The following is a 144179-nucleotide window of genomic DNA, read 5'->3' as shown; positions in this document are numbered from 1 at the left end:
CACAATTTTATAGAACTTTGCAAAGACGCACATCAGCACTCTTGCAAGTCCAGCTTGAAAAGAATCAAGCACATCAAAGCTCTAAACTTTTATGCTGCTATTTTTAATGGTTTGATCAATTACCCGACACATGATGTTCCTGTAACCCTATCCTAGGCCATCAGGGGAGAGTTCCATCACTAGGGTTTCAGGAATGTCTGTGCCATGTCAGCCAGAATTTTATGTAATCCACTTCCTGCTCAGGGATTTGCTTGGTATTAATATATTTCCTCCTGGGTTCTCAGATACTGACCTTTTCCTTCTATCTTAAGGTCTCATTACCATTTTTTTTCTTTTTTAGTATATGAGGGAAAACTTGAGTTCTGACTATACAAAACAACATTTCCATAAAGCATCTCTCTAGCCTCTGACCATAAGTAAATCTCCAGCAGAGAGGGTGGGCTCACCCAGGCAGACTGTAGTTCTATGGGATAGGACTAAAGTGAGACAGTGTTGTGAACAAAGTGACAGCCCTACCTAAATTCTAGCAAATTCCAAAAATATTTTATAGGCTCTTGATCTCATTCTGCCCTCGTCAATAAAGGAAGCTTCAGGTCAGATCAGTCACTCAGTCATGTCCAACTCTTTGCGACCTCATGAATCACAGCACGCCAGGCCTCCCTGTCCATCACCAACTCCCGGAGTTCACTCAGACTCACGTCCATCGAGTCAGTGACGCCATCCAGCCATCTCATCCTCTGTCGTCCCCTTCTCCTCTTGCCCCCAATCCCTCCCAGCATCAGAGTCTTTTCCAATGAGTCAACTCTTCGCATGAGGTGGCCAAAGTACTGGAGTTTCAGCTTTAGCATCATTCCTTCCAAAGAAATCCCAGGGCTGCTCTCCTTCAGAATGGACTGGTTGGATCTCCTTGCAGTCCAAGGGACTCTCAAGAATCTTCTCCAACACCACAGTGAAAAAGCATCAATTCTTCGGCACTCAGCCTTCTTCACAGTCCAACTCTCACATCCATACATAGCCTTCTTCACAGTCCAACTCTCACATCCATACATGACCACAGGAAAAACCATAGCCTTGACTAGCTGGACCTTTGTTGGCAAAGTAATGTCTCTGCTTTTGAATATGCTATCTAGGTTGGTCATAACTTTCCTTCCAAGGAGAAAGCCTCTTTTAATTTCATGACTGCAGTCATCATCTGGAGTGATTTTGGAGCCCAGAAAAATTAAATCTGACACTGTTTCCACTGTTTCCCCATCTATTTCCCATGAAGTGATGGGACCGGATGCCATGATCTTTGTTTTCTGAATGTTGAGCTTTAAGCCAACTTTTTCACTCTCCACTTTCACTTTCCTCAAGAGGCTTTTGAGTTCCTCTTCACTTTCTGCCATAAGGGTGGTGTCATCTGCATATCTGAGGTGATTGATATTTCTCCCGGCAATCTTGATTTCAGCTTGTGTTTCTTCCAGTCCAGCGTTTCTCATGATGTACTCTGCATAGAAGTTAAATAAGCAGGGTGACAATATACAGCCTTGACGAACTCCTTTTCCTATTTGGAACCAGTCTGTTGTTCCATGTCCAGTTCTAACTGTTGCTTCCTGACCTGCATCAAACTTCTCAAGAGGCAGATCAGGTGGTCTGGTATTCCCATCTCTTTCAGAATTTTCCACAGTTTATTGTGATCCACACAGTCAAAGGCTTTGGCATAGTCAAGAAAGCAGAAATAGATGCTTTTCTGGAACTCTCTTGCTTTTTCCATGATCCAGTGGATGTTGGCAATTTGATCTCTGGTTCCTCTGCCTTTTCTAAAACCAGCTTGAACATCAGGAAGTTCACGGTTCACATATTGCTGAAGCCTGGCTTGGAGAATTTTGAGCATTACTTTACTAGCGTGTGAGATGAGTGCAATTGTGTGGTAGTTTGAGCATTCTTTGGCATTGCTTTTCTTTGGGATTGGAATGAAAACGGACCTTTTCCAGTCCTGTGGCCACTGCTGAGTTTTCCAAATCTGCTGGCATATTGAGTGCAGCACTTTCACAGCATCATCTTTCAGGATTTGAAATAGCTCAACTGGAATTCCATCACCTCCACTAGCTTTGTTCGTAGTGATGCTTTCTAAGGCCCACTTGACTTCACATTCCAGGATGTCTGGCTCTAGGTCAGTGATTGCACCATCGTGATTATCTGGGTCATGAAGATCTTTTTTGTACAGTTCTTCTGTGTATTCTTGCCATCTCTTCTTAATATCTTCTGCTTCTGTTAGGTCCATACCATTTCTGTCCTTATCGAGCCCATCTTTGCATGAAATGTTCCTTTGGTATCTCTGATTTTCTTGAAGAGATCCCTAGTCTTTCCCATTCTGTTGTTTTCCTCTATTTCTTTGCACTGATCGCTGAAGAAGGCTTTCTCATCTCTTCTTGCTGTTCTTTGGAACTCTGCATTCAGTTGTTTATATCTTTCCTTTTCTCCTTTGCTTTTCACTTCTCTTCTTTTCACAGCTATTTGTAAAGCCTCCCCAGACAGCCATTTTGCTTTTTTGCAGTTCTTTTCCATGGGAATGGTCTTGATCCCTGTCTCCTGTACAATGTCATAACTTCATTCCATAGCTCATCAGGCACTCTATCTATCAGATCTGGTCCCTTAAATCTATTTCTCACTTCCCCTGTATAATCATAAGGGATTTGATTTAGGTCATACCTGAATGGTCTAGTGGTTTTCCCTACCTTCTTCAATTTCAGTCTGAATTTGGCAATAAGGAGTTCATAGTCTGAGCCACAGTCAGCTCCTGGTCTTGTTTTTGCTGACTGTGTAGAGCTTCTCCATCTTTGGCTGCAAAGAATATAATCAATCTGATTTTGGTGTTGACCATCTGGTGATGTCCATGTATAGAGTCTTCTCTTGTGTTGTTGGAAGAGGGTGTTTGCTATGACCAGTGCATTTTCTTGGCAAAACTCTATTAGTCTTTGCCCTGCTTCATTCCGTATTCCAAGGCCAAATTTGCCTGTTACTCCAGGTGTTTCTTGACTTCCTACTTTTGCATTCCAGTCCCCTATAATGAAAAGGACATCTTTTTTGGGTGTTAGTTCTAAAAGGTCTTGTAGGTCTTCATGGAACCGTTCAACTTCAGCTTCTTCAGCGTTACTGGTTGGGGCATAGACTTGGATTACTGTGATATTGAATGGTTTGCCTTGGAAATGAACAGAGATCATTCTGTCATTTTTGAGATTGCATCCAAGTACTGCATTTCTGACTCTTTTGTTGACCATGATGGCCACTCCATTTCTTCTGAGGGATTCCTGCCTGCAGGAGTAGATATAATGGTCATCTGAGTTAAATTCACCCATTCCAGTCCATTTCAGTTCGCTGATTCCTAGAAGGTCGGCATTCACTCTTGCCATCTCTTGTTTGACCACTACCAATTTGCCTTGATTCATGGACCTGACATTCCAGGTTCCTATGCAATATTGCTCTTTACAACATCGGACCTTGCTTCTATCACCAGTCACATCCACAGCTGGGTATTCTTTTTGCTTTGGCTCCATCCCTTCATTCTTTCTTGAGTTATTTCTCCACTGATCTCCAGTAGTATATTGGGCACCCACTGCCCTGGGGAGTTCCTCTTTCAGTATCCTATCATTTTGCCTTTTCATACTGTTCATGGGGTTCTCAAGGCAAGAATACTGAAGTGGTTTGCCATTCCTTTCTCCAGTGGACCATATTCTGTCAGATCTCTCCACCATGACCCGCCCATCTTGGGTTGCCCCAGGAGCATGGCTTAGTTTCACTGAGTTAAAAAAGAAAGCTTACTCTGCAGTTATTTAACTTTTCTGTACTTCTCAGACAAAGCTCTGAGCTCTCAAGTGGGAAAGTCAAGTTCATGGACTTGCCATGACACTTCAAAGTGAATCAAATAGTGAGTGGCTAGAACACATTTCAGAGTTGATGTAAGTGTCCTTAACTTATGCTTCCTCACCTTTGGCAAGAGGAATTATTTTTATTTAGAGGTATGATTGGTCTTATACAGTAGGAGCTCTCGGAGGGCAAAACTGATGCATACTTCTGTTTTTCTGGTCATCTCAAAAAATTCTTGTCACTGAATGGAACCTGGAGAAGGCTGGAGAGTCTTGGGGGCCTTGGAAGGTCACAGCACTCCTTGCCCTTGGTCTAGACTTGTACCCACCTCCCACCTGTCTGTCACGATACCACCTGCTCATCTTTCAAGACCTATTTTTTTCCAAGAAGTCTTCAGGCTGAGCCTGTTCCACCCCTTCCCACCCCCATCACAGTAGAATTGATCATACTGTCCACTGGACCCCCACTTCATCCTGTACAATCCTGATACCATCGCATGCCAAGCACTTCATTGCACTTAACAGCTTTCCACGCGGGTGTCGGTTTCTCCATCAGGGATTCCCTATCTCTGTGTTATTGCCAGTGTGGGCCAGACAACGCTTTGCTGTGGGGCTGTCCTGTGTCGTGTGGGAGATTTAGCATCATCCCTGGCCTCTAGCCACTAGGTGATGCCACCAGCATCTCCCCCACCCCCACCTCCCCAGTAGAGACAACCAAAACCATTGTCAGACAAACGTCCCTTAGGAGGCAACACTTCCCCAGTTGAGAACCACTATTCTGGCCTCTGAGATCAGAGGGTGATGACAACATTTTGTTTACCTTTAAACCCCCAACACTTGGCACAGTCCCTCTTGTAAAGACTGCATTTAGTAAGTATTTATTGAACTTGGAGCCTCCAGTGATTTAAAGAATGTTAACAAAGTATTAACATTCAGTGCACGTTATTACTGACTCATCTATTATCTGGAACTATTGCCTGATCTCAGCTACAGGTAGTGATGGTGATACCCAGTTCCTAACTTAAGGGTAAGGATTCCCTGTGAGGTGTAGGTGCCCAGCACCTCTGCTGTGCAGTATTTGCTGACTCTGAACTTCAGATGACCTCTGAGCTGGGACATGATCTTTGAAACTTTGGCTGAAACTCTGGCCTCCTACCCCCAGGTTTGTCCCAGGGCCCTGGTGATCCTGCCTTCTGGACCCTGTTTTAGGTGTTAAGATGTTAGTTCCTCAAGCTTGCTTCTGATTTCTGAACCAAGGCCTGGCTCTCAACCTCCAGGCCACTCACCTACCCTGACTTCTAGAAAGGATGGACCCCTCACCTGTTGTTAACCTGAACCAAGACCTATTTTTCCTCATCTCAGTCACACATGTTGAGTTAGCCCATGTCCTGGAGTGACTGGCTTTATCATTTTGGGGGCCCTATGATTAGGTTATTTGAAAACTGTATAAATCCTGCAAGACTTTACACACTCATCCTGGTTCTGTGTGTACCACAGTAGAGAAGGTCAGTGGAAAAGTAACCAGTTCCATTCAACCATGTAAAACCACATGATATTTTTAGTTGCTGACTGCTTTAGTGTGCGAACATTGTTCATGACAGAATTCAGTATGTAATAAATAATCAAAAGCGGGTTTCCTTCAGACAAAGGATAATGTAAGAAAGACGGTGAGTTTGGCTCAAAGCTTGGGCAAGATCAGTCTCCTCAGGACATCTGTTGCCCGCATCGAGCTGCAAACATGACAAAATGGTTCATACTTAGAGGAGGCACTGTTTACTGTGCTCAGTTGCTCAGTTGTGTCCAACTCTTTGAGGCGGCATGGTCTGTAGTCTGCCAGGCTCCTCTGTCCATGGGATTGTCCAGGCAAGAATACTGGAATGGGTTGCCACTTCTACTTTGGCCACCTGATGCAAAAAGCCAACTCATTGGAAAAGACGCTGATGCTGGGAAAGATCAAAGGCAGGAGGAGAAGGGGGCGACACAGGATGAGATGGTTAGTTAGCATCATTGACTCAATGGACATGAATTTGAGCAAACTCCAAGAGCTAGTGAAGGACAGGGACGCCTGGTGTGCTGCAATCCATGGGGTCACAAAGAGTCGGATATGACTTAGTGACTGAACAACAACTCAGAGGAGTAAACTTTAATAAAAGTTTATGTAGTTTATATTTCTGTCCACTTCGCAGATTTCACTTCTAATTCTCTTTCTTCCTCCCCCTAATAATCATAACAACATACATCCTGTAATAAGGAGTATAATGTTAGCAGAGATCAGAAAATCTCACCTGTGAAAGGACTTTGACCCCCAATAGCATTTCAGAAACCCAGCTGCTCATCTATTCGTTCCCCAAACTCTCCATTCACTCTTTCACTTATTTACCTATTCATTTATTTGTTAATTCAACAGATTGAGTAGCCATGATGTGCCTGGTGCTGGGCTAAGACACAGCTTTCAATGGTGAGTGAGTCTCTGCTCTTGTAGAGCTTGGATTGAGTGGGGAAGACAGAAAATAACACATAATCCTTCAAATAAATGTATAGTCAGCACTACAGCCGATACTACAATAAAGTAGGGGAAGGCTTCCCCAAGGAAGTGATGCTGAAAATTTTCTTTAAAAACCTACTTATTTCTAGGAGTCACCTTCAGAAATTCGAATCCAAAGGTTTAACCTTTCCAGCTGGCTCAGTCCATAAAGAGTCTGCCTGCAATGCCAGAGACCCAGGTTCAATCCCTGGGATGGGAAGATCCCTTGGAGAAGGAAATGGCAACCCACTCCAGTATTCTTGCTTGGAAAATTCCATGGACAGAGGAGCCTAGTGGGCTACAGTGCATGGAGTCACAAAGTCAGACACGACTGAGCGATTACCACTTCCACTTTCTTTTCTTTTCCCGGAAGCGAAGGTGTATTTCCTAAGAGCACAACTGAGACTGCGCAGCCCTGACAGGCGGGAAGGCCACGCCCACCGAAGGTTCCTTCCACTGAGAAGGTGACACGTGTGCCCGGAGAGCTGTAAGCAGATGGGTAAGGAAACCAGAGGAAGGAAATGCAGGCGAGAATCAATCAGATACAGCCTTCAACTCTCAACCCCTCTTCCTAACACATTCTGATTGTCTTCCACTCTTCCCCTTTTAGACGATTCCCGTTAAAAAAAATTCTGATGCCCCTCACCTCCCGCTCAAGGAGTGACACCAGTTTCCAGACCTGTTCAGTGTTGCCCAAGCTTATTTCTATGTCCTTTTTGCTATTCACTTGTGTTTGTGTGAGGCCCTGGGTCCCCTGTGAGAGATCGAGTTTCTTCAGAATCCTAGAGCTTGGAAAATTTGCTGTGAGAGTTTATCCCCAGGGAGATGTTGCAGAGTTCTCTTTAGCTATTTACGTGTGAGCAATCAAAAAGCAGGATTGTGTTAAATGATTTAATTTGCCTTTTTTTCCTTGTGTGATTCCAACTTCGAATCCAGCAGCAGCACTGAATCCATGAATGATCTCATGTTACTAACCTGTAAAATTTGCCCATAACGCCCCCAGCCATCAAGAGCTAAGAAACTCTAGACCCCCAAAGCACCAGATACCTGTTCTGCTACCAGTAGAAAATAAAGATTCTGCTTCTCATTTATAACTTTTATTTAACTCTTATATATTGTTGTTGTTGTTTAGTCTCTAAGTTGTGTTCCACTCTTTGCAACCTCATGGTCTCCTCTATCCATGGAAATCTCCAGGCAAGAATAGCGGAGTGGGTTGCCATTTCCTTCTCCAGGGGATCTTCTCCACACAGAGGTCAAACCCAATCTCCTGCATTGGCAGGTGGCTTCTTTACCACTGAGCCACCAGGAGAGCCCCACTCTTACATATAACAGCTTTAAAGAAGCTGTAGCCAAATGGAATGTTTCAGAGGCTCTAATTCTGACCATGATGTCTCAATGACATGCAGGATCCAATGAGTCTGTATTTAGGATAAATTCAGCTTTTGGAAAGGTTTTTTAATGTGTTGTTGAACTGATGTCAAGGAGAAAATGTCAAAATACTAAAAATAGACTGAAGTTGAATGTCTGGCCTCTAAGTCCACAAAAAGTTTATTCATTTCTCTCATTTTACATACACAGAGGTGATCTCACGCTGCCACTGTGGAGGAGGGAACAAAGTCGTAGGAAAACAATCAGATGGCTTGCACAGAAATTCCCAAACAGGACATCATGAGTGATGAGTGGCCTTAAACTGCCCAAAAGATTGACCATCTGCTCCATCTCCTCAGATTTTCCCTTGGTATAAATGATTTCCAGAGTTTGTTATTTTTATCAATACCATCCCAACTGTACTGAATCAGATCTAGCTGATTTACACTCATTGACATGTGTAGAACTGGAAGAGTATCTAAAGAATCTCTTGTCTCAGTTCAGTTCAGTCACTCAGTCGTGTCTGGCTCTTTGTGACCCCATGAACCGCAGCATGACAGGCCTCCCTGTCTATCACCAACTCCCAGAGTTTACCTTGTCTAGGAATCTTCAAAATGTGTTCCTCAAATTACTAAGTTTCTTTGCACTATTTCGAGGGGCTTCCAGGAGTTTGAGGTGAGGGCTAAAGAGGAGATAACAGAGGTCAGGGCCCAGTCTTCATGCCTCAGCTTCAACCAGAGATGTTACATTTGTATCTCTTATTTATATTACCTGTGGTGTGCTCAGTCCAGTCCGGCTCTTTGCAACCCCATGGACTATAGCCTGCCAGGTTTGCCTCTGTCCATGGAATTTTCCAAGCGAGAATACTGGAGTGGGTTGCCGATACCGTCTCCAGGGGAGCTTCCCAACCCAGGGATCGAGCCTGCATCTTTTGTGTCTCCTGCATCGGCAGGGGGATTTTTTACCGCTGTGCCTCCTGGGATGCTGCATTCAGATCATTTTGGCAAAGCTGCTGTAAAAACATTATACTGGACTTCTCTGGTGGTCCAGTGGTTAAGAATCTGCCTGCCGATGCAGGGGACATGAGTCCCTTCCCTGGTCCGGGAAGATCCCACATGCAGTGGAACAACTAAGCCCTTGTGCCATGGGCTTAGCTGCGCCACTATGGAGCCTACGTACCTAGAGCCGTGACCCGCAGCAAGAGAAGCCACCGCACTGCAACTTGAGAGTAGCTCCCACTTGTCAAAACTAGAGAAAAACTTCAGCATGGCAATGAAGACTGAGTGTGGCCAAATAAAGTAATACTTCCCAACTCAATCATGAGGCTCAAATGTACTGAAGGGTTGAGAATTCCCGAAGATCACATAATTGAATAGTAGTAAAGTACAGTGGAAACTTCTTCTTCTAAGTCTCAATATAGTTTGCAGAATTTTGAAATTTCCATCTCGGTTTCAGATTTCAAAACTCTCTGATTAATCTCTCAAATGTTTCTTTGCAATACTGTATAAAGTCATGCTGTGAACTGTCTGGGACAAATTCAGTAAAAGCTCATGTTGTTTTAATTCATTCTCAAACAACAAATCCAAGCTACTTTATTTTCATAAGCAAAAAGCTTTCAGGCACAAACCCAAATGAAATTCTCCAATTTGGAACTCAACTGAGCACTTATATAATTTATTCCAGGGAGAGATAAGAGGCTTGGTTTACATACCAATATGCATCAGTTGATAATGCCTGACTGAGAAATATCTTGAGGTCATCACTGGCCACAGATATAATGCAGCAATGATTTGTACTGTCTGCCAGGACGTGGAGGAAAGTATGGTATCCCTGCTTTATCTTCATCATGCCTGGCTCCTCTGATTACTATGCTTTGGCTTACAAATTGTTTTGGAGTTGTTCTTTTCCCAATTAGATGATGAATTTTCAAATTTAGGGACCATGACTGAAATGCCTAGCAAATTTCTATATGTAAATGTTCAGTTCAGTCGCTCAGTAGTGTCCAACTCCTTGCAACCCCATGAATCACAGCACGCCAGGCCTCCCTGTTCATCACTAACTCCCAGAGTCCACCCAAACCCATGTCCATCAAGTTGGTGATGCCATCTCATCCTCTGTCGTCCCCTCTCTTCCTGCCCCCAATCCTTCCCAGCATCAGGGTCCTTTCCAATGAGTCAACTCTTCACACGAGGTGGCCAAAGTATTGGAGTTTCAGCATCAGTCCCTCCAATGAACACCCAGGACTGATCTCCCTTAGGATGGACTGGTTGGATCTCCTTGCAGTCCAAGGTAGGAGTTAATAAATATTACTGTATGATGGAATTGAGCTGAGTTGAACTGAATAAAATTGAACTGAATCAATTGAATTAAATGGTTTATCTCACCATCAAAATAAATACTCAGTGGGGAACATACCTCTACTCAGAGGCCAAAAATATTTTCAGTGATATTTTAAAATATTCTAGATTTCATTTGAGAATCTTTCTCAACAAGTTAATTTAAACTGACTCAGGGTTTCCTATTTTATTTTAGCTGTCTGGTATCAAAGCATGCAATTACTCACTCAGTCTTGTCCGACTCTTTGCGACCCCACAGACTGTAGCCTGTCAGGCTCCTTTGTCCATGGGATTCTCCATACAAGAAGGCTGGAATGGGTAGCCATCCCTTCTCTAGGGTATCGTCCCAACCCAGGGATCGAACCTGGCTCTCCCGCATTCCAGGCAGATTCTTTACCATCTGAGCCACCAGGAGTCTTGGAACAAAATTAAATCTCAATACAACTAAATGTATTCTGTAATTGTGCTGTCTTTGGCTGCTGAGTTATCAGCAGCCGTGAAAAATGGGGCCGTAGATAATGGAGATCATGGGAAATTGATTTGTGAATGTTTCTAAAGAAATGGTTGGAAACAGGAATGAATTAGATCACAGAAGGGAACCAAGTCCACAGAAAGTGCCAACATCATGAGACTGGATGCTGTCTTTCCACCATATTGTTTCTGAGTTAACTGTCCTTCCCAAGGACCTTTGCGCTCAGCTCTCAACAGCGAACCATGCACAGTGCAAAGCTGAAATTAGAGTAGAAAGTGTCTGAGTCATAGATAACACTATTGGGCTGCCTAAATGACAGACTTTATATCTCCCATTTCTGGACTTGGGTGTACCAGATCACGAGTCCAGCATGTTTGGGTTCCCTTCCTGCCTCAAAGATGGCAGTCTTCTGACGGTGTCCTCACATGGTACGGAGAGAGAGAGAGCAAGCTCTCTGGTGTCTCTTCCTATAAGGGCTCCACTTTTAGGACCTATTCACCTCCCAGAGGCCCCACTTCCTGCCACCACCATTCTGGGATTGGGGCTTCAGTCTCCATGTCCTAGGGGACACAGACATTCAGCCCATTGCAGCGTGTGAGAAGACAGGTGCGTCTAGGGATGACCTTGGGGGCAGTCTGGCCTTTTTGGACTCATCTGAAGAGGGTCATCACCAAAGGGCAGAGGCGGTGAGACCATGGAGGAAGAGGGAACACCCTGGAGGGCAAGGTGTCAGAGTGCCAACAGGGAAGCCCAGGTCCCCTCCTCCCTGCAGTGGAGCCGACATGCTAAAGCACCTCCCTGGGCAGTCTTCTGCCCGATCAGTGACAGGCTGAGCCTTGATGGCTTACATTTACTTGCAAACATGGAGGTCTGCTTGGTTGGGCTTCTATATGGATTTCAAGTACAGACCATCTCCAGGAAGAAATCTTATTTGTGCCTAGAAGTTACAAACTTCAGTCCACTATGTGGCCAAAACTGCACCTTTGTTTCTGAGCCTCACTGCCCTGACTCCATTGGATGGCAGAAAAGTAATCTCCGGTCACAGGATGCCCCTCCCCTCTCTGAGGTTGTGCTGAGTTCTGTGGGGTGTACTTTGCACCAAGCCTTCGGGCAGGTGGGAGGACATAGGGACACGTTAGCTCAGTGCTGTTAGCTCAAGCAGGTGTGTGCTGAGAGCTCCCTCTGCCCACTGGGTCTGCATTATCAGTCCTTGTAGGTCCTGCCAACTGGCCTCTTACAGATCCAGAAGCTTGGCTGTTACTTCTGTCCCTCAGTTTGGGGCACAAAATACTTTCCCTCTTCTTTTGCAAGTGAAAGTTAACAGTTCAATTATATTTCAAATCTGACAGCAGGTTTTGATTATTCAAAATATGGGGAAACTAATAAAAAGCAGACACTGAGTTCTTAAATATATTTTTAAATAAGTCTTCCACATTCTTGCACAGTGTGCAGCCTATACACCGTTACCTGTGGTAATTACAGCAGCTCAGTTCACTTCAGTCGCTCAGTCTTGTCTGACAATTTATGACCCCATGTCCTTCACCAACTCCCAGAGCTTGCTCAAATTCACGTCCATTGAATCCGTGATGCCATCCAACCATCTCATTCTCTGTCATCCGCTTCTCCTCCTGCCTTCAATCTTTCCCAGCATCAGGGTCTTTTCCAATGACTCAGTTCTTCAAATCAGGTGGCCAAAGTATTGAAGCTTAAGCTTTAGCATCAGTCCTTCCAATGAATATTCAGGACTGATTTCCTTTAGGATGGGCTGGTTTGATCTCCTTGAGTCCAAGGGGCTCTCAAGAGTCTTTTTCAACACCACAATTCACACCACAGTTCAAAAGCATCAAATTTTCAGCACCCAGCTTTCTTCATGGTCCAACTCTCATATCCATACACGACTACTGGAAAAACCACAGCTTTGACTAGCTGGACCTTTGTCGGCAAAATAATGTCTCTGCTTTTTAATATGCAGTATAGGTTGGTCATAGCTTTTCTTCCAAGGAGCAAGTGTCTTTTAATTTCATGGCTGCAGTCACTGTCTGCAGTGATTTTGGAGCTTCCCAAAATAAAGTCTGTCACTGTTTCCATTGTTTCCCCATCTATTTGCCATGGAGTGATGGGACCATGCCATGATCTTAGTTTCCTGAATGTTGGGTTTTAAGCCAACTTTTTCACTCTCCTCTTTCACTTTCATCAAGAGGCTCTTTAGTTCTTCTTTGCTTTCTGTCTTTATGGTGGTGTCATCTGCATGTCTGAGGTTGTTGATATTTCTCCCAGCAATCTTGACTCCAGCTTAAGATTCATCCAGCCCAGCATTTCACATGATGTATTCTGCACAGAAGTTAAATAAGCAGGGTGACAATATATAGCCTTGATGTACTCCTTTCCCAATTTGGAACCAGTCCATTGTTCCATGTCTGATTCTAACTGTTGCTTTTTGACCTGCATACAGATTTCTCAGGAGGCAGGTAAGGTGGTCTGGTATTCCCATATCTTTAAGAATTTTCCATAGTCTGTTGTGATCCACACAGTCAAAGGCTTTGGGGTAGTCAATAAAACAGAAGTAGATGTTTTTCTGGAACTCTCTTGCTTTTTCTATGATCCAAAGGATGTTGGCAATTTGATCGATGGTTCCTCTGCCTTTTCTAAATCCAGCTTAAACATCTGGAAGTTCTTGGTTCACGTATGGTTGGAACCTCATTTGGAGAATTTTGAGCATTACTTTGCTAGTGTGTAAGATGAGTACAATTGTGCAATACTCTGAGCATTCTTTGGCGTTGCCTTTCTTTGGGATTGGAATGAAAACTGTTCTTTTCCAATCCTGTGGCCACTGCTGAGCTTTCCAAATTTGCTGGCATATTGAGTGCAGCACTTTAATAGCATCATCTTTTAGGATTTGAAATAGTTCAGCTGGAAGTCCATCTCCTCCACTAGCTTTTTTGTAGTGATGCTTCCTAAGGCCAGGGCTTCGCCTGTGGCTCAGCGGGTAAAGAATCCGCCTGCAATGTGGGAGACCTGGGTATGATCCCTGGGTTCGGAAGATCCCCTGGAGAAGGGAAAGGCTACCCACTTCAGTATTCTGGCCTGGAGAATTCCATTGCCTGTATAGTCCATGGGGTCACAAAGAGTCAGACATGACGGAGCGACTTTCACTTCCTAAGACCCCTTGACTTTGCATTCCAGGATGTCTGGCTTTGGTGAGTGATCACACGATCATGGTTATCTGGGTTGTGAAGATCTTTTTTGTATAGTTCTTCTGTTTATTCTTGCCACCTCTTCTTAATATCTTCTGCTTGTGTTAGGTCCATACCATTTCTGTCCTTTATTGTGCTCATCTTTGCATGAAATGTTCCCTTGGTATCTCTAATTTTCTTGAAGAGATCTTTCCCATTCTATTGTTTTCCTCTATTTCTTTGCACTGATCACTGAGGAAGGCTTTCTTATCTCTCCTTGCTATTCTTTGGAACTTTGCATTCAGATGGGTATATCATCCCTTTTCTCCTTTCCTTTCATTTCTCTTCTTTTCACAGCTATTTGTAAGGCCTCCCTAGACAACCATTTTGCCTTTTTGCATTTCTGTTTCTTGAGGATAGTCTTGATCACTGCCTCCTGTACAATGTCACAAACCTCCACCCATAGTTCTTCAGGCACTCTGTCTGTCAGATCTAACCCCTTGAATCTATTTGTCACTTCCACTGTATAATCTAATGGATTTCATTTAAGTCATACATGAAAGGTCTAGTGGTTTTCCCTACCTTCTTCAATTTATGTCTGAATTCGGCAATAAGGAGTTCATGATCTGAGCCACAGTCAGCTCCTGGTCTTGTTTTTGCTGACTGTATAGAGCTTATCCACCTTAGACTGCAAAGATTATAATCAATCTGATTTTAGTATTAACCATCTGGTGATGTCCATGTATGAAGTCATCTCTTGTGTTGTTGGAAGAGGGTGTTTGCTATGACCAGTGCATTCTCTTGGCAAAACTCTGTTATCCTTTGCCTCGCTTCATTTTGTACTCCAAGGCCAAACTTGCCTGTTTCTCCAGGTATCTCTTGACTTTCTACTTTTGTGTTCCAGTCCCCTATGATAAAAAGGACATCTTTTTTTTTTTTTTTTTTTTTGGTGTTAGTTCTACAAGGTCTTATAGGTCATCATCAAACCATTCATCTTCAGCCTCTTCAGCATTAGTGGTTGGGGCATAGATTTGGATTACTATAATACTGAATGGTTTGCCTTGGAAACAAACAGAGATCATTCTGTCATTTTTGAGACTGCATCCAAGTACTGCATTTTGGACTCTTTTGTTGACTGTGAGGGCTACTCCATTTCTTCTAAGGGATTCTTGCCCACAGTAGTAGATATAATGGTCATCTGAACTAAATTCACCCATCCCGGTTCACTTTAGTTCACTGATTCCTAAAATGCCCATGTTCACCCTTGCCATCTCTTGTTTGACCACTTCCAATTTACCTTGATTCATGGATCTAACACTCCAGTTTCCTATGCGTTATTATTATTTTTTTAAATATAAATTTATTTATTTTAATTGGAGGCTAGTTACCTATGTGTTATTATTCTTTACAGCATGAGACTACTTCCATCACCAGTCACATCCAGAACTGGGCATTGTTTTCACTTTGGTTCTGTCTCTTCATTCTTTCTGGAATTATTTCTCCACTCTTCTTCAGTAGCATATTGGGCACCTACTGACCTGGTAAGTTCATCTTTCAGTGTCATATCTTTTTGCCTTTTCATAGTATTCATGGGGTTCTCAAGGCAAGAATACTGAAGTGGTTTGCCACCCCCTTCTCCAGTGGACCCTGTTTTGCCAGAACTCTCCATGAGCCATCCGACATGGGTGGCCCTATATGGCATGGTTCATATTTCATTGAATTAGACAAGGCTGTGGTCCATATGATCAGTTTGGTTGGTTTTCTCTGATGGCAGTTTTCATTCTGTCTGCCCTCTGATGGATAAAGATAAGAATCTTGTGGAAGCTCCTGATGGGAGAGACTGACTGTGGGGGAATCTAGGTCTTGTTCTGATGGGTGGGGCCATGCTCAGGAAATCTTTAATCAAATTTTCTGTTGATGGGCAGGGCTGTGTTCCTTCCCTGTTGTTTGGCCTGAGGCCAAACTATACAGGGTAACTGTGGTAATAGCTACCTCTTTCAAAAGGACTAATGCGTGCACTGTTGTATTCAGTGCCCCTGATCCCACAGCAGGCCACTGTATACATACGCCTCCACCAGAGACTCCTGGACACTCACAGGCAAGGCTGGCTCAGTCTCTTGTGGGGACACTGCTCCTTTCTCATGGGTGCTGGTGCACACAAGGTTTTGTTTGTGCCCTCCAAGAGTCTGTTTCTCCAGTCCTGTGGAACTGTGTAATCAAATCCCACTGGCCTCCAAAGTCAAATTCCCTGGGGTTTCTCAGTCCCTTTGCCAGATCCCCAGGTAGAGAAATCTGTTGTGGGTCCTGGAACTTTCTTAGCAATGCCAGAATCTCTTTGGTGTAATTGCTCTGCAGTTTGTGGGTTGTCTGTTCATTGGCTGTATAGTGGGGCTAATGGCGACCTCCTCCAAGAGGGCTTATGCCACACGCCACGTGTGCCAGGTCTGCTGCAGCCAGAGACCCTGCCCAGTATACAAGGTTTGTATACTGGAAACTGAAAGCACTGATGATAGAAACCAAGTAAGATCTATATAAACAAACAAAGATTCGTGGGTTGGGGGCCTCAACATTGTTAAGATATGAATTCTTTTCACATCATAGATTCAGTATAATGCCAACCAAAATCACACAATAAAATTTTTTGTAGAAATTGACAAGCTGATTCTAAAATTTCTATGGAAAGATGAAGGCATTTGTATAGCCAAAATAATTTTTCAAAAGAAGAGCAAAGTTGGATAACTCACATTATCTAATTTCAAGATTTATTACAAAGCTACAAAAAAAAAAAGACAGTGGTATTGATGTAAAAATAAACCAGTGAAACAGAACATAGAGTCCATACATAGACACACATGTACATAATCAATTGATTTTCAACAAAGGCAACTGAATGGAGAAAGGTTAGGCTTTTCAATAAATAGCATTGGAACATAACCACATATGCAGAGAAAAAGAGCTTCAACTATGCCTCATACTTTACACAATAATTAACTCACAATGGATTATAGATCTATGAGTAAGAGTTAAAACTTCTAGAAGAAATCTTAGGAGGAAATCGTCATAATTTCTTAACTATTTCACTAAAATCACAGTTCATAAAAGAAAAGACTTGATAAGTTGAACTTCAGCAAAATTTACAATGTCTGCTATAAAGAAAACACTGTTAAGAAAATATGAAACTAGAACACCTTCTAACACCATACACAAAAATAAACTCAAAATGGATTAAAGGTCTAAATGTAAGATGAGAAACTATAATACTCCTAGAGGAAAACAGGAAAACACTCTCTGACATAAATCACAGCAGGATCCTCTATGACCCAACTCTCAGAGTAATGGAAATAAAAGCAAAAATAAACAAATGGGACCTAATTAAACTTAAAAGCTTTTTCACAATGAAGGAAACTATAAGCAAGGTGAAAAGACAGCCTTCAGAATGGGAGAAAACAATAGCAAATGAAGCAACTGACAAAGAATTAATCTCAAAAATATACAAGTAGCTCAAGCTCAATACAAGAAAAATAAACGACCAATCAAAAAATGGGCCAAAGAACTAAACAGACATTTCTCCAAAGAAGACATACAGATGGCTAATAAACACATGAAAAGATGCTCAACATCACTCATTATCAGAGAAATGCAAATCAAAACCACAGTGAGGTACCATCTCACGCCGGTCAGAATGGCTGCGATCCAAAAGTCTACAAGCAATAAATGCTGGAGAAGGTGTGGAGAAAAGGGAACTCTCTTACACTGTTGGTGGGAGTGCAAATTAATACAGCCACTATGGAGAACAGTGTGGAGATTCCTTAAAAAACTGGAAATAGAACTGCCATACGACCCAGCAATCCCACTGCTGGGCATATACACTGAGGAAACCAGAATTGAAAGAGACACATGTACCCCACTGTTCATCACAGCACTGTTTATAATAGCCAGGACATGGAAGCAACCTAGATATCCATCGGCAGATGAATTGATAAGAAAGCTGTGGTACATATACACAATGGAATATTACTCAGCTATTTAAAAGAATGCATTTGAATCAGTTCTAATGAGGTAGATGAAACTGGAGCCTACTATACAGAATGAAGTAAGTCAGAAAGAAAAACACCAATACAGTATACTAATGCTGCTGCTGCTAAGTCGCTTTAGTCGTGTCCAACTCTGTGCGACCCCATAGATGGCAGCCCACCAGACTTCCCCGCCCCTGGGATTCTCCAGGCAAGAACACTGGAGTGGGTTGCCATTTCCTTCTCCAATGCATGAAAGTGAAAAGTGAAAGTGAAGTCGCTCAGTCGTGCCCGACTCTTAGTGACCCCATGGACTGCAGCCTACCAGGCTCCTCTGTCCATGGATTTTCCAGGCAAGAGTACTGGAGTGGGGTGCCATTGCCTTCTCCTATATTAATGCATATATATGGAATTTAGAAAGATGGTAATGATGACCCTATATGCAAGACAGCAAACACAGAGATAAACAGACTTTTGGACTCTGTGGGAGAAGGCGGGGGTGAGATGATTTGAGAAAATAGCATTGAGACATGTATATTATCATATGTGAAGTAGATCACCAATCCAGGTTTGATGCATGAGACAGGGTGCTCAGGGCTGGTGAACTGGGATGACCCTGAGGGATGAGATGGGGAGGAGGTGGGGGGGGGTTCAGGTTGAGGGACACATGTACACCCATGGCTGATTCATGTCAATGTATAGCCAAAGCCAATACAATATTGTAAAGTAATTAGCCTCAAATTAGAATAAATAAATTAATTTAAAAAAAAAACAAAAAGAAAAAAAGAAAGTCAAGCCACACGCTGAAATAAAGTACATGTTAATCATGTATCTGACAAAACACTCATTTCCAGACTATATATAAGATTTTATAACTCAAAAAAAAGTAAACAACTCAATTAAAAGACATGGACAAAATATATTTTAAAGACACTTCACTTCTACTATATTTGGATGGCAAACAAGAACATAAAAAGATGGTCAACATCATTAGTCATTGAAAAGTGAAAGTTGTTCAGTTGTGACCAACTCTTTGCGACCCCCTGGACTCTAGCAAGCCAGGCTCCTCTGTCCATGGAGTTCTCCAAGCAATAATACTGAAGTGGGTTGCCATTTCCTTCCCAACCCAGGGATTGAACCTGCATCTCCTGCATATCAGGCAGACTGTTTACCATCTGAGCTATCAGGGAAGCCATTAGAGAAATGCAAATTAAAACCACAATGAGATATGACTCCATACTTGTTATAATGGCTAAATTTTTTAGTGAACACATCCAGATGCTGACAAAGATGTAGAACAACTGAAACTCTCACACATGTTGATAAGAATGCAACTGGTACTCCACTTTGGAAAACAGTTTGTTTCTCACAAAGTTAAACACATGTACACTTAGCAGGAGAATGAAAAATCTGACTTAAAACCCAACATTCAAGAAACTAAGATCATGGCATCCAGTTCCATAACTTCATGGTAAATAGATGGAGAAACAATGGAAACAGTATCAGACTTTACTTTTTTGGACTCCAAAATCACTGCAGATGGTGACTGCAGCCATGAAATTAAAAGACACTTGCTCCTTGGAAGAAAAGCTATGACCAACCTAGACAGCATATTGAAAAGCAGAGACATTACATTGCTGATAAAGGTCCATCTAGTCAAAGCTATGGTTTTTCCAGGAGTCATGTATGGATGTGAGAGCTGGACCATAAAGAAAGCTGAGCACTGAAGAATTGGATGTTTGTGAACTGTGGTGTTGGAGAAAACTCTCAAGAGTCCCTTGGACTGCAAGGAGATCAAACCAGTCAATCCTAAAGGAACTCAGTCTTGAATATTCATTGGAAGGACTGATGCTGAAGCTGAAGCTCCAATACTTTGGCCACCAGATACAAAGAACTGAGTCACTGGAAAAGACCCTGATGCTGGGAAATATTGAAGGCAGGAGGACAAGGGGATGACAGAAGATGAGATGGTTGGATGGCATCATGTAATTGATGGACATGAGTTTGAGTAGGCTCCGGGAGTTGGTGAAGGACAGGGAGGCCTGTCGTGCTGCAGTCCATGGGGTCACAAAGAGTCGGACATGACTAAGTGACTGAGCTGATACTGATACACTTAGCATATCTAAGAAAGTCCACTCCTGGAGAAATACAAGCTTACATTCACACAATGTCCTGTCCATGAACATTTATAGTAGCTTTATTCATAATCACCACACATCAAAAAATACTTCAATGTTCTTCCCTTTGGTAAATGTATAATCACACTGCCTCACCTTTACAGGCAGAAACAGTACTCAGGAAGCAAAAGGAATGAGCTCGTGATGTGTGCAGTACCACCCACGGGTCTCAAAGGTGGTGTGCTCATTCGGAGTGAAGGCAGACTCAGAAACCCGAACAGTCACTTTCACATGGCCTTCTGGATAAGGCAAAATTATAGAGACAGAAAACAGGTCAGTTGGTGACAGAACTAGGGGTGGGGGAAAAGGAATTTGGGGGTGAGGGAATTTAATTATATCAGTGATTACATGACTAAGAATTCATGAAGATTCATAGAGATGTATGCTAAAAAGTGAATTCTACTGTACAGAAAAAAAATTTAAGTGAATAAAAACACATTATACATACGCACATACACACTCACATAGGAATATTATTCAGCCTCAAGAAAGGAAATCCTGCCATTTGTGATGACATGGTTGAACCCACAGGGCATTATGCTATGTGAAATAAACCAGTCTCAAAAGACAAATTCTAATAATTGCACTTACATGAGGAATGTAAAATAGTGAACCTCATGAAAGCAGAGAGTAGAATGGTGACTGCCAGGGACTGGGAGAGGAGAAAATGAAGTGGTAATAATCAAAGGATGAGTTCATGCATGCTAAGTCACTTCAGACTCTCTGTGACCCCCACGGACTGTAGCTCTCCAGGCTCCTCTGTCCATGGAATTCTCCAGGCAAGAATACTGGAATGGGTAGCCGTTCCCTTCTCCAGGGGATCTTCCTGACCCAGGGATCCAACCCAGGTCTCCTGCATTGCACGCAGACTCTTTACCATCTGAGCCCCCAGGGAAACCAATCGAAGGGTACAAAGTTTCAGTTATGCAAGCTGAATAAGTCATAGAGATCCACTACACAGCACAGTGGATATAGTAACACTGTATCATAGACTTAGAAATTTGCAAAGAGGGTAGATCTTACACTGTGCTCTTATTACACACAAAAATAATAATAAAGAGTGTGGGATAAAACCTTTCAAGATGATATATAAGTTTATGGCATAGATCATGGTGATGATTTCACAAGGGTAGATTCATCTCCAAACACCTCAAGTTTTATATATTAACTATATACAGGTTTTGTATGTTAATCATAGCTCAATAAAATGGTTTAAAAATGAAAACGAAGTATGAATCTGTACTTGGAAAGGTCTCTGGAACTTAGTTAGGATTTATTACAATTGGCTATTACAGATGTATGGATGGATGTACTAATGATATTCACCTTGTATTTGACCCATGAAGCAGATTACAAGCTATTTTCCAACTCAGTCATTACAAATTAACTCAGAGATACCCTGACTATGGACAAAGCCCTTATTTTCTACCAAGAAACTCTTTGGACCGGTCAGCAAGTTTTGTACCTCTCAGGCTAGCATTTGTTTTTCATTAACCAGAACATTCCCAAAGGAGAGACTACATTTTCTGATTCAGCATCAAAAACAGAACAGAGCAGTGGTCACCAAAGAAATATTTCCTATACAACGAGGCAGCCCAGAAATGCTGGAAGTGGAATTTAGCGCGTCTCGAAGCAGCTGGGTTTCACACGGACATAGCACAGCACAGATGACAGCCCCCAGAGAAACAAACATAAAACACCCATGACTTACGTGTAACTTCCCCAAGCTTTTTAAAATGTACAGCTCTTCCAGTTCTGTTTTAGGGTGAAGTGTGAACTCTGAGATGGGTATGAACTCTACGTGTTATTTATTCACACTCCTTGGCACATGTTGTCATGAAAAGTTTGTTGAATTAAAGAAAGCATGGATAAATACGAACGGTAAAGAAAGCCTGACGTTGTTTCTAACCATCCCCGTGTGCTGAGGGCACAGGTAGGTGCATCCAGTCTCCTGACCTGGCCCTGGGCCTGCAGCTGGGTCAGGTGCCCCGAGGTCGTCCATTGCTGGAGGAATCAGTCTACTTGGCCAGGACCAGCTCCCATACTGAGCTTTGGGAACTATCTCTGAAATACACCCCCTTCTTCATCCTGAGGCAAATCCATGAATTTCCAAACTTTCCAAGGAGATGGTAGGAGGTGGGGCTCATTGAGGTCCTGGAAGGGTGGTGAGTGTCCTGGAAGCCTTGCCTGCATAGGACCAAGTGGGAGGTTGTGAAGGGTGTGCATGTCCGCAGGGAGAGGGTGAGAAGGTGGAGTGCTCATAAGTCTGGGAGTCACAAGAGGCAGCTGGGACAGGTACCCACAGGGTCACCTTCACACGAGGGAGAGGCAAGAATGTGCTTTCCCTGAACTTGACTAAACCTTTGAGGATAACAAACCCAGCTTCTCCCACTCGGGCCTCAACAGCAGCCAGCACAGTGCTAAGTGGCTAACAAAGGCTTCACACAAATCCCTGATAAATTGAACTAAATGAGAACCTGGTGCTGAATGAAGCCAAATTCATCAACTGAAGCAAAAACTGGGGTGGAAAACACTGACGTAATTCAAAGTATCATTTCTCCTCTATTCTGACCACACAGTACGGGGCCCTGAGAGAAGTTCAGTTTTTTTGTGAGCAGTCAAAACTAAGAGACATAGGGAATTCCCTGGTGGTCCAGTGGTTAGGACTCCATGCTTCCACAGCAGGGGCATGGGTTCAATCCCTTGTTGGGGAACTAAGATCCACAAGGCATGTAGCACAGCAAAAGTGAAAAGTGATGGTGTTACTCAGTCATGTCTGACCCTTTGCAACCCCATGGACTGTAGCCCAACAGGCTTCTCTGTTTATGGAATTCTCCAGGCAAGAATACTGGAGTGGTAGCGTTTCCTTCTCTAGGGGATCTTCCTCACCCAGGGATCAAACCCAGATCTCCTGCCCTGAGGTGGATTCTCTACCACTGAGCCAACACGAGAGACATTTACAGAAATGAGACCGTGTAGTGTGGAGACGGCAAGCAGGTTTGAACTTAACTACTCGTTCTACTCAACTGAGAACACTTTTGACAGGTCAGTGTTGACAGAGATGAAGCTCCTTCTGCCTTGATCGACCAGCAATGTCTGTCACAATCAGGGAAATAGGACTGGGACCACGTGCTCACCCCTGCCATTCCTGCTGGTGGAAGAGATGGGCCTGTACCTTGATATGTGAATTTGGCAGGGGAGTTCAGCTTTCTGGGTCTCCATTTCCTTGACTATGTAATAGTTCAAACAAGATGTCCTTGAAAGTCTCTACCAGCTCCAGGAAGAGAAGAGAGTATGAAGGTCCTTTCTGTTTAATGAACACTCTAAAAACCATCCTTAACTAATTTTTGCTGATGATGTCATAATATACTAAAAGTAACAAACAATTGTGAAAGAGCATTGTCACTTCCCAGAGCAGATGGATGCTTCTAACTTGTCTCTGCAGATCTGCCTTCTTCCTTTCTTCAGCCTGCTCTCTGCAGCAGGGGCTGACTTGTTTCACCTTTATCAAACAGCCTCTTTGCCACCTGGCTGCCGGGTGGGTTTGGGTAATGAGGACTCTGGCAGGAAACAGGAGGGAAAGTGAAAGGAAGGGGGAAGATTAAGGGAGGGAGACTAGTGAGCAGGAGGAAGCCAAGGCTCCCTCCCTGCAGAGTTGCTTTGTCCCTTGAGGGAGGTCATCACTTCTCGAAAGCTGGACTTGTCTGCCAGACTCTCCTGGATTCTGCTAACCAGTCCTCCCTTCGGTCCTCCAAGTTCAGGATGGTCACAGCCCACTGGTGCAGCGTTCCCTGTGGTCCCCACCTGCACCTACAGAAACAGTTCCTTTCTTAAACCTCCTTTGAAAAGTCAGTCATGTCTGATTCTTTGCAACCTCATAGACGTAGCCTGCCAGGCTCCTTGGACCATGGGATTTTCTAGGCAAGAATATTAGAGTAGCTTGCCACTCCCTTCTCCAGGGGACCTTCCTGACCCAGGGATTGAACCTGTAGCTAGCTCTTATGTCTCCTGCATTGGCAAGTGGGTTCGTTACCATCTGAGCCACCAGGGAAGCCCTAAACCTCCTTTAATTCTCCTAATTTGAAGGTGACATCTGTTTACTGGTGGGATGTAGATCCATCATCTCAGGGTCTTTTACAAGTTAATAAATAATAAATGTTGTTTAATTAATGAACTGTGCATAAGGTCTATATCTGCTAAGACCTTATAGCCTTTGAAGAAATATCATCTTTGGAGAAATGGGACAAAGGTTGCAGACAGTAAGGACAGAGCAGAACTGTGGAGCAGAAACCAGGGTTTCTGACTGAGAGTGAATATCTGGACCAAACAGAAGGATGTGAAACCTGTAGACCAGCATGGCTCTTCTGGCATCTCTCTTGTTCTCTAAAAGCCTCTCTCTTAGTATCACTGTTAAAAATCTTTACAGTTTTATCGTCCCTTATCTATCTAGCTATCTTTCTACCTACCTAGCTACCTACCAACTAACTCTCTAGGGAAAATCTGAGGGATGCATTTCAACTGTCCCTTTCGTCTCCCTCTAGTTCCAGCACCATTCTTGTCCAATAAGACTTGGACAGGGTAGCCAGCTTTGCTTCTTCACAAAGCTGCTATTCTCAGAAAGGGAGAGTGCATGGAAGTGTAAATTGTAGGTTCTCTGATGGGTCCTGGCCTCAGTATAAGGGGACTACAAAGACATCAAAGATGGCCAGACAGGAACACGAAGGCAAGACATCAACACAGAGCCCAACTTAAAAATCTTTCTCACCACTCCTTTCCTGGCCTGAGACACTGCTCCCAGGCTACCTGGTGTCAGCTAGCCTTCTGGAAGACTGGGGAAGGAGTAGACTTCTTGGGGACACTCTTTGCATGAGTTTTTCCTCTAATACTCAGTTTTTTGTTTTTTTTTTTGCCCCAACTACATGTTCTCTTGCTATCAGACAGAAAGAAAATAAACATAGTAACCTTGAGTTACCAAACTTTTACATTCCAGGCTCTAAGTTACAATGACCAGCAATCTCGTTTCCAATTTCTGAATGGAAAAAAAAATCGCAAAAGCCAAAAACATTGTCCTAGAACTGGAAATAAGCTAACAGAAGACATTGTCAGAACTCGATGAATTTCTCCATGCCAATGGGACTTCCTTGAGAAAATTACCCTGGCCTCAAAGTCTCTGGAATAAAGTGAACAGGGCCAGCAGACTGAACAAAGTAGGACACCACGAAGTGCACTTGGAGGAGAGCACAGAGTGTGCATTCAGTTGTTCATTTCCTCATTCACTCTTGCATTCGAGTCATTTATTGGACACCTCCTATGGGCCAGGCTCTGGGTTAGATGACAGGAGGTAACAGTAGGTGAAATAATAGATGTGGCCTTGTTACAAACCACACTTGAGTCTGCCTGGTCATGCACAGCAAAGCCAACCTACTGACACTGAGTTGTGCTGAAAGGAACTGAAGTATTTATTACAGGCGCCAAACAAGGAATCCAGGCAGCTCATGCTCAAAAGACCCAAACTCCCTAAAGGCTTTCAGGGGGAGGTTTTTAAAGACAAGGTAAGAGCAGGGGGTTGTGGGGTGTGTGATCAGCTTGTGGGTGTGTTTCTGATTGGTTGGTGATAACTTAATTGGGAGTCAACATCATCAACCCTCTGATTCCAATCAGTCTGTGGTTATCTACATGCTTGTGGGCAGCATGTAGTTAGCTTCTCCTACCTGGTAGGAGTTTCAGTATTGGAAAATAGCTCATAGGATATCGCTCAGAATATTATCTATAACCCTTGAGGAGGAACTAAAAGGTCCTTGACTTTGTTTAATGGCTAAACTATTATTTTTTTGTCTGACCATTTCCCTTTCTGCATTTTATCACTTCCCTGATTAAATTTATTCTTTGACTAAAATTCTTCTACAGACAAAAGGCAGACAGAGGACATGTGGGTGGGGGTGGGGGAGGTGTCTGTTCTGGGAAATTCCCATAGGATCCTGCTTAGCCTCTGCCTTCATGAAACTTATAATTCAGGGAGTAGTGGAAATTGCTATGGCAAAGTTCTAGAAAACATAGCCACCAATTAATTTTTCTGTTGGGGGGGAGATTTCAGCTAATCATGAGGTAAATACCTTATGTTCTGGGAAAATTGCAAAAGGACTCTTTTGCCACCCAAACATAAAGTCAGTAGCCAGCCACTCTTGGGAGGAGAGATGAGGCCTGGCTGGGTGATTCTGGGTGACAGAACTGTGGCTGTTGTCTCCCCTATTGACATCTGGAGCTTGAAGATGGGTGATCAGTCAGAGGGGAAACTTGGATTGGGATCAGTGGTCCCTTGGATGGGACAGGATCAAGACCCCTCCTTCATGGTGTCAAAATTTTAACAACATAAGGAGCCAACTTAGGTTAGTTCTACTGAGTTCAAAGATCAGAAAATGAATGCTGTTTTATTATTGCCTTTAAGAGTCAAATCTGAGAGCCCATGTGTCAAGGTAGAAATCCTTTGGTCTCAAGCGTTCTTGGCGCTATTCCCAGGCCCACCCCACTTCTCTCTGGCCATTGAGGAGCTCCTTCACTGCTGTCGGTCCCTACTTGCCCATTACACACCCATCTGCTCTACTTATTCCATTCATTTCCACCAGCTTGCAGCTGGTTGCTGGCCCATGTGTTTCCCATCTGCTCCGCTATCTCCACCAGGGAAGGGATTGTGTGTATTCGCATCACCCTGCAGCCCAGAAGAGGGTCTAGAAGGACGTCCAGGCATATTTTGGATTCATTTAACATCTACTGAGTGAAATGAGAGGTGTGATTATCACAGTGTCCACTGCCCAGGCCTCTGTGGCCCTGGCAGGCAAACACCCTGTTGCTCCCCACCCTGTGGAGTGGGACGGGCTCAGATAGGATGGACTGGAAACCTCTCCTCTCTGTGGTCCAACTTCATCAGCTCCCCATGGTCAGCCTCACTTCAGGATAGCCCTGGGGAGGCGGGGAGTGGTCTGCGGCCCTGCTCCTCATGGAACCCCAACTAGCTTCCTCCCCCCGTGGTGGGGGAACACCTCCTTCACTGCTCTTACCTCACTTCCCTCTGCTCCACCAAGACCCCAGACCACTCACCTCTCCTCTTCCCCCTCCCTCCCAGGCAAAGCCAGGCGAGAAAGTTGCCTTCAGGTCTGTCCTTAAACGAGGAACAGGGACGTCCAGCTGTCATTTGAAGCTGGGAGGGAATATGCAGGCAGGAGATGGCAAGCAGGGCACACTGTCAAGCGCTGCCACAAGGTGACGACAGAAATAGCCTGACCAGCATCCACTGGACGGGGCCACCGGGAGAGACCCGGGCCTGGGAGAGTTGAGCCCCAGAAGCCAGAGTGTGGCCACGTGAGCAATGCTCGGGAACGAGGAGCGGGAGGGGATGGGGTGATTCACTCAGGAACTCAGCGCAAAGCCAGTGTGGAGGGAGTGGCTGAAGGGGAACACGTGTGTGTGTGTGCGTGTGTGTGTGTGTGTGTGTGTGTGTGTGTGCGTGCGTATGTCACTCAGTCATGACAAGGGTGATGGGAAAACTTTTTAAATTAAATTTTAAAAAGTTAAGATGAGGAAGTCTAGAGTACATCTGAATGTTGGCGCATGATCTTCCAAAAGGGAGACACTGCGGTTACAGGAGCTCAAAGTGCGGCCCTGGACTTTGAGGGGGCGGCTCCGTGTGAAGATGGCTGAGTGGGCAAGGACGCATGCGCGTGTGGAGATCTGCCGTCCTGCGACCCGTCTGCTTCGTGCGATGAGGCGGGGTCTCCTGAAATAGGAGGGGAAGTGGATGGAGGTGATTGGTGACAGGGAGTGTTGCATGGGGACTGTGGGGATAGTCTGATAAACCGTATGGAAAACCACAGGGAGCTGAGAGGGGAAACCAACAGCTGGTAGCCTGGAGGTGTCGATTCTGCTCCTAGAAAGGGAGGCAAGAGCAATGGCCCGCTCACCTCCGCTGAAGGAGGAAACAGACAGAACAGGAAAGCAGAACTCTATCTTGGGCCCGATCTTGGGCCGGACTGTGGACTTTGAGCTATATCCCCAGTATCTATGGAAATGACATACCAACTGGAAAACCGGACCCCGCACCCCACCCCACCCATGGAAGAGCCCCAGGGCTCGTACCTAGACTCTCTGTCACCTAAAAGAATATCCTAATTATCTGTGTAACCAGATAGAATCATAAATTCTTTTATGCTTATTGGGGTTTGACCACAGGCTTATTGATAATTGTCCACTGTTCACTACCTAGGCTTAAGGCATACGAATCATAGGTTTAAGGCATGTGAATGATGGGTTAACTTTGCATCTTTCTTTCCCTTTGTTCAGACTAGTTTCAGAGAATTTGGGGACGTGGGTTTGAGCACGTACACTTAAGATATATAGTGAAAGTGAAGTCACTCAGTTGTGTCCAACTCTTTGCAACCCGTGGACTGCAGCCCACCAGGCTCCTCTGTCCATGGGATTCTCCAGGCAAGAATACTGGAGTGGGTTGCCATTTCCTTCTCCAAATAAGGTTTTCACAAAAACTGGTCTGGGTCCTTGGCTAAGAGGAGACTCTGCCTTGGGCCCGCCAGTGTAATAAACTGCACTGCACTGTCTGCATTGCCCTTCTGAGTGAGTTTGTTTCCGGGAACGCGGGCCTACAACACGGCGACAGGGAAGCACCTCTGCAAGTGGTGGAGGTAGACCGTTATTTCCTGTCCTGGGAATGCACAGTCCAACCTCAGGTAAACCCTTTACTTCACTATCAGGGCATTTCTATTCTTGGCCAACAAGCAACTTCTGCATGAGAGAGAACTGCTTTCCTAATTGGGACCACGAATTTTTTAATGTGTTAATTTTATCAGCCTCCATTTCCATGTTAATTTTATTTCAACTTTATTGTAAATCCTTATGGGCTTAGCTCTCATTGTGATTTTTTAAATTTGTACATTGGTCTCTGGTGGTTCAGTTAAGAATCTGCCTACAATGTGGGAGACCCAGGTTTGATCCCTGGGTTGGGAAGACCCCCTGGAGAAGGACATGGCATCCATTCCAGTATTCTTGCCTGGAGAATTCCGTCGACAGAGGAGTGTGACGGGCTACACTGTATGGTGTTGCAAAGAGTCAGACATGACTGAGAAACTTACACGACTTTCACTTTCAAACTTACAACTGAGATTTTAAACCAGATCACTATTCACAACAAGTGTCATTGTATTTTCATGTTGTACTTTTTAAACTCACTTCTTATCTCCAACTATAAAATAGTTACATCCTAAGGAGATGATTTTAAGGCCTGAAGATGTTGCAGAAATGTGGGCTAATTCTATGGGTGGAATCATTTTACTTATACATAGTGACTAAGACCTGTGTTCTGTGCAGAGAAGCAAATGCGTTTTAACACCATTAATCATCACAATCTCAAACACCCCATCCTCCTGGACTGACCAAGATAATGTGACCTGAAAAAGTCAAAAAGGAAAAAAATAAAACTCATTTGGTAAAATGTTGAAATTATGTTTCAGCCAGATGGTTATATTAAACATGCATGATGTCCTTTAGAGCCCATAGTATTTCCTGAGACCACAACACAGAGGGCTTGACCAATGGGAAGCTGGGGACCCAGTTCAACTGCTCAATGCAGAGTTCAGATTTGATAGTCAGATAATAAATATTATTCAGGTTAGAGAAGAGCCAGCAAACATCTATCAAGTAGTAAGTTTTTAAATTTGTACTTTGCTAAAATTGTCTTTAAACCTCAAGAAAACTCTAATCCACAGTTATACAGACTTTGTCTTATAGGGTAAATATTTAAGGCTTAAGAATCACCTTAAATAATTCCAGTGGTCCAGATGGTAAAGAATCTGCCTGCAATGAGGGACACCCGGGTTTGATTCCTGTGCTGGAAAGATCCCCTGGAGAAGGGAATGGCAACCCACACCTGGGATTCTTGCCTGGGAAATCCCATGGACAGAGGAGCCTGGCAGGCTACAGTCCATGGGGTCGCAAAGTCAGACACAGTTGAGAGACTCACACTTTGCCTTTTCACTTTAGAACCACAGATGGTCGCTGTTGCATATACAGTGTTTTCGCTTGGTCTGTTTTGTTTGCAACCCTTTAAATGCACAGGAAAACCATTGTGAGCTCACACACCAAATTAAAAACAGGCTGAGGGCTTCAAATCAAAGTGTAGACATTTCCAGCTATATTTCAGCTCTTTCAAGTGATGAACATCTCAGTATTTTCCAACAAGGCTCATTTGGTAATTAAACTCTTCTTAAATTCCTCTAGAATTCTAAAAATCCTTGAGCCAACTTTTCTTTTCCTTTAGTTCCCACTTCTGTCTACTCTGACCTACAGAGCTGGCAAACACTTTTCTTCCTTAAAGCCTTGGAAGTAGATGAAGTCTTTAGGAGAACAGTCGCATTCATTTTATCCTAATTTGACACAGAATGGTTTCCAGACCCTCTACAATCTTGAATGCCCTTCTTGGCATCTTGCTGCCAATGGAGCTCCTAAAACATGTCCTCCGAGACCTCACAGCTCTAGAAACTTCATGTAACCTCTGTGGATGTGTTTGAACTATTGCATAACCTAATTTGGAGGGAATATTGGAAACACTATCACCTTCACATAGATTCGGTGTTTTTGTTTTGGCTGAGCGATCATCTGGCCTCTGCAGTAATTTCCATAAAGAATTGAAACATCTCTTTGTAATAAAAGTTCAGATGTCTAGATTCAAATACAGTCAAAGGTGCCAGGAGGAGCTCAAAACACATTGCCTGAGTGAATGCCACTGAAATCTTTGGATTTCTGTGAAGTAAGTGTAAATCCTTCTGTGGTAAATGTGTTCTTTCGTGTATGAAACAAGTATAAAGCCCTTTGGGGCGAGGCTGACCAGAAACACGGTTTAGTGTGTGAAATAGTGATTCACAGGGGAGAGGTGCCTGCATCTCTATGTTGGGCCCTTGATCCCCATCTCTTCTTCAGGAGGCCCTACAACAAAGATGGGTGTATAAGGAAAATTCACTTATCTTTAAAGGTCTTATCTTTGGTTTGGCATTGTGAAGCATGTTTGAAGGTTAGTGTGAAAAAATAGGTGTTTTAAAAGACATTCCCTTTTTCATAATTCCATTTTTATGTACAAAAGCCTCAGAAACCCAGAAGATTTTTATCCTGGTGTTTTCCTAGCCATCAGAATGCCCGCATTTTCTCTACTGTTATTAACTGCAGGAGGGGATTGTGGGTGTTGCTGAAAACATCCGCTCCTGCTAACCCATCACAAAGACCCGCAGTGACTTGTTTCCTTGTGCTTTTTAACCTTCACACCTACCAGACACATCAGGCTTCACTTCCACCTGGCGCTGGCACTAAAAATAACCGACTCCAGTAGCGAGCCACTTCACACCATTACATCGTTTACACAGTGGCACGGCTCCTGGCTTCCAGAACTGTGTCCGCCCCTGGCTTGTTCCCACTACTGATTCTTGTTTCTTTTTAAAATTGTTTTGGCTGCACTGGGGCTTCATAGCAGCAGGCGGGCTTTCTCTAGTTGCAGCGTGTGGGCTTAGCTGCACCTCAGCATGGGGATCCTCGTTCCCAGACCAGGGACTGAACCCACACCTCCGCCTTGGAAGGCAGGTTCTCAACCACTGGGCCACCAGGGAAGTCCCTCCCACACCCCCGCCACTACTGTCTTTTACCTTGAAACTTAGGAGAAGACAAACACTTCATTCCCCAGAGCTGCCCGAGGACACAGAGGTACCATGCACACGCGAAGAACACCATATTTTAAGAAGAATTAGAATAAGTGTTTCTACGTAAACCCTCTTGTTCTGCAGTTGAGGAGGATAAGATGCTTATAATTTGAGGAGGAGACACTGGGCTTGGCAGGAAAGGGGAAAGAAGTCTTTTTAAACTGGATTTTAAAATCATTTGGGACCTAAAATCTTAATCTGGAAACACACTAGATCTGTCCTCACACAGCCCTCCGGTTCATTTTTCACGTGGGTGTGGAAGGTGGAAATCACTCTGTTTGCTACTGGCTCATAGCACCACTGCTTCCCAGTCATTTCCCGGGCTTGGCAGCATTCATGGAAAGAACCCACACCTTTCCATTCTGGCCGTGTTATACAGAGTACATATTCTCTGAAGCCTTCTAAAAAGATGTTCGCAAACAGCACCTCTGCTCCAAGAAGTCCCGCACACATGTATCGAGTGAACAAGTACAAATTTAGCAATTTTAATCAATGTCCTTGCAGACGAGTGTAGATATGTATATGCATATATACATATATATATATCTCAAAATTGAGAATTTACAAGTAAGATTTGATACATTTGGTCTAGCGGTGGGTAAGTCCACAGAATAAATCTTAAGTAGGCTACATTTCCTTTGCTGGTGTTTTTAATAATTCAGTTCTACTGCATAGAGAGGGATCCAAAGCTTAAATTTAGCTACTTTGGGAGGAGTCCAGTGAGAAAAAAGAAAGCGGGTGGTGTTCCATGAAGAGAGCTGGGCATGTTGATACTGATCCCTGGAGATACTGAAGCATCTGAACTTTGGGCCTAAAAAGGATGAAAATTGCACCATGCATCCCCATAGCTGAGTGTCTGTGCCATCTCTGGGACGTGCTGTTATAAGTAAAACCTGTAGAGAAGCTAAGTTAACAGCAACACTGAAGCCGGTGTGTGGTCCAGGCCGAGACGTAGGACTGAGCTCCAGATTGAAGACGCCTGGAGTGTCCAGTGTCCACTGTGTGGCCTTGCTGACACCGGGGACAGCAGGGGGCTTGGGACCCTGCCTCTTTTCCTGCTCACAGGCCCTCACTCAAGTTAATGAGGGGGTCGGCAGGGTGAGCTTCCAGCACGATCTTCCTGCAGTTACCACTTCCCTGGGATGGAGACCCCACACTCGTACCAGCCCACGTAGTAGTAGGGAGTTCCAAAACCTATGTTGCCGAAGCTGACTGGCTCCTGGCGGTACTGGCGATAGTAGCCTGGAAGGTTAAAAAAAAGAGAGAGAGAGAGAAAGAAAATGCATCTGTGACACTGTGATTTATAATAGAAAATGGATATTTGGTTTTCATCCCCACAAGGCTCTCCAAACCCTTGGAATTTCCTGAGTGGTAAGAGCAATAACTCTGATATTGAAGCTAAAACTCCAATATTTTGGCCCCCTGATGCGGAGAGCTGACTCATTTGAAAAGACCCTGATGCTGGGAAAGACTGAAGGCAGGAGGAGAAGGGGACGACAGAGGATGAGATGGTTAAATGGCATCACCGACTCAATGGACATGAGTTTGGGTGGACTCCAGGAGTTGGTGATGGACAGGAAGGCCTGACGTGCTGCGGTCCATGGGGTTGCAGAGTCCAACGTGACTGAGCAACTGAACTGAACTGAAGAGCAATAAAGATGTCTGGGAAATGATTATTTCATAATAAGCCTCTTCAACCACATGTGGGCTTATGTTAATGAAGTGGCTTCTGGAAAGCACCTGAGGATAAGGGCTTGTCACCAGAGAACCAACCATGGGAATATGCGGTGGGGGCTTCCGTCCCACCCCCAACCTCAGGGAGGAGAGAGGAGCCAGAGACTGAGTTCAGTCACTCATGGCCAATGCTTTCACCAATTGTACCTATGTAACAAAGCCTCCATGGGCTTCCCTGGTGGCTCAGCGGTAAAGAATCCACCTATAATGCAGAAGACACAGGAGATGTGAGTTCAGGCCCTGGGAAGGAAAATCCTCTGGAGGAAGGAATGGCAACCCTCTCCAGTATTCTTGTGTGGAGAATTCCCTGAACTGAGAGCCTGGAGGGCTACAGTCCATGGGGTTGCAGAGTCAGACATGACTGAGTGACTAAGCATGCAAGTGATGAAGCCTCCATAATGCGGTGGGCCTCATCCAATCAGCTGAAGGCTCTAGTAGAAAAAGACCGACTTTCCCTGGGGACAGGGGTATTCTGCCTTCAGACTTGAACTGCAACATCAGCTCTTCCCTGGGTCTCCAGCAGCCTTGTTGGGCTTCCCTGTAGATTTTGGATTTGCCAGTTTCCACAATCATATGAGCCAATTCCTTAAAATAAATCTCATTCTCTATTTCTCTCTCCTCTCTGTCTCTCTGTCTCTATCTTTCTGCTGCTGGTTCTGATTCTCTGGAGGACCCCGCCTAATCTACTTGTTTTACTGGAGTTAATAATGTATTACAAATTGTTAACGTTGAGATGAATATACGCATTTCCTCTTACAAGGCCATCATGAAATAACTGATACACAGTCTCCTGAAACATATCCTGGTTGGTTTGCGTTTATTTATTTTTTCTTTCTCTGCACTCTTATTCATGCCATCCTCCACTTGGAAGACTCTCTAATCTTTGCATGAATTTTTATGACTCAGCCCAGACTCTGCCTCTTATGAGAACTTCCCCTGGCAGCCTCAAGTGGCCTGCTTCTCTTGAACTCAGAGACTGACTATAATCTGCACAATTACCTGATAATGGGACAATAATGTGACACAACTTGCCATTGTCTGCACTTTAAGTTGTCTGCTCCAGTTACCTTTCATATATTTATCCTCTCTTTCCAATTCTGACTATGTTTCCTGACAGTAGGGATAAGGTCTTATATTCCTCTGTATCCCTACCTCTCCAAAGTAAAAGGGAAAGTGTTAGTCACTCAATTGGGTCCAACTCTTTGTGACCTCATGGACCACAGTCCTCCAGGCTCCTCTGTCCACGGAAGTATCCAGGCAAGAATACTGGAGTGGACAGCCATTCCCTTCTTCAGGGGATCTTCCCAATCCAGGGATCAAACCTAGGTCTCCTACATTACAGGCAGATGCTTTCCTGTCTGAGCCACCTCTCCAAGGCTCACTCCAAATACAGCACATGGTAGGAGTACTTTGTTGATTCCTTATTTTTATGATCAAAAATGCTGCTTACATCCATCTTCAAATGGTAAACCAAAGGCAGAGATACCGTGGATTTTCTCCTCATGTTGGCCCTCCTCCCCACACCCCAGTGTCAAAGGTCAGGCCTTTGTTCACATTACCTTGAATGTTAGGGAGGGCTTCAATGTAGGACTGAGGCCCTGTTCTTCCATCAAGGTGTGAATCCACAAATTGACAGTGGTCTTCACCTCTTCCCCAACTGTCCCCAATGCTGTAGAATGTATCTGCAAAAAGGAATTTGATGAGTCAGTGACTGACCCAAAAATGCTACAGGTGATCTAGGAATCTGCACAAACTTGAAGAACCAACACCAAAAAAAAGATGTAATTTTTATCATACAGGGCTGGAATGTAAAAGTAGGAAGTCAAGAGATAATAGGCATATTTGGCCTTGGAGTACAAAATGAAACAGGCAAAGACTAACAGAGTTTTGCCAAGAGAAAGCACTGGTCATAGCAAACATCCTCTTCCAACAACACAAGAGAAGACTCTATACATAAACATCACCAGATGGTCAATACTGAAATCAGATTGGTTATATTCTTTGTGGTTGAAGGTGGAGAAGCTCTATACAGTCAGCAAAAACAAGACTGGGAGCTACTATGGCTCAGATCATGAACTCCTTATTGCCAAATTCAGACTTAAATTGAAGAAAGTAGGGAAAACCACTAGGCCATTCAGGTATGACCAAAATCAAATCCCTTAGTATTATACAGTGGAAGTGATAAATAGATTCAAGGGATTAGATCTGATAGGCAGAGTGCCTGAAGAACTGTGGACAGAGGTTCATGACATTGTATGGGAGGCAGTGATCAAAACCATCCCCAAGAAACCAAAATGCAAAAAGGCAAAATGGTTGTCTGAGGAGGCCTTACAAATAGCTGAGAAAATAAGAGAAGCTAAAAGCAAGGGAGAAAAGGAAACATATAACCATCTGAATGCAGAGTTCCAAAGAATAGCAAAGAGAGATAAGAAAGCCTTCCTCAGTGATCAATGCAAACAAATCGAGGAAAACAATATAATGGGAAAGACAAAAGTTCTCTTCAAGAAAACTAGAGATACCAAGGGAATATCTCATGCAAAGATGGGCACTAAAAAGGACAGAAATGGTATGGACCTAACAGAGGCAGAGATATTAAGAAAAGGTGGCAAGAATACATGTAAGAGCTATACAAAAAAGATCTTAATTACCCAGATAACCATGATGGTGTGATCACTCACCTAGAACCAGACATCCTGGAGTGTGAAGTCAAGTGGGCCTTAGGAAGCATCACTATGAACAAAGCTAGTGGAGGTGATGGAATTCCAGTTGAGCTATTTCAAATCCTAAAAGATGATGCTGTGAAAGTGCTGCGCTCAATATGCCAGCAAATTTGGAAAGCTCAGCAGTGGCCACAGGACTGGAAAAGGGCAGTTTTCATTGCAATCCCAAAGAAAGGCAATGCCAAAGAATGTTCAAACTACCACATAATTGTACTCATCTCACACGTTAGCAAAATAATGCTCAAAATTCTCCAAGTGAGGCTTCAACAGTATGCAAACCAAGAAATTCCAGATGTTCAAGCTGGATTTAAAAAAGGCAGAGGAACTAGAGATCAAACTGCCAACATCTGCTGGATCATAGAAAAAGCAAGAGAATTCCAGAAAAACATCTACTTCTGCTTCAATGACTATGCCAAAGCCTTGGACTGTGTGGATCACAACAAACTGGAAAATTCTTAAAGAGATGGGGATACCAGACCACCATACCTGCCTCCTGAGAAATTCTGCAGGTCAAGAAGAAACAGTTAGAACTGGACATGGAACAATGGGCTGGTTCCAAATTGGGAAAGGAGTACATCAAGGCTGTATATTGTCACCCTGTTTATTTAACTTATCTGCAGAGTACATCATGTGAAAAGCTGGGCTGGATGAAGCAAAAGCTGGGATCAAGATTGCCAGGAGAAATATCCATAACCTCAGATATGCAAATGACACCACCCTTATGGCAGAAAGCAAAGAGGAACTAAAGAGCCTCTTGATGAAAGTGAAAAAGGAGCATGAAAAAGCTGGCTTAAAACTCAACATTCAGAAAACTAAGATCATGGTATCCAGTCCCATCACTTCATGGCAAATAGATGGGGAAACAATGGAAACAGTATTTTCTTGGGCTCCAAAATCACTGCAGATGGTGACTGCAACCATGAAATTAAAAGGCACTTGCTCCTTGGAAGAAAAGTTATGACCAACCTAGACAGCATATTAAAGAGCAGAGACATTCCTTTGTCAACAAAGGTCCATCTAGTCAAAGCTATGGTTTTCCCAGTTGTCATGTACAGAAGTGAGAGTTGGATCATAAAGAAAGCTGAGTGCCAAAGAATTGATGGTTTTGAGCTGTGGGACTCTTGAGAGTCCCTTGGACTGTGAGGAGATCCAACCAGTCAATCCTAAAGGAAACCAGTCCTGAATATTCAATGGAAGGACTGATGCTGAAGCTGAAGCTCCAATACTTTGGCCACCTGATGGGAAGAAGTGACTCATTGGAAAAGACCCTGATGGTGGGAAATATTGAAGGCAGGAGAAGGGGATGACAGCAGATGAGATGGTTGAATGGCATCAGGGACTTGATGGACATGAGTTTGAGCAAGCTCTGGGAGTTGGTGATGGACAGGGAAGCCTGGCATGCTGCAGTCCACGGGGTTGTTAAGAGTCAGACATGACTGAGCGAATAAACTGAACTGAAGAGGGCACATTACTTATACTCTGTGTGTCACACTTTCCATGTTTGAAAGATGGTGATGATGGCACTGATTTCAAAGCATTGTAAGGATTTATTGAGATCATGTATGCTATATACTTAGCAAGTTTCCTTAAATGGAAACTATGAATATTATAGGCATTTTCAGCCAATAAATGAGAGACCTTTCTACTCTATGGTTTCAAAAATGTGGAAGTTCTGATACAGAATACTTTATGAAACCATTATGAAAAGCATGAATATGTGTAAAAATAGTGGGACCCATTTTCCTAGGAAACTAGAAGTAGGGTGTATCCGTAGCAGGAGGTGCTGTCCTTGGTCCTGAACCAGAGCTGCACAGTAGGGCCGAGTTGTTTCTCTCAACTCTGCAATACCAGACATGGCTGTGTAACCTCTTCCAGGAATTCTGAAGCAGAGGAGGGAAAGGGCAGTTTGGGAGACTGGGGAAAAAGCAGAGAGAAACAGACACTGCTTGTTGGGAAGGCATAGCACTGAGAAATTGCTGGAGAGGGGGATGGTTGGGGAGATTTTGACATTATTGAGAAATGATGATCACTAGCAACAAATAAAAGAACAAAATAACTGACCTATGATAAAATATAAACCAGGTGCAGGAAAGTTTTTTTTTAATGTATGCTAAAAGAGTAAAAGTTGTGTAAATTTTGAAATATAAAACAATTATGTGTAGGTGGGTGAGTCAAAGCCAGCTGGGTAGAAATGGCATTTTGAAATGTTAGTAGTCCAAAGTACGTATGTTATTCTCTGTTTGAATCCCCTACCATGATGAAAACAATGTAATTTTTGTTTGGACACAGAATAAATAGAGCAGCTCATCTATGTTTCACCATCTACATTTTTTTTCTGTAAAGTCGTGCCAGTGGCAAAGACCGTAGTGTGGACTTGTCCTCAATAATTCCAGCTCACACGCATGCCTACTGTTATAGAATCAACAACAAAAAAAATGGCCTTTGATTTTCTAATAGAATTCTGGACTTCATTCCTAAAAAGTAGTCAATTTAAAATATATACATATATTCTTGAGTACCCATGTGAAAACAAGTCACTCTAGCATAGAGCCTGCAAAACTGGTTGGCATTTGAGCCAGACTGAGACATGACCGGTCCACACCTCAACTGCATTCTGGTGCACCCGCTATGTCAAGCTGGTATCTGATCAACTGGAAACTTTTCATACCCTCCCTCAGCACGCCATCCCCAAAGACCCACCTTTCAGGTTGTCACTGAGGTAGATCTTATACCGCAGCGAGTTGCAGAGGACGACTCCCACAAACTTCCTGTACCAAGTCCGCTTCACATACTGTCGGCCATGGCAGTCCGTGTAGCTAGGGTCATGTTTGAAAGCAAACGGGATCCAGATGGGCTCGCCGCCTGGACAACACAAAGCACAGCTTCCAAGTCACAGCGCTTCACAGTGGTTGCTCTCGTACAAAGTACCAGGCATGTCGGCTTATTCACTGGGCCTTGCCCTCCTTGCAGGGCTTTTCTGAGCAGCTTTCCCATCTCCCGATGGGTGCGCTCTCTCTTCTCTTCTTTCTTTGTACTGAAGTACAGCTCAGGAGTTCCTCACACCTGAAGATATCTGAACTATTTGCATTTCCATAAAGGATTCTCAGAGTAAGAAAAAGCCTTTGGGCCTCAAGGAACATAAGCTATAATGACAAGTTTGACCTTGGGGGGTCATACCATCCTACCTCCCCACCCTCAAAACCCCTCAGCACAGATGCCTACTGTTCCTGTCACTCCTAAGACCTGTCCTGAACTTAGGCAATAGGTTTTTCTCTGTTTATTTGAAAAACAAAGTAAACTTTTTTTGTACTCTTAATCCATTTTGCTATCTTTTCAGCAATTTGAAATATTCAAGGAGGTTAGGAAAATAGTTACCGCTTCATAGGTTATTGGCCGCCCACAATGGTTTTTATAGCTATTGTCTGGGCTGTGGAGTACTTAGTCGCTCAGTCGTGTTTGACTCTTTGCAACTTCATGGACTATAGCCTGCCAGCCTCCTCTGTCCATGGGGATTCTCCAAGCAAGAATACTGGAGTGGTGGCTATGCCCTCCTCCAGGGGGCCTTCCCAACCCAGGAATCAAACAGGGGTCTCCTGCACTGCAGGTGGATTCTTTACCAGCTGAGCTATCAGGGAAGCCCAGCTATTGTCTACTAGGACCCTATCTAACAATTTCCGGACCATTCTTTTCCCTAGATTAGGAGAGCAGGTGCAAAGAAACCACAGAAGTTGTTGGAAAATTATGACAATACAAAAATGGTTTGGCATCTCTACTTGTGAGTAACCATAACAATCTCATGTTCAATATCCAACTTTATTACTAGAATGTCAAGATTATCCAGAAGAGAAACTTACCTGGTGGCCTCACGACAAGAAGAGGATTATCTGTAGAATGAAAAAGAAACAGCTGAATCCACTATTATGTCATGGAGCCACATAGCTATGGAATTTTTTTGTAACTGAAAGGGCTAACCAAGCTGCAGTAGATAAAGAAAGTGCAATATTCATTTGGCATATGCCAAAACTTTAAAAGTACTATATCACAGTCTCAGAAGTTACATTTATATCTTTCTACTCTCCAATTTCAGCCCTCAGTTTCTTGATAACTATTTAGATTTGAATTATTTGGGTTTTTTTCTATAGACGTTGATCATGTTAATTCTGATAGTTGCCAAAAGACCATGTTATTTTTAGGAAATTCAGCCATAGACACATTATTGTAGCAAATTAACCACTGATAAAGGTTTTCTTGTACTCTTTCTAATTACTAATGAGAAACACACTTCTTAGATGAAACACGTGAAAACACCAATTTTGAAGTCCTTTGCCAACATTTCCAGTATAAAGCATATTCTCAAAAAAGACTTTTTCCATATATTTTGATTCAGTAGATTTAAATCACTGCATTTAAAAATATCTTCCAAAGGCAAATGTTCTGGGGTCAAGCTACATGTAGGGAATGATCTAACCAAATGGAAGCGAGAGCCACGTTAGTGTGGAGCTGACCCTGCTGGGCTCCTGTACATGTTTGTCTTGGGACCATGGTCACCAACTCTCCCACCTGGCTTCCTGTACAGAGAGACTGCCAACCCAGGAACTGCCACCATGAACCAGTGGTGTGTATTCTCAGACCATGACCATGGGACCCGGTGTGTACTGCCTCAGACCATGACCACCCGACACCATGTGTACTGCCTCAGACCATGACCATGGAACCCTGTGTGTACTGCCTCAGGTTATGACCACCCAACACTATGAGTACTGCCTCAGACCATGACCACGGAACCCTGTGAATACTGCCTCACACCATGACCACCCACCATGGGACACTGTGTACACTGCCTCAGACCATGACCATGGAACACTTCACCAAAGGGTCTGAGAGCTCTGCACACCAGCAACCCAAAGTAGGGACATCTTCTGTGTGACGCTGCTTGCAGGATGGATAGCATTTTAATTAAACCCTCCATATTAAGTAGAGATATCTTTGTCTCCTAGGAAAGCAAGCATCCTAGAGATCTGACTGATTGAAAGAAGCAACTGCCCCTCAGATCACACATGTGTGCACTTCGGCTGCTTGCAATAACAATAAAGAAATTACCTCTGCAACTAGACGGATTCAAAGTTATCTTTCCCACATGGCTAAGAACTAGATTTTCTTCCCTTTTCATTGGAATTTGCTCTTTTCACTTTTCAAGCAGTTCCAATGAAGACTACTTTTATTATCCAAGATTTAACTTAGCAGAAAGAAAATCATGTTTATCTTATAAAGTGATATCCAATATGAACTCACTAAACAGAAGTTTTACTTTTCCATTTTTATTCTATTGTAGGCCTGATTTCAGATTACTTGTTTTTTAAGGAAAACAGAAAAAAAGAACATGAAGTCATCCATACCTGATTCTGTAACAAATGAAACTGAAGAACTGACAGGTCCATAGCCGTGAGGATTTTTGGCTTGAACTCTAAAATAATACCTGAAATTCGAAGAAAACATAGTTTGAAAGAGAACCTTGTTTGATTTTTGTATAATGAGACAAACAACCAAACTACTGAGCACTTACTCTGTGGCAGGGTTCGAGTCTTATCTTTTCACAAATGCATACACCACCGCTATTTCTTCATGCTATTTCTAAACTTTCTCATTTTCGAATAACTTTTCAGAACAATATAATGAACAGCATAGACATGCTCCCACTAAGAACAGAGGGGCAGACTAGGCAAACAGGTCACTTGGACTGTGTGTGTTATTTAGAGCATCCAGGGTTCACCCGCCCCATGCAGGCCACGCCCTGCAGGCCTGCCATTGGACGGTATGGCCCCCTCCTGTCTCATCTTGAGTTCCACCAGCAAGACGGAGAAGCTAGAGCAGGGAGAAATGCTTACTGAGCAGATTCCAGTTCTAGCCTAAGTCTCACCCTGGACGTGGTGTATAAATGTCTGAGGGACTGATGATGATGCAACCTGCTGTTGGCAGGGGGAGGCTGAGCCAGTCCAGAAGCTGGCCTCCTTGGGGGAACTAACGTGACAGCAATGTTCTGGGCACAGGACAAGTGCTACGCTTGGCCCTGGAGCCTTAAAATCACTGAGTCTCCAGCTTCTGTGCCTCAAGGAAAGAGAAGCAAGTCCAGGAAGGGGAAGTGGAAACAGCCTGCAGAGGCTCTGCTGGGGATTAATCTTTGTCTTGGAACAGAGAATGTGCTAGAAAGCACATGGCCCGAATCAGCCTGTTCATCTAGAAGGAGATAAGCCAGTTCAGTCGGGAGTCCAAGAGCGTCTTACTTTGGACTCTCGTGAGCTACAGGACCAAAAGCAGTGTTGAGAAAATACTGGAAGCCAACACAGTTGAGACCTACTCTACCTACGGTAATCTCTATGTTGTCCAGCCCCCTGGAATTCTAGGTATTATCTGTGCCCTCTTAGTCCTTAACTGGGGCTTCCCTGGTGGCTCAGATGATAAAAGAATCTGCCTGCAATGTGGGAGACCTGGGTTTGATCCCTGAGTCAGGAAGATCCCCTGGAGAAGAAAATGACAACCCACTCCTGTGTTCTTGCCTGGAGAATTCCATGGACAGAGGAGCCTGGCAGGCTACCATCCATGGGGTCACAAAGAGTCAGACAGAACTGAGCAACTAATACATACAGTCCCTAACTGCTTCCAGGTAAAGAAAGAGGGTTAAAAAAAAAAATTGGGCAGGGGAGTGTGTCCACCACCTCAGAGAGTCCAGAAGGGGCCTTGGCTTCTGGGCACCAGGAGCTACACTTCAGTGTTACAAAATCCTATGTTTAAGTCAGACACACAGATCACATGGACTAAGATGCACTAAAGTTTTAAAAGGAGAACTATTTACACCCAGAGAGCAAAGGTGCATGTCTGTTGCACCTCTGCCCTGGCACCAAGCCTACCGAGCATCTGAGCTGAGGTCCCCAGGGGAGCCTCTGGCCTCACAGTTACACAGAGGTATTTGACTTTGGGTTTGATTAAGAGAGAGCAAAGAAAAAGTCCATTTGGTAAAACCAAGTCTTCTCTTAAGCTTTTCAAGAAAGTATATTCACATCTCATTTCGGACAGAATCCTTTTTAAAATTTCATTAAAAAAAAAAGATATGCACAATTAAGAACATATGAGTCCCAAAGCTCAATTCACTCAGCACTGTGTGTTGTTCTCAACTGTGCATACTTCTAACTCAGCGGGCGTGGAGTTACTTAAGGCAAACTCCGCTGGCAGTTCAAACAGTGGGCTTGGCATATGTCAACGATAACAGTCAAACTTTACAGACGCCTTTTCCCTAAAAAAAAAAATAGGAAATCAAGACCTAGGGTGTGATACTGATATTCAGAGGTTACCGGGGACATTTATTTTGCTGCATCTTTCTCAGGCCATCCCTGGAGGCAAGCTGGTACCACTTCCCCAGCTTGGCAGAGGGAAGCACCCTGTGCAGTAGAGGCGATGGTAGAGGGGTGACCCATTGGCTGGGAGAGCCTACTCCAGTTTCCTAGTTGTATCCATTCTGTTTTACACTGAAACCTAAGTATTCTCCAATCGACCCTCCTGCTGCACAATGACTCCATTCCTCCACAAAGCCCACGTGGCCCAATTCTACAGTTGCGTTATTTCCATTTGAACTCCACCTACTGTGTCAAAGTAAGTTTACATATGCCAAGCTGAAAAACAATATGGTATTATAAAAAAAGCAAATTTTTCAAAAAGCACATTACATTTTTTTCTACAGACTAAAATAAATATTTCATACCCTGAAGTGTCTCTATGTCACCTAAGTAACAAAAGCATCCCATGCCTTGCCTTCTTATACAAGCTTCTGGTACCTTCTTTTGAATAGGTTCCATGGTGACAGATCTGTATTCTTTAGGCTTCCCAGGGGGCGCTAGGGGTAAAGAAACGGCCTGCCAATGCAGGAGACACAAGAGACGTGGGTTTGATCCCTGGGTTGGGAAGATCCCCTGGAGGAGGGCATGGCAACCCACTCCAGTAATCTTGCCTGGAGAATCCCGTGGGCAGAGTTGTCTGGAGGGCTACAGTCACAAAGAGTTGGACATGACTGAAGTGACTTAGCACGCATGCAGGCACAGAGGGGTCTGAAGGAAATCCTCATAGGAGGAAACCAGGGAGCACTCTCCCTCCAAAGAACGACAGAAGGGAAGGCCACACTTGGGGAGAAGCCCCAGTGGCCGCCGCTGCTCCCAGTCCGTCTCCCAGGGGCCCCAGCATGGGTGGACACAGGACACAAGCCTCAGCGGACACTGGGGCCCATCTGTGACCGGCTGGTCCAGCCGCCAGCCCCCTCTCTCCTCCGTCCCCCCGACAGCATCTGCCTCCTGCTCTTCCTCAAAAACACCAGCTTCCCAACACCCTTCCTGCCTCAAGCAACTTGACAGCTCACTTACCTTCTCCAGGTCAAATGCTGTGCATCTGCCTGACCTGACCGCCCCTTATCCTCGAGCTCGGGAAAAAAGCCCCCTATTACACACTCACAGCACAGGGTGCTTGTCTCTCAGGATACTGGTCAGGGAAAGTCCATATCTACGTGTTTATAAACCATCAGTCTCTGTCAGACTGTGAGCACCATGAGGGGCCATGGTGTATTGTAGGCCCCTCTCCCACCCCTCCACTATTCCCTCTTTGGAGCCCGGAACCTGGCCCTGAGCACACAGTAAGTTCTCACTGAGTGAACCGTGGACACTCATTCATACCTCTAGGAAGAATGAATAAACCATCCCACTTAACCATCCCCTGACAGCATTCAAAACTCAACATCAGTTTGGTACCAAAAGCTGTCACAAGAAAACTGGGCTGTGGGGGCAGGGGCAGCAGGAGTCCAGAATTTACAAGCAGCCAGGAGGCCAAACATTGCTAAGGCCTCCTTCAGCTGCTCCTGAGGCTGTGCTGTAAAAATAGGCACTCTGAACACAATTAAAAACAAAAAAAGAGGGATGTTGGCTTTGTTTTCTTTAGTTTTGTTCTTGGTTTAATGAATCAACTTTTCATTACTATCAAGGAAGAGCTAAGAAAAGGGCTTTCTCAATTTCCTGACATTTTTATTTGCTGAATCCTAAAATTTGTAATAGTTTATGAAAGCTCAGTTCAAGTGAGCCCAGGGCATTAACAAGCCCTGTGCAAAGTTCTCCGCTAGTTCAGAAGTCTCTCGGTGCCCAAGGCTATTGTCCAGTTTCTGTCCCTTTCGACAGTTCTGTTTAAGGTTCAACATTTCTGTTTAAGAAGAGCATTTTGTTCCAATCTCCTCTCTGTTCCTCTGACTGCATAAAAAAATGGGACACCTCGGGCCCAAGTCACATCATTCAGAACACTTTGCTGTGGAAATACGGTGGCTGGACGTGACACGGTGTGCTGGAGCCATACTACAGGCCTCAGAGAGCCGATCGTTAAATATCAGCAATTCTGCAGGCCCAGACTAGCTTGAAATTGGCAAATACCATAAAGCAGCTGTTACTTTTTTTTTTCCCAGACAGCCAGTTTACAAGCATACCACTGCATGACCATCGCGTCCTTGGTGTTCCGCCCACGTTCACCCACCAAGAATGGAAGCTTTCCTGATGGGTGTTACCAGCAAGACCAGAGAATATAAAATAGGAAACGCACACACACAGTGTTTGTACCCTTGAGACAAGTTCTGCACATTTCACACTGAGGGCTAAAGACTCACTCCCAGATGGCCCTCTGGCTGGCGACCCACTTCTCCGTGTAGGAAGCCATGCATCGTATAACTGACATTAGCATGTAAAATATATTTTTCTTGAATGATCAGAACTTGTACATCACAGAGGTTGAGTACCAGATGTTAAAATGTTTAGCCAGTTCATGCAACTCAACAACAACAACAAAACAAACAATCCAATTGAAAGATGGCCAAAGAACCTAATTAGACATTTATCCACAGAAGAAGTACACAAGGCCAACAGGTACATGAAAAGATGGTCAACGTCACTAGCTATTCAGTTCAGTTCAGTTCAGTCGCTCAGTCATGTCTGACTCTTTGCAACCCCATGAATTGCAGCACGCCAGGCCTCCCTGTCCATCACCAATTCCCGGAGTCTATTCTTAAAGAGATGGGAATACCAGACCATCTGACCTGCCTCTTGAGAAACCTATATGCAGGTCAGGAAGCAACAGTTAGAACTGGACATGGAACAACAGACTGGTTCCAAATAGGAAAAGGAGTACGTCAAGGCTGTATCTTGTCACCCTGCTTATTTAACTTCTATGCAGAGTACATCATGAGAAACACTGGGCTGGAAGAAGCACAAGCTGGAATCAAGATTGCCGGGAGAAATATCAATAACCTCAGATATGCAGATAACACCACCCTTATGGCAGAAAGAAAGTAAAGAGTAACTCAAAAGCCTCTTGATGAAAGTGAAAGAGGAGAGTGAAAAAGTTGGCTTAAAGCTCAACATTCAGAAAACGAAGATCATGGCATCTGGTCCCATGACTAGCTATTAGAGAAATGCAAATCAAAACTACCGCGAGGTACTCCTCACACCAGTCAGAATGGCTGTCACCAAAAAGTCTACAAATAACAAATGCTGGAAAGGGTGTGGAGAAAAGGGAACCCTCCTACACTGCTGGTAGAAATAGATAAGTTGGTGCAGCCACTATGGAAAACAACACAGAGGTTTCTCAAAAAACTAAAAATAGAATTACAATGAGATCTCGCAATCCCACGCCTGGGCCTATAATGTAGCTTTATGTTCATAGGAGCCCTATTGACAGTAGCAAAGACATGGAAACAGCCTAAACATCCGTCAACAGAGGAACAGGCAAAGAGGATATGGTGCACATATACGATGGAACACTGGGAACAGTACCCAGCCATAAAAAAGAATGAAACAATGCCGTCTGGAGCAACATGGATGGCACTAAAAATTATCACACGACGTGAAGTCAGTCAGAAAGAGAAAGATAAGCACCATACGATACCACTTATATGCGGAAATGAAAATATGACGCAAATGTACCTACCTACGAAATAAAAACAGACTTGCAGACAGAGAGACAGACGTGTGGTTGGCAAGGGTGGGGGCGGCATGGGGCGGGAGGCTGGAGTTAGCAGGCGCAAATTATTATACAGAGTGAATAAACAAGAAAGTCCTGCTGGAGAGCAAAAGAACTATATTAAATATCCTATGATAAAGCACAATGGAAAAGAATATAAAAAAGAACGTGTCTATGTATGTATATGTGTGTGTATGTGTATATACATAACTGAATCACTTTTGGGTACAACAGAAATGAACAACCGTTGTAAATCAACTAGACTTCAATAAAAAATGCTTCTCAATTGCTGCTCCACTAATGTCATATATGAAGCTTGTGCTGCATAAAGTCACCATGTTGGTGACTGCAAACAGATGGATTCCCTTTCAACACACAGAGCAATCCTTCCTTTCCCAATGGTAGGTAGTTTCAGTCTCTGGAATATAGGGAACAAAATATAAAGACAATAACGTAACAATCACAAAGCACATAGCCCTTTCTCCGAAGAAAAGTACATGACACATGGTAAGCACTCAGTCTATGAGAAACAACTAGAGAATTCAAAGGAAACCATAAGAACACTTTTAGTTAGGCCTTTCCTTTTCAACCCAAGGATACCCGTGACCATGCACACGGGTCTCATTTTCTGTTTATAAATGATGGACGCATCATACCTCGTGTTGGGCTTCAGGTTCTCAATGGGCAGGTGAGTTACTGATGAAGCCTGGGTGGACCACTTGTTCCTGATGAAGTCTTCATATGACGCGCTGTAAACCAAGTAACCTACAGGAGGAGAGGAGGCGGAACCCCATGAGCGTCAAGGAAGCATCACCCAAGAGGCGTAACTCGGGGAGGGTGGGAGGAGCCGTGGGGTGGGGGCAGCTCTGTGGGAGAAGTCTAGAAGGGGAGCAAGCAGTGTGCTGGGTCAGGACGGGGTAGAACGCTGGTACCCACTGGCGATACCAGTTGCAGGTAACGGCAGAGACACTTCCTGACGACTAGCTGGTTCCCTACTTTTCTTCCTTCTCCTGATCTCCCACAGTCCCGGGCTTCCTCATTTCCTCGAAACTAATCACATCTAACCATGAAGGCACAGCACAAGGAAAGAGCAGTGACCTCCACACAAGTATCTAAGAAGTTCCTGGTAGAGTATATACAACTATCCTTCATGTGAAATGAAGCATCTGTGATGGGGAGTGCTGTGTCTTGTGGCTGAAAGATCCCAAACTCGATAGGTCTCTCCACTTCGTGTCATAGACTCTCCTGTGGTTTCTAGTTCTTGCATATCTCTGCCTGCCCTCGACTGTGACGTCCAGTGACAACAGCCAGGCAGCTCTGCCTTATCCGCTGTTAATGGAGCTCAGCAGGTGGACTCTGCCCTGATACCTGCCCAGCTTGCCAGGCCACCCCGGGGGGCCGAGTGACCGTCCTGTCACAGCGTCACACATCCTTTACGCTGCTCTCTTACGTGGGAAGGAAATATTTGCCGAGTGCTTCCTCTGCGCCGAACGTTATGCCAAATACTTTGGATCGGGTTTTACTTTGATGAATTCTCCTGACCTTAGGTTTCTCTGTCTGTCTCCATTCTGACACAGGAGGAAACTGAGTCTTAGAGGTCAAATATCTGGTCCAAGTTTCATACTTGTTAATTCAACAAATATTTATTGCGTGCTTACTGTATATTCATTCAACCAATATTTATTGTGTGCCTCCTGCAAGTCAGGGCTACTGTATACTAAATGCTAGAGATTAAATGATCATTCATTTTACTGGAAACTTCAGGAGCAGCAAGGCAGACAGACAAGTATGATTATACAGCTTGTTTATACAGCCTGACGAGAACTAAGTGCTGGGGGCACTGGCGGGTGGGGAGAGCTGGACGCAGAGCGCTTTCCCAGGACCATGAAATCGGGCTGATAACTAAAGGATGGGAAGCAGTCACGATGCACGATGGGAAGTGGGGAGAACTCCAGGTAGAGGGAATACCTGGGCAAAGACACAGGCTAGGGAGGAACCAGGAGCCAGGAGGGCCTCAGAGCGGCAGGTGAGGGCAAGCGCGACATGAAACGAAGCTAAAGAAGCATCAGACGAAACAAAAATGCAAGGCTCTTTGGTCACAAAGGCTTTTGCTTTTCATTCCAGGAGAAAAGGAAGACATTCATGGGGCAACACAACAAGACTGTCTTCCGTGTATCTCTGGTGCTGAGTGGAGGACCAGACAGGCGTGGTATATGGAGGGGTGGTCTAGCAGGACAGTTGTGACAATATCCAGGTGAGTGGTCACAACAGCTTAGGTACTGGGGTGCTTAATGGGGAACAGTGGATGCGTGCAGGAAAAATCTGAAAGGTAAAGGCGATGGGATTGAGTGATAAACTGAATACAGAGGGGAAATAGAGAAGGGGATGGGAAGATGACTCCAAAGACTTCAGGTTTGCAAGAATGGACAGAGAGTGAGACAGAAAACCCAGATGAGCAGGTGTGTGTCTGGATCAGGAGTCTGATTCTGGATATGCTGAGTCTGAGAAGCTTTGGAGACCCGACGGGTGATAGTGTCAAGTGGATATGATTTTTCAGTTTGAGGCTCAGAGGAGAACAGGCTGGGGCCTGACCTACAAACCAGTGGCTCATCACCAAGAGACACTGAGACCACATGCATCAGGACTTCAGTGGTGGTCCAGTGGTTAGGGCCCTGTCTGCCATTGCAGGGGACACAGACTCGATGCCTGGTCCAGGAAGACCTCACATTTAGAGGGGCAACGAAGCCCATGCACCACGACTACTGAGCCTGTACTCGAGAGCCCTCGGGCCGTGCCTGCTGAAGCCCATGTGCCCCACAGCCTCTGCTCTGCAACAAGCCGCTGCTAGGGGAAGCCCACACACAGCAACTAGACAGGAGCCTCCCGCTCACCACAGCTAGAGAAAGCCTGAGTGCAGTGATGAAGACCCAGCGCAGTCAAAAAGAAACAAAAAATTTTAAATGCTTGTAAATATATATACATTTTTAAAGGACCTGTGCATGGGTAAAATCCTTCAGCTGAAGCTGAAGCTTTTCTTCTTACCCTGTGTTTTCTCTCTCCAGGATTTTATCCACGCACATGTCTTTTTTAAATGTGTATATATATATATATATTTATAAGCATTTAAATTTATTTATTTATTTATTTTTGGCTGCACTGGGTCTTCATCGCTGCACTCAGGCTTTCTCTAGCTGTGGTGAGCAAGAGGCTACTGTCTAGCTGGACTGGACTGAATGACTGATGTTGAAGCTGAAGCTCCAATACTTTGGCCACGTGATGCAAAGAACTGACTCATTTAAAAAGACCCTGATGCTGGGAAAGATTGAAGGTGGGAGAAGGGGACGACAGAGGATGAGATTGTTGGATGGCAGCACCAATGTGATGGACATGAGTTTGAGTAAGCTCCAAGAGTTGGTGATGGACAGGGAGGCCTGGTGTGCTGTAGTTCATGGGGTCACAAAGAGTTGGACATGACTGAGTAACTGAACTGAACTGAAGAAGAAAGTGACTTAGGACCATGCCTTAAGCAATTCCGATCTTTAATGTCGGGTCAAAGCGGATGAGCCTGTAAGGAAAACTTGGGCTGAAAGAATCAGATCACAGGTCAAGGAGAAGATGAAGAAAATCAAAGGCATCGAAGAGGCAAATGGCTTTATTCAGCAACCTGTTCTCACCAATCGCCTCCCCAAGGGCCATTCTGTTGATGGGAAGAGTGGATTAGAGTTACATAGCTCCACCCCAGCAGGCAGAGAGCAGAAACAGGGGCCCTGGGCTCTGAAGCCTTTTCAGAGAAATTCCTTCTCTTTTTTCAACAACTATTTCATGGGACCTGGGAAGTGTTGCTGCTCTCTCCATAGGGTACCCTCCTCCTCTGAAGATGGTGACATCAAGCCACAGAAGCTGATGGTGACGCTGTACCCAACAAGGGTCCAGCCAGGGGCAGATGTGCCCGAGGAGCCCTGGCTTCCACGGGTCAGCCCGGCTCATCCTCTTTGACCTCATATGAATTAGAACGCTGCACTTCATCCCATATACTACTCAGGTTTCCCTGCTCATCCTTGTGTCTGGATTTTTATAACGTGCTTGCTGAGCACATGTAACTCCTGCGTTCTCTGTTCTTATCAAAACCAGTCCTGAAAAGATTCAGAGACCACCACGAAGGTGATTTCCCACAGAGTTACTGCTGATGAAGAGACAGCTTCATTCATTAGGACCGATCAGGGTAGGCAGCGGGTCGTGGACCTATTTACTTTGCGGGAGTTTCGTGTCGTTTGGCCACCATTTGGTTACACACTGACTCAACCACGTGTGAAAGAAAAGAACCACCAGTGGAAATCAGCAAAGTGCTCTACATGTCACGCAGCTACCAGGACCCAAACGCCCTGCGGTGGGCCCGAAAGTGTGATCTTCCCTTTGGGTCTAGGAGGCACCTGGGTATCCACCTCACCTCGTTGTTCTGCAGCTAAGAGCTGGTGCTTGATTCATTAACTGATGAAGCACTCCCATGCTTTTCCCTTTTAGCCTCTAGGGTCTAACATGCTTCTTCTGCATATCACAGGGCTGTCGTGCACTGAAATATTCCATGATAAGCAGTTGGCAGGAGTTGGCACAACTTTCTATTGGGACCTGAATCCCAATAACACCTCAGCTGTATTATTTATGCTCGTGGCATGAGTGCTCGTGATTAGGGCCCTGGGGCTTGGTTTGGGATTAGATGGTGGGGGTATGTGGCGATGAGATGACCCCAGTTTCTGGGGAGCTTCGGAAGGCTTTCTATGCAAAGCTAACAGGAGCATGTGTTTCGGAAGCACGCCCTCTATGGGATGTTACAGGAACTGTGTCGGAGTTAAGTCCAGCGACATTTACCGGAATTCTCCGAAGGCTCCTCACGCTCCAGCCCAGGGGGCACGTCTAAAGTGGCTGGTCCTTTCATCCTGTATCCATCCTTCTGTTTCTCAGAAGCCCCGTGGCTCAGGGCACAGGGGTATATTTATGTTAAGTAACATCTGTTATGCAAGAGATCAAAAGCTAAGTAGCTTAAGATAAAGTATTCCATGATTATATTTTCCCTGTTTGCTCTCTTGCTTTTCAAAACTGCCATTCATAAAATCATACTCAGTTTATGAAAGGATTTTCTGGCTGTTTTGACTACAAGCTCTCCTCCTGCCATTGATTTATTTCTTGCTATTAGGAACATTCTGGACTTCACAGAAGCTGGCCCCAGTGGCCTGAGCAACTCATAGATTGGGGGCCCAGCAAGTATAGCTACACCAAGACTCAGACCCCTTGATCTGCACCCTGGTTCTCCACGGCCCTTCCATCCTGCCTGGCACAACACCCAGGCATTCAGTCCTGTGCCCTTTATCCTGACTTTTGCGCTGCAGTGCACACTTCATTAAAAAAAAAAAAAAAATTAGCTCTCTGGTTGTGCTTGGGTTTTTTTTTTTCCCTCATTTTAAGAGATCATTCTGGGGACCCAAAGCAAGAACATTAAAAATTTCGAATTCGATGATCAACACCAGCATGGTAGTGACATAATATGTCAAACTCCGGCTTATCCCACCATCCCCAGCCCTGAGACAAACACACACACACACATTCCTTCCTCTTATATAACTCACTGACCCAAAAGGAATCATTTGCAAAAGAAGGGTGTCTATCCAAAGAAAACATTAACTCTTTTGTGTAAGAACTCATCTCAACAAATTTATCCTCAAATATGTCTTTGGCAGAGTCGAATGAACTCATGAACATCTCACAGACCAAGATCTTGGAGGCTCAAGATCCCTGGGCATTTTCTCCATCACATCCAGTTCCCACCTAAGGAATTCAGGAGCACCGAGCAGACCTGCAAAGAGCCTGAGTCATGACCCCAGGGTTGATCATGACCCCGGGAAGCACACAGTAGGAGCACTCTCATCACCCATGCTGCAGGAGCTCATCTGACAAGGGGCTCCGTGGACTCCTTGGCTACTTGCAGGATTACAGGGTAAGAGACCTAATGATACTTTGTATAGGAGACCAAGGTCCAGGGAAAACGAAGCAGTAGCTCCAGGTCATACAAACCCATCTGGGACTAAGGTTCAGGATTTCTGACTTCCATCCAGTGCTCCTCATACTGCCCTACAAGGCTTCCCTTACTGCCTCTGATCCATCCTTTTAAAAGAAAATAGCTGCATTCGTCCATCCAGGTCATCCATGCATCTCTCCATCTAGCTATCTGACCGATCCACCCACCCTGGCACCCTTCCATCATTCACTTCTCCAATCCATTCATTTATTTATCCACCCATCCATCCGTCCTTGCATCCAGCCATCATCCATTTCTCCAATCCATCCATCCATCCTTGCATCCAGCCATCATCCATTTATCCAATCTATTCATTTATCCATCCATCCACTTTTCATCCATCTACCCATCCATCCATCCATCCATCCATCTTCCATCCATCCACTCATCCAGCATCCATTCATCCCTTATTGTCTGTATTTCCCACCTGCAGATTGACAGGAACTCTGAGCACTTGCCTTGGACTCACCTGTTATCGTATCCCCTGGGGCGGCTTTGTCCCAGTCCACAATGACAAATGAGTGGCAGCCTTCCACCGCGACCACGGTGATGTTGCGGGGGACGTGCTGAGGAGGCGTGTCACTCTTCTTCAGGTCATTTGGAATGATTTCATCCAGGCTGTCCACTTGGAAGTGATCCAGAGCGTCAGTCAGAGAGCACGGGGCGGACGGGTCTTTATTTAGGTACGTCACGTAAGGAGCTGGAAAAGAACAAAGATACCCAGTCGGGTTGCTTAAGGCTTTCTCTGAGGGCAGAAACATGATGTCTGCTCCATGGAGTAGACCCAACATTCAGTCTCTTTCTGCTAAACATCCAGGGTCATCAGCCCTGAGGCCAAACGCAAGCGCACATCCCTACCTCTCCTGATTGGATCCACATATTTATTATAGCTTTCAATCTGGTGGTTTCAAAAGATCCCATTGCCCCATCAACATCAATGCTCTCATAGTGTTTTTGAAACGGCTCCAAACGACAATTTAATGTCTAGTAGAATTCTGCGGCATTGTGCCATTCCTGTGCCCTTAAACTTGGAAAGGTGCAATTGAATCCAACTTGGAGTTCTCTCAACACATTTCATTCCCTAGACTGTCTTGGGACCAGGGGAAAAAAAAAAAAACCATACACCAGCCAAGATGTACAACCTTAGCCTCAGTCCAGGCTGGCCTCCCCTGGGACATCAGGGACTCACATAACCCCTTGCACCCATGTCTGCACAGGCTAGGCCTGAACAGCCGTCTACAACATTACCACTCAGGACGAAAATAGCAACTCACATTTATGGATAGCTTCAAGCTTTTCCTACACTCATGATCTCAGCAGATACAAGGGCCCCAGGATTAAGGCAGGATAAGAACTGATAACCCACACTCCAGTTGAACCTACCAGTGCTGAGAAAGAGCCCACAAGACTTATTACATACACGCTAGAATAGCCAAGGAATTGGATTTGGGCTTTATACATTCAAGACCCCCAAGTGCTCCCAAGTAACAGTTTCTAGAACTTTCTAAACATCCCACTGCATCTCCTCATACAGCTTCTCATTCCCAGGGGCTGTTAGAACTGAAAGCAATTTTTAAGCTCCTCTGTTTTCCAATAATCCATACAAAATTAGGCGTTTTGAGCTTGTGCATGGATCTGATCAGGAAGTTTGGGGGAGCTGTCTATTGTGCTTTATAAAGTTATAGGCATATGAAAACAGCCAGACAATAGTAAGCCTTTCAGCCTTTGAAAAGGTCTTCGGAACAGCTAATAATAGCGCTGAAAGCGTTTCAATTTCTGTCATGGAACCACAGAGAGAAAAGTCAGAACACTGAGTGAATTCAGCCAGGCTGCGGCATGCCATGGACCAGCATTACCACTGGCCTCAGGAATCCTCCTCCCAATTAAGATTCTTGTTCTTCAAGTGTGAGTAGTTCAGACACTCAATACTACATCTTGGCTGACAAGAGCTGTTCTTTGCTGATGGCAGAACATTTGTTTTGGAAACAGAAAAGTGTGATATTAGTTTAAGCTGTTGCCTGTCTCCACTCAGTAACAAATGATTTTTTTCCACTTAGTGATATGTTAATCTGTCTTATTAGCAAAGTTCATTAAGGGCATGGGAAAAGAAGGCTCCCAAAGGGAATGAAACACAGTTTAATGGCATAAAATTTCTTCCTGAAACTGTTTTAATAACTGAGAAAGAGGAATACGGTCAATTTCTAGATCGCAAGTCCTTGAGGCTAATGAAAACTATAGGAAAAAACCTCAAGGAAAACAGCTTCAGCTCTTTGAAACTGTAAGACATACTAGTAGCTCAACTCATCAAATTGCTCATCTTTTAGGGAGGAGTTAACAAACAACACTCAGGGGCTTCCCTGGCGGTCCAGTGGCTAGACGCCCCACTCCCAAAGCAGGGGACCTGGGTTTGATACCTGGTTGGGGTACTAGATCCCACATGCTACAGCTAAGACCCAGAGCAGCCTAAATAAATAAGTAAAACAAACAAACAAAAAACCAATGTGCAGGCAAGGCCTAATAAAAGTCTCATCTCAGAAAAGTTGGCTATAACAAAAGTCTTATAGTCCCTGGACTTGATGACTATTAAGTAGTTCTTACTCCTCATCTGCACAACACAGCGTCTCTAAACTCTGCTCCATCGGACACCACATGTTCTCCTGCGCGCCTGCTCCCCTGACTTCTGCAGAGAGCAAGTTCATGTTTAGAAAGCATCCCAAAAGGACTGACGCACTGACTCGCCCAAGTGGAAATGTCACCCTGGGAAAAACCTCTGCTCCAAACGAGCTGCCACAGCCAAGCCAAGAGATACGTTCTGCTCTTCTTCAAAGGATGAGAGCTAAAAACTCATGTTTCTCTGATTAAGGAACTTCTACTTACCAACAAAACGTTTCTTCCCAGCCAGATCGAATTCTTCTTCGGGGTAGGAACTGATGGAGCCTTCAGGCGGGATGACGGCGGGCGTGGTGGTGGTGGTGGTGGTGGTGGTGGTGGTGGTGGTGGTGGAGGGCTGGGTGGTAGGCGGCGGCCCCGAGGTCTCAACTTCATAATCTGAAATGATATGATGGTTTTGTAACTGGGCACATCCAGAAAAGGGGCACCTTAAGATTGAACGCAACACTAAAGTGTAAAGGCACACAAACAGACTCTAGAATTGGAGAAGGAAATGGCAACCCACTCCAGTGTTCTTGCCTGGAGAATTCCGTGCACAGAGGAGCCTGGTGGGCTGCTGTCCATGGGGTTACAAAGAGTCAGACACGACTGAAGCGACTTAGCGCAGCAGCAGACTCTAGAATAAACGCTATACCTGAACAGAATTTGTTGCTAACAAAACAATATCCCCCCACTGACCATTTTTCAGTCCTTAGGGAAAAGCAGCTGCAGATAGAAGAAAGGAAGGGAAAAAATGAAAAAGAAACACACATGACAAGAAAAATGAGATTTTTGGAATCAAAGCTGGATAGAACCTTAGAACTTACCCAGGTTAGCACGCTCCTGTTACTGGCCCCTGACCATTCTCTGCCTAAGTAATTTTCCCTTTTAAAGCCAGAAAAGTATCACACGAGAAAAGAAACCTGATTTTTTAAAAAATTTGTCACCTGCGTAGGGGTTATTTTCTGAGGGGGAGGTGGGACTAATCCTATTGAGAGAACTAATCCATTGACAAAAAAAAGAGAATTCTGCTCCCTTTTCAACAGCTCCAAATCACAGGGTTTTATTTCCAAAGGTGCTAAGAAAACTTCCTTTGCTTTCTCACATCTGCTATTTCTCTTTCAGGTCCGTTTTGTTTTGTTTTGAAAACTGGGGATTAAACAACTACACTGAAGCTCCTGACTGCATCAGAGGTGATGTTATTCCCACATTCGTGACTGAAGAGCCTTGAATCCACAACCAGCCAGCGGGCAGACTGAGCACATTAGTGAGGACTGACACCCCAGGTGCCAAAGGCCAGCACTGGGAAGGGGACAAGCTTTCTACGCAAATTTCCTTCAATTTCGGGGGCAATTTACAAAACACAAGAACAACCGCAGGGAGGTAAATATAATCACAGCAGTAATTACTATGAATGGAGTGACCAGACACCATGCAAAGCAAACCTCTTCTTCATCTTAGAAACTTCACTTTCACTTGAAAACATTCTGATTTTTTAAAAAATCAGCACATCTACCGCATTGCTTTTTGAATGTAATTAGAAAAGGAAAGGAAAGAGTGAGAGTGAGAAGAGCCAAGAGGGGAAGCTGGAACTCGGTTAAACTAAGTCGTTTTTATTAACGTGTATGGGTGGTGCGGGGGTGTTCAGACTGAAGTAACTCCAGAATTTCCAAAAGAAGGAGGACAAGGTTTGAGATGGGAAAGGGGGGCTCAGGGGTCTTGTCTGGAGGCTGCTTCTGTGTATCAAGCACACAGTTTTCCTCTGGATCAAATTTTTATGGGGCGAGGGGAGGTAACTTGGAAGGGGAGTACCACCACCCTTCTCTAAGTGTTGCCCTCCAGCCCTAAGTTCTGAGGGAAACAGGAATTGAGACTATCTACTTAGCCCACTTCAGCCTTCCCAGGTGGCTCAGTAGTAATGAATCTGCCTGCCAAGCCAGAAGTCACAGGAGACACGGGTTCAATCCCTGGGTGGAGAAGATCCCTGGGTGGAGAAGATCCCCGGGAGAAAGGAATGGCTACCCACTCCGGTATTCTTGCCTGGAGAATTCCATGGACAGAGGAGCCTGGTGGGCTAACAATCCATGGGGTCTCAAAGAGCCAGACATGACTGAGCGACTGTGCACGCACTTAGTAACGAACATCAGATTCTCTAATCAGAAAATACCCCCAATCATGTGCTTGGAATCAATCGTACCTTCATCATAGATGACGTACGCCTCTTCCGTGGGCACTGCCGTGTCGGTCTCCAGCCCTGAGAACTCATCTAGGAAAGAGAAGGCAAGGGCAGTCAGCAAATGCCCCGGGCTCTCTTCTCAGAATGGCGCCAAGGGCACGGGAATCCAGCCCCGTGCTGCTGGCTTCCGGGGGGATAAGCCTCCCCTGCCACGGCCGCCTCGGCTTCCTCAGGAGGAAGAGCCTCAGAACGTGGAGGGCTCCATACGAACGGAGAGTTTCTCTCCTTTGCGCTCGGGGGGTGCACTGGAAAAGACACCTCCCCAGCGCTCCCGACCCTCCAGCAGAGGGCGCTCTTCCCGACTTGTGAGGGGAGGAAGGCGGAGGGGGAAGGAGGAGAGAGGGGGATGGAGAGGGGGAAGGGGGCAGGCGTGAGAACAGACATTCTCGGAGGGCAGGGAACCCCTTTGTTCATGGCCTTTGGTGGCTCAGACAGTAGAGAATCTGCCAGGAAGGCGGGAGACCCAGGTTCGATCCCAGGGTCGGAAAGAACCCCTGGAGAAGGGAATGGCTACCCACTCCAGTATTCTCGCCTGCTGGTGCTGCTGCTGCCGCTAAGACGCTTCAGTCGTGTCTGACTCTGTGCAACCCCATAGACGGCAGCCCACCAGGTTCCCCCGTCCCTGGGATTCTCCAGGAAAGAACACTGGAGTGGGTTGCCATTTCCTTCTCCAATGCAGGAAAGTGAAAAGTGAAAGTGAAGTCGCTCAGTCGTGTCCGACTCTTAGCGACCCCATGGACTGCAGCCTCACTCCATGGGATTTTCCAGGCAAGAGTACTGGAGTGGGGTGCCACTGCCTTCTCCATTTTCTCGCCTGGAGAACTCCATGGACAGAGGAGCCTGAAGAGCTGCAAATCCATGGGGTGGCAAAGAGTCAGACACAACTGAGCCAGTCACACTTTGATTTTTCACTCATTCCCTCCATCCCCTGGTCTTGCCGCTCACATGATCCAGGTGCCCTCCTGCCTCTCTGTTCTATTCTGGCTTCACTGCTCCCTCTAAGCTTCCATCCCCTCTCAGTGACTCGGGAGATAAATCTGTAATGATTAGAACTTCTTAACTTGCCTATGAAGTTTGGAAATAATATCCTAATGATTACAAACATCTCTTTACAAACAAGTTGTATTTTACTTATAAAGCCACTAGATCTGCTATGACTACAAAATTATCCTATACATGCAATCCGTAGACTTTTATATGTGATTTTTTTTAATCTACCAGGAAGCCCTAATTATAAGAACCATTGTTCAAATGACTATTATTAATGGCTTCCCAGGTGGCTCAATGGGAAGCCCCGGTGGTTCAGCAGTAAAGACTCCACCTGCAGTTCAGGGGCCGCAGGAGATGTGGATTTGATCCCTGAGTCAGGAAGATCTCCGGAAGGAAGAAATGGCATCTCACTCCAGTATTCTTGCCTAAGAAGCCACATAGAAAGAGGAGCCTGGAGGGTTACAGTCCATGAAGTGAAGTGAAAGTTGCTCAGTCGTGTCCGACTCTTTGCCACCCCATGGACTATACAGTCCATGGAATTCTCCAGGCCAGAATATTGGAGTGGGTAGCCATTCCCTTCTCCAGGGGATCTTCCCGACCCAGGGATTGAACCCAGGTCTCCCGCATAGCAGGCAGAGTCTTTACCAGCTGAACCATCAGGGAAGCCCAAGAATACTGGAGTGGTTAGCCTATCCCTAGGAGAAGGCAATGGCACCCCACTCCAGTACTCTTGCCTGGCAAATCCCATGGACAGAGGAGCCTGGTAGGCTGCAGTCCATGGGGTCGCTAAGAGTCGGACACAACTGAGCGACTTCACTTTCACTTTTCACTTTCATGCATTGGAGAAGGAGATGGCAACCCACTCCAGTGTTCTTGCCTGGAGAATCCCAGGGACGGTGGAGCCTAATGGGCTGCCGTCTATGGGGTTGCACAGAGTCAGATACAACTGAAGCGACTTAGCAGCAGTAGCCTATCCCTTCTCCAGCAGATCTTCCTGACCCAGGAATCGAACCTGGATCCCCTGCACTGCAGGTGGATTCTTTACCAGCTGAGCTACTAGGGAAGATCTTACAGTCCATAGGGGTCGCAAAAGAGTCGAACACGACTTAGTGACTAAAAACAACAAAACTGATAAGAGCATGGATGAAAACTTGGTTCAAAAAAGTGAGTGATTGAAGCAAAAACAATTTTTTGCCTCCACAAGCTGAGTACTGCTTTCAGCAGAAGCTGTTTTGGGAAGATGGGAGGAAATCCATACATGACTTCTCTGGGGGAGGAAGACAGATGCAGCTAAAAAAGAAGATCCTTTCTCTGCAGTTGGTGAAATATTGAGGCAAAAGATTTCCTAACTCAAAAAAAAAAAGTTCAGAAGAATTCCTTCACTTCCTTTGACCTGAAGCCATAGCAAATTATACAGAACTCTCAATCCAAGGCACACTTAAGAGGCAGAGAGGGTGAGTGAGGAGACAGGAAGCAGGAAGTGGGGTGCATCACATGCCTTTAGGGCATCGGGCACTGTTGGGTATATATTGAGTCAATCCTCACATAAATCTCCAGATACGTGGGGTTGATTACACCCACTTCTCAGCCAAGGACACCAAGGATTTATAACATGCCTGGAGTCTCACAGCTGGTAAAGGACAAAGAGCTAAAACAGAACTGAACTGCAAGGCCTTGGCTCCAAAGACTTTATGCTTCATCAAACTGCCTCCACTGTTTAAAAGTTGGACGAACCAGTCTTTTTGCTTGTAAACCTTTGGGCGCTTCACTAGAATCATCATTCTGCAGCATAATGAAGGGGGAATTGAACTAGAAAAGTATATAAACCTCCTTCACTAAAAAATTACAAGCACCAATTTTGAATTTTGTTTATGGTTAGGAAATAACTGATCATTCCCCTGAAATAGTCCAATAGAATCCTTCTATTAGGCTTTTTTGAGCCTACTTCGAATAACTTCATGAATGTGGTGCTGCCAGAACAACTCCACCAGCGGAGGACAGTGGCGACCTCGCCTCGCCTGTCCAGCCCCTCTGGGATCGTAGTGAAAAGCCCTGTAGACACCGGAGGCCCATGAGATGCATCCCACCTGCCTCACCATGGAGGTGGTGATGCTGGATGTGTTCTGACATGGCCAGCAAATGTCATCAAAGAGAGGCTGTAAGAGATCCACCCTTCAGGATGTGCATTTTGAGAAAAATGACTAGACAAGATTTTTTTTTCAGTTCATTCCAATGTCAATATGCCTGAATCCAAGAGGAATTACTTCTGGGCTGGTTTAAATCAGAGTTTTCAAGTTCACACCACCTAACATTTGGGGTTATCTTGCTGTTGTTTTCCATGACACCATTTTCTTTCCTTTATTAACTTTCAGGAACGTAGTCCTCTTGTGGCTTATTATCAGCTCAGAGTCATTTCATTTCATTATTATTTTTGGTTAGGTCAGAATGAATAAATGGTACAATTGCTGCAGCCCAGAGTGAATGAGAAAGAGGCGAGTCTAGGGTCTCCTCCATGGATTCCTGATACCAAGTACAGTTCCTTAAGGAGCTGAAGCACTCTCGTCCAGCACCAGATCACAGAAACCACGCCCTTCACCTGTGAACTTGGATCACTTCTTGAGACGAGTGACAGTTAAGTCTTCTGGCAAAAGTAAACACCCTACTGAGTGATTTAGTGCTCCTTTTTTTTGTTTTAAAACCAAATAAAGTCAGAGATAATTTTTCTAAAATAGCACCATCTTGATTCCAAGTCAAAGAAACTTCCAGCTGTAATGAAACAGATTTACTTTTTTTTTTTTTTGAAAAGCTGACCCTCAGAATTTGCCCCACCTGAATGCCAATTTGGAGTATCTGGAGCCACATATAACTGGATGTTTTTAAGCCAACCCAAAATCCATGTCAGAAGCTTCCACCTCTTCACATAAAAGTAGCAGCCGGCCACCAACCACGTGCTACAGTTTATATATGTATGTTTTTTCAGTGGTTTTATCCAAACGGTTGTGAAATTTAAAAAAGAAAGTGCAAAATGTTTGGGTCTTAGTTCCAGAGATACATTAAAAAAAAAAAAAAACTGTTAAAGTAGATTCTCATTAAAACTTTGGAGAGAAGGTAAATTACAGTCATTTGAAACCCAAGGATATTTGCAAATTATTTCATTGGTCCAGCTCAAGTGAACTTTCAATTATTCTCTTTGTATTTTCTGTCTTGCAAGTGAGCTGTGGCAGGAGAGAACTGTTTTCCGTAATGACTGATGTTCTTCTAAAGATGCCCCCAGGTCATGTTACAAATTGTTGAAGATGTTCAGCTGGCTCATAACATTTCCAAACACACACGATACCATCAGATCCACTGTCAAAACGGAACCTGAAAAACAAGCATCAGTGGTAAAAAGACTTCTCAAAAGACTCTAACTTCTCCGTTAGAAAACGGAGCATGCCTATGGCTTAGGGTATGGTATAGATACCCAAAGATACATAATTGGGTACCACAAGCAATTGGGTACCACAATCTGAGATGAAGCAGAGGATGCTGTCTCTACTGCAAGGAGTTTATGACTTAATAGAGAAGTCATAGCAAGCAAAAAATTGTGCATGTGTGTGTGTATGTAAAGAGAGAAAGGGTGTCAATACACTAGAAACAAACATATAATATGCATCTATGCATACAGGAATATGTATAACTATGATGTCTAGAAAAAGATGCTTAAATTACTGAATAATTTAATGACACAAGGTTATTCCCAGAACACTGTTAAAGCAGTGTTTTCAGTGAAAAGAGGGTACTGACATAACCAGGAGAGTAAAGACTAAGATATTTGAAAAGACGACTTTTAAAATTGGAGGGCTAGAAACCTAAAAGCTCATCGACAGAGGAATAGATAAAAAAAGATATGGTATATATATATATATATATATATATATATATGTATATATGTATGAATATTACTCAGGCATTAAAAAAAATGAAATCCTGCAGTTTGCAGCAACATCAATAGACCTGGAGAGTGTCATACCCAGTGAAGTCAGTCAGACAGAGAAGGAGAAACCCTGTATGACATCCCTTATATGTGGGATCTAAAAAGAAATGATACAGATGAACTTACAAATGATTCAAAGGAAAATGAACTCATGGCTGCCAGGGGTGGTGGGCTGGGAAGGGAAGGGATAGTCAGGGAGTTTGGGATGGTTATGTACACACTGCTATAGTTATTAATACAATGGATAACCAGCAAGGACTTATTGTACAGCACATGGGACTCTGCTCAATGTTATGTGCCAGCCTGCGTGGGAGGGGGTTTTGGGGGAGTATGGACACATGTACATGTATGGCTGAGTCCCTTCGCTGATTGCCTGAAATTACCACAACATTGTTAACTGGCTATATTCCAATATAAAATAAAAGTTAAAAAAAATTTGGAGGGCTAAAAACAAAATGTTAGGATTTTGCCAACAGAAGGTAATGACAAATGGTTGGCTAGCTGGGGGCTGAGGAGGGGAGTCTCAGAAGGGCAGGTATTCTCACAGTGATCACAGCAGAGGGTCTAAGTCAGCATTCTTGTAACAATTTCAGGTGAGTAGGCTGCAAAGTGCCATGGCCAAAATGCACTTGGTAAAAAGCACATGTGTGTACACATGGAACCCCAGCACCTGTGAGTGTACATTGTAGACCGAAGCACAGTGTCCCTCGATGTACACAGGTAATTGGCCCAGAGGCCCCTGTGAATTGGCCCAGAAGCCCCTGTGAATACCAAAATCCATGGATGCTCAAGTCCCTCCTATAAAATAGTGTAGAACAAGGAATCCAAGCTGTGATGGCTAGAATGAAAAAAACAGATAATAACAAGTGCTGGTGAAGATGGAGAGGAACCGGATGCCTCATACGTTTCCGGCGGGGAATGAAAATAGTGCAGCTGCTATGGACAACAGTTTGGTGCTTCCTCAAAAAGTTAAACATAAAGCAAACATCGTATATTAGCACATACATATGAAATCTAGAAAAATGGTATTGATGAACCCACGTGCAGGACAGGAGCAGAGACACAGACATAGAGAACAGACTTACGGACACAGCAGGGGAAGGAGTGGGTGGGATGAATTGAGAGAGTAGCATGGAAACGCATTCATTATCTTATGTAAAACAGATAGCTAGTGGGAAGCTGCTGCATTATACAGGGAGCTCCACTTGGGATTCTGTGATAACCCAGTGAGGCAGGATGGGGTGGGAGGTGGGGCGGAGGGCTCAAAAGGGAGAGGACATATGTATGATTCACACTGTTGTGTGGCAGAAACCAATACAACATTGTAAAGCAATTATCCTCCCATTAAAATTTTTAAAAAGTAGTAGGGAAAAAATTTAAACAAAGAGTTACCAACCAACAAAACAACTCTACAGAAGAGAATTAAAAACAGATATTCAAAAGAAAAAAACATGTACACAAATGTTCACAGCAGCATTATTCATAATAGACAAAAGGCAGAAACAACCCAAATGTCCATCAACTGATAAATGGATAAAATGTGGTCTTTCCACACAATGGAGTATTAGTCAGCAATAAAAAGAAAGAAGTACAGATAACTTGAAAACAAATTATGCTAAGTGAAAGAAGCCAGACACAAAACGACACATTTCACATGGGATTCCATTTACACAAAATGTCCAGAACAGACAGATCGAGAGATAGAAAGGAGACAAGCAGCTCCTGGAGCTGGGAGGGGCAAGGATGGGGAGTGACTACTAATGCGTGTAAGGTTTGTTCGGGGGGTGATGAAAATATTCTGGGACTTGATAACGGTGACAGTCACACAACTCTACAAATATGCTAAAGTCTTTAAAACTTTAAAAGGGTGAACTTTATGGCATGTGATTTTTATGTCAGGAAAGCTATTGTTAAAGATGTTTTTTCATAAATAGAAACAACTATGATTAGAAATAATATTAGGAAGAAAATATTTAATGAAATTGTTAGTGGAGCAGCAGAAATGAAAAAGGAATAAGCCACAGTGAAGTATTTTTAAATAATAAAATATAGACATACAATTAAGATATATTACTCTCCCCAAATTTAACTTTTTCCAAGACTTTGTCCTTATTTTCAAAATGCTGTCTAGAGGTAAACTATTACTAACCCTTAGACACTAATTTGGCTTAGGCTAGGCTATTAGACAATTGTACAGGAGTAAAGTAAAAAATATACATCTCTATCAAGATTTGCAAAGAAAAGAAGAACAAAAATATCAAGAATCTGACTTTCATGGCAACTAAAAGTCCAAAATTACAAAGTAAATGAAAAGAAATGAAAAGACCTACATAAAAGCTAAAAGAAAATGTAAAATATTAATAATAATAGCAGTAGTAATTAGAACAAAATCCAAACAGCCACTCTTCTGTTTATAACCTATTAGTAAAGAAATATCTGTTCTAATCATACTTCAATTAAATAATAGCCACACCAGTGTATGCTGAAGAAGTCAAGGAAAGTACAAGATACCTTCATACCAGAAACCCAAAGGAAAATTCAAATTTGTACTCACTTTTAATTGGTGGTGTGAGAATTTTCTTCCTGATTGTCCTCTTCTTCTATGTGCCTGTTCTTCGGTGTGAATTTTTCAGATACATCAGATGTTCCTGTTCATTTGGAACTTTTTCGTGGAAAGACTAATTTCAAACAGAATTCTCAATCTGGAGACAGCATTCACGTTCAGATTGAATGACGGTGTGCTACGAATTCAGGGCACGCACATGATTCCTGAAATGAAGGCTCTTCACTCTGCACTAGCTTAAAAAGACAGAAGCTTTACAGCCTGCATGGCAATTCATTTCAACCTCTGGAAAGTGAAGTCGCTCAGTCGTGTCTGACTCTTTGTGACCCCATGGACTGTAGCCTATCAGGCTCCTCCGTCCATGGGATTTTCCAGGCAAGAGTGCTAGAGTGGATTGCCATTTCTTTCTCCAGGGGACCTTCCCGACCCAGGAATCGAACCCGGGTCTCCCACATCGCAAGCTGATGCTTTACCATCTGAGCCACCAGGGAAGACCTGCCTTCTGAAGCCTGAGGCAAATACAGATGACCTCCCCCAAGCAGCGCGAACAGGGACAAGCAGAGAAGATGATGGCATCTCGGCTCCACCGTGACTTGGCCCAAAGCGCCCCCAGGTTCCGTTCCTTAGGGGAGCAATGGGGGGGGCGCGTGGTTCTCAGTAAGAAGACACAGCAGGGGCACAGGACAGCTGGGACTGGGTGTCCCAGATCAGGAAAGGGCTCAGTCTTAGCCAGTGGACAGCCCTGCTCCCATGAGAGCCAAGTCATGTAAGCATAAGCATTTTTCAAAGGCAAAGAAGTGAAAGTGTTAGTTGTTCAGTTATGTCTGACTCTTTGCAATCCCATGGACGTAGCCCACCAGGCTCCTCTGTCCATGGAATTCTCCAGGCAAGAATACTGGAGTAGGTTGCCATTGCCATCTCCAGGGGATCTTCCTGACCCAGGGATCAAACCCGGGTCTCCTGCACTGCAGGCAGATTCTTTACCGTCTGAGGGATTGCTGTTCAAACATGCTTGGGAAATACTACTATTCTTGGAAATTCACAGTGAGACTATTCAGTGGTAAGAGTCCAACAGTCAGAAATTCCTTTAACTTTGTCTGAATCACATAGCTAATTACAGAACCTTTTTTTTATATTATTATTATAACAAGTACTAATCTACTAATAGAAATGGCAACCCACCCCAGTATTCTTGCCTGGGGAATCCCATGGACAGAGGAGCCTGGTGGGCTACAGACCATAGGGTCACAAAGAGTCAGATATGACTGAAGCAACTTGGCACGCACACACGATCTACTAATATCCAGTGGAATACACTTTGGGAAATGCTGGTCCAAACTAACAGTGTCTCATGTTTCAGACAAATTTTTGACTCGGGTGGGGACAAGGGTTGCCAGATAAAACAGAGGAAGTCCACTTAGACCTGAAGTTGTGCGCCTCACTCACCACACCCGGCAGGCTCTGCAACACCCCCTTCTGAAATGCCACTTTACGACCTGAGTTATCAACAGAACGAAGACAGTTACCTTCCTCAGGGTAGCACTCCGGGACCCCACGTGAGCCCATTATGAGGTTGCCATCTTTGTCATGCCGTTCCAGGGTCCCGGGGGGACAGGTGGGGATAGGGGTTGTGGGCTCCGGGGTGGTGGTGGTGGTTCTCCGGGTCGTGGTTCGGGTGGTCGTTGGGCGAGTGGTGGTGGTGGTGGGCCGAGGGGTCGTGGTGGGCCGAGGGGTCGTGGTGGTGGGTCTCGTGGTTGTGATGGGGGCGCGGGTGGTTGTTTTGATGACCTCCAAGCCCACCAGGGGCTTGCCTCCAAGACTCAAAATGGGCTTATCCTGGGCACTGGCCAAGGGTTTGGAATGGCGCCCCTGTCCGAAGAGCGGAAGGCCGTCGGGGCTCACCACGGGAGTCCCTCCCAGATCTGAAACAAAAGCAAATAAAAGCTGTGCAGCCAGGTGAAACAATCCAGGGAAGTAAAAAGCAAGTGGAAAGTATCTTCTCAATGTCTTATATTCTATAATCAATAAAAGGCAAAGAAATAATGAAAAGGATACCAGCTGAGGTCACAGTACCTGCTACTATCCAGAAACTTCTGGGCCTTTTATATTGTCCATTACTCTGCACTAGCTTATAAAAGTATATAAATACCGCATTACCTGCAATAACTCTAAGTCTCTAGGAAGGAAAGTGATTCTTTCCCTGTGCTTACTCCTACCACTACGGACTTAAGTGTTACTTTGGACCAGTGATAGCAAAGTTATTCTGCAAAGAGCCAGAGAGTAAATATTTTAAGCTTTGTGTTGCCACTATTCAACTCTGCCACTGCATAACAAAAAACATAGACAGTAAACCAAGAAACGCATGTTTCTGAGTTCCAAGAAACCTTCGTGTATGGAGAGTGAACTATGAATGTAATATAATCTTCACATGTCACAAATATTATTCTGTGATTTTTTTGGCAGTCATTTAAAAACATAAAAGCTATTCTGAGCTCACAGGCTATACAAAAACAGGCAGCAGGCAGGGTTTGGCTTTAGAAGTGGTGTTGCTGAGGTCTGCTCTGGACTGCCCAATCCCAAGAATGAAGTCAAGAGTCACCTCCTCTAGACGGTGGAGTCTGTAGGAAGATAGCTGGATCAGGGAAGAAGCTAAGCTCCACCCCTTCCAAGGCACCTCATCTCCACGAGGTTAATGAAACTGGACCAAGGGCCCCCATTAAAAATGAGGAAAAGGAGGAAGAGAGAAGTTGTTACGCTTCAGATGACTCAGGGCACTTTTGTTCCATGAGGACCATTCTCACTTACCCACAATGGTTCGACCATCTCCGCCTAGTTTAATCCGGAGAGGATTTCCTTGTGAATCTTGTAGGTACCTTCCTTCTGCATTTAATACTAACCCACGATCAAGGTCCACGACCTAAATCCATGACACAGATTAAAGGATATATTGAACATTTCAAAATACACATTAATCCAACTACATGAATATAGACAAATAGGAAACACTATTTTTGTCAGCATCATTCATAAGGTATAATAGGAACGAAGTACAAAACAGTCATATTTCATAATTGTTTATCCATATAACAATTGTTTCAAGTTTTCTCAAATATTCAAAAGATGTTCAAAATACATTTACCATTGAGTATGTTGTATGTCAAAAGCAGGAAACGACCTAGGTGTTTATCAATGGAGAAAAGAGATTAAATAAATCATGTCCCATCCATACAGTGAAATACTGTGAAGCCAGTGAAAGGGATTTGGAAATTCTGAATTTATCATGAGATATACTGATGCAGACTTAGATTAAAGGACTGATTATTTTGCAAAATGAAGTATATTCACTTGTATATATAAGCTTAAAAGTGTAAAGAGAAAATTCTGGACAGATATATCCCAAACTATTAATAGTGGTTGTTTCTGAGAAGTGATCTGGGATGGCTATTATCTTTTTATATATTTCTGAATTGTTTTAATTTCTTGCCATGAACACAACAGGTTTCCATTTTGCTGTGTGTTAAAAATCAAAGTTGTTATATCAAAACCAGTTTCATTTGTAATTAGCCTAATATAGCACACATGAAAAAAATTTCATGTTCTAAGGAATTATACAACTTGGACAAAAAGTATTATTATCTCTGTTAAGAAACAACTCATGTGCCACACTGATGATTCTCAGAATATGGTCCTGGACCAGCTTCTCCAACCTCGCCTGGAAATTTGTCAGATATGAGAATTACCTGGCCTGAACCAAACCATATTGACAAGCCCTCAGGGAGTCTGATGTCCATCAGTGTTTGAAAACCATGACTTTGAACAATCAAGTCACTGGAGGAACCCCTGCAAGCAGGCCACTTGTAGGGAACTATCTCAGTAATTAAAATAAAACTTACATAAATAAACCCTACTTGCAAAATCTACTCCATACCATTTCAATTCAAAATTGTTTACAATGACACTTTGCTTTCATATGTATTCTTCCTTCTATAAATTTCTGTTCCTTTGAGAAATGACAAAATGTATCTTGAGGCCACCTCTGACTGAAAATTCTTTGAAGTTCATCAATATGTTTTCCTAAATCTTACTAATATATATATAAGTGAGAAATTTTGATTGGGAATTCTACTATGAATAATTATTTGATTCTCTGAAAAAATATTTTAAATCTCTGAACATTCTAAGTGTTCTGTCCATCACCCTCAACCCACCAAAAACTCCTAAACATTTACCTTAACCCCAGGAAGTTAAAGTCATTTAGCTTAAACATACATAAAGTACTAATACTTTTTTTTTACTTCAGTCAAACAAAAATTGTTGGAAGATTTAAAAGGTGATCTGATAAAAGCTGCCTATTTGATCTGGAGATTTTTGTTTTGGTTCAGTTGTTTTTATCCTGCTTCCTTTTATAAAGGATTTGAGATAATTTACAGAAAATATGTATTCTGTTTAATCGAACCATAAAGAAAAAATAAAATAAAGCTAGCAGGAATGGGAAAACAGAAATTCATTGGAGAGGCTGTGCCTCAGGTTCTGTCTGACTGGTTGGCCTAAAGATTTATGTGACCTTCTTAACCAGTCAAGAAGAACGGGAACAAATGCCCATCAGAATCAGCTCAGTCGCTCAGTCGTGTCCGACTCTCTGCGACCCCATGAACTGCAGCACACCAGGCCTCCCTGTCCATCACAAACTCTTGGAGTTTACCCAAACTCATGTCCACTGAGTCAGTGATGCCATCCAACCATCTCATCCTCTGTTGTCCCCTTCTCCTCCCGCCTTCAATCTTTCCCAGCATCAGGGTCTTTTCCAATGAGTCAAATGAATCAGACAAATGCCCATGCCTGACCTAATTAGCATGAGAAGAAAGCAAAGTAGTTCTTAGGAGAACTACTTAGGAGAATCAAAGCCTTTTCTGAGCACTGGAAGAAATAACACAGTATAAGTATACTGACATACAAGTGGTTAAAACTAGAGAAAAAAAGACGGCTTCATTTTCTATCACACAACGCCCACCATTTTTCTCTTCCCAACAGCATGAAAATAACTGGTATGTGTAAAGAAGTTTACCCTACCCACTTTGTTCCTTGAGGGCCATTGATAATTCTTTGTCCACTTGGTTTTCCATTACTACCAGCAAGTACTCTCCCTTCTCCATTTGGTCTTCCATTATAACCTACAAGTTCCCAAACAAACAAAAAATACAGAACCTGGTAAATTCAACACTCCTGGAAAGTTGGCTTCATACCACCCTATAAGTAGTAACATATCATTTCAAACCGAAACACTAAACAGAATTTTGAACCAATAGCTCAAATATATCAGCTAAAGATTGACTGAAACTGTGACTTCTACATGACAAATAAGAATGTCTGTGAAGAGCATGGTACAGTCACAGTTTTCTACAATATTGGGGGAATGAGAGGGTTTGGCCTAAGTAAAATTTCCAGGTAAAGTTTAAGACCATAGTAGTTGTAGCTTTATTTTAGCCAGCTGGAAGGTGGAGGGAGGGAGAGTTGGAAGGACAGGGAAAATTCTCTCTGACGTCTATGAGATACTGTGCTGCTCCCCTCCGCAGATTATACTAAATGCAACCACCGTCTCTAGCTGACTCGGGTCTAGATCATCCATCGCCAAGTATAAACACACAGTCCTGACTCAAAGCTCGCTGACTTCAGTGGGGCCACAGAAGGATTTTCTCATAGAGGAGGTAGCAGGCCCTTTAGTTGCTATCTGGCTGTTCCTTGCACCTGCCCTGTCTCTTCACCTCCTGCCCTTTCTGATCACCTGCAGCTTGGTTAAGGCCTCTGCTGGAAACATCTGCTCTAGCTTGGCCCACCAGATAAAGTACCTGGGCTTCCCCACAGCTATTTGCAGGTCAGAGACATTTCTCTCGCTCAAACAGTTAATGAAAATTAAGAATTTATTGACTTTTTTACTATATACAAGGGAATGTGACTTTTACATCTATTATTGGGGTGTTAGGTTTGCATAAAACAGTCCATTTTAATGGAAAACTGACCTCCTTGTGGGGGCACTGTTCTAGGGCTTTACATTGAGCTAAATTAACAGTATATTGCATGGATTAACAACAACTAATACAATTAATCAAGAATGTTCTATTATGCCCCAAATCCATGCAAGGGGAGCGCAAGGCACCACTTAACCAAATGCAGATTTCAGGTAAATACCTTAGCTCCTGCCCTGGGTCCACATAGACTCCAGCTCACAGCTGTCTACATTCTGTCCAAAACCTAAGTCACACATCAGCATGTTACTCCTCTGTGCGACCATCGTTTTTCACAGTCTTTTCTGGAGGTTTTAAACAAGGTTCACTGATTGCAACATCTTAGCAATCCTCACCCAAGACATTTGAGTTTGTCCCCAGATATTTTTAGCTGAGAGGTTTATATGCAGAATAACCAGAACAAGTTCCAGCCTCCACAGGAACTAATCCTTCCTGTGGATTCCCTAATACCCCCTGGGACAAGAACAACCTAAAACATAGGAACCTGAGTATGGCATCATGGCTGTGACACACATTCACAGATTTAGATCTTAAGGAACTCAAAGAAGCGCGATGGGACAGCAATGGCAACCCACTGCAGGATTCTTGCCTGGAGAATCCCATGGACAGAGGACCCTGGCGGGCTACCGTTCACCAGGCAGGAAAGAGTCGGCCACGACTGAGCAGGCACACACACACCTACCAGAGGGTTGTGGAGTCGGTGTTGGGATTGGAACAGCCGATCAGCCACCTCCTAGCTGTCTGACCTCCAGCAAGCCACTCAGACCCCTAAACCCCGGCTTCCTCATCTGAAGACCCGGGAAGTGATGCAAATCCAGGAGATGGTTACCAGGATAAGATCGTGTTTACACCTCAAAGCTCCTAACCCAGTGCTTAGACTGAGCAGATGCTCAGTAAGATAAAAGGCTCTAGGAATTGCTACGAACCCTGCTGAGAACTGTCAAGACAACTTCAGGTAAAAACAACTCACCTGGTCTCGAAGGGGGTCTCACCGGCGCGCGCGAGAACGGGTTCCGGAACCTGGAGTTCATCATCCGCTGGCGCAAGGAGAGCATCGGGGTGGTGGGGGCGGACGGGGCGGGCGCGCGCGTGGTGAACCGCGGCGGCGCGGGGGTGCCCACCGTGGGGCTCGGGGTGGCGGCGGGGCTGCGAGCGGGCTGTCTGGGCGGGAGGTGCGAGGCTCTCGGGGAGCTGCCCGCAGGTGGAGAAAGAGGCCGCTTCACCGGGGTGGCGTTCTCGTCGTGCGGGGAGCCCACTCTGGGGGGCGCCAGCACAATGACTGGCTCCGTCTCCCCCTTAGCGAGGGTCCGGTCCACGTGTTTGCCGCCCCTGGGGCTGAAGGAGGAGGGCCACTTAGGAGCAGAGGAAGACTGCGGGTCCTTGTCCTTTCCTCCCTTAAAGAACATCACGTCTTCATTCTCCTCCTCGGCTGACACTGACTGCTGCGATTTGGACGGCAGGGGCTCCCTTTTGGCTGGCGAGGCCTGGGACGCCCCATCCTTCCTGCCCGCCCACTGGGGGCCTACTCTGCCCGGGACCCTGGTGCGGGCGTGGGGGTGCAGGCTGCCGGGCCTGCCCGCGGGCCTGCGCAGGTGACCATCGCCCGCGCTTCCTGCCTGAGTGTCCACCTGGCGGTGCTTGGGAAGCGATGGGGTGGCGTCCTTGGCACCGGCCGAGTACGCGGGTGCTCGGACGCCCCCGGTCCCCGCTTCTGCGCTGTCGTCGTCCAGATTCCGGGGAGACGCCGCGCGGGAGGACTGTCCGCCTCTGGACGAGTAAGAGTCTGAGAAGGAGGCGCTTTCCTGCGACGTGGGGTGCGGACGGCCAGCCTCGGAGGGGAACGCAGGCTGGGGTCTGGAAGGCGGACGCCCCACTTCCTTGCTCCTTGGGCCGTGGGGTTGTGGCTGGGACGCCGGGACGGCCAAGGAGGGTGACTTTTCCAGAGCAGCGGACCCGGCACCCATCCTTTGGGGCCCCGTGGGCTCCTGGTGGTGTGGGGACCGTGGCGCAGGTGGCCGGCCACCCAGCTGCGTTTTGGGAGACCCGCCCTCCGCACCAGCGTCTGTGCTCTGCTGCGTATCCTGAGCCTTAGAGGACGGAGGTTTGGCCTGAGGGGGCACCCCAGCCCAAGTGCCCGTGGATTGGGGGTTCTCTGGGAGGGGCTCCTTCCGCTGCAGGCTCGCCCCTCTCTGGGGGCCTCTTCTCAGATGGTCCGCGCCCCGGGAGGCAGGCTGCCTGGAGGAGGAAGACACGTGATGGTTCACCACGGTGGCAGGAAGTGGCTTTTCGTCTTCAGCCTCCTCTTCGCTGTCTTCTTGGCCTCCGGGGCCGCGCCGATGGTCAGAAGCTGGGTGAGAATCCACCCTCGGGTGAACCCGGGGGGATGCGGTGGACGGAGGGGAGCTGGAGGGGTGCAACCGGGGTCCCCGGCCATTGCCAAACCTGTGTGGATATCTGCCGTGGGCAGCGAAGGGTCTGTTTCTGAGCGAACTGAAGTGTCCAGAGACCGGCGGGCCTGCGGGTAACCGGGACCTAAATGTTGGGGCCGTGGCTGCAGCCGGCCTCCCTCGCTCTTCCGTATCACTCTCACCATCGCCATCGGAGCCGCCTGCTCCCTCAGAGGCCTGTGTCCTCGAGGACGGCCGGGTGGACCCTGACGGCGCGTTGGACCTGGCGGCCGGCGCATCCTGACCATCCTTCCAGCCGCGGGAGAGCGGAGACCCGGGCTGTGGTTCGGTGATCAGGAGCCGAGATGACCCCCCAGGAGATGGAGAAAGTCTCGAGGGTGGGGCTGAGGCCCTGGAACCTTCCTCCCTATCCTCTGAGTGGGGTGCCCTCCGGGCAGGCAGGGCTGGTCTTGTGCCATGGTGCGCCGCGCTTCGGTCGCGCAGGGCACTCCAGGCCGGGTGGCGGCCGGAAGACAGGGCCGGCCGAGCGTGCGCCGCGCTCTTGCCAGGCAGGTGTTCCGACAGGGCATCCTTGGGGGGCGGAGAGCGAGCGGTGGTTTCCTCCTCCTCTAGACCCACTGAGTCATTGTCAGTAGAGCTGGAAGGCCGGCTGGTGGAGGGTCCCCCAGAAAGGCGGTGAGTGCTGCTCTCAGGGGGTGGACGGGAGGCAGAAAAAGATGCAGATGCGGAGGGGGGCGCCCCCGGACGAGGGTGGGAGGTGGGTGAGGAGCCGCGCTGGTCCACGCCTTCCTTTCGCGGCAGCATGGGAGTGCGGGCTCTCACTGGAGTCCTCCCAGCGGCAAGGAACGGGTGGACAGGTCTACTTGGTGGCCTCTGCTGGGACTTCTGGCCTTGGGTCTCTGGGGGCGAGGTTGGTGGGTCCCCGCGGGAATCCGGCTCCTCTTCGTCAGTGATTTCTGTGGACTGAAGACCCAAACCTCCATTCTTCCTAGGGGGAAGCTGGGCTTTTCTGAGCAGTCCACCGTTAGCTAATATTTTGTTCTTTAAGTCGAGAATCGGGCTCTTGACATTTCTCCCTTGGGGAGAAACAGGCAAGTGAGTATGTTTTGAGGGAGCTGGCGCTTTAGGAGATGAGGAAGGCTCAGGCTTTTCAGGTTTGTGCTGATCTTCCCTGTCTGTTTTCTGTTGAACTTCAGACTCACTGGTAGGGGCTGTAACAGATTTTAAAGAATTTGCTGTCAAAGAAGCAATCTGAAAGATGTGTGATGAAAAATTATTAAGATGGCAGTATGGAGGTGCCGAACACTAGTAATAAAACTGATAACTTCTCCTCCTTTAGACACTAAACACTTGTTTTCTCAACTATAGCAATCTCCTTTAAAGTTCTAGTTTGCTTTAAGCAATATAGTCCTTTTATTGCCATGCCCTTTTCCAGGGGATCTTCCCAACCTAGGGATCAAACCCAGGTCTCCCACATTGCAGGAAGATTCTTTACAGTCTGAGCCACGAGGGAAGCCTCAATAACTTTTAAAGTTCTATTTTGCTTTAAGCAATATAGTCCTAGAGAATATGTGTGCTGAGTTTCTATAAATTGAATTGGGCTATGCCACAGCTTATTTGAAGGAATTCTGAAATGAGTGCATTGAACCAATCCATTGAGTTCATAAGTACAAAATCTTATATCAGATCAGATCAGTCGCTCAGTCATGTCTGACTCTTTGTGACCCCATGAATCGCAGCACGCCAGGCCTCCCTGTCCATCACCAACTCCCAGAGTTCACTCAAACTCATGTCCGTCGAGTCAGTGATGCCATCCAGCCATCTCATCCTCTGTCGTCCCCTTCTCCTCCTGCCCCCAATCCCTCCCAGCATCAGAGTCTTTTCCAATGAGTCAACTCTTAATATAACTTTCAAGATATTACAAATGCATTATAGCTGTTCCTTACAATGTAGGCAAGAAATACACATAAGCCTGGCACAGAATGTTCAATGATCTGTACTTAAAATTATATGCAGATGTGTTGTGTGTGATTTGCAAATGACTGGGGTGAGTTACACATTTGTCATTTTTGAGGCATTACAAAGACTTCCCTATTCCTCATAACATGTCCTTACTTGCTTTTTTTGACTTAAAATCCCTTTAATGATGGATACATTTGTAATCCCACAATAAAGCTTAAAATAAAAAGACCCCTGGGATAGGCAAAACATTATATTATGTGAACCCTACAATTTACTCTTTTTGGAGACCAGGGTTGAATGCAGGAAAAGGATGCTGTCAGGGGAGAAAGATTTATATAGATAGTGCTGGGGAATCCAGAGAGAGCAAACTTCATTTATTTCAGCTGTTTGAAGATAGAATTGCAGTAGACTATGGATCCTCACAGCATATAATGAAGGAGAGAGCTACCAACATCTGTTGCAAACTCAGAGAAGCAGGAAGGAAAATACAGCCCACTCCAGTTTTGGACTTGATTGACCTGCTGGGTTTTGATACTGAGCAGATAAACAAGGTAACTGAAATTCTTCTGGGTACTGCTGCACTCCAAAACCATGGAATACAAACTATAAAAATTTTATGTGCTATTTATTCACTGAAATGGGACCAACTAAAAATGTCCCATTATGCCTGTAAAATGTTCTTTCCCTGTCATCATAAACCCCAAATTACACAATGATATAAGATTAATCACGGATGTATCCATTAATCACATAATATGTAATTAACATCATAATAACAATTAATGTCATTAGCAATCAATATCATTTTAGGGTTTGGGGAGACCAATTTCGGAAGGGACCACAAAAATATTTTAGACATCAGAATAGCACTTTAACCCCGCAATTCATCAACAGAGCAGTTCTAAACCCGTGAGAATGATTCAAAATAACACACCACAATTAGGAGTAATGAAGAGAGAGAGAAAGAGAGCCACAAACACACCATGCTTACTTGGTGGCAGAGCAACAATGAAGGCTTTGGAATGAGGCCCCATTCCTCTCCTGTTGGCGGCCCGGATTTTGAAAAGATAGCGTTCCCCAGGCTGCAGACCTTCTACCCGGGCAGACGTCGTCTCTCCAGGGTAGGTGAGGGACTTCGCTCCAAATGGTTTGAGAGCCGGGGCGTATGAAAGAATGTACTCTGAAATGATTTGGCAGACGGTTGGAAGGAGGAAACTGAAAACAGTCCTGTGTCCAGCAGACAGACTGTACGGGCAGGATGAATTAGAATGCGCATTACTAAAATTAATACTCTAGCTATGCATGCCAAGTCAGCAGCTGGAGCATAAAGACACAGTAAGAGGTGAACCGGTGACTCAATCAGGCCACCAGTCAATCAGCTGGCAATTTTCCATTTACTGCAAACTCAGCATATGGACCCCAGGAGGCCAGTCTTCACACAACGTACCAAAAATATTTACACTGTGTTTGGGTTTTTTCCTCATTGCGTTTATTTACTAATTTACCATGACAGAATATAGCCAGAATAGAAGAAATCAGAGCAGGGAAAAAGAAAGACAATTTCTAGGAACTGATTCTGAACAGCTGCTGACACCTCTAAGAGTTCCGTTTTATGAATCAGGGCTGTTTGTATTTGTACATTAAGCCAGATAAATTCCATATTTGAAATATAATTTCACTTTTATAATAATTAGGGAAGTTCTTAATATATTCGGAAAAGGATTTTTCAGTTTTTAAAACTGTAAGGACAAGTTGCTGAGTCATACATAGACTTATGTGATGTTTAATGTTTGCCTATATCTGCAAACATATTATGCCTTGGGCTTTGAAAATCATAGCAAATTCAGTCCAAGGAATTAATATATCTCTGTGGTTATATGGAAATAGTGCAACATAAGGAAGTCATGTTTTGAAACCATCCATGCCAAGGCTTCAGTCCCATGGTTGGATGGCATCACTGACTCAAAGGACATGAGTTTGAGCAAACTCAGGGAGACAGTGAAGGACTGGGAAGCCTGGCCTGCTGCAGTCCATGGGGTCGCAAAGAGTCGGACACGACTTAGTGACTGAATAACAACAAGGTTTTGAAGCATAATTTTCATCCTCAACTAAAAACTGTCATGAATATTTTCCTGCCAATAACAAGATTTATAACTTACTGAGTTAATATGAGTAGGAGCTAACCAAGGGGCGGGGGTGGAGGGGGGTGGGGTGAATTACACAATAACCATGCAACCAGCATACTTCTTAGGGAAGCATGGATGAGCTTTCCTTTTTTCCCTAAGCTCTAATCTTTCAAAAGTACATTAGTTAAAAAACTTTCATCCAAAAATCCTTTTCACCATTTGTCTGAAAAAATAAACCAGCATTCTTTTCTTGTCGAAAATGAACAAACTAGTCATTTGTGGTGGTCAAAAGTAAGAATTTTAAAAACCCACTGTCTATAAAATTTTGTAATTTAGATTGTTTTTATGGATTCAATTCATCTGGAAAAAATTTGACCATGTCAAAGTATATTCTTTTATTATATTTTCTTTTTCTCAGATGTAAAATATGCCCCAGGATAATTGTGAATTTACAATTCCACCACTACACCTTTAGGTTAGTGAGGTACATGAGTTCTTTTGGACATAAAACCTCAGTAGCTATTATTACTTCTGGCAATATTTAATTGACTACTAGGGAGTTTCTTTTGCCAAAGAGCTAAAATGTAAAGTAAGATGTGAGAATGGGTGAATAAAGTAAATAGCATGGTAATAAGGTCACCGAGGAACAATAATTGACTTTTTTTAATAACTAAAAATGGCAGTCAGCTAAAAAAATGTTTTTATTCAGGTTTCAGAAGTCTTTTCAGCATCATGATAATAATACAGAAGCCAATGTTCAAATTGTCATAAAAAGAATGATTAAAAGGGGCCAACTATTTCTTCATTTGTTTCTGATTTATTCCAAAAAAAATAAATAAATGAGCAAGAATAGTGCAGTATATTCTTTAAAAACCTAGAAAGAAAGCATTGAATTTTAGAAAATACTTTCTTCTATCTTCTGTAATTTTTACTGTCTCATGAAAAGATATCCTTATAGATTACCAAAGATAACTTAAGGTTGAATACAAAAGAGAACCATCCATTTTCTTTAATTAAGAAATTCTCAAAGGAGATCAGTGATAATTTGCTGAATTTCTTTCAGCTTACACAAACTTTGCATATTCAAGTTTTCTTCCAAAATCAAGCGACAATAAAAAAAGTACCCTTAGAGTACATTTGCATAGTCGAAACCTAACCCTCAATTGTCGTTTAATTGCTAAGTCGTGTCTGACTCTTTGCGACCCCATGGACTGTAACCTGCCAGGCTCCTCTGTCCATGGGATTTCCCAGGCAAGAATACTAGAGTGGGGTGCCATTTCCTTCTTCAGAGGAGCTTCCTGACCCCGGGACTGAACCCGTGTCTGCTGCATTGGCAGGCAGGTTCTTTACTGCTGAGCCACCTGGGAAGCCTAACCCTTAATACCGCTCTTTTAAATGTCTCCAAGTAGATTTCCAAAAGGTTTCTGAATGTTTTTACATTAAAAAGAAATTATTTGTGCTTTTATTTAATGTTCTCAACAGACTATTTTAAAATTTATCTAGTTGTGACTATTTTATTCTATTTTCATTTTTTTAAATCTACAGTATTTTTTTTTCCTGTTTTAAGGTCATTTTTCTTCAAATCCCACCTCCCCAAAATTCAATTGTTCAAAATGTTGACAAATAGGGGGAAAAAATCTATATAATATTTTAATTTTCAAGGAGAAAGGAGCAACTGAGGAGGAGATGGTTGGATGTTATCACAGACTCAATGGAAATGAATTTGAGCAAACTCCAGGAGATGGTGAGGGACGGGGAAGCCTGGCATGCTGCAGTCCATGGGGCTGCAAAGAGTCGGACACGACTGAGCGACTGAACAATAACAACAAATATTTGTAGCGCATTCAAGACATTTATGATCCCATGGGGTTCCTGCTCAGCCTGACCTGCCATGATCTTAACTGGCACAGTGAAAAGATCCATAGGATGAAAAACAAGGGGTCACTTTGGTTAAAGGTTATGATGTCACATCCATACAATTAACAACAGCCCTCTTGATAGTAGCATCAAAATCCCTGCAAACGGGGTGATGGAAAGTCATCTGCATGATGACCCTGATCTGACTGACAGTGAAAACCCTGCTGAAATATCCTTGTCCACTGGGTTGGCATTCCAAATCCGTCTGTTAACTTCCCTGTTGCTTTTGCAGTTGCCAAGCCTGCGATTAGAACCCGTGTTTATCAGGGTCAACGCACACAGTTCTCTTTGGGTATTTCACTCCCACGTACGTGTGCCTTATACTCTCAGTCATGAGGTTCCTACCTTTCACTTTCCCCTCGGTCTCAGGCAGAGCATCCCAAGCTACAGTGACGGCTGTAGGCTTGCCATTGACTGGCCAGACATTTAAATTTTCAGGAGCTGAGGTAGGAGCTACAAAAGGACAAGAATCCAAGGTTTAAAAAGGCCCTTATGGCTGTTCTAAAAATGACATATGGTCCCTGCATACATATATTTCATTGCAGAGCTACTGTGTTAATTTTTATTATACATGAGAGAAAATTCTCCACTTTAGCGGTTTATGTCAGCCTTACCAACTCATAGAGCAAGGAGGTTAGACACACATGGGGAAATGTTTTTAGGAATTCAGAATTTCTCTCATTGGTGAATATTGAAATATACAAAGAAGAATACAATCCAGTTCCAACTTCCTCTGGATAAAATTTTGGGTTTTTTTAATAGACGTAATTTAAAAGAAAATAATTGTAACCTTGAATATAGAACAAATTTCTCCCCCAGAATCAAGCACAACTTGAGTCTTAAGAAAGGAGAGTCTCTCCAATACTCTGGAGCCATGCGTTTGTTACTCAGGGGCGTTCACACAGACAGCAGGGATTTATGAAGGCTCCGCGTGGTTTTAATGCACTCCACATGTCAGAAAAACATGCTCAGGAAAATAGCCAGTAAAGGCTAAAGCATGGACCCAAGGAAGCTTCTCACGAGATTTAGGGGTAATGCTACTTTGCAAAATGCCTCTCCTGGCCATTATCACTATGGCTCCCTGAAGTGTCTTTAAATCTCCTTTTAGGGGTAATTCCCAAGTTGCAAGTGCAAAGGCCATGCTGAATACAGACCAGACTCCGGTGTTCTCTGGAAGACAGATGTGCTCCACCTGCCGTCTCGTTCGCCCTGGGAAATGCGCACTGCAAATTCATACATGGTGTCTGGACTCAGGTTCTCGACCAGCACGCGTCTGTTGGAGACCTGCTTGTAATCCCATCTCGCCGACTCCCCCTTCTCTCGGTAGCGCACGGTGTACTGTCTGTAAGAAAACACAAAGCAGCGACACACCCAGCTGACCGGTTCTCTGCAGGGGGACACTGGCGTCCTTGATGTTCTCCCTTCCCCGTAAGTGATGACTTCTGGAGGTAAGTGGTGAAATCAAGAAGATAAAGTTCTAAACTTGTGATTTTGTTATTAGTTCAAAGAATCTACTTATGTTCCAGGGAGGTGTGTCTAAAGTAGCCCAGGAAAGACAGAGCTTAGTGTCTTTTCAAGACCCAAACATTTTATTGCTCAAAATGTCAAGCAGAAATTAAAAGGGAGGGATAAGGGGGGGACACTTCTTATGAGGCAAGTGCCTTATTAGGGGTGTGTGTGGGGGGTGTGTGTACGTGGTATATGTGTGTGTTGGTGTGTATGTGTGTGTGTACATGTGCGTGGTATGTGGGAGTGAGGTGTGGGGGTGTGTACGAGTGTGTGTGTGTGTGTGTGTGATATATGTGTATATGGTGTGTGTGTACACGATGTGTGTCTCTGTGTGGTGTGTGTGTGTGTACGTGGTGTGTGTGTATGTAGTGTGTGTATATGTATTGTCTGTGCATGTGTATCTGGTGTGTGTCTGTGTGTGTGTGCGTATGTGGCAGGGGCATGTATGTGGTGTCTGTGTGTATATATGGTGTGTGTGTGTGTATGTGGTGTGTGTCTCTGTGTGGTGTATGTGTGTGTGGTGTGTGTGTACATGGTGTGTGTGTGTATACATGGTGTCTGTGTGTATATGTGGTGTGTGTGTATGTGTTGCCTGTGTATGTGTTATGTGGTGTGTGTGTGTGTGTGTGTGTGTGTGTGTGTGTGTGGCAGGGGTGTGTATGTGCTCTGTGGAATGGGAAATATTAAGAACCAGATCCAGCCCAAAGCACCTTGGCTCTCCAGCAAACAAAGACAAGAAGACTCACTAAGCACTAAACACAAAGCAGGTGTGTTTTCTGTGAGTTCTGTAAGGAAAGGCAGCCTGTAGTTCTGAGTAGACTTATTACTATGAGATGGAACAAAAACATACAACAAACAGCAGGAGAGAGAGGCTTATCAGAGGAACTCTGCTGTGTGCTTATCAGGCAGAGGAGTACCATAGACCCAACACAGTCATATTTGACAGGCCCAGGCAGAAGACACCCTCAACACTCGACGTTACAAGTTACAAACACCATTTATTGTTGTTCAGTTGCTCAGTCATGTCCGACACTTTGCAACCCCGTGGACTACAGAGCACCAGGCTTCCCTGTCCTTCACTGTCTCCTGGAGTTTGCTCAAATTCATGTCCACTGAGTCGCTTTTCTCAGACATTTTCTTTGTGGCCACCTTACGGTAGACGGCGTTTGATGCCTTAACAGTGTGCTACTCATTATGGTATTTCATTAGTTATGATAAGACTGTCGTGCCCAACTCTTTGCAACCCCATGGACTATACAGTCCATGGAATTCTCCAGGCCAGAATACTGGAGTGGGTAGCCTTTCCCTCTGGGGGAATCTTCCCGATCCAGGGACTGAACCCAGGTCTCCCGCATTGCAGGCAGATTCTTTACCAGTTGAGCTACCAGGGAAGCCCTCAGTTGCAGACACAGCTCACCAATTAGCAGTAAGAGTTCTACTAAGAAAACTCAAGTCTTCTTTTGTTTTCATCAGGATGTCTGTGTTGATCAGGAACACTTCCTGCTGGGGGAGGCCCTATGGCTTGGGAGAGAACCACTTATGCATCTTCTGAGGTCTCTGACAAGAAGCAGATGTCTTTTTTTACTAGCAGACAGTGACAGAAGCTCTAGCTAGAACAAATAATATTATATATATATATAATGTAGAATTACATCTATATACCATATATATATATATATATATACACACACACTCAGCATTATATTCCATTCATTTTCTAAAGTATATTCACTTTTCCTGGTTGCAAATAGATTAAAAAAATAATATATAATAATATATAATGACTAGACCACCAAGTCTTTGGCTTTCTCTTGGCTGTGTGCTTTCTCTTGGCTGTGTGTTAGTCATTTAATGCACATTTTTATGACTACTGGTCTACCACTAACTAGAAATGGCATTCACCAGTGGCCACTTTGCTGACAAAGGTCTGTATAGTCAAAGCTATGGTTTTTCTGGTAGTCCTGTAGGGATGTAAGAGTTGGGCCATAAAGAAGGCTGAGTGCTGAAGAACTGATGCTTTTGAACAATGGTGCTGGAGAAGACTTCTGAGAGTCCCTTGGACAGCAAGGAGATGAAAACAGTCAATCCTAATGGAAATCAACCCTGAATATTCATTTAAAGGACTGATGCTGAAGCTGAAGCTCCAATACTTTGGCCACCTGATGAGAAGAGTCAACTCATTAGAAAAGACCCTGATGCTGGGAAGGACTGAAGGCAGGAGGAGAAGGGGTCGACAGAGGAAGAGATGGTTGGATAGCATCACTGACTCAATGGACATGAGTGTGAACAAGCTCCAGGAGATGGTGATAGACAGGGAAGCCTGGTGTGCTGCAGTCAGTGGGGTCACAAAGAGTTGGACATGACTTAAGGACCAAACAATAACAGTGGCCTTTTTAACACAAAAATTATTTTAACCTCATGACTGGTTTTTCCTCCATTACTATTGCAAATGACCATAAAAACCAGAAGAGCATAAAATCATGGGTTAAGACAAAATAAAGCACATTTTGTTGCATATGCATAGATGAGCTGGATGGGAAGCCATGCAGCGTTTGAAGACTATTTCAAGAGGAGTCACTCTGCACAAGACATTAGACATATGCACACCAGTCTACACAAGACCCTTCCTGCGGCCACTATCTCCAAATACCAGGAAGACGATAAGGCTCTTCTTCCTAAGATGGACCCATGTCCTCTGTGCCTGAACAGAACATTCAAGAGACAAGGCAAAACTTGGGGCAAAGAATGAAGCAGAATCTAGGAAAATCCCAGACACAAGATCAGACTATGAACAGATGAGATGTGAGGGCCCACTGTGTGTCTTACCCACATCTAATCTGTGGGAGTGTGTACCACCCACAGAATCACCTAGATTGTCCTAGAACAGTCTACCTGTCAGCTACAAAAGAGGTCGGTCTTCACGTATGTCTGAAAATACAATCGTTCAAATAAATATGTGTCTCTTCAGGGCCAGAAAAACCATGTCTCTCATACAGAAAATAAAGACAAAGAAAGAAGGAAAAGTACCTTGATGCAACAACTTTCTTCTGTTTTTCCAAAACAGGATCCACCCAGGCTACCAGCACAGACTGGGACGACATAACCCGGACATTGATGTCTTCAGGTACGTCCAGTTCATCCTCTTCTGCAACGACAATGGGGTGTGTGGAAAGGCTGTCCCTACAATAGGCTCTGCCCTGAATCCCGCTGGCCCCCAGAGCCTAGATTTTAAATTGTTTATGCTTGATTTAGATAAAATAAAATGAATAGGAAGTCAAGCAATTATTTGATTGGTCAACACAGAAAACCAAAAATCTCCATTCTTTCTCTTCTTAAACACATTCTAAGCTGCCTAACCCAATCCACATAAGGACAGTCGTGCAAAAGGAGATGCTTTGCCTTGGTCAGAGATAGTCCAAGTCACTCAGAGCTTTCTCAGTATACACTCTGAGTTTCTGGGAAATAATACTGTTTTTACAGGAAGCAAAAGTTTGGGGAAGAAAAGTTCAATTCAGAGCATTTCCTAGGTGATTATGGCATGAAATAAGAATTCTAGCTCAACAATTGCACAAATCACATTGAGTTTGGTGTCCTCGCAATTTAGAATATATGATTCCAAAGCAGATTAAATGTTATATTCAGATAGAAAAGAGAATTCAGTTTGACAGTTTCCAGTGGACTACAGTAAAGTCATAAAGTTTATGTGGGGTCTGTAACACTGAGACTCACAAGATGTCTTCAGTTTTGCTTTTCTTAGTCTCTTGGAGTTTTGCAGTTTTTTTCATATGTTTTATCTTTTCAACTTTCATAGATCATGTTTCCAAAGGTTGTGGCTTTTACTGCAAGTAGGGGAAGCTAACTACCTAGCCTTTAGGAAAGTGATACAGGGACTTCTTCTAGAGCAGCAATTAAAGAATTTTTTAAAAGTGAAACATCATATATATGTAACTTTTGTTATACAATGTACAATTACAGTAACTATCAATATAAGAGTATACCATAGAAATATATTATTTAAATAAATTGTGAATTCACAAATATCATTATGTCATAGGTTGCCTCTTTAAGGCACGTGATCCAGAAAAGGTATATGTAATTTGTTACTATATGACTGACATAAAAAACATCTATGAACAGATGTGGAAATAACCATCCCTAAGTAAGTGACCAATGATCAGGCTATCAGCAAGCCAGTTTTACATTTTCCCTCACTCTTCTCAATGCCATTTTTAGGCAGTTTTAGCTGAAATAAAGTGTGAGGGCATATCTTGTGTGCTGCCCCGTCCACACCTACCCTTCTCTGTCTCTTTGTTCCCAGTCTATCACCAAGGGCAATTTATGCGTGGATCAGACTGTGCCTGTAAATGGAATAAATGCTTGGGGCTATCATGACAAATCTGAAGCCATTCAAATATACACAGGGATAGATTGCATCACAGGAACACTCTAGCCTCTGAGTAGAAAAGAAACACTCGTGCCTCCCTATGTGACCAAGTCTGTCCCCGTTTCCGGTTATACCCAATAAAATCCATGTACGTCGTCACCCGGCCAGCATCATTGGAAAACAGCCAAGCCCTAGACCACGGCTTGACCAGATGCGTCCCTGGAGACGTACCTGAAATCTTCCGCTTCGTTAGGGCAGCCCTGTAGACTGGCTGACTCTGCCCCCGGGAGTTCATGGACTGCAGAGAGACCACGTACACCGACTCGGAGGCTGCGGACCAACAAGCAAGGGATGAGGTTCCGCCACTGGTTCTCTGGACAGCACACACCTGCTTGTCGATGTCTCCCTCCCCTTACCTCCTTCCCTTCTCATCTTATTGGCATTCTAACTTACTCAGGACAACTACAGATGAGACCAAGAACTGTAGGAACTAAACTCAAAAAGAACACAATTTATGTCGGGAAACGTGGAAGTGGTTTTTACGTACAACTCCTGAAAAAGTGGGTTTCTACGGCATCAGCGTCAAAGAAAGATGAACAATGTTTAAAAAAGGAAAAGAATAGTGTATTTTTCCACGTAATTCCCTTGGACTTAAATACTGGAGGTAAATATTTTTTTTACCTCCAGAGAGGTCCCTGTTTTTATTTGTCATCAAATAGAGAGGAGAGAGACAAAGAGTAGCAAGTACACCAGGCTCTCAGCCCAAGGGGGATGCTGTGCCCTTTGAACTAAAATCCTCAGAACGGCGTCTCTGAAGATGAGCTAAGAGCAAACAGAGGAGTCTAGACTCATCCTTTACTTCTAGATTGTTCTTTCCATTCACCCCCACTCCCACCTCCCAACTTGTGCATTGGGCCAACTAATATCCAATGTAAACTTGAAAACATTGTTTGGAAATAAACTACAAAAACTAAAACCTACAGTTCTCAAGTACTGTGGAATCACTGAGTCTGAGATCCAGGTAGCACTCTGGCTTTCTTCCAATTTGAACTTTCTTATTTTACAAATGAGGACATAAAACCACAAAAATGGGTTAACTTGCCCAAAGTCACACCCCTAAGAAGGACTCATCAGTTCAGTCGCTCAGTTGTGTCTGACTCTTTGTGACCCCATGAATCGCAGCACACCAGGCCTCCCTGTCCATCACCATCTCCCAGAGTTCACTCAAACTCATGTCCATCGAGTCAGTGATGCCATCCAGCCATCTCATCCTCTGCCGTCCCCTTCTCCTCCTGCCCCTAATCCCTCCCAGCATCAGAGTCTTTTCCAATGAGTCAGCTCTTCGCATGAGGTGGCCAAAGTACTGGAGTTTCAGCTTTAGCATTAGTTCTTCCAAAGAACACCCAGGACTGATCTCCTTTAGAATGGACTGGTTGGATCTCCTTGCAGTCCAAGGGACTCTCGAGTCTTCTTAAATGCCACAGTTCAAAAGCATCAATTCTTCGGTGCTCAGCTTTCTTCACAGTCCAACTCTCACATCCATACATGACCACTGGAAAAATCATAGCCTTGACTAGACGGACCTTTGTTGGCAAAGTAATGTCTCTGCTTTTCAATATGCTATCTAGGTTGGTCATAACTTTCCTTCCAAGAAGGACTCATAATCTTCCCTAAATCCAAAGTTGCTAATACCCAACTCCAGGTTCTATCATGCTTGTTTCCTATAGCAGCCTTGATCAGTTCAAGAATAAAAATGAGGCCACTTGACATACTACTAATACAGATAATTATATCATCAGGTAATATGTCAGCACATTCATAAGACAGCATGCATATGTGCTTAGTCAGTTGTGTCCAACTCTTTGTGACCCCATGGACTGCAGTGCACCAGGCTCCTCTGTCCATGGGATTCTCCAGGCAAGAATACTGGAGTGGGTTGCCATCCCCTCCTCCAGGGGATCTTCCTGACCCAGGGAACAAACTGGGGTCTCCTTCATTGCAGGCTGATTTGTTACCATCTGAGCCACCTGGGAAGCCCAATAACGTGTCACTAAAGTCCTGAAGAAAATGTATGATGCTGGTGGCCTGCCTGCAGGAATGGCAAACGCCCATGTGGCGGTGGCAGAACAAACCTGTTGTTTTTACAAGCAGTAAACATAAAAGGAGACCCATGTTCAAAAAAATTCACACAGAGAGCCCTGTTTATGTAAACTTCTATAGACTAATCACATTTCAAGCGAAGGAGTAACACGTGACAAGCTGCACGGTCTCTATGTATCTGTACATACATCAGTTCAGTTCAGTTCAGTTCAGTCACTCAGTCGTGTCCGACTCTTTGCGACCCCATGGAATGCAGCACACCCGGCCTCCCTGTCCATCACCAACTCCCAGAGTTTACTCAAACTCATGTCATTGAGTCATACATACATACATAGGGCAGATGAAATTCACACTGTGACCAGAGTACAGTATTAGGCTGAGGCTGTCACTTCTTATTCTGTCAGAAAATTCTGAAATGTTATGTTTTACAAAAAGGAAGAACCAAGCTTGTAACACTTGGATTCCCAGAACGTTAAATGTCTCAACATTGGAGTTCCTTCAGATCTGTTAATCTCTTGGCGCTACTGACAAGCACACCAAATGTCCACAAAGAAAATTTTTACTGTTCAATTTCACAATCCAGGAACATGTATAAAGAACTAACTGTGCAAAGCAGTGGCTCACCATTTATCAGGAACCACCAAGAAAAGACCAGTTTCCCACGACGGACTCTCCTGCATGTCTGCAGTATAATTCTCAAAGTTCTTGATTTGCTGAATGCCCAGATTCTTGACTTGCTGTGCTCTCCAGGTCAGTGTGGCCTGAGATGACCTCCAGGGAACAGGCTGCACTGCAGTAAACTATAACACCGGCCCATGTGCGCCGGGTCTAGTCTCTGGTCGGGTTAAGCATTTTATCTCAGTTCCTCACTTAGTCCCGACAAAGCCCCACCAATAAGCCACTCTCATCATCTCCTTTTCATGGATGAGGAGCCAGCTCAGTGGGGTGAGATGACCCCAAGGACATGGCCCAAATGCTAGGCAGGTCTCAGACAAGCCCTGGGCTCTTACTAACATAGGTGAGAAGGGGCAGAGAGCCCAGAGCCCACGGGACACTGACCCTGGGCTGAGAAAGCGCCTGAGAGCTGGGCATGCCTCAGTTCACCACTTTTTCATAGAAATATCATAGAGACCCAGTGGTATAAAAGCACACTTCTTCCTGCACTTCTTTATCATTGAATAGAGTAGAAATAAAATTTCCAAAATGAGCGCAGCATCACCATCCAAGGGACCCTTGGGACCCCAGGTCCCACCCCTGCTCATCAGAGCCACCGACTCCCCTCACTTCCTGACCTCAGTGTGATGTGGCAGAAACTGACTCCCAAAGGTCCATGGAAATGTCCTGAAGGACTCCAAAGCCTCGTTCCTCTTTACTGTCCGGCTCCCACCTCCTCTGGGCTGGCTACCTCCTCCCCCTCCGTATTCCCACCACCCCGCCGGGGGCTCCTCTAAGTACAAGATTCAACACTGGCGGCCCCTCCCGGAGAACAGAGAGCCGCCTGCCCCTGACACTTCTCTGTCCCCTGCGGCTGCTTTCACAACAGCGAGCTCTATGCACTCTGGGGACCGTCTGCCCCTGTAGGGGACTGTGGGGGGCCGTGCCAGGATGGTGCCTGACTTAGAAGATGCCCAAGGGGACATGTTTGATGAATGACTCCGAGGGCAGGGTTTCTGCTGATGGGACCACAGGCCCATTTTTCTCCAAGTTTCCTTAAGATCTGGCCATTCCCTGCAGTACCACGCTTTCCGTGGCATCTCCATTACCAGTGGAATTAAAATCCTACGCAGGATAAAGTAAGGAGACCAGCATCCTTGAACACAACAGGCCACTCCGACATCCCTGGGAATTCACGTCACCCCATCCTCCTGGCCAGGATGAGCTAGTGTCCAGTGACACCTCCTCCTAGGTAATCACGTAGATCTTCACGATGGCAAATGCAGCACTTTTTATTTGGTGAACATTCCAAAACTAGTGGGTGGAGTCCTGAGCTGTCCATTCAGGCTAGGATTGGGGCCTACCCCTGACCTCAGTGCCAACATTTGCTCAAGTTTAGGAAGCCAAAAAAAAAAATCCTTCTGCTATGCTCAAGTGAGCCAGGGCTTCACTACTAAGGAAACAAAAAGTTAACAGAACCAGTCAGATGAAAAACTCGTCGACACCAAAGGACACTTTAATGTGTGGTGTCTAGGAAAGAACTCCAGGCAGTGAGCAGTCCCCGCTTGCACAGCACTCGCCTGCCGTGTCAGATACGCAAAGGTGGGGACCCGGCTCTCCTGCTGATGCTCTGGATATAACTTGGCCCGACTCCCCGAAACCACCACGTAACCTGCACAGCACAACCACTCAGGGCTAGGGGTAGGCCCCGGAATGGCTGGATGAACGAATGAGGTGTCAAGCCTCTAGCTCTGGGTCTTGCTGCTAATACTGAAGCCAGCCTTCACAAAATATGCACCACTCAGATTTCTCCAGTCTCTCCTGCAATCCCTAGTGGTTTTATGTGGCTTTGGAGCAGACAGATAGGTAGTCTCTACTGGCTGGAAAAAGCCTAGCATCTATTTTGAGGCTTCGATGCCATGCCCGGCTCATGGCTGCCTGTGCCACCATGTGGAGACCTCATAAAGCCCACAGGATGCCGGGCCGATCCTGCCCTAGGAACGTCAGACTGACTTTTCCAACAGCAGGTGTCTGAGCAGAGCAGTAAGGTAACTTCCGAGGATCTTTCAGGGAGGAAATCCAGCCCGGCCTCCCGCTCAGCGCCTCCAGCAGCTCAAACCTGCCCTGGTCAGTCTCCAGCCCCTTATCGCGTGTGCTGGGAGCTAGGCCATGACTGCATTGTGATGAGACCCCCGTATCCCCCTGGAGTCTCAGCAGGACCCAGTAGAATCACACCCTCTTCTTCGCTTGAGCACTGATTCAGTTAGGAAGGGAACAAGACTAAGTGGTGGGGGAGGGCACAGTGCCTCTTGCTGGTACACACCAAGCTGGAGGATTGCGGCAGGTCAGACCAAACCCCAGAGGCAGACAGACCTCATGGCCCCAGCAACCCTGGGCCCTCCACAACTCAGCCACAGAGGAGCGGAACAGACTGTATGCTCTGCAGCCCGGCTTCCCCTACAGGATGCGGAAGGAAAGGGCCCAGCCACGCTTGCCCGGTGCCTCCTGCCAAACTCATCATGTAGATAAGGGAGCGTAAAGGAAGGAGGAAAAGCAGCAGTGTTCTAGGGGTGCTGCAGGGTCTCCACCCCCAAGGAATGCCGGGAGCAAGGGCTCATCGCTGCCCCACCTCGGAGCATGGCCCATGTCCACCCCCAAGGAATGCCGGGAGCAAGGACTCATCGCTGCCCCACCTCGGAGCATGGCCCATGTCCACCCCCAAGGAATGCCGGGAGCAAGGGCTCATCGCTGCCCCACCTCGGAGCATGGCCCGTGTCCACCCCCAAGGAATGCCGGGAGCAAGGGCTCATCGCTGCCCCACCTCGGAGCATGGCCCATGTCCACTCTCCAGGCCTGTTGATGAGCAAGGCAAGCAGGCCTCGAACCAGGCAACCAAGCTCACAACCTCTCCTGGCAAATGTTCCTTCAGCCTCCACGGCCGATGCTTCGATGCCTCCTTCAGAGGCATCAGAGTTTGCAAAGAGGAAGGAGGGCAGCCTTGGTCCACAGGCTCTATCAGCTGCCACCACACTTCATCTCAATGGGACCCAAGGTCCAATGCCCCAGGATCTAAGATGAAGCTTAAAAAGCTAAACGATGGGGCTTCCCTGATGACTCAGTGGTAAAGAATCTGCCTGCCAATGCAGGAGACATGGGTTCGATCCCTGATCTCTGGGAAGATCCCACAGGCCTCAGAGCAATTAAGCCTGTAGGCCACAACTATTAAGCCTGCGCTCTAGCGTCCACACACCACAACTACTGAAGCCCACACACCCTAGAGCCCGTGCTCCGCAAGAAGAGGAGACACTGCATGAGAAGCCCGTGCACTGCAGCTAGAGAGGAGCCCCCGCTCGCCACAGCTAGAGAAAAGCCCGCACAGCAATGATGACCCAGCACAGCCCAAAATAAACAAATGAAATTATATTTTTTAAAAAGCTAAATGGTGAAAGCAGAGCCAAGATGGGAAAAGCATTTAGGCTCACCACCACCAACCGCCCCCCAACCCCGGCACATCCAGAAAACCGACCCACATCATGGCATCAGCACGACCCTGATCAGGAAGCTGCTGATGGACACTTGTTGGGCGGCCTTGTCCCACCGATAATGGAAGGTGAAAAGGACGGAGGCGTGGAGGGAAGGCAGAACAATGAATTTCCGAATAACTGCAACACCTGGAAAATGAACATTACAGCTGAAAGACAACTTTCTGTTCAAAAGAGCTTCAAGATCTAAAAATGATCGCCAAGATCATTAAGACATTAAGGCAATGAACATGAAACTCACCTAGCTTTTTGATTTCGTGCGTTCGCTCGTCTCTCGTCAGTGGGACGTAATTCATCTTCCGGCCACTTTCTCCGTAGCCCAGAAGGAAGCCCCGGGATCGGCGTGGACTCTTGGCTCCAGACAGGCGCGGTGCTTTCCACGCCACTGACAGCCGGTCGTCGGAGGAGCGGACTCGGACGCGCAAGGGCTTGTTGGGCACGTCCTTTTCTTAAAGAGGACACGACACAAGACCGTTAAACAGCAAACCCCAGAGCTCCCGACAGAGGAGGGAAAAGCGTGCCCAAAGATGGAGCCACGACAATCAGCAGCTGGGCTTAAGACATCCACTTTGGGTAACCAGTTCTAGTAAGAACATTCTTCCCCCAAGGGTATCAACAGTTGGTATCCACCCCACACAGGAGGCCGAGAGGTCTCAAGGATTTAAAGTGAAAACATACCATGTGTGAGACTGCCAGCCAGAAATCCTGGATGCTTTACAGTGTTCCTTTTCATCTATTTCCTCTTGCCCCCTTAAAGCCAAAAACTATATATCCTCTGGTGAAAGCAAAGGGTCAGCATAAAATATAGCAAACACACTTTCATGCTATTTTTAACTGTCCTCCTGGAAGCTTTTCCTCTATAAGTTTGGGGAAAAAAACTGGGCTTTCCTTGTCTTTATGGGGACTCACTAAGAGCTCAATCCTTCTTTTTGGTTTTGATCTTAATTTCTCTGGCGTGTCCAAGTCGTGCCCCTTCAGACAAACCCTGCTGCTATGCCCCACGTCTGCTGTTGCCTTCCCGCTAAATGAATCCATTTCCAGCACTCTTACTAAGCTGAAAGTCTCAGGAGTCACTCTCATAGTTAACATTCTCAAAGCAAGGCCAGTACTTAATGTTCGAAGTTTTGCTTTTCCATCGATTAAGAGCTGATGATACGGTTGGGAACAAGGGCTACAGACTACGTGATAACTACACTGCCTGTTTCTGACAGCGGGCCACGTTCTAGCCCTGTCGTGGGATCCAGTGACCCAGTGAGTGTCTCTCTGGCTATGTAAGCCAGGTTTATTTCCCAAGCATCGTTCCTCCCCTACGTACATCACCCCCATCACCAATTCTAATTTTATTAGACTGGAAAACTCCCACCTAAGTGAATATTTTAACACTAACTAAAACAAAACAAACAAACAAAAAATGTCATGAGTTGGCGTGAGTTTCAACAGCATAATAATAGCCATTGGAAATGGTTATGCCAAGAAGTCAGTCACCAGACTGTGTCTTTGAACCAAAAGGAATATCATTTTGTATATTAGCTGCAGCTACCTAATCAGTCACTGGGCACCCTCATTCCTAAAGGCTGCTAAAAGAATATCATATCATGGTTCAACAAATATTTTCCCCAATACACAAAGCAGTGATTATGGAGATTTTTTTTGTTTTTAATCCCACAGCACAGTCAATAAACTAACTATTTAAAATTTTGTCTTGCACCCTGGTGATGTGAACTCAACTCAGCTTTATTCCAAGTTCAGAGATGGGCTCTCCATTTCAAGAATCTAGCCTCTATAAAAATTAGGGACCACCAAGCAATATGGAAAGGACAAATATGCACATCTCTATAATTGAAAAGAAAATTTGTCTCAAGTGTTTAGTACGAATAGTCCAATTCATTAACAGCACAGTACTGATTCATGGAATGAGTTCCTACATTAATCCGATGAGTTGATTTTTCTTATGAGTCCCAATGGGGACCTCTTCCTTCATACTCCTAAGAACAGGACGCTCAATGTTTCTAGAAAGATCCAGACTGTCGAATCTCATTAAGCACTTGCATTATCTGTGGGTGACTGTGGATTTTCTTCATCAGCATGTGTCACTGCTGAACAGACCTTGTCCACTTGTGGGGCTAGGGTAAGAATCGTTTTTTAAAAGCTGGTAGTGAAAATATCTGGTAAAAACGACTCACAAGATGCAAAATCTAGACAAGGGGCGGCATGCTTAGTCTCGATGAAACTTTGGTTTGGTTTTTGAAGTCAGCACATTTTTGGACGACGTGCATCAGAACAAAATAGACAACCAAGTTTAACTTTTCAGGAATAGTGTTTGCATCATTTTCAGCTTTGTGCAAAGTTATGAAACTTGACGTGAGCCATAGGCAGGGGAACAGAGGTCAAGAGAGGAAATTTTAAAGGAAGCAGAAAACTTGGCTTCATTCTCTTTACATTTTCCGAGTCAAGTTGTACTCTGTGTGCCTCCAACACAAACTATCACCACCTACAGCACACTGTTTTATCAGAAGCCCCTCTGATGAGCGAGCCCACAGCCTCTCCCAGGTAAACCCCCTGAGGCTGGCGTTTGGTTCCAGAGTGTCCAGCTTTGGGCAGGCATCAGGGCTTTCGTTTTTTTTTAAGAAGTCTATAACGTGAAAATGATGTCTGCCTAGAGAACTGACTTATGAATAGGGCAGTGGGGAGGAAGGAAAGGGTAAGATGAATGGGGAGAGTAGCATGGATGCATATACACTACCATATATAAAATAGACAGCCAATGGAAATTTGCTATATGACTCAGGGAACTCAAACTGGGGCTTTGTAACAACTAGAGGGGTGGGAATGGGCGGCAGGTGGGAGAGAGGTTCAAGAGGGAGGGGACATATATACACTTAGGGCTAATTCATGTATGGCACAAATATTGTAAAGCGGCTAGCCTTCAATTAAAAATAAATTATTTAAAAATTCTGTCTGCCAATAATACATGGTATTCATTTACTCTTAAGAAAAGCTCATACCTCCTCGAGGGACCCTCGGTGATGCAGATGTGAGAAATGACGCCTGCTCGAGCTGCCACAGGCCATTTGCACTGCTCTTCTTCCCAGCAGGACTGGCAGGCTCCCCTCCACCCCCACAGCGGGCACAGGCTACCTCCTTGGGGCAGCGGCAAATGTGGTGGGTGTCCAGGGTGCTGTCACCAATGTGCCCAGCCTCAGGGTTGCCCTCTCCACTCACTCTTGTCCTAAAGCCCTGAGTGACACAACCACTCTCCCCACCACTGCAGAGAGCCACCCATCCGTCTGGGACTTCTGGGATGATCTCCAGCAACACGGGCAAGTTGACCGAAAACACATGCGTGGGTCTAACAAGATTCAGCTAAGCAGTAAATCACTGAGCAGAGATGGCGTCCCGGCTCTGTGGCCCGGCCCCCGCCCTGAGACCCGGCCAGCTCATCTACTTCACAGTGGAGCCAGCATCGGTGGAGAGCAAGCCTCGCCTCGGGGCCTTGGGGCTTCCCTGGTGGCTCAGACGGTGAAGTATCCACCCACAGTGAAGGAGACCGGGTTCAATCCCTGGGTCAGGAAGATCCCCTGGAAAAGGGGATGGCTACCCACTCCAGTATTCTTACCTGGGGAATTCCATGGACAAAGGAGCCTGGCGGGCTACAGTCCATGGGGTCGCAAAGAGCGACTAACACTTCTTCTTCATTTGGGGAGTGTGGTGGGCCTGTGCTCCAGAACAAATAACCCCTGACACTCAAGAGCAAAATTTCAAACAAACAGAAAGGAGGAAAAAGACCACTGGGATGTCCTGAAGTGCCGGGGTCCCTGAGGAAGAGGAAGAGGGGAAGTTCCAAGAACAAGGGACTCTGTCCCAGACGAAACAGGTTTTGGCCTGGGATCCTGGCCCAGGCCAGGCCCACTAAATCTCAGCCACACTGCCCAGTGGCAGGGACAGCAGCAGCCCCCTCGGACCGCATGGGCTCCCCCCAGCCCCAGGCTCCGGGCTGCAGTCCAACCCTCCACACCAGGGTTCGAAAACAAAGCCAGGCCTGCTGAGCAAGCTTTGGCAACAGGGCTGAGGCCAGCCCTATGACCAATCACACTTCTCTTCTACAGAGAACCTCACACTTGGTTACAAGCTCTTGCTTGGTTCGTTTTAACTGTCCTTCCAACATCTCTCAGGTGAGGAAGTCAGATGTCACAATCCCCACAAGAAGACTGAGGATCGGGAGGTGAAGTACCTGACCCACGGCCGCATGGCTAAGTGCCAAGCAGCAAGCTGAATGCAGCCACCCTGATGCCAGCCTCCCCGCTTGTCCACCGAGCCCCGTCCGCTCATGCCATCCCAGCAGCCACCCAACCTCTTCTGCTAATAAACGTGAAACATGGGTTCTAAGCTGGACAGGCCCCCTTCCAAGTGTGAGCATACTGCCTTGCACAGTAGGCCTCACATTTGCAGGTATGTGTTTTGGTTTTTTTTAAAAAACTCCTTGGATAGCAAGGAGATCCAACCAGTCCATCCTAAAGGAAATAACCCTGAACTGGAGGGATTGATGCTGAGGCTGAAGCTCTAATACTCTGGCCACCTGATGCAAAGAGCTGACTCATTGGAAAAGACCCTGATGCTGGGAAAGACTGAAGGCAGGAGGAGAAGGGGACGACAGAGGATGAGATGGTTGGATGGCATCACTGACTCAAGGACATGATTTTGAGCAAGTTCTGGTAGATGGTGAAGGGCAGGGGAGCCTAGCATGCTACAGTCCATGGGGTCATAAAGAGTTGAACACAACTTAGCAGCTGAACAACAATAACAGTTTTGAGTTGGGGTAGCCGGTGAACAATGTTGGGATAGTTTCAGGTGAACAGAGAAGGGATCCAGCCAGCATGTATACATTTTTTTCAGTGGATCAGACAGTATAACTAAGGAGCCAGAGAAGCTACTCAGCAGGTTGTCTTTAGCAACCAGAGAAGGCCACCGACTCTAGAAACCAGAGTGAGGTGACAATGTCATTCCACTGTACTCAGCCCTAAAGCCAGCCCCAATTTTTTCAAGTACTTTGAAAAGTTCCTTTCTTTAATGCTCTGGATGAAACACACCGTCAATTAGCTTTTATAGATCTTTACTAGATCGTCTGGGAGCCTTCTTTTAAGCTGATGTACACATGAAGAAAATCTGTTCCTGTGGTTCAAGTTCACTCGCAGTGAGATTTCCTAAGTGTTTTCTCTAAGCTGTGTGTGATAGCCCCACAGAAGCCTTCTGAAAATTTTCTAATAAATCCCTGTAAGCCTTTTCTCTTGAAAACAGGAAGTCACCATTGCCAAGAGGAATGATGTTCACATCCACCCGTGCTAAGTATATTTTGAACCTGGCAGGACACACTCCCTCCATTGCTCTGGAGACCATTCAACCAGGTAGATGTTGCTCAGAATGAATTGATCTCAGAAGACTTACATCGATTAATCACACACCGTCCACTAAGCACGTCAGTGAGGCGAAACGCTTCCCATGTAAACTACAACCAACATCTGAAAGCCAGGCAGAATTAGAACATCTCCCCTGATGAGTACTGCCAGCTATGCAAATTGGCAAGTATTCTGAAATCATAGGGAGTCAAAAAAATCTGTTCTTTTCACACACAAAAAAAATCCAAAATTCAACATGATGCTTTCTTTGCCCATTTACAATTCAGCGCTATTAAACGCGTAGCTTCTGAATTGGGCTTCCATGGGCTCGAAAGCCAGGGTCTGAATCTGAGTCCAAGTCTCACTGCCTTTCGAACTTCAGCTTCCTCCTTGGTCAAGCAGTGTCTCTGTTACTGGGTTTTGTAATTCACACTGTCCTGACATCTATCAAGGACACATTAAGTGCTCATTGTGTTTGTGATCGGTCGTGATAAAAACCCTCTTTTATCAGATTCATGGTGGGCAGGCGGCTCCTTTCAGAAGGTGAGCTGTGGTTGCATCAGAGTTTTCTGTGCACGCTAAAAAAAAAAAAAAAAATGTGTTTCAAAGAACCTGATAAAGAATGCACCTGCAATGAGGGAGACTTGGGTTCAATCCCTGGGTTGGGAAGATCCCCTGAGAAGGGAAAGGCTACCCACTCCAGTATTCTGGCCTGGAGAATTCCATGGACTGTATAGTCCACGGGGTTGCAAAGAGTCGGACACGACTGAGTGACTTTCACCTTCAGAACCAGACGGTTGCAAAAGAAGTGGACTTCTTGCCAAAGACTCTACACTGAAAGCCTTCTCATATACGAGGCTGTCGACACCCAGCTGGCTTTGTTTGCACCATAAGCGGAAAGCACCATTCCTCGTCCTTGTTAGCATCTCACAGTCACACCACTCTGAGCCGGCCCCTCCTCTTCATTGGAATGAAAGTCCATGGCCCCGGCTGTCTGGTGACCACTTTCCCTGGCCCGGTCTCAACTAGCAGGATATTCCTGTTTCCAGGAGAACGTGAGGGATCCCTCAGTCTAGAGCTTCAGAGAGCAAGTGGTTTGTCCCACTGACCCACCTGACACCCACTGCACTGGCCTCCAAGCTTCACGCAGACAGGGCAGTAACAGCCGCCCTTCCCCTCGCCCAGCCTCGGCCCCAGGCGGCCTCCCCACCCTTCCCAGGCATCAGACCTCAAGGCCACCAGGGACACTGGTCTGAGGGCGGGAATCCACCCACGAGGCTGGACCACAGTCCTCACACTGCACTGTGCATCAGAACACCTTGGTGGTGGGTGGGAGGGGACTTGTGGAAGCACATCCCCTCCCACCTGTATCCAGGACAGGTGAGATTCGGGAGCTTCTGTGCACTTGCGATGAAAGAGCCTGATTAGGAAGAGGTGAGGGGGTGTGGGGGGGAGGGAAGGTGCACTGCGGGGCGGGGAGGGGGAATGACACCAGCTGTCTCAACCAGAGGAACCAGACACATGCCTGCTGCCCCTATGCTGAGTCTGGGTGCCCTCCCCGCCGATGCTGGCTGAGGCCAGAGTACGGGCAGGTTGGCAACACCTGACAGCCTTGGTCTGTCATGGGCTCCTTCTTCCCAGGTGAATTCCCACACTCAGTCCCGCTGCAACAGTCCCCCTGCAAAGGCTCCCAGAGCTCTTCTCCCCAACAACCAGATGTGCAACACTTACTCTAAAGTCTCCCGTTAATGCCCCAGTCTCCTCTCCAATCAAAGCCCTCTGTACATTTAACGATGCACTGAACTGCAGTTTATTTGGACAAGCCCAGCTATTTAACAAGAGAGTGTTAGACACTCAGTCATGTCCGACTCTTTGCGACCCCATGGACTGTAGCCCACCAGCCTCCTCTGCCCACCGGATTCTCCAGGCAAGAATGCTGGACTGAGTTGCCATTCCCTTCTCCAGGGCATCTTCCCGACCCAAGGATCGAATTTGTGTCTCTCTCATTGCAGGCAGATTCTTTACCATCTGAGCCACCAGGGAAGCCCAAGAAGAGGAAAGGAAATCTCATGCCTTCACTTCAAAACAGTGTCTGTCAGAGCATCACCAACCTTCATCATCGACTGGATCCCTGCCAGGTAAGGCAGTGGACAAGCATCCTCATGATAACCCAATAAACACCCCATTTACGGACAACGGAAGTGAGGCTCCAAGAGAGTAAGGGAGAATCTCCAAGCCAGACAGCATCAGGCACCCAGCTGGCATTGGAACCCAGGGCTTTTGGGGCTGCATCCCTGGTTCTCTCCACCCCTATTTAGAAGCTCACAGTGGTTGCAGAGTTGGTGTCACCTGCAGCCACACTGTGGCATACACACAGTGCCCGTCTGGGAGAGCGTCCCCCTGGGAGCCCCTCTGGGGAAGGACTGCTCTGCGGAGCCAGGCATCACCGTCTATCTAGGACTGCCATATCATGAGCATCTCTGCATTCAGAAGATGCTGGCTAAGTTCCCAAGGGCCTGGCTGCCCTCCAGGGAACGTGGGTCCATTCGTCCCATCAGAAGCCATTCATCACACCGTTCCCCTTACATTTACCCACGTTTCAGTCTCCCAGGGCCTGGCTGCCTGCTGGGGAAGCAGAGTGGACACCAAGGGGAGAATTAGACTGACAGGCACGAATCTCAGCATCCTTCAGAGACACTGGCACAGCGCCCCTAAGCCATCAACCGGAGTCGGTCCATTCCTGCTGCTTTTTCAGGGATTGGGAGAAAAGAGAAGTTCTTGAAAGAAAAACAAAGAACCTTGATCACCCCCAAGTAAATCAGTGCCAATTACTAATGATAGTAATGTTAGGACTGTGGAAGCCCTTTATGAAGCGTGTAAAGCTAACTTTCAAAGCAAACAAACCTCAGAGCCACCAGTTTAAGATTTCTACCGCCCCCTGCCCAGTTCTTCACGGATTCCTCTTCCCTGCTTCCTAGGGTCATGCAGGGACATCCTGGCTGTCACCAGATGAGGAAGCTACAGGGAACCCAGGGACAGTGTAGACAGAGGCCAACCCCACAGGCTGACACAAGGCCGCCAGCATCTGAGCCACAAACGTGGTCCTCAAAACTCCAGCAGGACCATCTCAGAAACAAAGCAGATGCTCCAGCCACCCTGGGACCACTCCATTCCAACCATCTTGTTTGACTTGGCTGTTTCACAGAAGTGCTGGATCACTTTACCACTGAACAGAGCCCCTCACGCTCTTCACTGAGGTTCATGTAACATCGAAGAAAACAAACTCAGCCCCCACAAGCCTGGAGCATTGGTAACTGATCCACAATCTCGGTTTTATCTCAAAATTGCATTTAAATTGTATAGACTACCCTATAATATTTTGGTTTGTCTTCAGAGTCAAAAATAACATTTTAAATGACCGGCCACCAAGAAAACACTTCCCGTTGGACCTGCCTGGTGTCTCTGCCAAGAAAATAGTTCCCATCATGCTTTCCTGGCAGTGCGATGTTCTCACAAGTTCTGAGGACCCAGTTTGAGAAGCTTCAAAGAATGACTGGGATATCAGCAGCTCCAGGATGTCATCCAAAAAGGTCAACAGTTACTGACCTTGATCCCAGTGAGTGAAAGTCATTCAGTCCTGTCTGATTCTTTGTGATCCCATGGACTGTAGTCCGCCAGGCTCCTTTGTCCATGGGGATTCTCTAGCCAAGGATACTGGAGTGGTTTGCCATGCCCTCCTCCAGGGGATCTTCCCGACCCAGGGATCGAACCCAGGTCTCCTGTGTTGCAGGCGGATTCTTTACCATCGGAGCCACCAGGGAAGCCCAAAGGCCCTATAATCCCAGCGGTGATATGAACATCAGTGAAGACTACACCACCAATGTCACTGCACAGGACCAAGGCGGCAGAGGCCGAGTCACCCCCAGATGGTGGCCAGCAGGACATTAACAACAGGGGCAAACTCTACACAGGAACTCAGCGGCCCTACAACCGTCTGCATGGACACGCCCCTCAATCTCACAGATCATAAAACCTTTGAGGGGACTCTCTGTGTTCGTTAGGTCAGCAGTCTCTCCACTGCCACGCAGGCAGAGCTAGCTAAGGTCCCTGTGTCCTACTCAGGGCAGTGGCTCAGTGATAAGCCTGGAACAGCGATATCAGTTGCCAAGGTCCTCAGCCACCTGCACCAGGGGTGAGCCCTAGCCTGGCCCCAGCTCCCTTGTTCCCCATCCCTGGCCCAGCCCTCACTGACTTAGCGTGGAAGGCAAGAGGGGGAAATCTTGCAGGGGACCAGCTGTAAAGGTTCCTCTGTGAAACTTTACATGATGAAAAAAGGCATCATTGGAGCATCTGATCTGGACCCATCTGCTGGTGCTTCAGTTTTCAGCGGCACTTCCTGAGGGCCCTGGAGGAACCCAGAAAGCAAAGGAAGCGAGCCTCCTTTTCTGAGTTCCTCAACGGCTGAAATGCGGACCTCTGGCGTTTCCTCACCTCACTGTGGACACAGAGACAGCCTCCTGGTCGAGGTAAGCTAAGAGAAAGGGGTGTTAGATGTCCTAAGGGAAAATTTTCCCAGGTTTTTGCAGCTTGGTTTGTTTTGTCTAAAGCTCTTCTGCATTTGTTTCATTTGGGAGCCAAAGAGTTGGCGACGCAGTTGTCTTCTAGAAATGAAAGCACTTTTTCTGTTAAACAGCTATTGGTTAGCTCAGTTTTTAGTGCTATCCAACATGTCACCTGCAAAGAAAGGTCCAGTTACAATACCTGAATAGGTTGACAACTGAGCAAAGAAAGTGGTTTCTTTTGGGAAAGATGTCTACACGCCCAGAGATCCTTTATAAGAAGCTGCACCCCTCTTCAAGGGCATCACCTACTGCTCCTCCCTGCCCTCCTCCGCCCTCAGACACCAAAAGAAAAGCCAGTGACAGATACTCAGAAAATGGCACCCAGCCCCCAAGATGCTGGCTCCACCAGGACATTGGGTTTGTTAACTACTGCAGGTTCCTCCAGGAGGCAAGGGCAAGGTCGGCTGACGTTGCACCCAAGGCCCACACACGAGGACTGTGGGGACAGTTCATCTTCCCAGCCGCCCACAGCCCCTGCCCATTCCATCAAAGCGGCCACTCCTCAGCCTCTGAAACAAGCACCCGTCCGTTGGAGGGAAGGGCCTCGCTCCCCGTCATCTGCGTCTTAAGGATTCACTGAAAGGAAAAACTATGCGCAGATATTCTCATTCATCAGTGTAGACAGGGAGATGAAACACCGCAAAATGTGGGTTTCAGCCCTGGTGTCCAACAACTTCTGCCTCCTCCAGGCAGCTGGCCCGTGCTAAGTCCTTCCCACAGCACCCTTGTCTGGGATGGAACTCAGGAGTCCCGCCCAAGAACATCTGCACGCAAGCCTCTCTTGCCTACTTTTTAGAATAAAAGAATGGACTCTGAGGTTGATGAAGTCTAACCACATTCTAACCACATGAAGAACTGATGCTTTTGAACTGTGGTGTTGGAGAAGACTCATGAGAGTCCCTTAGACTGCAAGGAGATCCAACCAGTCCATCTTAAAGGAAATCAGTCCTGAATATTCATTGGAAGGACTGATGCTGAAGCTGAAACTCCAATCCTTTGACCACCTGATGCAGAGCTGAGTCACTTGTAAAGGCCCTGATGCTGGGAAAGATTGAAGGTGGGAGGAGAAGGGAATGACAGAAGATGAGATGGTTGGATGGCATCACCAACTCAATGGACATGAGTTTGGGTGGACTCCAACTCATGGGTGGACATGAGTTTGGTGATGGACAGGGAGGCCTGGCGTGCTGCAGTCCATGGAGTCGCAAAGAGTCAGACACGACTGAGCAACGGAACTGAACTGAACCACATTATAATGTGAGAGGCAGCTTGGAAACCAGCACCCAGATAAAGAGATCTGAGCCATGGAAGGATAAAGATCTGAACGTGGAGGGAGGTGAGCTCACAGCAGGTGGGCCTGACTCCACAGAGCAACCAGCCCTGAGGAACTCCGGTCTCCAAATGCATTTAACACCATCCTTCACCCAGGCCCCTCCAAAGAAACAGTGGGCAAGAACCAGGACCGCTGACTAGTGACAGCACCATTCTAGGGGGACCAAGCAGCCTGCTGGGGCCACCCCTACAGTCAGTGGCTGAATGAGATGGAGGTGCCCGAGCTACTGACATACAGTTCAACTTCCTGGGCATGGATGTGGAGCAGAAGCAGCCTCTAAATGCATTTCACCCAGTAAACAATCCTTGAGCGCCTACTTTGTGCTCAACCCAGGCTCTGGAGATATAAAAATGAGTATATCATTGTCCTGCCCTCGAGGAGCTCACCCCCCCAGGTCAGGAGCCAGAAACCAGGTCTGCCCTCCAAACTGCATACTTTAAAAAATCTAATAATTGCATGAGAGAGCTACTGAGAAAAATAATGTCACAGACATTATTAATTCCCTGTGGGCCAGAGACTTTTTAAATTGAAACTAGTATATGAAAAGAGGATGGTCTTTGATTCATAATTAATTTTAAAACTTTGGAGCAGGGAATACTTAAAGCTCAAGTCCGGCCCACAGCAGCCAGGATCTGGCTCCAGGTTACACGGTAGTGCCCCCAGGGCAGAAGCAATGGAGGATGTGGTTTGCTTATCGCTGCACTTCAGCGGCTCCTCTTACCCAGTCATACTAACATGGGTCAGTTTAAGTGAGTTAACATGGTGTCTCCTTGGCTCATTTGGCAGAAAGCCTGCCATTTGCACCCAGAGAAGGAAGGCAGCACTTCCAGTGTATCACTGGAGACGATTCTTTATCCTGTGCGCCTCTGTGTATTCACTCACAACCTCAACACCCAGAATCTATAATTCAGTGTTTCTTCCTTGGCCAAGATGAGTTCAGGATTTGCTGGGCTAAAACATTCTCAGTAGGGTGGAGACCAAGGCAGTCATTTCTCAGCAATGGTTCCCAAGGGCTTGCCAAGCTTAGGACCACTCATTCAGAGTGCCTTAGTGTTGTTAATTCATGAAATGTCAGAGCTGAAAGGAACCCTAGAACCTTAAAAGGAAGTTTAGAACCTGAGAGGGTTCTTAGAAAGGAGCCTGGAGCCTATTTGGGGAGCCCCATCATTGTATGGCTGAGACGTCTGAAGGGTCTCGCTGTTGATTGAGCCTGATTCTGGGGTGTAAGAGTCAGCGGTGCAGATGGTTATGGTTGGATGGATTCATTATGCTGTTAAACCAAGAGATTAGGGAAGGAGGCAATCTCAAAACAGTGGGATTAGAGTTTTCAAATACCACATCAGTCACATCTACATAGGGACTTCCCTGGTGGCTCAGAAGGTAAAGAGTCTGCCTACAAGGCAGGAGACCCAGGTTCAATCCCTGGGTCAGGAAAATCCTCTGGAAAAGGAAATGGCACCCCACTCCAGTACTCTTGCCTGGAAAATCCCATGGACAGAGGAGCCTGGTGGGCTGCAGCCCATGAGGTTGCAAAGAATTGGGCACGACTGAGCGACTTCACTTCACTTCACATCTACATAAACAAACTAGCAAGAAAATGCACCTGAAGATGGGTGCTCATTTTGATGAAGTACTGATTGAAAAGATCAAAACACATGCTTGGACATCTTTCCTGGTATATCCACAGATATGTCCTATGACAGGACTGCCAAGGAAGAAGTGAAAGATGCCAAGCTTCAGTTTTCAGGTCTCATAGTTTCACTGTCAAATAATTTGACAGCTGCCCAAATTAGCTTTTGAGCCAGGTCCTACAGGGGAGGGGAGGGCTCCAAGGATGAATCCAGAACAGCCCTTGGGTCCTAACCATACTTGCAAAGAAGCTCTCTGTATATGAAGTCAGCCTGAGAGAGAAGCGGTAATAGCAACCTTTCCTCAGAGCCAGGAGAAGGGAAGGAAGCCATGAAGGCTTAGAAGTCAAGGGAGGGGAGACAAGAGATGTCACCCCAATGACCTTTATTTCCCAGGGAGACAGGAAGCAAGGTCAGGTGGGAGGGCAGGTCAGGAGGGGAAGGCAGGTGGAGGAAGGAACTTGAAGAAAATGGCCAAGTTTTGGAGAGAAAGAAAGGAAACTGAGAAAGGACAAACAGAATAATCTCCAAGCAGAACCCAGGGTCCAGATGAACTTAGAAAACCAGCTACAGGAAGCTGTCACAAGGTGGATGAGCTTAGTTCTTATTTCTCCCACAGGCTCAGCAATTAGCACACAGAAAGGAAAACCAGACAGCCAGGGATAGGGGGCAGCTGGCATGGCTGTGCTGACATGAGTGTGGTGAAATGCTGGCACCAAGATAAAATAAGCCAGAAATGGGCCAGGAGACAGTTTCTGGAGTCTGGCAACGGGAAGTGTCTACAGACCCGAAGCCTGGACAATCTAATGACATGACAGCACTGAAGAATTTCATGATTCTAGGTTTTGGAGGGGAGCAGCTTCATCCTAGGGAACAGGAGTGGAGACTGTCTAACGGATTGTCAGCACTGAAGTTGTGCAGTCTGGGACGCCAGTGTGGAGATGCACATAACGAACCACGTGCCTTCAAGCTGTTTGGATTCGGGGAGCAGCCTGGAGGTCGGGGTGACCGTGATAAGGAAGGGAATGGCTGGACCACGGGAATCATGCTGGTGAAAACGGCCTAAGAGGGAGCATCCCTGGTGGCTCAGTGGTAAAGAATCGTCCGCCGATGCAGCAGTTCAGTTCAGTTCAGTCGCTCAGTCATGTCCGATTCTTTGTGACCCCATGAATCACAGCACGCCAGACCTCCCTGTCCGTCACCATCTCCCAGAGTTCACTCAAACTCATGTCCATCGAGTCGGTGATGCCATCCAGCCATCTCATCCTCTGTCGTCCTCTCTTCCTCCTGCCCCCAATCCCTCCCAGCATCAGACTCTTTTCCAATGAGTCAACTCTTCGCATGAGGTGGCTAAAGTACTGGAGTTTCAGCTTTAGCATCAGTCCTTCCAAAGAACACCCAGGACTGATCTCCTTTACAATAGACTGGTTGGATTTCCTTGCAGTCCAAGGGACTCTCAAGAGTCTTCTCCAACACCACAGTTCAAATTCATCAATTCTTCAGCACTCAGCTTTCTTCACAGTCCAGCTCTCAACATCCATACATGACTACTGTAAAAACCATAGCCTTGACTAGACAGACCTTTGTTGGCAAAGTAATGTCTCTGCTTTTCAATATGCTATCTAGGTTGGTCATAACTTTTCTTCCAAGGAGTAAGCGTCTTTTAATTTCATGGCTGCAGTCACCACCTGCAGTGATTTTGGAGCCCAAAAAAATAAAGTCTGACACAGACACAGATCTAACCCAAGATCCCATGTGTCAAGGAGCAGCTAAGCCCGTGTGCCCCAACTATGAAGCCTGGGCTCTAGAGCCCAGGAGCCTCAATGCCTGAGCCCACATGTCACAATTACTGAAGCTTGAGTGGCCTAGAGCCCATGCTCCGCAGCAAGACAAGCCACCACAATGAGAAGCCCGAGTACAACAACTAGAAAACAGCCCGCACAACAGAAGACCCAGGACAGCCAGAAATAAACAATTTTTAATGGCCTAAGAGAATTGTGAACTCTACGCTAAACTTGAGTCTGAGCTGTAATTTAACTGTCAAAAAAAAATTAGTAAGTTTCATGGACTAAAATAGAATGGAAAGAAAATATAAAGTATAAATCAAAGTTTTATTTCAGTTCTGGGTCTAGTGTGGGCTCCATCGATTGAGGAAAGCACAAAGGATTCGATTTTTAGAAAACCACGACATTACTAAAAATACTTATGAGCCTACTGAGAGCTAAAATTTCCCAGATGAACAGCTCGGTGAAAGCCCATGAACTGCCCTCCGAGCCCATGGTCTGGTTGGAAGCAGAGATGGACTGTGGTTCTCATCCTGACGCCCTGTGCCCAGCTCTGCACAGAGCAGATTACCCAGATCCAGTCATAGAAGAAAAGCAAAAACAACTTCAGAAAAGTCTGCAGGAAAGCTGAATAATAGGATTCCAATACGTGAAGGGACTTGTGACATCTCTCCCCCAAGGACAAACAAAGGGATATGGGTTTACATCTCAATAGGAGAGAGTTTACATTTAAACACCAAGACCACTTTCTAACAAAAAGATATGTGATGAGTGACCAAAGAGTAAGCCAAAACTTCTGCCCTAGAGTTGCATTTTTGCTTAGCCCTATAAGAGCATCCACATTTGTATGAGTGACCATCTGAAAATCACTCAGCTCCTGCCTGCCTCCAAGACTCACCGCACATTCTTCGTCCCCCCTCATGTGGCGTCCCAGACAGTCCCAGAGGTCTCGGCCTGGTGCCGCCATCTTGTTCTGTATCACAGTGCTGCTCATGTTTCAAGGAATTTATGATCATGTTACAGCCTAAACTTTGTCTCCCTCCCCTTTCAAATTTTTATGTTCAAGATCTAAGCCAAATTACCTCAGAATGGGACTGTGTTTGGAGCGTGGGCCTTACAAGGTGACTAAGTTAAAATGAAGCTACAAAGGTGGCCCTAATCCTATCTGACTGGTGTCCTTACAAGAAGTAGAAATCTGGACACAGACAAGCCAAGGATTCATGGCCACAGAGGAAAGGTAAGCCAAAGAAAAAGACCTGGGGAGAAATCAATCCTGCTGACACCTTCATCTCGGACTTCGAGCTGCTAGAACTGTAAGGAAATAAATATCTACTGTTTAAGATAACCAGCCTCTGATATTTTGTTATGGCATCCCTACCAAACTCATACAGATTATATGCCTGACTCTCTGCTTGCATTGCTTATTGTCTTTCTTTCCCACTCTAATGGCAGAAAGTGAAAAGGAACAAAAGAACCTCTTGATGAGGGTGAAAGAAGAGAGTCAAACAGCTGGCTTGAAACTCTACATTCAAAAAACTAAGATCATGGCATCCGGTCCCATCACTTCATCAAAAATAGATGCGGGAAAAAATGGAAGCAGTGACAGATTTTCTTTTCTTGGGCTCCAACATCACTGTGGACAATGAATGCAGCCATTCATTAATTAAAAGACACTTGCTCCTTGGAAGGAAAGCTATGACAAACCTAGACAGCATGTTAAAAAGCTAAGCCATTGACATCACTTTGCTGACAAAGATTCATATAGTCAAAGCTATGGTTTTTCCAGTAGTCTTGTACAGATGTGAGAGTTGGACCATAAAGAAGGCTTCAGCACTGAAGAACTGACGCTTTTGAGTTGTGGTGTTGGAGCAGACTTTTGAGAGTGCCCTGGACAGCAAGAGGATCAGTCAATGCTAAAGGAAATCAACCCTGAATATTCATCAGAAGGATCGATGCTAAAGCTGAAGCTCCAATACCCTGGCCGCCTGATACAAAGAGCCGATGAATTGGAAAAGCCTCTGATGTTGGGAAAAGCTGAAGGTAAAAGGAAAGGCGGCAGCAGAGGATGAGATGGTTAGATAACATCACTAACTCAATGGACATGCATCTGAGCAAACTCTGGGATATAGTAAAGGACAGAGGAGCCTACAGTGCTGCAGTCCATAGGGTGGCAAAGAATCAGACACTACTTAGCAACCGAATAACAATTACTGTCTTTCTTTCCCACTAGAATATAGTCTTAAGGCAAACCCTCATCAATCTTATTCACTATTATATCTTTAGCACCCAGAATTGTGCCTAGAAAACCACATGCACTGAATGAATTAATTACATAACTAAAGTCCTATTTTTAAGTAAAGACAATGAGGTCAAGTTAGATTTCCAGCCAGCAAAGAGGCCTTCTGAAATCTGAACGGAAGCCACAGTTTCCAGCAGAATAAAAGAATGGATTTTCCTCTAGTTTCAAATAAACACTGGAAGAACGTGAGGTATTACAGGTCAAAGCACAAGAGCTAACCCTTGGGGCCTCTCACCAGATGCAGATGCTAATATCTGCATTTCTAGGACAAATCCCTTCCTTTGTTGTTGTTGGGTTTCTTGGGTGTTTGCTTCTTTATTTTTGCATTTAAAGACTGTATTTTATTAAATCAAAATAGACTGTACATACATTTGAGGAAAAAAGCATTGTTTATAAGTGCAAGACACTATTCATTCTACCATGTTTGATGTGCAAATCAAAAATAGTACTTCTTTTGTTTAATGGGATTATCATATATTAACCATTCCTCAATAGCATAGCATATTTACCAGGCCTTATTTCAAAAGGTACAGATGCAAGGTTGGTCACTTATTGATAATTTCTCACAAATTATTTTTATTATTTTCATTAACAATGAAATGTCTTTTTTTTTTTCTGGAGCTAAATCTATTCATTCTGGATATGCATTTTATTAAAGTTCTGCTTTACATCGTACACTGCAAAATTTCTTCCAGGATCTTTCTTAGCACCATGTATGACAAATACAGTGTTATATATTATAGCAGAGCATTCTTTGGCATCAAGAACCCACAGAGGCTCCTGCAGAGAGAGGTTAAAGGATCTCACAGTCATAAATCCAGTAGTGAACTGGGCTGTGATTCTCAGTTCCCAGGGTTTCTATACCACATGCTTACTTAGAAAGGACACACACACACAAGCCTGTTTCTATTAAAGATGACATAAGAAATGAACTACTTAAGAAAAAATATTACTCATTCTAAAACTGCCATTCAAAAACTTTATCAGGAAGATGATTAAAAATAAAATGGTTATTTAAAAGACAAAGTATAAGGCTCAAAGGCACAATATATCTGTCAGTAAAAGGTGTGAATGTTTACATGTATATCTGTAGGAGTAGACAACCTCTGAAATAAACACCCTTCCTATTTTGCACATTTTCTAGGTGTACTACCTTCTGGACTCTTTCACTGTTCATGTCTTCCAAAGTTTGATCCTTGGCTTTACTCTTGTCTCTCCTAATTCTCAGCCTCTCATCACTCTTCCTACTTCAACTCTCACTCTTCAGCATGGCTCCTAACCCATGCCTACCTCTTGCCCTCATCACCAATCACCCATAAGACAGGTCCATTACATTAAGTCCAGCATATTTGAACAAGAACACATCACCTTTCCCAAAATTCAGTTTCTTTTTCAGGCTGTTTTGTTCTTCCAGTCCCTATTTTTATAAAATGGTCTTTGAAAACTGCCTACACCCATCAAATCTGACCTGAGAGGCAGATTATGGTCACTGGTTTCAACATACTCACCTTCCTCTCAACAATAATACCAGATTGGTGTATTTAAAAACACCATGCCTTGCCACATTGCCTTTAGGATATGTACTAGACCACACTCTGAAATAACTGCTTTCATTTTGCATTACTGTTTAACCATTAATTAAACATATTCAAGACACAACAAGAAATGTCAACACTTCTCTCAACAAGTAGAACGATATAGTCAGACAACACCCACATCCAAATGATAAAACACAGATGAATACAAATATGGAGCAGAGATGGGAGGCAGATCATCGAACAGATCACAAAGTATCCCATGCATCAGAAAGGAGAGAAGGCCTGGATGCAGCACATTAGCCAATAAAGCCACTGTTTGGTGGGCTCCATTCATTTCTGCATTCACACACAGAAGAGCTGTAAATATCCTCATCGGGCCAGGACTGCCATCTCAACCACCATATTTGCCTGTTAACAGAGCAACAGCATCCCCAGATGTAGACAAGGACATATCCCCACACCAGAACATGAAAGAGCCGTGAGGAATGAGCAATACTGGCTGCAGTCTGGTCCATCCAGTGCAGTGCAGATCGACCAAAACGTGCGGCGTGTGTGTTAGTTTAGCAATGGGAACTAAATGAAGGTTTGTGAGCACATGTGTGTGACAGAAGCACAGCCCTCTTTCGAGATGGTGCTTCAGTGAAGACATGAACCGAATGAGCAAGTAGTACCTGTGACGGTTTCATTAAATGGTCCTGGACCCTTAATGGGAAAACCATCAATCTTGATCCATTCACCTCCTAAATTAGGAAAATGCAACTTGATCGTTAGAAAGGAGGACTACTTGATTTTCCACACTTCACTGCATCCCTCAATGTACATTTCAACGGTCTTCTCAACAATCTTCCAAAGGATCTGCTCAGGCCATCCAAGTGACCTGACCCCTAAACTGTATGGACAACACATATTTTCGGTCTTTTATACATGGTTAACTGTAGTGAGTACCCCCAAACTTAAGACAAAGCACTAGTAACCTATATCAAAAGTACTTTAGAAGAAGGGATAAATTTCTCCTAGTTTTCAATCTTTCAGCTTGCTATACAGGTCTAAAAATTTCTTGTTTGGGAACTCCTTAATGATTTCTAGATTTGCATTGACCTGAAGAAGCAAAGAATTTCCCAGTCTAAGTCACAAAAACATAGCCTCCAATTCTAAGGTAAGACTTACCAGGTAGGCTCTCCGCTCTGTAAACAGGACGGCTCACTCCATTGCTGTTTTCTGCAGTAACCAGCACAAAGTACACTACCCCCGGTTCTGAAATACACGGTTCATGTCAAGCCACCGTTTCACATCTCCAAGAACAACAGTTTAAGTCACTGTCTGCCTCATACCAGTTATAACCAAATATAAAAATCTGAATTAAGAGACCGGTCTAACTTCTCTCTTTTCTTTAATCAAAATCACTAACATTGGTCTCAGGCAATTGAAGCACATCTGACCAAAAGAACACAGAATTTATTTAGTACAAAGCACATGATATGTGTAATAAACCTGGATTCATGGGCAATCAACAAAAATAAGCTTTCGAGTTTTTTTAACATGAAATCAATGTAGGAAACAGACACACACTGTCCACTAAATGTTTTAACCTACAGTGTTAGTAACGACAAAGAAAACTTCCCAACCTCCAAAATAATTGTAAGAACATTTCCCTGTAACTCAAGAAATTTAGCACATGGGGAATCTACACTGCAATAAGTAGAACCTCATGAAATTTTCTTCTTTTCACAATAAAATATTTCCCTTACTATGTGTGCAGGTTTTCTTTGACTATTCCAACAAAAATAGTCAAAAGATCTAGAAAAAACATTTCCCGAGACCTTGGAAATGCTATCCCTGAAATAACTGGACTACACTTTTTGACATGCATCTAGGGATCAAGGTTACATAATGAAGGTCTCTAGCTGATATCCTGAAATTGCTGGGATGCAAAAGAAAACCTAGATACCATGTTACAAAGCAAGGGTACCTTGAACCTACAGTTTTGAAAAGCAAAACTCTGGTAGTGCTGGTTTTCCCCAAAATGAATTATTATCATGTGAAAGATAAGCATAGGTGCCAACTCCTTTAAGAGATGAAAGCTTGTGGGCATTTGAGGGGATAAAGGGCTCGAGAGGTAAGAGTTCTGTCAAAGGCAATAATGATCATTGCATTTCTCCCAGTGAGGAACATTCCTTTCACAAAACTTCGGTTCTCAAGCCAGGGGTCCAGGACCAGTGACACATCTGGGACCCCTACTGGGCTCAAGACTGGTCTGCCTTCTATCTGACCATCGTGGGACCTGGTGGCATTTAAGGTTTGGCACGACCTGCTGGACCAACTGGGAAATGCTGTAGGTTTGGACAAAAAGCAAAACTAGGCATCGCCAGCACTTTCTCTCTTCATTCTGAGCTTATTCGTATTTCAAAGAAATTTCATCCAAATGTCTCTGTTTCGCTTCAGAAAACTTCTGATTTTCATCAGGAAGTTGCCGGGGGCAGGGTGCAGGGGAGGGGTGGGGATACTCTTGGTTTTCAGTGAGTTCTAGGGCTTTATTTTTGCATGTTTTTCTTCTTTGCAGTCAACCTCACAACCCAAGGGGTGAGCAAGAAACTGGGACCCTGCTCATGCCTTTGTGGGATAGAATCTCCATTTAACATCACAGTCGGATTCTGGGGCCCTAGTGATACAGAGGAGATTCAGAGAAATGTAAGTTTAGCTGGAGCCATGAAGACAGGAAAGAGTCATGAGTTGGTTTTGATCCACTGAGGGAAAGCAGCAGAATGCTAACGTGGCCAGGGGGACCTGGTTATCACAGGTGCTGACTTCTATGACTTCTGTAGGATCCATCTTAAGGTTGGACCACGGGATGGCTGTAGAATAAATGGGGTCTCAGGCCAGGGGGACTGAGAAAGGGGAATACAGAGGATCCACTGGAAGTAGCTCAAAGTTTAAGTTCAAAACCACCTACACCTGCACTGATACAACAATATACTTAGGTAAAATGTTAAATACTCCAAACTTGCAGAAGCAAATTTAACGGGGAGAAATGTTATATCTCTGAATCAGATGTGGCAAAGCAAGACACACCATCCACCCCTACAGGGACACATTGTTTAACTAACCCCTAATTATAAACTGTTTATAAATTAGAAATCTCAAGGTCAGACTACAAACTTGTCCACTAGTCAAGTTTCTATGAGCTAAAAAAGAATCAACGTATATTCTAAAAGCACATCCAGAAACTAAGAATTGTTTCCTACATCAATTTGGAGAGAGATCCAGGAATTCAAATGCAGGATGGGAAGCCCATGAGCAAGATGAAGGCTGTTGTTTAACAAGGCTCTTAACCTTGGCTACCCAAGAACCAAAGAACCACTGGGTGCCATTTTTGTCTCCCAAATAGTCAGCCTGAGAATGGAAGGAGAATGGAAGTGGACAGTTAGTTCTGATTGGGAACAAGACAGAGGGTCACTTACCCACATCCTCAATAAGGAAGGAGTGTGTCTCCGCATTCACCTTGATGTATTTAAGACTTTTCAGTGACTTCCCATAGGCAATGTTGTAATGCTCCACGGATCTATTGGTAGCATCTTTGGGTGGGTCCCACGTGACTTTCAGGCCCATTTTAGTGGACAGCAGTTTCACATGCCTTGGCTTCAGTGGGTGGTCAGCTATGCAAACAGCGCAACTATCAACTTACGAGAAGGGCAGACTGGGAAAACGAATGTTTTTCCAATGTTCTCTGACATGGTTAGTAAAAGAGCAAACGACTTTCCATCTGTCTGATCCTAAAGACTTTAAGTACCGTCATGTTTGGACATCATTATAGTGTGACAGCAAAACAAACATACCAAACCCGCAACCTTTTATGTATTTCAGAGAACTGTGAGTGGTAAATTTAAACCCAAAGTGAAACAAATCAAAATAAACACTAGGCATTCCCCAGCTTGATTGTGTTGCCTTGCTAGGACAAGATTAACAAAATAGTAATCTGACATATTCTCCAGAAGCATTCATATATTAAATAAATTCTCAGGATTTGTCATGGTACAGCTGGACAATCTTTAAAGCCACCCTGAGAAGAACAACATAAAACTCTCATGATCAGGAAGAATATCCACTGTATCTAAAGGGGGATAAGAGAATCAGTCATTTCCACAAAGAAAACAAATCAAGGTCAACATCTTGAAAGACAGGCAAATCTCTGGTTTTAGCTGCAGGTCGCTAATTTAAATGTTTCCATATTTCATCTCAGAAGAAGACAGAAAAATTATCAAGAAGCACAACATTTTTATCTTCATTGATGAAGTTCCAAAACAGTGTTCTTGGTTTTCCAAACTAACCAAAATGAAACATAATGTTTTGTCAAACACAATCTCTCAGCTCATAATATAACTGATATTGCAATGCAACATGATATAAATAGATGCTAAATATTCACACAGCAGTCAACGTAGGGGCAAACACCAATGCAAGGCATTCTCAGCTGGCAAAAAAGTAACCTAAAAAACCCAGAAACATTTAAACTTCAGAACACTTAGAAAAATGAATTTAGACTCTCATAGAAATGAGGGAAAGGGGAATGTTTCATGACAACACATAGATTGGTTAGTATGTGATTTTTAACACTAATGAAGATTCTGAACAAAATAAGTATAGCTGATGCTAACATACATCACTTATTCTTCCCAAAATTACCCCACTGCCTTAGAAGGAAAATGATAAGAAAAAGAGAGAACTTCTGGGATCCCACTAAAGAAATTCAAGGAATGAAAAAATAGAGTATGAATATCATAATTTTTGAGGCACTAGAGAAAAAGTGTCCACTTGGGAGACAAAAACGCAATGTCAGAGGACAGGCACAGAGCAACCCCCAGAAAGCATTTCTTCCCCAACGTTTACAATCCTGTAAACGTGAGACGGGAGACATCAAGGACAAAAAGCTTAATGCCATCAGGGAAATTCTGAGTTGAGGAGACAGTAAAGACAGCCCACTAGCAAGCATCTGGATATTTAAAATTAGCAGTCATGGCGACTCTGCCTTAATTCTCATGAACCCTTCCTCACCTGCAAGGAACTTTGCAGGATTTTCTTGGCTGGAGGACAGGGGTTCCCTTTCCTCCGTTTCCTTTATTTCTCCCAAGGCTTCACTTTGAAAACCTCCCCGCTTTTCTGCCATGGTTTTGACCTTCTGTAGCTGCAGTCCCCGTTTCCTGCCATAGCAGAAATCATTCCCAAGAATCCTGTTCTTCACCCTGACCAAAATATCATGGAAACAAAGCAAGGTCCCTAACACCTCGAAATGGTTGGGTGACTCTCCTAAGGGAGAAAACAAATGAATGAATACGTGAACAACGCTTTTCTTTACAGTTCAGTTCTAACCCTCCCTTCAGGAAAGTTCGATCTCTCTAATGTGAGATTTGTAAAGCCCTAACACCATCATGTTTTCCACTGTGCACGAGTGATTCAATCCATACACACTGACCTCGGTCTAAAGATGATTCCCGTTCATTACTGACATCCGAAAGGAGGAACAATCCATAAATACACTCGCTGTTCTTTCCTGCTCTGCCTCACCTCTGTCCTTGAACACGGCATGGAATCATTTCTAAGTCATATGAGAATCGCGGTCAAATGGTGCATCTGCCCAGGGTAAGGGGGACATTGAGAACCTCAAGGAGCTCCAATAAGATGAGGAAAGTGAAGAACAAGAGGCAAATCCCCCTGGGTCATCAAAACCAAATGCATACCACTGCATTCCGCTTACCCATCAGTTTCCAAGTGTGCTCGTGCAAGTTTGTTTGTTCTTCTCCTGCCAGTGATCAAGTACCATCAGTGTGTCTCAACACAATAACTGTCAGCATTTGTACACCAGAAAAAAAAAAAAAAAAAATCTGGTGTGAACCAACTCTAAAGTATAAAAATGGGAGAGGGAAATGGACAAGAAAAGGGAGCTTGAGTGCCTACCACCCACCACTCTCTGCCTGAAACTCACACTGCATGAGATGCTCTTAACACACACAACGCAGGAGGTGCCGTTTACTCCCTCCATACGGCAGATGAAGACAGCAAGCAAGGCCTGGAAGAGAGAGGTTAGGAGAACTGTCCAGAGCCACACAGCTGTACACGGGTAGAACTAAATGCAAATCCTGCTGTGTCCAACTGCAATGCCCGGCTTTTCCCACAGCTCATGGATCTTGGACTCTGTCCCTGCTCATAAATGATCAATGACCACACCAATGAAAAATTGATTTAGGAAGCCATTAGTATCCTAAAACCAATCGTGAGGGCTCCAGCTGGGTTTACCCTTTCCTCCACCACCTACCCTCCCTTCCCATGCCACTTTCCCCTCGGAGGGCCACTCTGCCTTCACCCACAGTCACTTCACCTCCAGCTGTCTGTCCTAGTAGGCTCCTCTCTATGGAAGGAGTGGAGTAAGTGAATGATATTCACATTTGTATAACAAAATCTTGGGCCCAAGTAGTGAAGTGGAAGTGTTAGTCACTCAGTCATGTCTAACTCTTTGCGACCCCATGGACTGTAGCCCACCAGGCTCCTCTGTCCATGGAATTCTCCAGGCAAGAATACTGGGATGGGTTGCCATTTCCTTCTCTAAGGGATCTTCCCAACCAAGGGATTGAACCCTGGTCTCCTGCATTGTAGGCAGACTCTTTACCATCTGAACCATGAGGGAAGCCCTTGGGCCAAAGTAACAACTTTCTAATAGTGACATTTTAGGACTTAGAGAGTACCTAATGAAGGTTGTTTCTAAAACACAAAGGCTTTTAGGGAATCCTGAAATCATCCCTTAGGGTCAACTGCCTTATAAAATCAGTCTTGAATTTAAGATTCTCCAAACACCTTAGGCCAAAACACCTCCCCCACACCACCCCCAACACACATGACTCAGGCCAGTTACACACAATACTGCTGCTGCTAAGACGTTTCAGTCATGTCTGACTCTGTGCGACCCCACAGATGGCAGCCCACCAGGCTCCCCCATCCCTGGGATTCTCCAGGCAAGAACACTGGAGTGGGTTGCCATTTCCTTCTCCAATGCATGAAAGTGAAAAGTGAAAGTGAAGTCTCTCAGTCATATCCGACTCTTAGCAACCCTATGGACTGCAGCCTACCAGCTCCTCCGTCCATGGGAGTCTCCAGGCAAGAGTGATGGAGTGGGGTGCCATTGCCTTCTCCAACACACAATACTACGGTGACTTAATTAAGGGACATTATCATTCCCTGGATTCTTATCAACTTTGACCTTTAAAATGGATGTCATTGCTGATGCTGCCTGGTCAACAGCACTCATGCCTCACTCAGAAAAGTTTGGAAGAAAAGAAGAACAGGAAGGACGGATAAAAGGAAATCTGTGGTCACTCCAGGCCACTCCTCACTACATGCCTTAGCTCTGCGGGAATCCATCAAACCAGCCTCTAATTAAGGAAGAACAGCTCTAGGCAGGTGCAGATCAACATGCATGAACCTGGGCTACTCGACCGAAGACCTATTCTTGGGACTAGAAACTTAGCGATGTGTTCTATTCCTGATCACCATTTGGTGATCATGACTTCATTCCTTAAATGAAACGTAGGAAGTGTGAAGCAGGTTTCAGGGTCTGCAGACTGCATTCTGAGTTCTGTGTTTCAGGAGTACCATTCTGGTAGCATAAGGCAGAGACATGACAGAGTGATTTCTTACTTATTTGTAAGTGTTCATAGACCATCCTCACTGCTAGATAAATGAAGCACAGAACCCTCTTGGAACAGTTTTCAGGATTCTCATCTGATTAAGGTAAGGAGGGGTATATTCTTTAAAGCCATGTATACCATGAACTGCTTCTCCAAAGAGAAAAAGGACAAGCCCAAAGTCAACACGATAGGAATTACATGGCTCGATAGAGGGGACGTTGGGAGGTGACTTCATAAGGCGTGCAGGACACACGAGGGCCGTGACAAGCTGTTTTCTCATCTCCGTAGAAAGCAAAATGTGGAAGTGAGTTCAAGCTGCAGCCGCCAGGATTTTAGATTTAGTACAAAGAATTTCCTGTCCGTGTCCTTCCCCATCTCCCCTCAGTCAAGGCTGTCTTTGAAGGGAGACAGATGGTAAGGAGCTCAAGACAGAAGCAGCAGCCAGCAGTGTCTGCTGTGACTCAAGCAACCGCATACCACAGCAGACTCGTTCCACAGTTCACACCAGCAAACCCATCCAGAGTCAAGAATGTTTTACCAGGTACTAAGCGGCAAAATGGTATTTTGATGACATTTCAGGTACCTGGTCATTGCCGAGCTAGACATGTCAGTGCTATGGCTCCCCTGAGGCCCCTGTTGGTCTATTTGAGAACGAAAAAATAAGGGACCATTGGCACCCAGAGTTCTCACTTCGGTCTAGGCTCCAAACTCCAGCTCTCATTCAAGAGGGCCCTGGAGGCCAATTTGGTCGAAGGGCCAAAGTATGGATCCACATCTGTTTAAGGATGGTTCCAAGATTCCAAGGGCTCCTCCATGTCAATCCTTGGAGAGTCCACAGAGCAGCTTCAAGGGATTCTCCAGGGCTGACAAAAGCCCTCAAGAAGTCTGAGTTCAGAGCTAGGTACCTGGGGTCAGCTTGGTCCACCCGTGTGCAGGGCTCATTTATCACAGTGGACAGGGCGCCATCCCCACCTCCCCACTCTGGCATGTATCTGGGCATCAGATCCTGACCACATACTCAGTACTCACGTAAATGACTGATGGATTGACAAAAAGACGTTCAGGTTGGACGAATGAGATCAGCCAAGAGTCCCCCCGAGGACCAGGAAGAAGCAAGTAAGTGGAGACATATGAAGGAATGTACACGCTACACGAAGGCACAATTTAGTTTCTGGCACCTGCTGACAAAAGGGAATTCAGGACCCAGATTGTCCAACATTCTGGAGGTTTTTCTAAGAAGCTAGAAATCCTGGATTTTATGTGAAATTTCTCCATTTTATACTAGCTCAGTTAAGTGTAAAAAAAAAAAAAAAAAAAACTATATGAAGAAGCACATATACACCCACACAACCACACACACACACACACACCAGCTGGCCAGACTCAGTCCATTGGCTGCCAGTTGATGACCTCTATCTTAACTCCAGGAGCAACCATTTATTTGCTGATCCTGACAACTTCCCAATGTCCTATTTCACTTCTGAGACTCCCGTGGGAGTCTGGATCCATCCAAAAGAGCTCTAAGTCAAGATGAAGGCTAAAGTCTGGAGAAGAACCAGGCCTAACCCAGACCCTGAAGGCTTAAGGTACAGATCTGCTCAAGGACTCATCTCCCACCTCCAAAATTCCCTCTCTCTCACAAGAGACCCAGTGGCTGTGAAAAAACTGGCCTGGGCTCCAAGGAAGTAGAGAGGATCCATCTGGATCTGGGGAGGGAAGTGTAAGGTGTCCCCTAGGCTTCAGTTACTCGTACAACCAATAACTTCCACATGCTCAGCTCCCAACTAACCATCCCAGACCAAGTCCCCACTGCCTATGTGAGAGGTGCATGTGAATTCCAAAATGAACACATTCAAGATTCTTGGTTCAGGCACACCACCCATCCTTCAGGGTACAGGCCTATCCACAAGGGCTGGAAATAAATGTTTCTAGAAAGAGAGCTCTACCAAAGGCAATTTCTCAGAATAAGAGAAGGAAAGCTCAGAATCCATTAATACAATCAATCAAGGGTAAGACTGACCCAAAAATGGCACCATTCATGGAGAAATGCTTAAGACTATGATTCAGAATAGTAAGTGAATCTTTCTGGATCCAAAGTGTTGTTTTTGTGTGTTTGTTTTGGTTATATTCTCCAGACAAGCAAAAAGAGAAAGGAAGGTAGACGGATGGCAGATGCGAGGAAGACGTTGTGAAGCCCCCCACTGACATAGCTTCCCAACTTGATGGACTTTAGCCAAATCTGCTACACCACAGTGTTGGCGCACAGAGTTCAACAAACATCAGAGGAATAAATGAAAAACTCTAAGCTGGATTTACAGCCAACCTGCCATCTATAAACAAAACAGTAGCTGACAAGCATGCTCAAATTCTTTCATTTCTGTGACAGCAATGGATGGAGCTGCCACTCACAGAATCATCATCAATAATGAGGCTATACCCCACAGCCGAGGTGGAAAATCCAACTGGTAAAGCACTGAATAGGTAGAACCCAGTATGTTCTGAAGCAGTAATACTTACTGAGAGAAATGACTCAGACAATAGCAGTTTGATTTGACTTGAAAATCAAATCTGAAAAATCTCTTTAGTTCTCAAAACTCACGATATATACTACACAATTTATAGATTGATGTTAAATAACCACAGTGGACAATGATGAAAATATCAATGATTGGACAGTGATGAAAAAGGACCTATATGTTTCTCCTCAGCTGATAAGTTACAAATCACGCATAATTTTTATCTCATCTGGTTAAATGTATACAAGAGCTTTCCCTGGATTTGAAGGATGAGGGACAAAAGTGGTCCTTATGAACATCTGAGTTCAATCAATTTAAGAAAGTAGATATTGTTGTTTAGTTATTAAGTAGTATCTGACTCTTTGCAACCACATGGACCATAGCCCACCAGGCTCCTCTGTCCATGAGATTTCCCAGGCAAGAATACTGGAGTGGGTTGCCATTTCCTTCTCCAGGGGATCTTCCCAACCCCTGGGATCAAATCCACGTCTTCCACATTGGCAGGTGGATTCTTTACCACTGAGCCACCAGGGAAGCCAGGAGTCAGAAAATCAAACTCTCGGGTTTATTACTTCTGAGGTTGCCCTGGAGAAGGCGGATCTAGAGTGTGACTACCGTGGAGCTTTGTGTATCCCCTCCCTCTCCAGTTCTAAACCCTCAGGTGGACACAACTGAGCCTGCAGAGTAGATCAGCTCAGGATCACTGCCTCACAGTGGGGGGCGAGAGTAGCAACCCTGGCCTCCACCCAGCACACCCCCTCCACCACCACAGGCAAGCAGGAGTGAAAGTGAAGCAGCCTTCCTGCAAGATGAACTCCAAGAGACCTATGTGACTATCTCTGCTAATCCATAAATGTCTCCGCATGGAGAAAGTAGAGCCGTGGAGGCTGGGCTGTCACCACTCACCCTTCCAATCAGCTTATGTCCAGCAGGGGAGCGAGCACAGGATAAGGAGCATGGGGAGGGGACAGTGGAAGTTCCCAAGCATCCCCAGTGGCTTGTTCCCTCACCCCACTGGACATGACCATCAATCTGAGGTCAAGTGTGGCTGCCTTTTCAGAGTGAGGGTCCAGGCCGCTTCCCCCTCATTCAGAGCTTCCCCCAGTACTAATCACTCTCCCACCATGTACCCTCCTGGGGTCATAGGTGGGGAGTCCCCCCAGCGCCCCCACTACCAGAAAGCTCTGAAAAGAGGAAGCCTCATTCTTCAACCAACCCCAAAGCCAAGTTGACCTATAGCCTGAAAATCCACCTCTGGCCTTTTTTATTTCAATCTCAAATTTTGTCCAAGTTCATGGGATCCAAAACAGCCCACAGGATTTAAACAATGAGATGAAATGACAGCACAGAGATACTCTGAAGATACAATACCAAGTTCCAAAGTACCTTCTATCACAAAAGGCCTGGGGAAAGTGTAAAGTCCAAGAGTGAAGGCTTCTCAGCCTCGTGGCTTAAATGAGATGGAAAGAGTTGAAGTCCACACTGCTCTCCTCCCTTTCTTCTCATCTTGTTTAGCCTCAGCCCAAAGAGATTCATTCAAATGCCCAGAGGGAGTCAGGGTTCTCTCAACTGCCATCTCTGCCATCTTTCACTGGAATTGGTGGCGATTAGATAGCTCAGTGGGTAAAGAATCTGCCTGCAGTGCAGGAGACACAGAAGATGTGGGTTCGATCCCTTGGTCGGGAAGATCCCCTGGAGAAGAAAATGGCTACCCACTCCAGTATTCTTGCCTGGGAAATCCCATGAACAGAGGAGCCTGGTGGGCCACAGTCCACACTGTCTCAAAGAGTCAGACACGACTCGGTGACTGAGCACACACGTGCAGCGCTTCAGGATTCCTTGGAGTAAAAATAATTGAATCCAAAATCTCTCTAGAGAGACTACATTTCTGTAGAGTTCCAAGACTCTAAAAAAAAAAAAAAAATCTCTGCACAGCAGGGAACCCAAAATGCACTGTGTGAAGGACACATTATTTTTTTACCCAGTGAAGCCTCCCCCAGTTCTTCTGGTGACAGACCTCTGTCCCTGTGACCCCAGCCAGCCCCGAAGTCTTCACAGGAAATGTTCTCATTGGAGCCGGACCCTGGCCACTGCCTTAGCCTCTGGCTGGAACTGTGGGTGACCAGCTCTTACTGTCCCATGGAGAAGAGACCAGAGATAGAGAGAAAGAGTCTAGGGCTCCCTCAGACCAGCTCAGCCACTGCCCTTCCCAATGTGCAGTTCCACAAGCCAACGGACTCTGGGATTTAAATTAGTTCAAGTTGGGCTTTCGCCACTTGCAGTCAGAACCTAATGGATTAAGAGCCTATTAATCAAAATCTTATATGGAAGTCAAAAATAACTTTCTGAAGCTACCCCGGCAGCCAGTACATTTAGTCACAAAAGGCTGCCAGTGGAGACACGCCCAAAGACATGAAGGCAAATACCAGCCAGGAATGGCTGCCATTCTCAGCTAAGAGCTCCCTGCAGCCCACCCAGTCCGGCAGGGGGGGCGGAGGAGTAGGAGGGGACAACTCTGGTTACGGAGAAAACCCCCAAAAGAATGTTAAGAGCTTGTGAAATAAACCGGTCCCTAAAAACCCCAAAATGGTAAAATTATTTCTTAAGTATACCAAGGATTGCTCTTTAATGCACAAAAGCCTTCATGTTTATGTAAGTCTCCCTACTGCTTCTTTGTTTGAAATTCAATTCTGACTTTCCACTGGAAACCGCCAAATAGTTCCCAGACTCTGAAATGAAGAAAACACAAATTTCAGTGTAACCACGAATGTTTGACCAAAAATCTCATCGATATGCCAAGAAAGGTTATGATGTACTGAAATGCAGTGTAGCTTGGGGGAAGAAGCAACATGATCTACAAATCTGACTATGATTCTGAGGAAGATTGGAAAAATCCAACAATTATCCATAAGATCCCAAATAGCACAGGAATATCCATCCAGAAATGCAGAAATATCCAGATGGTTGGTAATGTGTGGGCAAAACACCGAGATGACTGAGTTTTAAATAATTTTTCAAATGAATGTTGGAATTCTATTTGCCAAATAGTTGTGAACCTTCCCTTCAGAAAACAAAAAACGGAGCGGGGGTGTACATGGTGTTTTGCAACTGTGGGAAGTAAGACCAATGCTGGTAAAATGGACAGATGGTTGATTGAGCTTTCCACCTGGAAAGTTGGGGCTGGGTAGATGGAGTCTGGGTATTAAAATAATGGCCTGGCTCCTCTTCTGACATTTCACGCTAGGCACGGGGTTCCATTAAAGTATCCCCCACAGTTGGCATGGTTTTCGAGGGAGAGCTGCAATAAAAAGTGAAACCAAACTCTAGGCCATTAGAGTCTTTAAACTTAAAAACACTCCAGGGAACTAAAAAGCTCTGCCAACAGAACCTCTGACACCCCCTCGGGAACCACACAATGCCGGCCTCCTGCAGAGAGAAACACCGAGGCAAGCAGATGTCCCAAGTCCCTCGGGAAATCAAGGGCGTCCGAGGGTCTCCAGACTTTAAGCTCGGTTCACGGTCTTCAAAACCCAGTGGACTTCTCCAGGTCATGGTGACCTACTGGATTCCACACCATGCCCTCAAATATGGCAAATATGTCCCATCATAGTTACCTGGTGAGGGTGTAGATGGAGAAGCTAGGAGATGCCAAATGACCCAGACAACTTTTGTGTTTGTCTGAAGCCTCTGGCCGGGTTTCCTAATGACCAGAGGGGCCAGCCGTGTCCTGCTACTCATCTCGCCCGTGGCCTCTGCTAAACCTGAGACCCCAGACCCTTTGGGCATTTTCTAGTATTTTGATAACAACAATGCATCGTTTTATTCAGACTAAAAGGCTAAACTCACACGCATACATGCCACTGTGCTTATAAGGGCATGAGATGGTCACTGCATACAATTGTGAATCACATTTTTTCTCCATCAGCTCAAAGAAGTGAAGCCTCCAAATCTCAAAATTCGAGTCACTGGCTAATCCTTAAGTAAGAGTCTGTCTATGTCCTTTTCCACCCGCTCTGGACAGTCGGTGCCAAGGGCATCCATCCCTGTGCAAACGTCCTCCACGCTGGACCAGCTTCAGGAGGCTTTGTGTCATGGACAGAGCAGATCCTCACACTCGGCTTTGGGAAACTATTCCCCTCGGGGGCTGAATGCAAGCTGGTTGTGCTCGAGGCTGCCAGTGTGGGCACTTGAGGACTTCTCAGGGGAAGAGCCCGATGTCACACTGGCAGGGCTTTCTCCTTGGTCCCCAACCTCCCACCCAAGGCCACTTGCACCCTTGACACAGCCACAGTCCTCTGATGCTGGTAAACAAGGGCTGTCATTCAAGCACTCTCTTATCACCTCAACGGTTAACAGCTCCCAGTGGACAAAGTTTGCTTAGAATGTTCTAGATTCTTGGTTGTTTGTATTTGGAGGAAAACTGGAGTGACAAGAGAAAGCGAGAATATTTTTGCTAATCTAGTTTAACCTCATTTTATTCCCCTCCATTATCTTCTTTCTTTCTCCCCCTTCCCCCGCCCCACTACCACCTTGGGGAATATCAAAAGAGCAGAAAAACACAAAAAAGTGAAGCAGCAAAGAATTCTGCTTCAAGACAAACAGCAAGTGGCAAAACTAAAGTCAAATACTCAAGCCCAACAGACACTCTTAAAATGAATCTGCCTTTGCCCTCAAGATGTTTTCTGAGATGTTTTAAATTGAATTTTTTACTAGTCCCAGGCAAGCCAAGTTTCCCAGCTAATTAAGAACAGTTTAGCAGTCTGCACTGAATTCAGAAACTGCTGCCCAGACATTGTGGGTTGGGTACCAAGGAGCCATGCCGAGCTTCTTCCTCTCTCACCATCTTCTACAGCAGAGGCGAGGGTACAAAATATTCATGACCCTTCAGCTTCCCTTGTAGCCAGGGGTGGCCACGTGGTCAACTCCAGGCAATGACACTTAAGAGGAAGTTACTGCTGCCACTTCCAGGAAAGCATTAAAAAAAAAGGGGGGGTCAAGACCTGCTGTCATGTGCTTTCGCCTTCTGTATCTTCCTCCATTAATCCCGCCTTGGTATATCAATACCTGGAGATACCTGGAGATGCAGCAGCCGTCTTGCGGCATCAATCAAGTGACAAGTCTGAGAATGACGACCTGGCCTGCAGCGGCAGAGTGAAAATACTGGGTCCCTGTGAGCCTCTCTGCCCCTGAGTTTATTGGTGAGTAAGATAAACGATTCCTTAAACTGCTTAGCCACTGCTCACCAGATATCATGTTTTTAGCAGCCCGATTCATTGCTCCTTGATAACATCCTATCTGGGTCCATAAAAACAAGTCACTTTTTTCTCTTAATTTCTAAATGAAAACTTCTTTTTTTTAACTTTAATTTCTTCCTGTTTGTTGTTTTTAAGGGATCCACTCCAGGAATTTGATTTTGACAATGTCAATGCTTTATTTGTCAGAATGCCACCAACTTGAGTAAAGACACTGATGCAACCAGAAATTAGAGTGAACTGAACCAGCAGAGCTGGCAGAACTTGATCATTAGTAGTTAAGGTTTTATAGCCCCTGGCCATTTTATTCAGGAAGCAATGTAAGCAAAAGCTACTGTTTCAAGACAAAAACAAGAATGTTTCCCCATCGAAACCACCAACTTTCCAGAATGGTTTGATGGTGGTAGTTTAGTTGCTCAGTCATGTCCCCTTACAGGGACGATGCCATGTGTGTAATGAAAGTAAAAGTTTAGTCACTCAGTCGTATCCGACTCTTTGCGACCCTGTGGACTGTAGCCCACCAGGCTCCTCTGACCATGGGATTTCCCAGGCAAGAATACTGGAGTGGGTTGCCATTTCCTTCTCTAGGGGATCTTCCTGACCCAGGGATCGAACTGACCTCTGGAACCAGTGTCCTCTGCAATGTTGGTGGATTCTTTACCGCTGAGCCACCAGGGAAGCCCCCAGAAAGGTTTAGGGAAATGAAGTTGGAGGAATTCCATAGATACACTTATTTATGACAAACATAAGAAAACAAAGGACCCTGAAAAGAAAATGCCTAAGTAAGAGAAGGGAATAACAGGACTCCTGCCTGCTCTTGACCAGCAGCAGAAACCCAGAAACCCGTCCTTCTCGGGTTTTTGTGGGATCTTTTGCACATTCTTCAAATTCAGTTCGCGGCTGAGAAATAGTTTCTTAAAGAATAATCATTGTTTGCTGGTCCAGCTTAAATTCAGCCTACTACGAACTGCTTGACACACCAGCCAAAAAAAACTCCTTGAAAATTCATTCCTTGTCCCAAAATGTGAAAGTCATTGTCTAACTATGTTAAATACTTGGGCATTACTGTCGCTAAAATCACCACTCATCTTACTCAGAGCTCCCTAAAAAATACCCTTAGAAGAGAAGCCAAGAAAATGCTATGGAGAGGAAGGTATAAAACAGGGTTACTGAGGCTGGCAGTTCCAGAAGCCAGCCGCACAGATCCAGTGACAACCCAGATGGCTGAGGATAATCACTTTTTAAAATATATTTTCACATTTAAAATCTTGTAATATTTCAGATAATAGCTTACTGGTTATGAATGGGTTTAGAGGGAAATAAACTAGCAGTGGAGATGCAAACATTCGCAACACAGCCAATAAGCAAGCAGTTCAAGCACTGCAGTGGGACCGTTGGTGAAAAGGGAAAACCAGAGTCAGCAGTAAAGGAGAAAGGCGAGGAACACGTGTCACATGCCCACTGAGGCCAGCCATTGCATTTACTTCTGCAACAGATATTTGCTGAGTACCTACTATGTGTCAGATTCTGAGCTCTGCACTGGGGATCCACAGGTGGTTAAAAAGAGTTCGTACACACAGGCTAAGTCACTTAAGTCGTGTCAGAGTCTTTGCAACCCCATGGACTGTAACCCACCAGACTCCTCTGTCCTTGGCATCTCCCAGGCAAGAACACTGGAGTGGGTTGTCATTTCCTCCCCTCAATCCCAACTCAGGGATCAAGCCCCTGTCTTCTGTTTGGCAGATGGATTCTTCCCCACTCAGCCACCTGGGGAGCCCGCATGATGCAACTAGAAAAAGCCCACCACACCACAACAAAGACCCAGCACCACCAAAAACAAAAACGAAAGAACTGAGTCTTAGAGAGTTGAGTGACTTGCCAAGGGCACACAGCTACGAAGTGACAGTGGTCACAGCCAGGCCACTGTCTGTGGCCTGAAACCACAGACCATGTCCTGCCTACTACGTCTGGTTGCCTCTCAGCCCTGACTGTAGCTACAAGGAATAAATGGAGTCCTGGAGAGAAATCAGAGCCAAAGGTATGAGACTGAAAGTCATCAGTGGAAGCTGAATTCACGGGGACACGGGAGCTCATTGCACTGAGCGAGCTTTTGTCAGTGTCAGGAGGACTTCATGCTGCTGAATCCTCGTTCCTGGTCCTGGACTTACCCTTCTTCCAGCCACATGAATGATGCTCCTCCTGAAAGCACCTCTCCTGTCCTCCAACCCCACAATTTCCCACCTTCTAGGGCACCCTGCTCCCTGGTTTCTCTTCCCCATCGCCAGTCTCCTTTCTCAGCTCCTCCGTCTTTGCCAGGACTCAAACATTCAAGTGCTTCCAAGCCCATGAATGATGCTCCTCCTGAAAGCACCTCTCCTGTCCTCCAACCCCACAATTTCCTGCCTTCTAGGGCACCCTGCTCCCTGGTTTCTCTTCCCCATCGCCAGTCTCCTTTCTCAGCTCCTCCCTCTTTGCCAGGACTCAAACGTTCAAGTGCTTCCAAGCCCCGCTCTGGACCACTCTCTTCTCTGCGTGCACTTCCGGGGCCTTCTCAGTTAGCACATCGAGTCCCAGGATTGAAAACTCCATTCATGTGCTGATGGTTCCTGAATGGCTTTTCCTCTGAGCACCAGGGTTTTTCAACCATCTACTTAGCATCTCTGATGGAACCCAAAGAACACTGATGTCTAAAAGACGACTCAAAGTTGTTTTAAATCTGAAATATTAGTGATAAAATAGAGAACCAGGATTCAGGTTGCATCGTGGCAGACATGGGTAGAGAGATTTTCAAGAAGAAGTGAATATCCATCAGTGTCAAGTAAAGGCAGAGAAGAGCCCATTTTTCTCCACTTGTAAATAGGACATGCCCACCCTATTCAAGTACTTTCCAGGTGGTGCTAGTGGTAAAGAATCCACCTGCCAATGTGGGAGATGCAAGAGATGCCGGTTCAATCCCTGGGTTGGGAAGATCCCCTGGAGTAGGAAATGGCAACCCACTCCAGTATTCTTGCCTGAAAAATTCCATAGGCAGAGGAGCCTAGCAGGCTACAGTCCGTGCGGCTGCAAAGAGTCAGACATGACTGAGTACAACTATATATATTCCCTATTCAAAGCCCCAAACCAAGCAAATATGCCACTGAAGCTTCACTCTGCAAACATTAAACTTAATTTCATCCTTTGCTACGGCTACCCTCAAAGGATTTATGTGAGAATAAAATGTGAAAGAAGATCATAAAGCACTCAACAATATGAGATACAGGAAGAAGAGCCACAGGATTGATGTCACCAATTTCAACCCAAAAGAAAATGACCCGGCAGGATTCCCAGTACCTGGGCTCTGGGCCAGTGCTCCCTCCTCACAGAGCGTCAATGGGCCTTGGGTTTTCACCTTCCTCATTCTTGGGAATTAATTCACAGAATGTACTTACTAGAATTTTTAAATCTTGAGAGTTAAGAGGAAAGTTGGGTCATCTAATCCCATTTCCCCTATTCAGTCTGCCTATCAGTGATGTGTCTAAAATAGTCTTCAACCTTTGCCATGACTAGATGGTTCTCCCCAGTCAAACCCCAACAGGTTCCCCCACCTTCAAAGGTGCTTGCATGCTCAGTCGCTCAGTCATGTCTGACTCTTTGTGACCCTATGGACCATGGGATTCTCCAGGCAAGAACACTGGAGCAGGTTGCCATTTCCTCCTCCAGGGGAACTTCCTGACCCAGGGATCAAACCCACGTCTCCTGCACTGGCAGGCAGATTTTTTTACCACTGACCCAACTGGGAAGCCCACCTTCAAAGGTAAACAGCTCTGAATGTGTCGATTGGGTGGCATGGGATTACTAACCAAGGCACTGGCCTGGGATACAAGAGAAGCAATCACAGATAGGCACGAAAAACAGAGGTGTTCAGTCTCCTGAGGGCAGCACCCTGTTGGCATCTGAGAAGAGGAACAAGGGCATCCGACGGGAAACACCAGTTGAGTGCGACAAACAATATACATTATCAAGGGTCAGAAAGTCCTCCCCAGGCTGGGATGACTGGAGAACAAAGTGTGGTCTCAGTGCTCTCCACAGCTTGAATTCTAAGAGGACATTTAATCTCTTAAATGTTTGCCCACCTGATGCAAAGAGCTGACTCATTTGAAAATACCCCAATGCTGGGAAAGATTGAAGGCAGGAGGAAAAGGGGACTACAGAGGAGCAGATGGTTGGATGGCATCACTGACTCAATGGACATTGAGTTTGAGTAAACTCCTGGAGTTGGCGATGGACAGGGAGGCCTGGCATGCTGCAGTCCATGGGGTCACAAAGAGTCGGACACGAATGAGTGACTGAACTGAACTGAATCTCTTAAAATTTTCATCCAGTCTGCCCTTTATCCCTCAGAATGTTCCTGAGTTGTTCCCTGCAACGAAAACTCATTACTACTTCAGAGCATCAGTGGACCCTGTGGAACTCACCCCAGAGACCTCTCACAGGATCTCTGAGACAAAAGAGAGACACACAACATGCTCAGACAATAGCCGTGTCTCATCTCCTAGAGGTCTTCCTTCCTGGGTATTAGAGTCAAAGTGTCGTCATGACAACTCTAAGACAGGATCAGCCCAGGTCTCAGGCAGGGAGCATCATATTCTCTGTCCCTCTTTTCTCTTCCCTTTCACTGTGGTTTGCGTCGATATCCATAGGTACATTTGTGGATTCTGAGAGTTATTCAACATAAGAAGATGCTTCAACCCTTCCAGTCTATTAGAAAATAATCTAAAGAAATTGTTGGGTAGGGTAGTGAAGTGAAGTCAAAGTCGCTCAGTCGTGTCCAACTCTTTTCGACCCCATGGACTATACAGTCCGTGGAATTCTCCAGGCCAGAATACTGGGGTGGGTAGCCTTTCCCTTCTCCAGGGGATCTTCCCAACCCAGGGATCGAACCCAAGTCTCCCTCATTGCAGGCAGATTCTTTACCAGCTGAGCCACCAGGGAAGCCCATAGAAAATGGTACTAAAAGCAGCAGGGCCGGGGGTGGTTACAGCAGAAAGAGAACATGGTGCCTTTCTGTGACACAAAGAGTGTCAGGGAGTCAGACATGCTGGGAAAGCCAGGCTGCCACCTAGACATCTCCACTAGGGAACACAACCTAGATAAAAGACAGTCACACATCCCAACTTTTACTACACAAAAATCATGCAGACTGCATCAACTTCGAAGTGCACCCACCAGGCCAAGTCCTCGGACAAATTCGGTGGTTCCCCTTGTCAACCTTCCCTGGTGGCTCAGGTGGTAAGGCATCTACCAGCAATGTGGGAGACCCAGGTTCGATACCTGGGTTGGGAAGATCCCCTGGAGAAGGAAATGGCAACCCACTCCAGTACCCTTGCCTGGAAAATCCCATGGACAGAGGAGCCTGGTAGGCTCCCTGGTAGTCCATGGGGTCTCAAAGAGTCCGACACAACTGAGTGACTTCACTCACATGTCAATCTTACAATTCTAGGTACATCAGTGTAAAAACATTCACAACTTAACACTCTCTGGCAGGTGGAAGTTGTTAGAAAGTACTAGGTGATCTTATATTGCTACTAGATCACATTTGATGCCATTATTTATTGTTACAGCAATTCCAGCTCCTTTAATAAGTCTTTATAGCCTGTGCCTTAGAGCCGAGCAGAGTTACTTGTCCATAGGAGACCTGAGTGAGGGAGTGAAAGTCACTCTGTCGTGTCCAATTCTTTAAGACCCCATGGACTGTAGCCCACCAGGCTCCTCTGTCCGTGGAATTCTCCAGGCAAGAATACTGGAGTGGGTTGCCATTTCCATCTCAGGGGACTTCCCTGAGTTAACTGTTTAATCACTTACTTTATGAATGAAGGCTGTAGCCAGGCTGGATCTATGAATGCGGCTCACTGAATGTGTGTAGGTGTTTGAAGCTCTGGGTTGACAGTTCAGCACACAATGCAACACAGTGACTCGTGTCTGCCCACATCTCCGCTCCAGGCCAGCGCTGGAGGCTGTGTGAATTCTTTCACCTACTGAAAAGGAATCGTGTTGGTATGTAGGCATACCACACATCGTGGGTTGAACTGTGTTCTCCAGAAAGATACGTTGGGTCCTAACACCCAGGACCTGTGGATGGGATTTAGAAACAGGTTTTTGTAGATGTGATCACATTAAGATGAAATCATGCTTGACTAGGGTTGGCCTTGATTCCATATGACTAATATCCTCATTAGACGACACACAGGGAAAATGCCATGCGACAAGAGAGACAGATGGAGTGATGCGTCCACAAGCCAGAAAACACCAAGGATTTTGGAAATCTCCAGAAGCTAAGGAAAGGAAGGATTCTTCCCTAGAGCCTTCAGAAAGAGTACCACCTTGCCCTGCAGATCTCAGATTTCTACTCTCCAGACCTATGGAAAAATAAACTTCTGTTGTTTAAAGGGCCATGCAGATTGTGGCCCCTTGTCCTGGCAGCCCTGGGAAATGAGTGTATCTACCATGTAAAAGACCCTGATGCCGGGAAAGACTGAAGGCAGGAGGAGAAGGGGACAACAGAGGATGAGACGGTTGGATGCCATCACCAAATCAATAGACTTGCGTTTGAGCAAGCTCCAGGAGATGGTGAAAGACAGGGAGGCCTGGTGTGCTGCAGTCCATGGGGTCGCAAAGAGTTGGGCACCACTTAGTGACTAAACAACAACAACCATGTAAATAAAGTTCTTCACTCTCACCACAGGTGGGACTTCCAACACAAGCCAACACTCCTCAAAACCCACTGGTTCAGGTGAGAGGGATGCACGTACCTGCCCCACACCCACCAGCCTACACACCAAGCTGGCGTCAGGTCAACACACACAAAAAGCAGAAGCAGTGACAGACTTTATTTTCCTGGATTCCAAAATCACTGCGGATGGTGACTGTAGCCACGGAATTCAAAGACGCTTGCTCCTTGGAAGAAAAGTATGACCGACCTAGACAGCATATTAAACAGCAGAGACATCACTTTACTGACAAAGGTTCATAGAGTCAAAGCCATGGTTTTCCCAGTAGTCATGTACAGATGTGAGAGTTGGACTATAAAGAAGGCTGAGCACCAAAGAACTGATGCTTTCGTACTGTGGTATCGGAGAAGACTCCTGAGAGTCCCTGTTGACAGCAAGGAGATCAAACCAGTCTATCCTAAAGGAAATCAATCCTGAATATTCACTGGAAGGACTAGGAAATGAGTATACCTACCATGTAAAAGACCCTGATGCTGGGAAAGATTGAAGGCAGGCAGAGAAGGGGGCGACAGAGGATGAGATGGTTGCATGGCATCACCAGCATATGAGTTTGAGCAAAGTACGGGAGATGGTGAAGGACAGGGAAGCCAGATGTGCTGCACTCCATGGGGTTGCAAAGAGTCAGACACGACTTAGCGACTGAACAACAAACAACAAATTTCATATGTAATTACTGCCAAAGAAAGCACACCCGAACATTCACTAAGCACCCCTACTTCCAGACAGCATTCGAGGCAATGGGGAGACTTCAGTTAACAAAACTGACCTAACATCATATGATCATGGAGCTTTGGTTCCAGAGGAGGAAGACAGGCAATTACCACCACACACGTGAAATACACACACTCTCAGGTAGAGACAGAGGTTATGGAGAAAAATAAAGCTGGGATAAGAAGTGGTGCAGGGTAGGGGTAGGATTACACTGTTAAATGGTGGGGCGTGGTCAGGTGAGACCTCGTGAGAAGATGATATCCCATAAAGAACCTGAAGACAATGAGGGATATCCCGTAAGTGTTTATGGACAGTTGTTCAGGCCAATGGAACAGCAAGTGCAAAGGCCCTGGGGCTGGGAGGTATCCAGCACACACAGAGCCAGCAAGGAGGCTCGGGGATGGATGCTGAAGGTGAGGGAGGGCCTGCTGTGGAAGATGATTATGTGCAGCCTCAAAAACTTGCTCGGGATTGGTTTTCTGTCTGAGAGAGACAGAAGGTTATGTGACTTCATGCATCATGAGAACCACTGTGCTGGGGGCGGGGTGGGGGGTTGAAAACAGAGTGTAGGGGGAGAGGGCAGGAGCAGGGGAACCAGTAAGAAGGCTACTGCAGTAATCTGGGTACGATGGCATGGACCAGGGTGGGCGTGGCCCTTCCCTGCCATGCCAGATTCCTCACCGGAGTATCCAAGTACACACAGAAAATATGGGCAAACTAACTGCTGTGATCTCAAGCAGAAAGTGCTAACATATACTTTTTAAAAACAGGCTTTTGCCAATTTCAAAAGGTTACATATACAAGTCCATTGATATGATGTGACTTCTTTTTTTTTGGTCATGCCACTCAGTATGCACACAGTTAGGGATCTCAGTTCCCCAACAAGGGATTAGACGCCCTCCGGAACTCCCTGCAGTGGAAGCATGGAGCCTTCATCAATGGACTGTCAGGAAAGTCCCTGATATGACATTCTTGAAACGACAAAATTACAAAGATGGAGAATGGATTGGTGGTGGCCAAGAAGGGGGTGAAGAAGGGAGGTGGGCATGGCTGCCAAAGAGGAGTGGGAGGGGTCCTTCTGATGGACTGTTCTGTATCTCGACTATGGTGGTTGCACAGGCTACACGTGTGGAGAAATCACACACACACACACACACACACACACACAGAAAAGCACATGACACTGGAGCGCGCTGGATAAAGTCGACACATGGCACCAACATCAGCTGCCCACCCAGGGCAGTGCGCTGCGGCCCTGCAAGATGTTACCTGGGGGAGAAACCGGGGGACGGTCACCGGCTCTCTGCATCACTTCTTACAATTGCAAATAGAATCTACAACTCCCTGAAAATAAAAACTTCTAAAAACCATTTAAAAAAAAAAGAATCTTTTACACTATAAAGTCGTCCAAAGCCCTATTGTAATCTGCCATAAAGCACAAGAAAAACAAACAGAATGAAGCAGTAAGCATAGATTGCATGTAAGATATGAGTTTACGAAATATAGGTGAAATTCACAGCTTGTTTTAATTATACACTATGAGTGAACAAGAAGTAGATTGTGAGAAAAACGTGACTTCATAAGATTTATTAAGAATAATAGGTTATCTCCCTTTAAAACATGCTGCAGATGGAACATATGAACAAGATGGAACAAGAGTAGCACTTACAGACAGATAAGGATGGAAAGTCATTAGGCATGAGCATACAAACTCTGAACTGACAGTCATCCCCTAAATTGACTACCCACTGGTGACGCTGGGTACAGTCCTGTTCAGCCCTAACATTTTTGTCTAGGGCAACAATCCGTTAAAGCTTTCTTCAAACTGACCCACAGCAAGCACAATAAACCCCCCACCCCCTTTACTCCCACACCCCCACCCTGCACCCACCCACCCCCGCCCCAGCTTCAGTGGAACAGCCTCACCTCCGCTCTCCACGTGCTAGGTGGGAGCCGTGGGTGACAACCACACAACCAGGCCATCGCCAGTGCGGACAGGCTGAGCCGTCTCAGCAGAGGATTTTATTTTTATAAAACTCTACAAGGATGAGGTGGTACTGCCCTCAGGAGATGGTGCTGGCCCCTTTCCCCTCTGTTGCCCCAGAGAACCTGTCAGTGTTAACAGGCGCCCTGGCCTGGTTCAGACGGCAGCTCGCGGGGCCCAGGTGCCCCGGCCACCCTCACCTGACCTGGCCTGGGCTGGGGTTGTTCCTCTGAGCTCCCAGGAAGACCACACATGCCCCCTCAGCTCTCCAACCTCTTTGGCCCTGCCCAGCCCTGGAAAGTCCAGCTGTGGTAAGTGTTGGTGGGACTGCATGGGCAGACAAATGCGGAGTCATCTCAAATTAGGAGCCATGGTTGCAGAGCTGCTCGGATTGCTTATCATGATGCTAACTGGTTCCAGCCACGGCATGGGGGCGCAGGGACCCACTGTCCACCCACCTGTGCACAAGCCACACAGGTGCATCCGCAATCCACGTTTGCTGGCTGGGACCAACCATCTGGCCACGTAAATCGACCTTCTAACCCTGAAATGCATCTTTAAAAGCAGAGACATTACTTTGCCAACAAAGGTCTGTCTAGTGAAAGCTACGGTGTTTCCAGTAGTCATGTATGGATGTGAGAGTTGGACTATAAAGAAAGCTGAGTGCCAAAGAATTGATGCTTTTGAACTATGGTGTTGGAGAAGACTCTTGAGAGTCCCTTGGATTGCAAGGAGATCCAACCAGCCAATCCTAAAGGAAATCAGTCCTGAATATTCATTGGACGGACTGATGCTGAAGCTGAAATTCCGATACTTTGGCCACCTGCTGCAAAGAACCGACTCATTGGAAAAGACCCTGATGCTGAGAAAGATTGAAGGCAGGAGGAGAAGGGGACAACAGAGGATGAGATGGCTGGATGGCATCACTGACTCAATGGACATGAGTTTGAGTGAACTCCGGGAGTTGATGATGGACAGGGAGGCCTGGCGGGCTGTGGTCCATGGGATCGCAAAGAGTCGGACATGACTGAGTGACTGAACTGAACTGAACTGAGTTATTTTGGGGCACTTATTAAACCCATCTTAGGATTTGCATCAGTGTCCCTGAATACAAAAAGAATCCACAGAGCATGGAGGGGGATGGATATTGAGAGAGACAGTTTCACTAAAACTCACTCAAAAATGACCTCCAGCACCCAGAAGGCAGGCACCACCCCATGGGGTCCCCGGTCCTCACCCATCCTCCAGCTGCTGCGGCTCTGGCTGGAACCCGCAGATTCCAGGGGTACCCCAGCAGCTACAAAGGGCTGCTGACCTCAGCTTTAGGTGTAGGTTTCAAGTTCTTTCTCACCAGCAGTCAGGTGAAAATTGATAACTTGCAGGCATCACAATGAGTGATGTGTCCTTCCCAGCTTAATATCTGAAGGAAGCTCCAGTGAGTAGAAGAAAAGAAAAAAAAAAAAAAAGTGAAACACTAAAGGAAAACCAAAGCAAGTAACTGAACGTGTGTTCTGTAAAGCCCCCCAACCACTGGGGCCGCAAAGCGAGGGGCCAGCGGGCAGCGCCGCGCAGCGGGAAGGCCCAGAGCGCCCTCTAAGGGCCGTGGGCCGCAAACACTGCCGCGCGCCAGGCCGGGAGCCGAAAAGGGAAGAAACTGGGAGGAAAAAAATGTCTTCCACATGATGTCACCTAATACTCAGGGCCACAAAAATTCCTTATTCAAAATTTCTAAATTTTAACCATCTGATCCATCCTGAAGAACTTTCCTTAATAAGATGATAATAGTAACACAATTCCCCCAAATTAAATTAAATCCACCTTCTTTGTAACTAAAACAAGGATAAAAAATATATAGAAAAATATATATAGAAAAAATAAAAAATATGTATAAAAAATAAAAGATTAAAAAAAAGGGAAAGACAAGTATAACATCTTAGAAGGAAAAAAGGATGCTGGCCATGTGTTTAACCAGTATCTCCCTGATTCCAAATGCTCTAATGTTGTCTACTAAAATAATGAAATATCCATCCCCACCCCCCAGTTACCCAGTCCTCCCCAAAGGCAGCCAAGTTTTCAACTTCAGGTGTATCCTAACATAAATATTCTATGGCTAAACATCTGATTACATATACATATATATTCTTTTCTTTATCTTTATATATTTAAATACTGACCCCCATATTTTCTAACTGAAATGAAACCTTCTGATAAGAAGTTTTATTGTAACTCAAGAAACTCCCAAATTCCAAAGGGACCAGTAAAAAGGATCTGCTTCTTATCAGCAAAGTCATGGAGACTTTCCTGAAATCTCTGCATCTAATCACCTCCCCCCACTCTCACCCCATGCAGTGGCAGAATAATGCCCCCCCAAAATGTGCATGTCCTAATCCCCAGAACCTGTGAATGCATGACCTCACACAGAAAAATCAACTTTGCACATGTGATTAAGTTAAGGACCATCCAATGTAATCACAAGAGTCTCTATGAGCGAAAGAGGGAGAAGGAAGGTCAGAGAAGGTGATGCGTGGACACAAGCAGAGTGAGGTCATTGCTGGAGAGGCCACCAGCTGAGGATGTCAGCATCTCTAGAAGCTGGAAAGGGTGAGAAATGCATTTTCCCTCAAGCACCGAGAAGGAACACGACCCTTGATTTTAGCCCAGTGAGGCCCATTTCAGACTTCTAACCTCCAGAACTATAACAAATGTGTGTTATTTAAAGCCACTAAGTTTGCGGTAACTTGTTACAACAGCAAAAGGAAACTAATACACCCCTCCACTCCTCATCTCCAACCAGGCCAGTTTTGGGGGAATGGGCCCTTAGGTCTTAAACAGAGCTAGGGATGGTCTTGGTAAGATGGTACCCTGGAACTGACCGGTGATAACTTTCCAGGGACACAAGTTATCGCTCTGCAATTCTATCACAACCTCTAAGCACTACTAGTGAATTCTGTGCTCAGTTGACAAAAAACAAACAGTTTTTTTCATCTGAGGAGAGGGAGTCCAATGCACAAGATAAAAAGAGAGGGGAAGCTCACCTCCTTTCAGAGGACAGAAGGAGGAGGGAAACCTAAGAGCTGCATGGAGCCTGGGCCACAGGAGAGCCTATGAGGGCTTCTAGGGGAGAAGGAATCTATTTACTTGGTCTAATGGGGATTGACTAACTAGCCTGAGGTCACAGGGCAGGTGAAGGGTGATATCGTGGAGACAAACCCACACACCTTGATTTGAGCCTACTTCCTTTCCATACACCAGTTGTCATCAAACTTCCTGTTCTCAGATTCCTTTCTATGCTTAAATTAATGAGGATCTCACAGAGGTTATGTTTATGTCTACTTACTAGAAATTAAATCTTGGAAGAGGTTAATCTACATACCTATTGATGCACCCCACTCCAGTACTCTTGCCTGGAAAATCCCATGGATGGAGGAGCCTGGTAGGCTGCAGTCCATGGGGTTGCTACGAGTCAGACACAACTGAGCGACTTCACTTTCACTTTTTACTTTCATACATTGGAGAAGGAAATGGCAACCCACCCCAGTGTTCTTGCCTGGAGAATCCCAGGGATGGGGGAGCCATCTCTGGGGTCTCACAGAGTTGGACACGACTGAAGCGACTTAGTAGTAGTAGTAGTAGTAGTTGTATTGATTCATGTTGAAATAGCAATAGTAAACCATTACAAGCTGTCATAGCAAACTGGATTTTATAATAAACTGTTTTCCAAAACAAAAAGAAATAATGAGAAGAATGGCATTTTGGGCATTTTGGCAAGTCTCTTTCATGGAGGACAGAAGGATCTCCTACCCAGTTGTAACCTATTGCAGTATATTGTTTTCACTGGAGTCCCCTAAAAACATCAGGCCTCATACAGATATTGGAAAAGTACTTCAATAGCCTTACAGATAAGTTTGGAAAGTCTTTGATACTACACCAAAACTCATCAAGTTGTAGTTCCTTAAAGGTTACCTGCAGTGTACAATCTGAAACCATATAAAGAATTTCTCACATTTTGTTACACTAAAAACCCACTGGGGTATTTTGAACTTCGATGGATCTTTTAGCCAGGCAAGTTTTCATAACACTGTGCAGCAGTCACCTGGATTTACCAGCTCGCTGGGCTGTGCAGAGCATCTAAACGCTGATACATTTTATAACACAGTATTCCAAAATCATTTATATCACCACCTATCTTGTTAGAAAATTGTCTAAATAGTGGGACACATTCAAGCTTAGGATGTTGGCGGTGACTTGGCAAAATTCTAATTTTCACTTGACAGCTTAAATTTTCTCACTGGCATGAGCAGTTATTCTACCAGAAGCAGCAGCCTACCTTTGTTCATTTTATGAGATGTCTGCAAAATACCTAAGTCAAAATAACGGGTTTGTTCACAGCCGTTCTTTCTAGTCAAGGTGGTGTTCCGTAAAAAAGAGCAGCTAGTTCAGCTCACACCTCACACCTCACACCATCACACAACTGCTTTCCTGCACAATTACCAAAGAACTTCCCTGGTAGCTCAGACAGTAAAGAATCCGCCTGTAGTGCAGGAGATATGGGTGCGATCCCTGGTCAGGAAGATCCCCTGGAGAAGAGAATGGCTACCCACTCCTTGAGTAGCCTGGAAAACCCTGTGGGCAGAGGAGCCTGGCGGGCTACAGTCCATGGGGTCGAAAAGAGTCAGACATGACTGAGCGACTAACACTTCCACTTCACTGCTGAACATGGGCTGTCAGAAGAAGTACTAATCATGCCTTTCCCATTTCTTCGCACAGCATATTAAAAAGACATGCATACAAGGGTAGAGATTTGGTCAAATCTACCACTTTTATTCTTGCACCAAGGACATTCTTCATTGAAACTAGCATATCCTTTCTTCAAAAGTCTGAAAGATACAATGAGCCTGAGTTCATGAGGGCACCAATGCCAAGATTCACCCTAAAGCACCACCAGTTTTCCCACTAAACTTTTGTACTGTCTCCACAGATACTAACACTGTGAAAAGGCAAATAGTATCTTAGTGTTACTTTGAAAATCGCTTTGACCTTGAGGATTCCCTGAAAGAGTCTTCAAGCTTTAAAGAAACATAAATCACCCCAAACCACCCTAAGATAACCATTATAAACATACGACAGTGTGTGTGTGTGTGTGTGTGTGTGTGTTCTTATATGGTTTCTAGAAAACTGTCTTATCAGACTGACAAGTGCAATCATAATTTTAATGGTTGGGTTGTATTTTATTGTAGGGAGGGCGGAGGGGGTGAAAGGCATCACTTGCTTTTTTTGTTTTACATTTTAACTGACCATCAAGATGAAGGGTTTATTTAGGTCTTCAGCATGCCCTGCAAATCATCTCTGCTTTAAAGAAAATTCCTCTGAGCTGTGGTGGGTCCACCACTAGGAATCTGTCTCTGGGGGATTTCATTACAGGGATTCTGGTCCCAAAGGTCTGGGGACTAGGAGAGGCTCTGACTCAAGAAGCTTGCTAAGCCCGTGCATCGGTTGAGCCAGAGAGGAAGCAGTGTGTCCACAGCCCTGCTATAACACCCAGAGTACAAGTCTGGGGCAGTGACTGTAGCTATCACAGCAAGACAGACTGGAAGCCTTCCGGAGAAGCAGATGAAATACATTTTGTGACCCCGATTTCTTCCCCAGCATGGGGGAGCTTTCGGCAGGTTCCGTCTGTTCCTTTCTTTCTGTCATTTAAAGGCAGAGGATATGCTTATCAAAATATGCTTGTCCTTCTTTGTCTGCTTCTAGTCTGGTCATCATTTTCCTGCAAATCCCACGTCAACACAGTAGAGAGAAGTGCCAGCAAGCGTTCCAGCTCCAACATTCCACAGCTCAGTGATTTACAGAGCAGAAGGCAAGAGAAGCAGCAGCACGGAACACAGCTGGGTCCCGGGAGCAATCGCAAGCCACCCAGACCTCAGACCCACTCAAATGTAACCCATCAAGCAGGTGGCAGTGCAGTCTAGCAGGTCCAAGGCATGGCACCGGCCCCAGTTTCAGTCTGCTTTCTGATAAAAAAAACTTTCTCAACATTCAGAGAATTTTAATTTAGAGGGGGAAAAAAAGCCATGGGTTGTAGGTGAAAGGTTTTAGAAGTCTTATTATTGATAAAAATACTATAAAAAATATTCAGACAATGCTTTCCTAGAAGTAGCTAACAGAGAGGAAAAAACCCACAGCTGGAATAGCCTTTTATGAACAAGTGGCATCTCAGCACTTGGCATAATCCTGAAGCAAGCGTTACACATGAGGCACCCACCGAAAAGAGTCACCAAGCAGTGTGGCCCTTTCCCCCTTTCACTTGTAGTAAGAGGGCACTCGAGACCCGAAATAGTCTCACAAAGCAAGTAGCCCTCCTTGGAATCGCGTCTGAATTTTTTATAACCCAGCTGGGAGTGAACAGTATCAACAAAAATGTCCATTTCTTGGATTCCTACAAACCGATGACATAAATAAAATCCACACAGTGTCGTGTGAAAATGCCTGCACAGGAGGTGGAAACAAAGACCACCAACGGCTTGGGGATGAAAACCCTTGTCTCTGTCTCTGCAGGAAACCTGCGAGAAATGTGAACACAGCGCGCTTGCATTTTCGGAAAAGCAGTTGCTCACCTTTCAGCCCCCCACCCCGTGCCCAGCCTCGGCCTTAGGGGAAGGGTGAGGTCCTCCCGAACCGACTCCCGGCTTCCCCTCTCTCCTCTCAAGACAGAAGTCCTCTCCCAGCTCCAAAGTTCCCACCAAGATGCACCCTAAGAGTCGGGCTTCTCCTTGGGCACCGAGGTACCCGACCGCCCCGCGGCGGCTCACGGCTCTCCCCGCGCGCTCGTGGACGTGTCCTGCCTGTCCGCCTCCCTCTGGTCTCCCGGGAACCGTCCACCACACACCAGACATCCGTGCCTCGGGGCAGGTGAACAAGAGGAAAAGAAGGATGCCCCCGGGGGGAAATTCTGGGCGAAGGAAAGCATCGCCCTCACTCCCACCGCAGCGCCGAAAGGTCACTTTTCTTTTCCTCCCGCGCCCCCCACTTTTTTTTTTTTCCCCCCCAGGCTTTTCTTTGCCTGAATGTTCCTGGGATGTCCGATTCCGGGCATTCGACGGCAAAATTGAAACCGAGGAAACTGAGGTCCCCTGAGGCTAACCGTGTCCCTGCGCTCGCCTCCCGCGCGCGAGGCACCGAATACCGGGACCCCCTCGTCCCCAGTCGCCCCTCCACGCCGCGACTCGCGAACGATGAGGACGCACAGGTTAGGGACCCGACATGCAGCCAGTACAGAGCAGGGAGGGCGGCGGTGCCCGGAGCGACAGGCGGTCGAGGGGCGCACGGAAAGTGGACAGAGAGGCGCAAAGAGCCCGGCGCCCGAGCCCGGGACTGCGCGTACCTGGAGCAGCCCCCGCCGGGGAGACGACGGGCAGCAGCGCAGCTAGGAGCAGCAGCGCCGCCCAGGGCAGCGGGCGCCGCGCGCGATGGGACGCCCGGACCTCGGGGGCCATCGCGAGCCCCGGGGTGCGCGGCCGACTGGGCCAGGCGGCGGGCGGGAGGGCGGGCAGGCGCTGGGCGAGAGTCCGGGAGTGCGGAGGGGGTGCCGTCGGGTCCCCGCCGTCGGTATGCGTCTGAGCGCTCTGCGCCGCGCCCGCGCGCCCCTGGCCCCTCGCCGAGAGCTTCCGGCCCCGCGCCCCGGCCGCCGCGCTCCGCACTGAGGCCGCCGGCCGCCGGCCGCGCCTTTTAGCCGCGCGCTGGCTCCCCCTGCCGGCGCGAGGGCGGCGGGGGTGGGGGCCCGAGGCGGGCGGGGCGCGGGGCCGGGGCTCCGGGTGCCCGAGAGCGGCGGAAAACCTCTGGGCGGGTCTGAAAACGCGGGATTGGGGGGCGCCCCGGGCGTCTAATCTTATCTGGCTTGCTGGCTCAAGAAAGGGCCCGTCACGTCCAGTCGTCGCCAAGCCCAGGTGTGCCCTCTGTCACCTTAAATAAAGACCTTTGGCGTCCCCGGTGGGGACCCTGGCCAGGCTCCTTCACCTCGATCCGCACGCGGCCGTCGCCCCTGCGGCTCACCCCCGCCTTCCCCACACCCCGCGTTAGAAAGGGGGTTTCGTGTCCTTGGACACCGCTGCTCCCGGCTGTCTTGTGCGGAGCCGGTGAACTGGGTTCAAAGGAAGCGTTCTGTAAACTCGCGAAGAAAAGCGGAGCGCTTGCCTATTCTCACAAACTCCGATCTCTATGATGATAACACGGCTTAGGGTTCCCCATCCTGATTTCCACCTGTCTGTGGTCAGCTCCCCGCCTGGAAGCGGACTGGGAGCGCCCCTGGAGGCTACCCGGACGTCTGCAGCCGGCCGGTCCTCGCTCCGCGCCCAGGCGCCGGGGTCGCCAGCAGCCTCCTGGCCGTCCTGATGGGGCTGCAGCTCACAACCTGAGGTCGAGGTAGCCCTCCAC

General features: G+C 45.6%; 1 protein-coding gene across 2 annotated transcripts; it reads right to left on the bottom strand.

Annotated features, from left to right (window-relative positions):
• Positions 1 to 32111: 32111 nt before the first annotated feature.
• FNDC1 (fibronectin type III domain containing 1) lies at positions 32112 to 143436 on the bottom strand. Of its 2 annotated transcripts, XM_027551960.1 has the most exons (23): positions 143131 to 143436; positions 114305 to 114499; positions 112014 to 112100; positions 111518 to 111586; positions 92491 to 92697; positions 86185 to 86283; positions 84597 to 84714; positions 81215 to 81402; positions 80406 to 80513; positions 77009 to 77197; positions 72618 to 75266; positions 70695 to 70795; positions 68430 to 68541; positions 67151 to 67546; positions 58057 to 58125; positions 56088 to 56258; positions 53680 to 53910; positions 47797 to 47905; positions 41506 to 41585; positions 39964 to 39993; positions 38810 to 38971; positions 34949 to 35071; positions 32112 to 32897 (listed from the first exon to the last, which is right to left on the bottom strand). In XM_027551960.1, the coding sequence occupies exons 1-23, from the start codon at positions 143240 to 143242 to the stop codon at positions 32782 to 32784; spliced, it is 5721 nt and encodes a 1906-aa protein (XP_027407761.1). In that variant the 5' UTR covers positions 143243 to 143436; the 3' UTR covers positions 32112 to 32781. The 2 variants fall into 2 exon arrangements, with proteins under 2 accessions (XP_027407761.1, XP_027407762.1); XM_027551961.1 differs by lacking the exon at positions 143131 to 143436 and having other exon boundaries at positions 77000 to 77197; positions 114305 to 117331.
• Between the last annotated feature and the right edge of the window lie 743 nt (positions 143437 to 144179).

The sequence above is a fragment of the Bos indicus x Bos taurus genome, chromosome 9, assembly GCF_003369695.1.
Source record: "Bos indicus x Bos taurus breed Angus x Brahman F1 hybrid chromosome 9, Bos_hybrid_MaternalHap_v2.0, whole genome shotgun sequence".
Taxonomy (NCBI): domain Eukaryota; kingdom Metazoa; phylum Chordata; class Mammalia; order Artiodactyla; family Bovidae; genus Bos; species Bos indicus x Bos taurus.
The sequence above is the reverse complement of the archived record's forward strand: the minus strand, read 5'-3'. Positions and strand labels throughout refer to the sequence as shown.

Coding starts and splice junctions, on each gene's coding strand:
- FNDC1 (XM_027551960.1), bottom strand. CDS start 143,242: ATGGCCCCCGAGGTCCGGGCGTCCCATCGCGCGCGGCGCCCGCTGCCC. Junction 67,547..68,429: donor AGATGGTCGAACCATTGTGG/GTAAGTGAGAAT, acceptor CTTTTGTTTCAG/ATCTGGGAGGGACTCCCGTG. Junction 38,972..39,963: donor TCTTGTCGTGAGGCCACCAG/GTAAGTTTCTCT, acceptor TGTGTTGTCCAG/GCGGCGAGCCCATCTGGATC.